The sequence below is a fragment of the Monodelphis domestica genome, chromosome 1, assembly GCF_027887165.1.
Source record: "Monodelphis domestica isolate mMonDom1 chromosome 1, mMonDom1.pri, whole genome shotgun sequence".
Classification (NCBI taxonomy): domain Eukaryota; kingdom Metazoa; phylum Chordata; class Mammalia; order Didelphimorphia; family Didelphidae; genus Monodelphis; species Monodelphis domestica.
The window spans coordinates 537,663,749-537,793,969 of record NC_077227.1 but is presented as its reverse complement, the minus strand read 5'-3'; the positions used below and the strand labels follow the sequence as shown (position 1 = coordinate 537,793,969).

Genomic DNA, 130,221 nt, shown 5'->3' with positions numbered 1-130,221 from the left:
AGACCATGACCTTGTCAACCAGTTGGGGTATGATGGCCTCCAACAATTAGAGAGCTGAAATTTTTCTTAGCAGTATTTTAATAAATGAGCTTTAGTATTAGAGCAAGTAAAAGTGGAGAATAGTAGCTCCCATTTCTAACGTGTGTTTTGATATTTTTCTCAGTCCTTTAGACAATAAATAGAAAGGATCATCTCCATTTTACAAAGAATATTTCATCAGTGTATAAAAATAATAATGGTGAGTTACATAAAAATAGATTGGAAAACTATGCCAATACAGGTTCAAAACTATTCAGATACTTTTGATAGATATAATCAAAAGTATCTTCATTGATAAAGTGAAGTGAAGCTCAAAAGTGAACTTCCCTTCAGGGCCAGGCGCAAGGACACTAAAGAGGCTCTTATTATAAAAAATAAAACATTTATTGAAATATATAAGGATAACAAGGATTTCTAATTCTAAGGGATTCTAAATCCACCCAAATAAACTCCCTGGTTCCACAAGGAACTACTTCTCCTGTGTTTCACAGGCTACACTAATCCTACCTGATCTGATTAACCTAAATTTATACTATTCTAAATAAAACTACCACTATTATCCTTATAATTCTTAACTTCACCTTACAGTTATAAAATAACAAAGGCTAGCTAGTTAAGTCTCAACAAGAATCACTAAAGACCAGATCTTTTATTTTTCTCAGTTATAAATCAATTTATGAAGACAGAAATAACGAGTCAATAGTGTTTCCCAAGTTGGAAAAAGATAACACTAAGCTCCTTCAGGTCTTTCCCTCAGACAGAGAGGGAGGCAAAAATGTTACCTCCTCCAGCCCTGAGAGTCTCTGAGTGTGTGTCTCTGCCAACTGCCAGAGACCAACTGCCAACTGCCATAGTGTAACTGACACAGAAAAATGGTTATAACTGTCAACATTTGAAATTAACATGTTCTCTCAACTCTGCTTCAAACTCCAATTCTTTCTCAAGCCGGCCACTCTACTTCTTATCTCTAAACTAATAAAATAATACTTATTTTCTAATATTATCCTTATAAGTATCAGTCAAAAGGAAAAGCCTAAAATGAGGTTGCTTTTTGTGGCCTGGTTCATTTTGTGCTTAATAATTATATTCTTTCTTAGGAAGTTTGGATCCCTTTATGCTTAGGGGAAAATTAGACTTAAAAAGAAAGAATGATTTCAATTTGTTTCATGTTTGGTGCTCTGGTAGTTTTGTCAACCAGCAATTTTATGTTTGTAATAATAATAATTATTATTATAATTATACAAAGGAATCACCTAGTGCCTTATCTCCAGTGAAGTGTATCTTTTCTTCTGGAAACTCTACATTGCTACACTCCATACAAATAACCCTAGCCTTAAGCAGGGTTACGTAGCCCCAAGCTAGAGAGTCGACCAGTATCTGTACTGCTAGCCTTGCATCTTACTAGTTTTTTGTTACCTGCACAGTTTTCCCCTCTTCTTTAAAGAAAAAACACTTTCCTTTGTTCAATCCTGAATTTACACAGAACTGAACATTAACTAAAGAAGAGAAGAGGAACTTTCTGGAACATAGAGAAAAATGTGAATATAAGTCCTATTTTAGAAGTCTTGCTAAAAGTTCTGTGAACTGCTCTCATAAAATATAGATAGCTAATAACCCACATTTCTCTCTGGTGTCTAAATAAATACAATATTGACTTTAAAATACCTTTTTGTATCCTTGAAAGTTCAATTTATTCTTATAATATCAAATATATTGTAAAATATATTTAAGGGCCTTTTAGTGTTGTGTCTTCTATGCCATTATGAAATATTTCAACACAGTGTGATTTTAGAGTCAGACTTACCTGACAATATACTAATGACTGAAGTTTACCAAAAAGTACTTTTATTTACTTATAAGTGAAAAACTTGCTAGGTATTTTAGCACTCTTGGCCTTTTGCCCTTTTGGAACAATTGAGTTAAACTAGATGACTTGCTTTCCTGGTCACTCTTTTCCAACAGATTTGCACTTTCAGTAGTACCTCTGACACACTGGTCTAAGAGAAGGAAGTTTAGTTGGAATACTTTTTGCTCCTCATTGCCACTTACAGGCTTTTCCCTTTGTCAAGTTTCATGCCTGACTCATAGTCTTTTTTCACCTCCCCAATTCTTGACCCCCTACTTCAACATATATATTGATAGTCCCTCAAACACCTCACGTTACTTATTTCCCATGCTCTTCTACCCCACTATAGCTATACACAGATCTAGTCATACTCTTCATCTTTCCATTACCCACACATGTGCCATTTCCATCATCATGAACTCTGAAATTCTTATATATGATCACAATCTTTTGTCATTCTCTCTCCCTCTGCCTTGTAACTCTTAACCCTTACTATTGTGTCCTCATCATGACCTCTAATCTTCTACTTTTCCATTCTTTTGGGGCCATCAAACTTGCAGTGGTTATATTCTCTTCTCTTATCTAGCTAACTCCTCAGTAAACCAGTTCAATTCTACTATACTTTTGAGTGCCTTGTCCCCTTATCCTATCATTGAATTTGTACTTCCAAGGAGTACCCCTCCATCCTTTGGTTTTGTTCTTGTTTATGTGCCACTGAATAAAGTTGAAGAAAATCACCAAATTTTGTTAACTGGGTCTACTACAAATTTATGTCACATAATCTCAACTGGCCCTTATTGATACTAGGCAATCCTTTTATACCCTAATTAATTCACTATCACTTCAGGAGACTTTCTAAACTTCTTTCATCCCTCTTCAAATTTCCTATGGTTTCCCATTCCCTCACTTCAGCTTAGTATTGCCTTATATTTCACTTTAAAAATTGGGTCCAATTCACCCATCTCATCATCACCTAGTATTCAGATGCCTTCAACTACTATATCTTCCATTTGTATTTCACATTGTAAAGATAATTCTAGGGTTGTGTCTTAAAATCTAAATTAATTGGTCTCCAGGGAAAATTCCCAAATAAAATACCCAAGTCAGTCTGGAAATTTATGGTAATTTTAATTAATATAGAGGGAAGGATTTAAGGAGAAAGAAGGAAAAGGATATAGGATTTCTCTCTCCTGGCCTGTGCCAGGGGGAGTTCAAGATCTCTGCCGCTGGGTCTCTGAAGGAGATTAGAGGCTTCTAAGAAGATAAAGTTTGGAAAATAAAGGAGGGAAAACTCAGCCATAAACTCACCACCAAACCAGACAATAGCTTGTAGCCATGCCAAGATGCCGAAAGGCCCAGCAGGCTGCCACCAACCAATTCTCCGTTGCCAAAAGGTACCAGAGAGAGGAAGTGAGCCAAATATATAGACTTTTTACCCTTGTGTCCCTTCCTCTAAATGCCCATTCTTTAGTTCTCATCTTCTTTGATTAGATTATATCTTTTGAGTTACTTAACACTTCTTTGTTAAGTTCACCTTTTGTTAGTTACTTGACCTTTTTGTGATTAATTTACCCTTTATAGTTACTTAACACCTTTTTGTATTAAGATCTAAAAATAGACTTAAGTTAAAGTTCTAGTTTCACTATAAAGTAAGAACCAAGTATCTTCATTATTCAATCAGGAGATTATAGTTCTATCTTCACTATCAAGTAAGATCTAAGTAGGGTGGAGTAATCTAAATTTCACAACATAAAGAGCTGATCTTTCTCTTTGCCAAAGCAAACAACTCTACCTGCACAAGGAATCCCATTCCGTCCCATATTCTCCAGCAAATTTCCTCTTCTATCACTACTATTGTTGTTTGGTCATTTACTGTCTTGTCTAGACTGTGAACAAGAGTTTGTCTAACTCGTCATGACCCCTTTTGGGGTATTTTCTTTAACTGATAAAATTTTTTAATTTAATTTTTTAATTTTTATTTACACTCTTCCATGTGAAACTAGAACTGTTGTAAGTACTGGAGTAGTTTTCCATTTACTTTTCCAGTGCTTTTTTTACAGATGAGGAAACTGAGGCAAACAGTGTTAAGTGACTAGTTCAGCATCATACAGCCAGTAAGTGTGAAACTGGATTTGAACTCAGGAAGAGGAATCTTTCTGATTGCAGGTGAGGCACTCTATCCACTGTGTCATCTAGCTGTCCAAAAAAGTTCTGACTATGTATGACTTTAAATGCTAAATGTAGTAGCTTGTATTTTATCCTATAGACAAAAAGGAGCCACTGGAGCTTCTTGAGCACAGAAATGACAATATTTAGACTGGTGCTTTGGAAATATAACCTTGGCAGCTGTATGAAAGGATTGGAAAGGGAAGAGACGAGAGACAACTAAAAGTCGGCTATAGTAGTATTGCAGGGACTAGGTGATAAAAGCCTGCAAGAGGGTGGTAGCTTTATAAGTGGTTGGAAAGGAACAAATGCAAGAGATATGGATGTTGGATCCACTCTATTCTCCCTTCCTTCCTTCCTTCCTTGCCTTTCAAAATCAGTTGCTAAATCTTACCGGTCCCTTCTTGGCAGTCTTTCATCTGTACCCTGTTCTTTATTCACAGTGTCATCATCCCTAGTTCAGGCTCTGTCTACCTCCATAATAATCTTTTTTCTTCTTTAAACCCTTACCTTCCATCATAGAATCAATATTGTGTATTGATTTCAAGGCAGAAGGGCAGTAAGAACTAGGCAATGGGAGTTAAGTGACTTGTCTAGAGTCTCCCAGGTAGGACATGCCTGAGGTCAAATTTGAACCCAGGACCTCCCATCTCTGGACTGACTCTCAATCCACTGAGCTACCTAGATGCCCCCATAATAGTCTTCAAAGTGGCCTCTGCTACTAGTCTCTCCCCTTTAAGATCCACTTCTCGTGCTTTCTGGCTTTGCTAAAGTCCCAGCTAATATCTTACTTTCTATAGAAAGCTTTTCCTCATCTTCCTTAATTCAAATGCCTTCTCTCTTTTAATTATTCCCAGTTTATCCTGTTTTAACATATTTTCACACAGTTGTTTGCATCTTGTCTCCCCCTTCTCCCCCATTAGACTGAGAACTTCTCAAGGGCAGGGACTAATCCTTGCCTTTTTTTTTGGTAACCCCATTACTTAGCACAATTCCTGCCACCAGCAGGCATTTAATAAATATTTATTGACTGACATATCTGCCAACTTCATCTTTATGATGCATAAGTCTGTCTGACTGCCGGGGAGGAAACCTGCTGTGGCTTATTGCTTCCGGGAGCAGATACATAATCCTTAGCCTGACATTTAAAGAATTCCAAAATCTGGTTCTAGCCTACTTTTCCAATCCAAACTAGTCTAACACTTACTCACCATTTTGGTCCTATTATCTCCCATGTCCAAATAAGTAATCTCCTCATCTCTATCTCTTGGAATCTTTCTATTCCTTGAGGTCCAGGCCAGCTGTCACCTTCTGCACAAAGCCTTCTCTGGTCTCCTGCAGGGAAAGTGCTCTCTCCCTTTTTATTTGTGTGTGTGGCATTTACCTGGCTCTCCTCCATCTCTTTCACATTCCTCCTCACATGAGCACTTATTTTCTATATTTATATTACATTTTGTTTGGCGTATGTGTTTTATACCTCTTGGTATAATGTTTTAAGCTCCTGAAGGGCAGGAACTACATCATATTTAGCTTTACAGCTTTCCAAGTCCCTAGCATAGTGTTTTTTACCTAGTAAGTTTCATAAATGTTCCTGGGAAGTATATTATAAAGATGGGGGAGAAGACTATGAGTAGAGACTAATATAGCACTTTAAAAGTTCACTAAGTGCTTTACAAATATCTCATTTGATTCTCATAATAACCTTGAAAGGCAAATGCTATTACTATCCTCCATTTTAAGATGTGGAAACTGAGGCAGACAGATGTTAAATAACTTGCCAAGGGTCACCCAAAGAGTGTCTTGGGTTGGATTTGAATATCGGTCTTCCTGGCTTCATGGCCAGCAGTCTATCCATTATGCCACCTACTTGCCTGTTGAAAATGCTATCAGTAATGTTTAAAGTGTTGGATAGTTTTGATAAATTGTGCTCTTTTTTTTCTTTCTTTTGATCTTTGTTACAAGGCCTGGATCATTGGGTAGGGAAAGAGGAAAGAATGTATTCGGAAATAAATGAGGTTAAAAAACAAAAAGCATTAATAAAAGAAAAGGACACAAATATTTATGGGAGGAAAGGAGAGGGAAGGGAGGTGAGTAAAGGCACATTATGTGGGCGATAAGATTCTCTGCTGTTAGTGATTTTGGGAAAGGGGAATGGGATTAGGAGCTGTAATATGGAGGAATCCCCAGAACAACTGCATTTAATAACATATTCTCTGTTTAAGAGGTGAGCATGTCCACTCTGTCCTGAAATATGAAAGCAATGTTAATTTTGCCAGGAGAGCGGTGACCATTGTCTTTTTGGCTTCACTGGTTGAGCCTTGATACGATCAAGCAACACTCACCATTATCACTTGCTAGATTTAAAGAATGATAGTCTTAAGAAAGATTAGATATTATCTAACCACGTTGTCTCAAACAAAAATCTCTTGTCTTCAGTTTATAGCACTAAACTCTGGACTTCTACTCCTGCTGTTTCTGCTGCTGCTGCTGCTGCTGCTGCTACTACTACTACTACTACCACTACTACTACTACTACTACTACTACTACTACTACTACTACTACTACTACTACTATCACCTACTACTACTACTGCTATTATTATACTTATTTCTACTACTGTGTAAATCTTCTTTTCTCTATGTAGATTCATAAATCTGAATAATATTAGAACATCCACATAAACCATTAGCATTTGTATGTATAAACAACAGCAGGAAGCTCTGGAAAGAGAAATTCCATTCAAATAACTACAAAAAGTTGATGGAGCTATAAATGGTCCAGCCATTCTGGAAAGCAATTTGGAGCTTTGCCCAGAAAATTTCCAAACTGTGAATACCCTTAATTCAACTATGTATTACCAGGCCTATCTGTACCTCAAAGAAATCAAAGAAAGAAGAAAAAGATTTATATTTGTACAAAAATATTTAAATCAGTTCTTTTCATGGTAGTTTGTGCTCCTATCAAGGCTAAACAAATTTTGGCATGTGGATTTAATGGAATATTATTGTGCTATAAGAAATGATGGAATATACTATTTCAGAGGAAACTGGGAAGACCTCTAGGCTCTGAGGGAGGATGAAGTAAGCAGAATTAGGAGACCAATTTATGCAATGTTAACATTATAGAAAAAAACAATTTTGAAAAACTTTACTCTCTGATAAATGAAATGATAAATCAAGAGTTCCAAAGAATGAGGGTAAAATATACCACTCACCTTTGGCAGAGAAATGCTAAACTTAAAATGTAGAAAAGACACATCTAATTTTAGAATGTGGCTAATGTGTGAGTTTGTTTTGCTGTACTATACAACTATGTATTGAGGACTTTGTTTTTTTTTTTAATTTGTTCAATGGAGAATGGGGGAAGGATAGATTAAGAATACTTGTTAAATGAAAAAATGAAAAGAATTATTAATTCAAAAAAAGAAGAAAAAAGACTTGTTTTTATTATCTGTCTTGATCTCATGGTGGTATGAAGAACTGTTGACTACTTCCATCTTTCTTAATGTCTTCTTTTCCATTGTCTTCTATAATGCTATGTTCTTGTAGTTTGAACCCCAACTTCCTGACTTTTCCTTTCCTATCTTTCCCAACTGATCCTCATCATTGGTCTTTATTTTTTTTTAAACCCTTACCTTCCATCTTAGAATCAATACTGTGTATTGGTTCCAGGGCAGAAGAATGGTAAGGGCTAGGCAATGGGGGTTAAGTGACTTGCCCAGGATCGCACAGCTTGGAGGTATCTGAGGCAAGATTTGAACCTAGGACCTCCCATCTCTAGACCTGGCTCTCAATCCATTGAGCTCCCCAGCTGCCCCCTCATCAATGTTCTTTAAATGGAAATGTAACCCCCACTTATCTGTTCTTGACCTTTTTTCTCTCTAACTGTTCATTTGGTGATCTGATCCATTCTAATAGCTTTTATTATCATTTTCATAATTTCTAAAATTACATCTCTATTTTCATCCCTGAGCTTCATTCTCATATTTCCAATTGTCTGCTTAGACATCTCTACGTGGATATTCCACTGGAATTTCTAACTCAGCATGTCAAATTGAACTTTTCTCACTAATTCTGTCCCTCCCCCAACTCTCCTATTTTTGTTGAAATTCTCCTGATCTCATAATCCTAGAGTAATCTGCTACTTTCCCTTCTCCCTTATTTTGACATTGCTAAATTCTGTTCATTCTGCCTTGACAATATTTTGTCTCGTTTCCTCCTTTTCATTCCCATTGCTAACATCTCAATTTATTTAGGCTATTATGATAAAATAAATTCAAGAAACATTTCTTAGATGTATAGTATTGCAAGCCTCATTTCTGAGGATTCAAGGGTGGAAATCTGCATAGCTCCTGACTTTAAGAAGTTTACAGGCTGCTTGTGGAGATGAGGAGTCATTTCATATTATGATGGATTGAAGGAGACATACTTTTAAAGGGCTGCTGAGAAATTTGAAGAGGGAGAAAGCTCTCAGCTATACTCCTCAGGAAAGACTTCATGGAAGAAGTGGTAGCTGAATTGAGCCTTGTAGGGATTAAAAGGATAACAGAAGTCATCTATCCACACCATCCCACCAACTGCCCTTCTTTTCTTGCCACTGTCCCTTCTTTTCTTCATATTTCAACATCCTTTCTACCACATGTCTAAAAACAATATTCCCAGGCCTTGGGGGCAATTAATCCACTTAGTTTTGGATCTTCTTTTGATTGAGCTGTTTTAGTAATTTAGTGCAAACTTATTATTCCACTATACTTAGCTGATCCCAATTCATACCTCATCCAGTTAGTCATCCAGTCCCAACCCATCTGTTATTCTCTCCCCCTTCCCCATTGGTTTTCATCAATTGTCCTGGACTTAGTAATCAAATCAATATTACCATTGTTTCTGAAACAGATATATCAAACACTCTACTAATGTGGTGGAGTGGTGGCCGGGAAAAGCATACCAGAACCAGAACAGTTATTGCAATAACAACAATGCAGCAAAAACAGGCAACTATGAACAACTTAACAACTTTGATCAATGTAAAGACCAGTCTTGATTCTACAGGATCAAGGAAGAAGCATACCATCTATCTGCACATTGTCAGAATGGTGATGGATTCAAGATACAGAATACATTTTTTTTAAAACCCTCACCTTCCATCTTGGAATCAATACTGTGTATTGATTCTAAGGCAGAAGAGTGGTAAGGGCTAGTCAATGGGGGTCAAGTGACTTGCCCAGGGTCACACAACTGGGAAGTGTCTGAGGCCAGATTTGAACCTAGGACCTCCCATCTCTAGGCCTGGCTCTCAATCCACTGAGCTACCCAGCTGCCCCCCAGAATAAATTTTTATATATATGGCCAATACTGGAATTTGTTTTGCTTGAAACTGTTCATATTTCTTATTGGTTCCAAGGCAGAAGAGTGTTAAGGGCTAGATAATTGGGGTTAAGTGACTTGCCCAGAGTCACACAGCTGGTTTTCTAGCTGGAGAAATTGATTTTTGTTTACTGAAAAAATAAAATGCATTCCTTATTCAGTGCCATACCTATCAAACTACCAACATTTTTTTTTAAAGAATTAGAAAAAATTATAGCAACATTCATTTGGAAGAACAAAAGATCAAGAATATCAAGGGAACTAATGAAAAAAAATGTGAAGGTTGGAGGTCTAGCAGTACCAGTTCTTAAACTGTACTCTAAAGTGGTGATCATCAAAACAATGTGGCACAATACAATATAAGGATGGATCAATGGAATTGACTTGGGGTAAATGACCTCAGCAAGATACTGTTTGATAAACCTAAAGATCCCAGCTTTGGGGACAAGAACCCACTATTTGAAAAAAACTGCTGGAAAACAGAATGGGAGAGATTAGGTTTAGATCAACATCTTACACCTTATACCAAGATAAATTCAGAATGGGTAAATGACTTAAACATAAAAAGGGAAATTATAAGTAAATTAGGTAAACATACAACAGTATACCTGTCAGATCTATGGGAAAGGAAAGAATTTAAGACTGAGCAAGAGATAGAGAACATTACAAAGTGTAAAATGAATACTTTTGAAAATATTAAATTTAAAAGGTTTTGTACAAACAAAACCAATGCAACCAAAATTAGAAGGGAAGCAACAAACTGGGAAAAAATTTTTATAACAAAAACCTCTGACAAAGGTCTAATTTCTCAAATTCATAAGTAACTAAATCAAATGTACAAGAAATCAAGCCATTCCCCAATTAATAAATAGTCAAGGGACATGAATAGGCAGTTTTCAGATGAAGAAATCAAAACTATCAATAATCACATGAAAATGTGTTCCAAATCCTTCCTGATTAGAAAAATGCAAATCAAAACAATGCTGAGGTACCACCTCATATCTAGCAGATTGGCCAATGTGATAGTAAAGGAAAATAATAAATGTTGGAGGGGATATGGCAAAATTGGGGCACTAATACACTGCTCATGGCAGTGTGGATTGGTCCAACCATTCTGGAAGGCAATTTTGATCTATGCCCAAAGGGCTTTAAAAGAATGCTTACCCCTTGATCCAGCAATACCACTACTAGGTTTGTACCCTAAAGATGTAATAATGAAAAATCTTTGTATAAAAACATTCATAGCCTTACTCTTTGTGGTGGCAAAAATTTGGAAAATGGGGGACTGTCTCTCAATTGGGGAATGAGTGAACAAATTGTGGTATAAAATACTAGTGTGCCATAAGGAATGATGAACTGGAGGATTTCTATATAAACTGGAAGAACCTCTAGGAAATGATGCAGAGAGAAATGAGCAGAACCAAGAGAACATTGTACATAGAAAGTGAAACACTGTGGAACAATCCAATGTAATGGACTTTGCTACTACAAGACAATCCCAAGGGACTCATGAGAAAGCAAGTTATCCACATCAAGAGAAAGAACTGTGGGAATAGAAACAGAAGAAAAAGAAATGACATAATTTGTTTATATGGATATATGATTGAGAGTTTTGGTTTCAAAAGATTGCTCTTTTGCAAAACTGAATAATACAGAAATAAGTATAAGAGATAACATTTGTACAACCCAGTGGAAGTGCTTATTGGATCTGGGAGAGGGGGAGGGAAAGGGGAGGGAAAGAAAATGAAATATATAAACATGGCAAAATATTTTTAAAATTAAAAAACATTTAAAAAGAAAAGAAAAATAAAACACAAATAATCTTTTGCTCTTCTCCCCTACTCCAAAAAAGGAATATAATTTCTTTTAGGGCACAGTCTGTCCCATCACTTTGCACACCATCTAGCATATAGTAAGGGCTTAATAGATGCTTTTTTATTCATTCTTTCAACAAGTGAACAGAATATATTTTTTGAAAAGTTCACTCTTATGACTCTAGTCTTAATTCTCTCAAATCCACTCTAAGTAAAATTGTACAAATAATCATCCTAATGCAGTACTATGCTTAAGTTATTCTTCTACTCAAAAACCTTCCATGGCTCCTCATTGGCTACCGAATAAAATATAATCTTCACATCTTGACATTTAAGGAGGTCTACAGTTTTGCATAAGGCCTTTTCCATTTCTCCTTCTCCACTTTCTTTGCTAGTGTCTTTCCTCTGAAGTTACTTTCACTTATATTCTATATATTTTGTATATACATATTTATCTGCACATTGTCTCCTATTAGAATATGAGTTCCTTGAGGGCAGGGATATTATTCTTGGTTTTCTTTGTATCTCTAGCCCTTAGCAGAGTGCCTGGCATATGTGGTTCATTTGTTCAGTTGGGTCCTGCTTTTTGTGATTCCATGTACCATAGCATGCCAGTGCTGTTCATAGGGTTTTCTTGGCAATGATACTGGAGTAGTTTGCCATTTCCTTTTCTAGGGGATGGAGGCAAACTGAGGTTAAATGAGTTGCTCAGACTCGCACATCTAGCAAGTGTCTGAGGCTAGATTTGGACTCAGATCTTCCTGACTCTTGGCCCAGTGCTCTATCCAGTGAGTCATCTAGTTATCTCAATAGGTGAATGCCTGCACATATAGTAAGTGTATAATAAAGGCTTGTTGAATAACTGACTGGCTAATTCATCTGTCCAGCATTATCCGACATGAATTCCTCTTCATGTATTCTAAATCCGACCACCCTAGGTTATTCATCCTCAGTTCTCAACTTGGCTTCTCCCATCTTTCTAACTTTGCCCATGGCATCCCCATTTCTGTAGTTTCTGATAGTAGTTTTCACTTATTTCACTCTACCTTGTAATTATTATATATGTAATTATATAGGTCTTTCTCACTTCTTAGATTATGAACACCTTGACATCAGGATCTATCTTTGTATCTATCTTTGTATCCCTAGCAGAAAGCCCAATACCTTGCATATGCTTAACAAATGTTTGTTTGTTTGATATTGAATACCTTGATGACTACCAACTCATGTGAGGAAATAGTTTTGTGATCCCTAAACTAGTCCAACCCCCTCAGTTTGTAGGTGTGGAAATTGAGGTTAGAGAGTTGAAGTGACTTGCCCAAGGTTATGCACAGTAACTGTGGGGATGAAATATAAAACCTTGACTTTTTTTTCAGTCTGGTATTCTTTACATCACATGGGCTGTCATGTGCCCATGTGCTATCATCTGTAAAATGGGGAAAATATTGTTATTGTGATGAAAAAAGTTTTTAAACCCTTACTGTGTATTGACTCCAAGGCAGAAGAGTGTTAAAGGCTAGGCAGTGGGGATGAAAATAATTTTTAATCCTTGAAACATTACAGAAACATGAACTATTATTGTTCATGTCAATAATAGCAACTACTTTTGCTATTGTCAAATCTTTGAATCCCTACTATGTGCTTAGCATTGCCTATTTCAGCAAATAGTTCAGTTTCTTCCTTCAATACAGATCCCTCTTCAGACCTTCTTCTTGACCTCCTCAGGAGACCAGAAGAAAAGTCCCTTGGGGCAAGATGGAGTCTTCCCAGATCCTCCAGCTCAGGCTCTCATGTGACCCTTAGTCACATGCCACTGTCACTCATACCTAGGTTTGCACCTTTCAGTTCTTGCACAGTTTTGCAAATTACAAACCTTTCCATCCTTTATCACAACAGTTATAGTAGTTGTATAAATAAATTCCATGAGAGTGGAAGTGTAGTCTTCCATGTGAGCTGTAAGTCAGGTGACTCATTGATATCCTATGACACTGAACCAGTAATTTGACAGTTCTTGACCTATTTCCCTATAGATAAATGAGAGTACTAATTTCTCCCTTTTATCTATTGAGGTACTATGAAATGCTGCATATAGTCACTATGGTGTCATTTAAAAAGTAAGATGTTGCTATTAGTGATCTTTGCTTCAAACAGCAAAATTGCCAAATGGGAAAAAATTAATAGAACAATTTGACCCCAGACTGAACACTTTGAGGTAGTCATAGGATTTAGAATTGGAATATGGCCCAACTCCCTCATTTTAAAGATGAAGAAACTCAAGGTCAGAGACAAAAATGATTTGCCCAGAATCATATACCTGGTAAACATCAAAACTATGATTTGAACTCAGGTTCTCTGATTCTAAACCCAACATTCTTCACACTACTCAGTGGTAAACTAGGATCGAGAAGATATGGATGCCATTATCTCTCTTTAGGACCTTGGCTGCATCACAACTTTTATAGCAATCATTTTCTGTAAAGCCAGTGATTTGGACTAGATGGTCTAATGATCTCTAATGTCGATTTCTTCTCTAAAGTACTCTGATTATGAGTTGTTATGTTGGCTTTTTCTTAAGGCAGTAGAAAACTTAATGGGCAGTTTCTATTTGAACTTAAACTTAATTTTATATAAGGAAGGATTACCACTAAAGGTTAAATTCAGGACATAAGTTTGTGACTTTGTCAGGTGTTTTGCAATTTTTAAAGCTGATCTGGAAGCTATGATTTAAAGTGAGGCCATAGGAAAAGAATGTAAGACATTTAGATTTCCAGATTTGCCAGAAAGTGGTTGACACCCAACTTTAAATCCCCTCCTTTGCAACCCATTATTAAGAAATGTCTGTTGAATAGAATTTTCAGATTTCTAGTTTTCTTCAATGTATCCTAATGACCTCATCTCTAAAATGGGAATAATAACAGCAACTACCTCCCAGAGTTGCAGTGAGAATAAAATGAGATAATATTTATAAATCATCTTGCAAACTTTAAAGCACTATATAAAAGCTAGCTATTATTATTACTATGGCACATATTGCAACATTGTCGTTATCTATTTGTCTCTTGAAAAAGAATCTTCAACAGTCTGGTCAAGTCTATGAACCCCTTCTAAGAATCATGTTTTTAAGTACGTAAAATAAAGTATATGGTATTGCAATTATATTGAAATGTAGTTATAACAATATTTTTTAAGGTTCATGAACCCAGGTTAAGAACTTTTGTCATATAATGAGTTCCGAAACTATTGAACAGAGAAATAAGATGCTTGTGTGAGAGAGGTGGTTAGAGTCAATGATTGGGGGAAGAGAGAGAGGGGCAAAGCACTTTTACTAGGTGTCAAACACTGTACTTAGAACTAGGGATACAAGAAAGAACAAGAAAGACAGTCTTTGCCCTCAAGGAGCTAGCCTTGTAATAGGGAAAGGCAACACATAAAAGAGGAGAACTAGGGAAGTCAGACAGTAGTGACTGGAGTGTAGAAAAAGGAACTGAATGCAGAATGTTGAATGTTAGGGACTGGAAGGGACCTTGGAATTCAGAATGTTAGAGCTGCAAAAGTCCTTAGTGATCATTTAGCTCAACTTTCATTTTAGAAGTGAAGAAACCAAGACTCAGAGTGAGGAAATAATATGCTCTTTGCCCTCAAGAAATTTACAATCTAGTTGGGAAAACAGAAGAGTAAAGCAAACAAAACAGGGTATCCAAGTACTAAATTGTACTGTTCAGATTATAAACTGGGGGGGGGGGGGGGAGGGGAGGGGGGGGAGAGAACAGAAAGATTAGTGAGGACTAAAATGGCCAGAGAAGACTTCATGGAGCAACTGGGACTTGAGCTGAGACTTCAAGGCCAGATAAGATTTTTACCTGGCCAGGAAAATTACCTATTCATTTATTTCTCTTTCACCTATATTATTAGTTGTCTTTTTTCATACAAATTTCTTTTTTTATTATGTCATCGCCACAAAACCCCAATAAGAACAAGAATCTTGTCTTTAAATTTGACTAAACTTAGAAATGTTATTTTTTCTCCCATTTTTTAATCAGTTTTGTTATCTAGAAGGCTCCCTAGACTATTACGAACACCACTTGTGGCTCAAATACATTTTGTCAACTAGCATCTCTATTTCTTGAAGGCCTCTTATTAAAATATGACTTTGAGAGATGTTTTTAAACTTATTCTTAATGTCATCTTTCGTGGGTATCTTTTTAATATCATAGTTACTTCATGATATATCTAATCCCTATAATTCAGAAAAACCGGGCCACAGAGCAACTTTACCAGAAAGTAAATACATTTTACTTATAGTCTACCTCTCTGCAGAGAGGAGGAATTTGTTTTTTTCCTCTGGATTTTGGAATCAAAATTTGTCATTGCAATTGACCTGATTTCTGCTAACTTATAACTACTATTGTTCTCTTAGCTCTGCTTATTTTACTCTGTATCAGTTCATAAATGCCTTACTATGTTTCTCTAAATTTCTCATTTTTGCCAATTTTTACAGTGTCATATTGTGTTCAGATGGTGGACATGATTTTTTTTTTTGCCATTTCCAATCAATGGATATGTACTTTATTTCCATATTTTTGCTGTTCCCAAACTGCTATTATTTTGATTGTAGGAGAACTTCCTCACTACCTTTAACTTCCATAGGTTATATTCCTTGTGGTACAATTCTAGGTCAAATTCCTAATTGTTTTACAAAATGGTTTCCAAATTGTTTTACAAAATGGTTAGCTCCACCTGTAGCATATTCAAGTGCTTTATTATGGACAATTTCTATCTTTTATCATCATTGCCAATTTGATGATTATGAGGCAATATCTGAGAGATGTTTTCATTTGCAGTTTTCTCATTTTTTGGAGCATTTTATTTTGTTAATGACATGAATTTTATCTTTCTGAAAATCATTTATAAACTCTGTCTTCTTGACTAATTTTTGGAGTCATACTTCTTTAAAAACAACAACAACAAACTCTTTCCCAACTCTAATGCCCATAAGTCCAGAAGTTAGTCTTGTTGAGACATTCCATTCCAAATTTACTATCCCAAATATTAGAAGGAAAAGCCTCTTTCAAAGAAGAAAGATTTGCCATTAATCAATGTTATATACGAAATCCTTAGGTTTTTAAGAAGCAGGGGCTAGAAATTATTTAGTTTCATCATCTGTAAGATGTTGGTTGGACCAGATAATAGATGACAGTGATGTCAAACTCAAATAGAAGAAGGAATCACTAAACTATACATGAAGATCCCTGTGGGCTACATATTGACGGAGAAAATCACATATTAGCATTATCTAATTTCTATTATATTTTTATTTATTTTGTTAATTATTTCCCAATTACATTTTAATCTAGTTAGGACTGGAACTCAAGAATGTTGTGAGCCCAAAGGGCTATGTAATTGATACCTCTGTTTTACAGACCCTCATATATTATACAAATTTAGGAGAGATATGCTATCTTCAAAACCTTATCTGAAAGTCTGTCTTCTGGAAAAGTTCTAGGTTTTTCTTCTGTTTTGTCCAGAAGAGCAGAATTTGGAGCCGTAGGCTGAAATTTTGGTCAAATGTAAGAAAAATATTAATTTAAGTTCTAATCCCCAAAGTCCTTAGCATTGTCAAATGATTCAATATTCAAGAACTGATATGATCTTTTTTTAATGGAAGTGACATTAAATATAAGGCATTACTAAATACTTTGTCACTGCACTCTGAGGACCATGGGATTTTCCTCTGAATTGCCACTGAAACTTGCCTCCATATGTGTTATCTCTCCTGTTTGAATGTGAACTCCTTAAGAGCAAGTACTATTGTATTTTTTCTGTTTCTATTCCAAGTACTTTGACCTTAGTAAGCTCTTATTAAATGCTTTATGCATGCATGCATGCATGCATTCATTCATTCTTCTAGCCTTGAGATCATGTAATAACTCCATCCATGATTCATAGAATTTAGAGCCAAAAGGGAACTTAAAGATCACCAAGTCAAATTCTTTATGTTGGGTTCATGAACTTATTTTGAAAAATATTTTGATAACTAGATTTTTATATACTTGATTTCCTTTGTAGTCCTATGCATTTAAAAACATTATTCTGAGAGGATCCCCAAGAACCACCAAAAAGGGTCTATGACAGAAAAGATTAAGGACCCCTCTTATCTAATCCAACTCCCACATTTTACAAATGGAGATACAGAGGGGTAAAGTGAGTTGCCAACTAGTGTTAGAATTACATTTGCCACCCAGTTCCTTAGATTCCATGTATGGGGCTCTTTGTACTATATCACTCCTGATTCTTCTGTGTCAGTCCTCAATCTGGGAAGGATAGTAACTGAGAGACAAAGTAAATTCCTGAGAGAGGACAACTGAAAAAGTTAAGAGAACTGTAAAGACCTATAACAGATCCTGTAAATGAACATGAGTTGGGTCCAGGGTTAAATAAGAAGAGAGCAAGCTGAATTGTACTAAAATGACCCTAAACTTCTCCCTGAAAAAAAAAAAAAGCCCTTCTTTTAAAGCCCTTCTTTTTAATGACAATACCAGTGTTGTTGCATGACTGTGCCATGGTACACTGGCTTCTGAAAAATTTTTAAATGGATATCATTCAGAGGACAATGGAGATGTAAATGAGTGGGTATAAGCAGACTATGTGACATAAGGAACATAAGAATAACTGGAATTAAAAAGATCATCAAAGCAATTGAAAAAATGGGCTGGTTATGTGACAAGAGCAGGGATAACTGATGGACAGCATGTTCTTCCTTGATTTCTTCATATCCAAAAAAAAAAAAAAGTGAAAAAGACCCACAGCATGTTGAATGAATGAATCCATTGTTGCAAATTTATGGGAAGACCTAGTTAAGTTACAAAAGCAGGCATGGATGGGTTGTGATTTGCATTTTGAAAGGAATATCCTCATAGGTAAAATCACAGATCTATTGATTGTTCTTTGGAGGTTTTAGGAGGATGGAACTGAGTCTTGAGATGAAGGGAAATGCAGAGCCAGGAGAAGCAAGGACTATCATTTAGAGGGGTAGGTGTAATATTTATTGGGAAAGATGGGGAGATTGAAAAAACAGGGGATATGGAAAGTTTGTAGCAGGGAATGGAGGAGTTTAAGGGAGAGAGGGGATATGGCGGCTGGTGAGGCAAAGTTGAGAGATGCCCTCTGCCGAGAGGCTGTTTTTGACCAAAATGGGAAGTCTGAGAAATGAGCCACTTACGATAGCCTGCGGGGATGTTTTCTCACTGGATTGCTGCCGAAGTTGCCCCAGATCAGGCTAATACATGGACCCTCCTGAGGGACCAGCCTTTTCTCAGAATTTGGTCACCCAGCAGGGGTCTGATAAGGACCCTTTGTAATTGGATGACTGAGCTAATGTTCAGCTCTCTCTATGCCCAGAAAAGATAGTCCACTTATCTGACTGCGATATTCAAATAAGATAAATTTTAATAGCCAGTTCGTATTGAAGAAGTATCAGGGAAAAGGGAAGAGGGAGGTCCCTAAATAAGGTTGGAGTCTTTCTCAGCTTTGGAGCTGAGGCCAGACCTCACAGGCTGGTGGAGGGTTTCTCCTGTTCCTGTCTATGCTATATCTGTGCTAGTTTTCTTAATTTCAGAATCTTAGCAGTAGACAGTAAGCAACAAGAACAGTTCTGACTTTTAGAGCTGGTTGGGCTGTCTCTTCGGGCTGAAGCAAGTAGAGGTACCTCAATTCTGAGACTGAAGAAAAGCTCCTCCCACTCCCCACCTTAGGAAGGAAGTGTACCAAGTCACTCCAGTTGCCCCTTCCCCCACCAACTGTCAGTCTTGACAATTTCCTCTGTATGGATATTCCCACTGTTGCTTGTTCCAACACAGTGGCAGAAAGTTCAGAACTTGTTCTTGTTTCCTTTCCACATAGGTTACTATTAGTTTCTCAATCAATCAGTGCTAAAATGTTCCAAGAATTATTCCAAGTGCTGAAGATACAAAGACAAAAACACAGTAGTCCCTGTCCTCATGGAACTTATATTCCACTGGAGATGAAGGTGAAGGAATAAGTAAAAGTTAATGGGGGTTGGGGGTGGGGAAAGGAGCTAATAACAACTAAGGAAAACAGGAAAGGTTTCCTGTAGAAGGTGCCACTTGAGTTTTAAAAGGAAGAAAAGATAGGAAATAGAGGTGAAAAGGATAGAATTCTAGACAATTACTGCAAAGACACTGAGGCCAGAGTTTGGCTGGAATGTTATGGGGAAAGAAGGGTAGAAATATAACAAGATTGAAAAGTAGGTTGGCGTCAATATGGGAAGAGTTTTCTTTCTTTTTAAAAAAAATATTTATTTTTTAGTTACATGTTGAAACAATTTTTGAAAATTGTTTTCTGACATTTTAAGATTCAGATTTCATCCCTCCCTCTTTTCCCACCCCCCATGGAGATAAGTAATCTAAGTTTATACCTGTACTTTCATGCAATACATATTTCCATATTGCTCATGTTGTGATAGAAGATATATCATACATACAATAAAAAACTCATGAAAGAAATAAAGTGGAAGATGGTATGCTTTTATCTTCCATCAGACTCCAACAGTTCCTTTTTTTAGCTATAACTAGCATTTTCATGAGTTCCTTGTGGGTTATCCTGGAAACTTGCTTTGCTGCTAATGATTTAGTCCTTCACAGTTGAACATGTATTATATCCCTATTATTGTAAACAGTATTCTCCTGGTTCTGCTCACTTCACTTTGCATCAGTTCATATAAGTCTTTCCAGGTGAACTCATCCTGTTTACCATTTCTTATGGCACAATAGTATTCCATCACAACCTTATACCACAACTTGTTCATCTATTTCCCCAAATGATGGACAATCCCTCTGTTTCCAATTTTTTTGCCACTCCAAAAAGAGTTGCTAAACATATTTTGGTATAAGTAGGTCCTTTCCCCTTAGCTCTGATATCTTAGGAATACAGACTCAGTAGTGGTATTATTCCTGGATCAAAGGGTATTATAGTTTTATGGCCCTTTGGGTGTGGTTCCATATTGCTCTTCAGAATGTATATAGATATCTAATAGATATCTGTTTACTGTTCCACCAACTGGGTATTCGTTTTCCAATTTTCCCATATCCCTCCAACATTTGTCATTTTCCTTTTTGGCCACACTAGCCAACCTGAGAGGTGTGAGGTGGTACTTCATAGTTGTTTTAGATGTGAAGGGTTTTCAAAGCCAATGGAGGAGTTTGTATTTGATCGTAAAGGTAATGGGGAATCATTGGAGTTTATTAAATAAGGGAATGATTTGGTCAGATCTATACCTGAGAAAAATCACTTTGTCAGCTATATCTAGGAAGGATTAGAGTAGAGAGTGAGGAGACCAGAAGGCCAATTAGAAGTCTATTATAAAAACTAGTTGAGAGGCAAAGGATCTGAACTAGCATGGCAACATGTGAATAAAAAGATGAGGTCACACTAGCTGTGTGACCACTGGAAAAGCACTTAACTTCTCAGTACCTCTGTGGAAGGAATTTCCATATGCAGAGTTCTCAAGATATTAAAATTACAGGTGGTTAAAAAAAAGCGCCTCAGGCAATGATTCAAGGATGTGGGAAAGCAAAGGAACCTTGAGCACAGTCTCTTTCCATTTTCCGGATCTCCGAAATGAGGGTGTAGAATAAGACGACTTACTTTTCAGTTCTAAGATAATACTGCTATAATTTTATAATAAATTTATGATCCTCTAGCTTTCTGATGAGGAGTCAGAAAACCTAGATTTCTCAATCGTAGCTCTGCCAGTGAATTGTTGTGTGGCTTTTTGGACAAGTCTCAGCCCCCTGTCTTATCCTGTTTTCCTATCTGGAAACTAAGGGTGTTGCATTAGTTCTCTGGGCCCCTTCCAGCTGACATTCTGTCATATTTGCCTTAGGGGGTTTGGACAGAGGGTGCCTGCCTCGAGAGTCTCCTAGTCCGAAAAACCTGCGTAGCCAGAGACAGTAAGAGTAAAGGGAGAAGGGAACTCTGGATGCTCACCACAGAAGAGGACCTAAGTTAGGGGGCATGGGGAGGTAGAGGAAGACCGGGGAATCTGGGTTCCCTACAATCTACAGGACTGGACAAATGGGGCACCGGCTGATGCTGCACCACTCGGTCGACAACCATCCGAACAGCTGCGGCGAGCACCCCAAGCGTGCTAAGCCCGGCTCCTGCCGGCCGCAGTCCCCCGGATTCCAAACCGAATGCCGAGCACCCCAAGATTCCACGCCCAAAGCCGCATCCTCGCCTCCTTCCACTCCTTCCCTCTTCTGCTTTCCCACAGGCAGTGTGAACGCTCCGAGTCCCAATCAAGGACCTTTGCAGGTTTCCCGGCCCCCAGAGGCCCCGCCCACGCGGTGCCAGCCAATGGAGAGCCAGGCCGGTGCCCGGGGGGGTGGGGGGGTGTTATGCGCTCGTCCTGCGGGGAAGCCAACTCTGAGAGCAAGAAAAGCGAACCTAACCCGTCTGAGCCGCTGCCCCGGACCTAGCTAAACGCGGCCGCCGCTCGCCCGCCCGCCCGCCAACAGCCAACCGCGCCGCCTCCACTTCTTCCCCCCCACCCCCCATCGGGTGCACTGTCCCAACCCGAAAGTCCAGTTCTGCGACCGGGCCGGCGGCGGTGGCAGCTAGAGAGTGAGACCCAGGGAGCGGGAGAACGAGATGACCCAGGAGTACGACAAGTGAGTGAGGGTGAGGGGCGCACGCGCCGGCGCCGGGGCCAGGGAACTAGCCTGACCGCTGGACCCCGCGGGTCGGAGGGAGGACCCTCCCCCCGGCTATGCTAGGGTAGATGCCTCCTGTGCAAAGGCCTTTCTCTGTATCCTCAGAGCTTAGCACTGCGCCTGGCACGTAGTAAGGCGCTTAATAATTATGCGTTGACCGACTGACTGACCAACTGTCTCTCGTTGGGCGAAGGGTGGCCCTGGCCTTGGGAGGTAGGTAGAAGTGAGAAAACTCATCCCGGGAAACAGCCTTACATCCTCCTCCTTTTCCTCCTCTTTCTCTTCCTCCTCCTCCTCCTCCTGTCAGCTTACTTAGCCCGGCTTGGCTCCGGCTCGCGGCCCCGGGGCAGTGCAGGTGAATCGGCGGGATGCGGGGGCTGAGCAGGACTCAGGCCGGCGGAGGGAGGAGGCTGCTCTCGCCGAGCCTCCCTCTCCTGGCAACTTCTCCTCTACCCGGGATCGGGAGTGGGAGAAGGGACAGTCGGATGTTTTGGACTTGGTCAGGGACCTTGTGTGCTAGTCCTGGTCCTGCCACCAGCCCCTCGGGTAACCCTGGGTGGGTGTCTCTGGGACCTCAGTTTTCCTCTCTGTAAAATAAGGTCGGACTAAGATGACAGGGCTCTAAAGTCCTTTCCAGCCCCAAATCCTATGATCCCTTCGATCTCGTTTCCCCCCGACTGGGAAGAGCCTTGTCTAGACATCTGCCCCTAGGGCACTGCACCCCCCTACCTCACTCTCCATCCTCCTCCCCCATTTCCCAGACTCTGGTGGCTCTGCTAACCCTTTGATCCCAGAGGTGAGGTGGGTTGGAGGTCTATCATCCTGGACGGAGGTCACGCCTGGTGGCTCTGTGGCTCACGCTAGGTGTGTGTAGGGTTGATGGTGGATGGTTTTTCACCTTTTTTACAGTCTCTGTCTCTGTCTCACAGTCTCTGTCTCTCCCTCTCTCTCCTCTTCCCCCCCCCCCCCCCCCGCCCCTTTTCCTTATTCTTTGTTTAATTGAAACTACTCTAGAGGAGATTCTTGGCTTTGGGGAAACTCGACACCTGAAAGGCGTTGGTCCTCCTCCTCCGGCTTCTCCTTCCTTATAGTCTAGTCCTCCTTCATCTCCCTTTAAATGCTGAGTGTGGAGAACAATCGGTCTGTGTGTCAGGAGGAGCCTCTGAGTCCCAAAGCTCTTTCCACTTCTACTCACCAACCTCATTTTTAAAAACTGAAAAAGGTTGAAACTCAGCCTTTCTCCTTACGGGGGGAATGGGAGGGGGGAGGACAGGCACTTGCTGCTTCTGGCTGTTCTTAAACAGAATCAGGCAGTATTGGTCTCTGTTCCTCATCGTATTCCCCCACCCCCTTCACCAGTCACCCCCTCTATCCCCAGTTCAAATAAGAGTTCAGGTTATAAGCCACAGTGAGAGAAGCTGGGAGAAAGAAGCATCATTACACAAGACACACCTATTTTATTTTATTCCGCAATGGCTGGAGTGTCGTTGTGTTATTTGAAAAAGAGATTAGTTGAACTCAGACCTTTGGTGATTTTAAATCGATAAGCAGATAGGAAGTACATAAATCCTTTCTCTTCCTGCTACTTCTTCCCTCTTGTGCTCCGTGGCAGCTAATGGATTTCTTTGAGACGCACCCTACAGCTGGAAAGGTGGATTTATCCAGGTAATCTGATGTGCTCAAAATATATATTTGGCAATTGAATCATGGCCATAAAGAACTATTCTGGAGTACAGTATCAAGAAGAAAGACTTGTGTGTGTGTGTGTGTGTGTGTGTGTGTGTGTGTGTGTGTGTATTTTGATGGCCTCATTCCCTTGTTAGTGGGAAGGGTTGAATTAATCTTTAAAAATATTGCAAATCAGTTTAGGGTTTATTTTGCTGCTTGTATCATTGGTAGTAATTACAGATTACTCAGATCTGCAATATGGAGAACATAAAACTTTGAAATCTGAATAATTAGCCAGAAAGTACTGTATTTCCAAAGATATTTTTGAATATCCATTAGTTGAAAAGGAAACTAAAAAAAAAATCAGTCTTGTTTCTCTAAAAAAAAGCTAATACATTTTTTTTTGTAAATTGCCATTTAAATTAGATTTGGCAGAGATAGTTTTGAAAGCTTCTCTTTTTCTGTACTAAACTAGGAATCATAAGTTCAATATGTCATAATGGATTCTTATAAGTTGTAGAATACATAGCAAAACTTATCACAAACACTGGTAAACAAATATTTCGGTGTATTGATGAAGTCTTTCTTAAAGAGATATAACTTGGGCACTACTAACAAATAAGTAAGTGGAATAAAAATTTTACTATTTATGTGTGTATTTATTGATTTATAATGTAGGTCATAATCACTAAGGGCAACCACTAAGGCACATGAACTGTTAAATGTAAAGTATTTTTGAGAAATATAAATGTGAAACTTACAAAAATTTTTGGTTTGTTTTCTGATGTTTGAAAAGAAATTCAGAGCAGGGAGAGAAAGTAAAGAAGGTAGAAAAACTAGCATTTCTGGTATGGAAGATCTTATGCTGTCACAACACTTCTGAAAGTTATTTTGATTATTAATAATAGCCTAGTTATATAAGAATAATCACTGTAATGTGAGTTAATTCATTAGCTGTAATCAGGGCTCTTATGGTTCAAGGAAATGTCCACGCTCTACAATTTTAAAGTTTTTAAAGTGCATTTAAGCAAAGTTAAATTAGAAATAAACAATAGACTTTGCACAAACTTTTTTCCTAAATAAATGTTATCCACTAGTGCTTTAGCTTGAGTGTAAGTAAAGCAGTGACTTTGAGATTTATAATTTGTAATAATTCAGAAGCCAGCATTTGAACCCAGTTCTTCCTGACTCCAAAGTCTACCCTTTATTTATACCATCATGTTGCTTTCACCACCTCCTACAATCCCATCCCCATCCCCCAACCCCAATCAAAGATGGTCTCATTTTCCCAAATGAATCTATAGCTCTGTTTTTTAAAGAGTTTGGGTGGCTGCCAAACCCTACACTTTGTTGATAGCTTTAAAAGATAATCTTTCTACACTCACTCCTAAAGTAGGTAGGTTACCTTTAGGCCATTCACACATTTCATTTGAATGTTGCAATGAGAAATGTTGTCTTATAAATACCTGTAATGCTTAATTTTTCTGGTTTCTAGATTAGTGATTATTCAGTAGGGTTCTTAGCATTTTCACTGTAAAATTTGTTTTTTCCTTTAAGAACTCTTCTATATACTTCTATAGGTTTAGTTTTCTACTTTTTGATATTTGCAGTTTGTTTCCATTATTAAATAATGCCAGCTGTATAATAGTTGAGACTGTTTACATTTCAGATTTTTGGAAGCAGTGGTGTTTGTTTTAATATACTAAAATAAATTTAAATCTGCTTAGAGTCAAGGCACAGGGAGTAGAGAAGACTTTAATCTAGTTTATTTTACTACAATACTAAAACTCTAGAGGTGTTATCCAGAGTGACAAATGAGAGAAAATTTAAAAAAAATTTTTCTTTCCTATTTAAAAAAAATCACTCAGTGGATCTGAATGTAGTGTTATAGGTATTATCTCTAAGATAGCTGAACTGTCTTACCAGAAAATTACACTGCTTTGCTGATTTATAGTCCCCTTTGGCCACATTCCATGTTGAATCTTCAGGGAATCAGGAGCATATTCCAACTTTCTCAAATACCCCCAAGGATGAAATGTAGGTATCTCTTTTCCTTTTTACTCCTATCTCAGTAACCGTTTTGGGTGTAGAAGATGGGAAATTATGGAAACCATGGAAACCAACAGGAAAAAGCAAGAAAATAACTTTTGGTAGTATGTTGACAAAGCTACTCAGATTCTATCTAAGAGAATATAGTTGTGACTGCATGATGCCCAAAGAAAATGAATGTTCCGTTGTTGCCGTACCATGTCCTTATATCTGTTTATGTAGAGTATTTGAATAGCAAGGCATTCTCTTACATGGTTTGGCAAATTATCCAGTTTATGTTGGATTCCAAGTGTAGGTTAGCTTCAGGTTCCCATGATGTCTAAATACTCTGTAGTCTACTGGGTGGCCTCTGGGGCTACATTTAAGTGGGTTGTTCTGTTTGATGATATCTGGCCTTAAATTGACTCACCTGAGTTTATGGAGCAAAAGAATTTCAAGATTTTGTTAGTGATCTTTAGTCACTTTTCATATCTTATAATAGAGTGGTTTTATTTTCTAATTTTTTTTTAAGCAAAAGGCCAGTGTTGGTTCTTCAGAATGAAGCACTCTATCCACAGCGTCGCCCCTATACCAGTGAAGATGAAGCTTGGAAGTCTTTTCTGGAAAACCCTCTCACTGCAGCCACCAAAGCGATGATGAGTATCAATGGAGATGAGGACAGTGCGGCTGCTCTCGGCTTGCTCTATGACTATTACAAGGTAGCTCTCTCCTCTTGTTAAAGGCTTAACAACAGCTCAAGATGCACTCTATTAAACGGCATATAAAACAGTAATTTGCTAGTAGAATGTAATGCAAGTTGCTCTGTAGTGACTATAAATAACCTAATGAGTACTTTGAGTTAATATGGTTCAAAGCTGAAAATCTGCAATCAGGGAATCAAAGGATTGTTTTAAAAACTTATAAAGTAACCAGCTGCTCTAGGACCTTTCTTTACAAGTGAAAAATGAAGCTGTTTAAAAAGCTAGATCTGATTGATATACATCCTGCAGAAGGGATTCAACTTTGGTGACAATTTTCAACCAATGAATAAGCATCTACTAAGTACTATGTCCCAGGAACTATGCTAAGCACTGGGGATATAAAGGCCAAACAACTAAGAATGATTGCTCCTGGTTACTTTTAGATTGGGTGTAGCATGTGAACTCCATCATCCTAAAAGGACTAAGATCCTTATGTGTGGTATAACTTTTTGCTTGATTTTACTTGGATCAAGGCAGTTTCTTTTTGACAATATAGTGTCCTCTGCTGTGGATAAGGAACCCTGGAGTTCAAATGCTGTCTCTGACACAAGACTGTTTTGTGACTCTAGGCAAGTCATTTATCCGTTAAGTAATTCTTTACAAATAAGAATTACAGAAAAATTACTGATGAGTATCAATGGAAGGAGTTTCTAATACCAATGAAATCACAGGGCTACTTTAAAACCACCACAAGTCAATGATCTATACAAGATATGGAGGTAGAATTCATCTGTTTTTATTCTTTTGAATTTCCCAATTCTGATCAATTATGGCATATTCTACAGTCTACATTTAGAGATATGAAGGATATGGGGTTAAGCTTAATGGTATGGCAGTTTTATTTCCTACATTGGGCTTCTTTGCCATTCTTCATTTGAAGACAATGCTATTTACTCATCTATCAGGAGAACATATACATATATGTATATATATATATATATATTTAAACTCTTACTTTCTGTCTTAGAATCAATGTTCTGTATTGATTCTGAGGCAGAAGATTGGTAAGGGTTAGGTAGTGGTAGTTAAGCAATTTGCCCAGGATCACACAGCTAAGAAGTGTCTGAGGTCAAATTTGAACCCAGGACCTCCTGTCTCTATCTCTACTCTCAATTTACTGAGCTACCTAGCTGTCCCCAGGAGCATATACTTTTAATTATTTTTCTCACAGTGGTAATTTCTCATTTTTTTTTGCTAGTTTAATATTAAGCCCCAAGGCATTGACCCAGGTCCTCTTCTCTCTAAATATGCTCTCACTTGGTGACTTCATCATCTCACATGGGTTTAATTATCATTTCTATGATGATGATGCATATATCTATGTGTCTAGCCCCAGTTTCTCCCCTGAGTTCCAACCCTGTATTACCAATTGCCTACTGGGCATTTCAAGCATATGTCCAAAACAGTCTTTCTACTCCTCCTCCTCCCAATCCACATAACTTCTGAAATCTAGCTTTCTTATTACCCCAGTGTGAAACCTATGTGTCCCCCCTGGCTTTTCTCTTTTCCTTATTTTATAAATCTAATCAATTGGCAAATGCTGTTTTTACCCTCACAGCATCTCTTTTGTCCTTTTCTCTACTCATAATATCCTCTTCTTTCTACTCATATAACCACCATCTTAACCGCCTTCATCACCTCTTGCCTGGACTACTGCAATAGCTTCCTAGTTGGTGTCTTTGTCTCCAGTCTCTTCTCTCCTTTATATAGCTACTAAAGTACTTTTCCTAAAGCATAGGGCTGACCATGTCAGTCTTCTACTCAACAAGCCTTTCACAATGTGGCCCCAATTGACCTTTTCACTCTTATGATGTTTCCCCTTTCCCACACCTCCCAGTGCCAGAGTACCAAACTGGCCTTTTGTCTTTCTCACACAGGACTACAACATCTCCTCTTTCTGGCCATCCTCTATGCTTGTAATGCTCTTCTTTTTAACTGCTACTGCCTCATAAAATCCTGACTTCATTCAAGAAGCAGCTCAAGCACCATCTTCTACATCAGAAGTATTAAACACATGGCCCACAACACTCCTGTGTGTGGCCAGAACCAGATAGATTAAAGTAGAATGGGGAAATATTTGACAAATTAAATGAAAATATAATAAAACATAATGTTAACAAATGTGCCTGAAGGATTTTGATGTACAGTTTAGGAGCCCCTTTTCCTACTTGAGTCTGGCATCACTGTTGTATCTGAAGCCTTTCTTGATCCTTCACTCCTAATATCTTTATTTTGTGTATGCTTATATCATCTCCTCTAATTCTGTTCATGCTTATTATATCAGCTCCTCTAATAAAGTGTAAATTTGTTAAGCATAGTACTGGGTGTTTGTTTTTTGTCCACGTATTCCTAGTGCTTGGCATAGAGGTGGGCACTTAAAAAATATGTTTGGATTGATTGAAAGAATGTAAGATTCTTGAAGGCAAGGACTATTTCATTTCACATCTCTCTCTGGATGCTTACTACTTGGGCAATTTTGGGCAAGTCACTTAAATTCCATCTGAAAACTAGAGGGTGGGACATGTTTTTAACCTCTGAGGACCCCTCCAGCTCTAGAGTTATGATCCAGTTTTTGTCTTTTTGCCCCAGCAGAGTGCCTGCCATGCAGCAGGGGAATTAAAAATGTTTGTCAATTGTTGGTTGTTTTTATTTATAGAGACAAAGGAATTACTAGAACCCTGATGCTCTGAGTCCAACTCTTTATCTTTTTTCCTATCCTACAATGTCTTTGTTTTATTGCTTCCATGGTTCCATATTTGTTCAGTTGTGCCTGACTCTTTGTGACTCCATAGACCATACTGTGCATAGATATTTTCTTGGCAAAGATATTAGAGTGGGTTATCATTTCTTTCTCCAGTGGATTAAGGCAAACAGAGGTTAAGTGACTTTCCCAGGGTCATGTAGCTAGTGAGTATCTGAGGCTGGATTTGAGCTCAGGTCTTCCTGACTCCAGGTCCAGCACTCTATCCACCGAACATGGTATATCTAGTATCCAGCCTGATCTAGAGAAACTAGCCTCACATCCTTCAAGTAGTTTTATTGTCTTGTCAGTGAGTGTTCAGAAGCCATGGGACCCAATGTCTAAGCATAAAAAATATGTTTCTAGCATCCCATTCTTTTCAGTGGTAAAATTCCCTTCCCCCACCTCAACTTCAGAAAGACTTTTGGGGTTACTAAGGTGGAGAAGTGAAGAGAAATAGGCATTCTTTGGTTGGAGACTTGAACATGAAGTTTATTGAAATTCTTCTTGGCACCAGGTGCTGAGTCTATCTTGTTTTCTGGTTTGGAGATAATGGTTAGGGTTTTCTGTGCATCTGGAAGAAATCTTATGAGAAATGGTTCTTGTTGAAAAACAAGATAAGGATCCTTTGATGGGGAAGGGATGCTGAACTGATTAATTCAGTTTATGGAAAAAACATAAGTTGTTAAGATATCAACTAAGTGACTGCCTATTTTAAAAAAATAAAAATTTTAAAGAAAAATCCCTTTAATGTCCATTAGGACTGTGTATCAAGGAAAGATAAAGAATGCAAAAAATCTCAAATAAATACAAACTATTTAAATGTTTATCCTTATATTTTCCCTTCCTAAAATCCTGATATTACAACTGATATGAAACCTTTAATTGCTTCTGTGTATGTCTGTGTGCATATGTTTAAAAGATCCTGTAATCATTTCAATATGACTTAAATGATAAATCTGTGAGTTTAGAGAATGGTCAAATATTTAGTACTACTTTCTAAGCAGCTAGGTAGAGAAATGAAGAGAATGCCAGACCTGTCAGGAAAACTCATCTCTCTGACTTAAAATTCAGAGGTATGACCCTAGACAAGTTACTTAACTTCCACTTGCCTCAGTTTCCTCATCTGTAAAATTGGAATGATAATAGCACTTACCTCCCACAGTTGTGAGGATCAAGTGAGATAATATTTTTAAAGCACTTGGTACATAATAAGCATTTAATAAATGCTAGTTGTTGTTAAATATTTAGAAGAAGCTCAGTGGTTAGAAATCCAGTCTAATGGCTAGGATGGTATAGGCTTGAGTCCTATCTTTGGCATATATTGAAGTTGTGGCCTTGGGTAAGTCACTGAACCTCTCATTGCTTCAAGAAACTCTCTAAGACTAGAAGTTCCAGAGAAGCTGCTGACCTACATTGGTAGGACGGCTTGATTTTCTCCATCTAGGAGTTCTCTGTACAGTGGAATCATGGGTGCAGTTCTATCCCTGTTTTTCTTAGAATGGGAGAGGCAGCATGGCACTGTGGGTAGAGGACCAACCTTGGCATTTAGGTAGACTCTGGCTCAAGCCCTGTCCCTGGCATACACACTGGCCTGTGTGACCATGTGGAAGTTGGTACCTCAGCAAGTCCTAAGGCAATCAAATACCAGTGATTTCTAATATGTGTAGAAGGAGGTTGTCTGTGGTTTTTTGCATCAGTGAAATCATCAGTCTGGAGAAAAAAAAATCTTTAGCTGAATTTTTGTGTGTCTTAATTCATAAGGTTCCCAGAGAGAGAAGATTATCAACAGCAAAACAAGATGTTGAACATCCTGACCCGGATCACAACAAAAGGTACTTGAGTAATTCACAACAAGAACATAAAGAATACAATTGAAAGATGCTCCACTTATTTCCATGAGAATCTCAACTTTTTAAAGGTAGTTGTTTTGGATTTGGTTAGATAATAGATAAGTACCTGGGGAGAGGTGAATAGGTTAGAGAATTAATGCCTAATTATTGTTACTGATCCTCACTGATGACAATGATTCTAGTTTTGGGAAAGTTACTGTTGCTGTCTTTAAAGTAAGATAATCTTCCTCCCTTTAGAAGATATCTTTAGAATTAAATAATTTTAAAAATATATACATATGTATATATGTGTGCATGTGTACATTACATACATATACATTTATCATAGAGAAGGATTGAATTAATTAAAAATAAAAAACTTAATACCAGTAACTCTTGATTTATCAAGAACATGGGGTAGCCCAGTGGATAGAGTGCTGAGCCTGGAATCAGAAAGACTCATCTTCCTAAGTTCAAATCTAGCCTCAGACACTTGTTAGCTGTAGGACCCTGAGCAAGTCACTAACCCCTGTTTTCCAGTTTCCTCATCTGTAAACAAGTTGGAAAAAGAAATGGCAAACCATTCTGTTAAGAAAACTCCAAAGAGGGTCACAGAGTTAGACATGGCTGAACAACTCTTGATTTGATTCATAGAACAATTAACTTAATGTTGACTTATGTCATAATTGACATATCTTAAGTGCTCTCCTCATCAGTTGATGTTACCTTGGGAAGACAGCATAATATCCAAAGAACATTGTTTTTTGTATGAAAGGGCCTGGGTTCAAATCTAATTCCTGCTACCGACCACTTGGGTGACCCTGGGCAAATAATTTTTTTAAGCTTTGTTTTTCTAATTTTAAATCAAGGGAGCTGGACTAAGTGATCTCTAAAATCCCAATGAAATATAAATTCCATGAAATGCAAATTCATTTTGATAGCTGCCTATGTATAATACAAAATGAAAGCATACTATATATTCTAAAGCTATATAAAAATAATTTGGGGGTGATCAAATATTTTTGGCTGTCCAATAGAGCTGTACTGCTTCATTAGCAAATAAAATGATGAGATGACTTTATAATGAACCCTTTTGAAAATGGTTATAATTATTTTCAGCTGTAGTATTGTGGAACTTTTTGAGATCCTCTACACATGCATCTGCTATTAAATTTTACCTACTGGAAGCAAAAGAGAAGTGCATTTTTAAAAACTGTCAACAAGGACAAAATCACTTAGGTACAAGGAATCAAACTTTCATTTAGTTAAAGTAAAGATGAGAGCAATAGGGGTGCTGATGAAAGTAATGGTTGTTGGAATGTGTGACATCAACTCTGGTTAGCTGCATTTGTAGCTATATGCCTCTAGAGACATGATTGTTTCTTTTTTTTTTTAAGTTGATTCAAAATAATATTTTTAAGGGGACTGTTTAGCAGAACCCTTCATTAACTTTCACATAGTACTCTTGGGGTTGGCATAAGTATTTTAAATGTTTCCATCCCTTCAGTTATGAGTTTTCATCCATTCCTAGCTTTTATTTCTCACCAAGTAAATTGTGTGTGGCTCAACATCCTGTTTAAAATACTTCTGGCCAAAAAATTTGTCAAAAACAGTATCAAAATTGAGCTTCAAAACACAGTTTTCTTCTCTTTTCTTAAAGAAACAGCATACCAAATGTGACTGAACAACCTCTCATTTCTGCTGGAGAAAACAGAGTGCAAGTTCTGAAAAATGTGCCATTTAACATTGTCCTACCCCATGGCAACCAACTGGGCATCGATAAGAGAGGTCATCTAACTGCCCCTGACACAACGGTCACTGTGTCCATAGCGACAATGCCTACTCACTCCATCAAGACGGAATCTCAGCCACACAACTTTGCCGTAGGAATCCCCCCAGCAGTTTACCACCCTGAACCCACTGATCGTGTAGTGGTGTTTGACCGCAGCCTTAATCCTGACCAGTTCAGCTCAGGTGCTCAGCCCCCAAATGCTCAGAGACGTACTCCAGACTCTACCTTCTCAGAGACCTTCAAGGAAGGCGTACAAGAGGTACAGGAAACAACAAATCTTCCTAATAGGGCTGTGTATAAGTATCAGGTTCTACCTTTTCCTTGTTATATAAGACTGAAATCTCAGTCTGAAATGGATTAGAAATAGAAGATTTTTTTTTTTTAAGAGAAAAGGCCCATGTGTATAATTGAGCAAACTAAGCCTATAAAACCAGAAATAATTATCAAAAGCACATGGCTAATCTTACCAGCAGTTGGTTTAAAGATCACATTTTCAGCTAAATAATTTGCTGAAGGGTAGAGAAAAAAACATTTGTAATCTCATTGAAAACAGTTTATCTTCATATTGTCTGTTTTATTTAGACTGTGTCCTTTGTCTTTAAAAAAGAATAAGCATACTTATTCTTAACATAATTACTTATCATGTATATACTTTGTGTCTCTTGGTGGTTACCATAATTCTAAACAATTCTAAACAAGTATTAAAACCTTTAAGAGGTATTTAGATCCTGATGTCAAATTCATGGTGTAAAGTTTACAAATAACTCCACTGCCTTCCAAGTATTTTCTCTTGGTAAATGCTAAATTTGGTACCAGGGAAGGAACAGGAAAATATGAAGATAAATACTTTGTGATTAGAAACTGAACAGCAGCAACTCTTTGAGAAATACTCCAAATTTATCTAGCCACAATGTGTATTTGATACTGTATTTTGAACCTGGCACTCTGGAATACTTTGACTTCTAAAAGAATAGGTAAATTGAGCTTCTGATTGCAAAGTTTAAAATTTAAATCAGAAGTTTGAATGCGTGGGAAAGATGGATAAAAGGAATAATGAGTGGCAAATACTTTCTGGGAGTGCCTAGAATCAGTCTTAAGTTACACGACTTGCTTATAAAAACGGATATTGGGAGGATAAAGGGTTACTCTTAAGACATAACCTTTTGGTGCTGTACCAGATCCTTAGTTTTTGCAAACCCAAACCTTAGCTTCTGTCTTTTGTAACCATGACCATTCAAGTAATTGTACCTTATTTTATTGTTTATATTTCAGGTTTTTTTTTCTTCGGATCTCAATCTAAGGATGCCTGGCATGAATTCAGAGGATTATGTATTTGATGGTGTCTCTGGGTAATCATAATTTTTTATGTAATTTTTTTCTTTGCAACTTGTAAGACTTTTAAATCCTTTACTACTTATTCTTTATAGGTTGAGTAAGACTTTTTCCTCATTTTATTATGTTAAGTCATTTAGGAAAGACAGATAATGGTCTAATGATTTCCTTGCTAGGATGTCCATAGTGACAACTGATCTTGGTACTAGTGTGATCTTTTTAGGAGAAATTCTATAACTGTTTTTTAAGTAAGAGCTTTTTAAATAATAAAGTTGACACCTTTCTCAGCTCTCTTCTCCCTATAATTTTTTTAGGGGGAAGGCTAATAGTATTATGAGATAATATACATAAAACACTCAGCAAACATTAAATTGCTTTAGGTAAATAAATGGAAAAAATGAATAGATTACAGCTAAGATTCCTTCTAGTTATAAAATTCTTTATTTATCCACCTACTTCCAGGGCATTTGTAAGGTATAAAATGAAGGCAATGGTCCTTACTATTTACCTAGCTGGAATTACCTGCATTGGGAAAACGACTGTTTGAAATATTATAGTGAATACTGAAGAACAAACAAGTTTTTAGAAGATGGAATTTCTTTGGGCCTCTGGTTATAGAGAGAATGAGAGGAATATTTGCCTTATGTGTTCTTTTGCCCAAGTGTTTTCTGGTCACTAGCATGTGCTTGATTTTATCTTTGATGAAATCTCAGAAGGCCTTTATAATGTTATATATTATAAGAATAATGGTTGACATTTAAATAGTACTTTAAAGTTTATGAAACTCTTTATATACATTGTCCCTTACAATAATCCTATGAAGTAGGTACCATCCCCATTTAACAGAGGGAGAAACTAAGTTTTAGGGAGGCTAAATGTGACCCATAGTCACACGGAGAGTAAATGGGTGAGGGGGACTTATACCAAAGTCTTCTGACTTTAAATACAGAGATCTTTTCCCTCAACATGTTACTTCTCAAGAGGACTGAGGATTTTTTTTTTTATTGTTAAGTACTTCTTTGTGAAAAATTATTTTCCTCATGGAAACTTTGTTAAAAAAAAAAAGAGTCTTTCTTAAGATGGTAGATCCCATTGTATTTCCCTTAGCAATTTAGTGTATCAGTGAATTCACTGGCACTTCTCCAAATTAAGCTGAAGTGCTCTGGTCACCTTCCAGAAGAGTACCTTAGTCTTCAATGACTTTTTGTCACATAGGAACAACTTTGAATATACTTTAGAAGCCTCAAAATCCCTTCGACAGAAGCCAGGAGACAGCACCATGACATATCTGAACAAGGGCCAGTTTTACCCTGTCACCTTGAAAGAAGTGAGCAGCAATGAAGGAATTCACCATCCCATCAGCAAGGTCCGGGTGAGTGTGTGGTCAGTTTTTTTTTTTTCCAGGAAGTAAGGGACAAAGATTCTGTGTTCTCTTTCTAAAATAGACCTTGCAGCAGGTCTCAGATGTAGCCCGAGGCCTCAAATGCAATGTCTAATGTCAAGTAACTTCTCAAAAAGTTTTCCCAACTTCTTTAACCTTTTGTCTTCTCTCAGAGTGTGATTATGGTGGTATTTGCTGAAGACAAAACTCGAGAAGATCAGCTAAGGCATTGGAAATACTGGCACTCCAGGCAACACACTGCCAAACAAAGATGCATTGATATAGGTAAGCAGCTCATAAGCCTGTTCTTACTCTCAGAATTGCAAGTACCCTTTTTTTTTTTTCTAAATCCAATTTTTTTTGGCAGTGATCAGCTTCCTGACAAAACCATTTTTATTCTTGCACCAGCCACTAGCCTTTTCCAAACATTGTCCTTGGCCTCTCAGAATTGTCTTTGTCTCCACTTTTACTTCCTCCATAATGACTTCTGTGTTCCACTTAACAGTGGGGACTCCAGCTATACAGAAGACACAAGGCTGTTTCACACCCCACAGCGTTAAGGATTTATTTATTTTTTTAGTGTTGTTTATTCCAAGGTGAATTCCTATCATTTGAAGAGGAGGGAGAAATAGAGAAAATACGATTGATTTATAGCTACCTATAAGCAAAACAGGGATGTGGCTTAAGTCCAGCCTGTCTTAGTTGAAAGCAATGAGCTACATTGCCAACCCTTGATGTCTGGGACTAGAGTTAGGGACTAATTATCTGGTTCTTAACAGCAAATGTACATGCAAATCCATGTCTTCTGAAGTAGCTTTATCTTTGTATGGTCTTTTGGAGTGGATGTCTTCTGGAGTATATAACATGGATGATGATTATAACTCTTTGCAGTGTTGTTCCTTCCAACCCCCACAATTTTCTCTAAAGCTAAAGATTAGGAGTTAGGGGGACATTGGATCCAAGTCTTATTGTACCGCTGGGCTTAAGACTTTTGGCAAATCATTTTACCTTTCCAGGTATCACTTTTGTCCTTCTTTAAATGAGAGAATTTCGGACGAGGTGATTCCTACTGTCCTGTAGAGTCTAGAATTCTTTTTTTCATCTTTAATGAATTCTCTTCGACCCAAGAATATATTAGCTTCAAATTCCTTAGTGAAATGAAAGCCTGTGTCTTATCTTGACAAAGGTCCCATACCACCCAACTTAAATTAGAATTATCTTTTTCATTGTTTCCCTTACAGCTGACTATAAGGAAAGCTTCAATACTATTAGTAACATTGAAGAGATTGCTTATAATGCCATTTCTTTCACTTGGGACATTAATGATGAAGCGAAGGTATGTAACAAAGCCCCAAAGGCCTCCTGTTCTTTCTGTTTTGTGAAGACAAAGGGGAGTAGCAGAGTGCCCTGACAGATGACATTTTCTTTTGTGTTTCATTTTTGTACTAAGCAATAGATTGAATCACATTTGATGAGAAGGGAGGGAGGTTGTTATCATGAGTTATGAAATTTAATGAAAATGAGATGGGATTGGGAAGAGAAGAAAAGAAGTATTACACCATCAGTTTTTCTCCTTCTTCCTAAAGAACCAAGATGATTCACTTGTCTATTTCATTATTTTAATTTTCCCAGAGAAAACTCATGCCAGCATTTTAACAAGCAAAGCAAAGATATTTCTCTCTCTTCTCTAGCAAAGATAATTTATTCTGATGTACCTCAGCTTGTGGAGAATAGAGAAGGAAACATTTGAATTAGAGTCAGAAGCTTGTGAATTTTAGTCCTCAACCTCTAGCTCACTATTTCACTTTGATTGTGACTCAACTTCTCTCTGACTCCCTTTTTCTACTTACAAAGTAGTTAGTAATCCCTGCCTACTCCCTCATTGACTGGAATTAATGAGATAATGACCCTAAGGCTTTTTAGGTTTCTTAGAGAAAGGTTTTACATAGGATGGATTATTAGAGTATTGTGTCTCATTGCACTATCTCAACAAGTTACACCCCTCATCCTGTTCCAAGTGATTCTTTTTTCTCCTTGGTTTTTTTTTTCTTAAGGAGGTATTTGAATGGTTATCACTAATAAGAGTAGTCACTTGGTTAATTCTCTATTGAATTCTGTTGTCCTTTAAGAAAATGTGGTTTTACTTTTTAAAGTTATTTGTCCCCCACACCTTCATAAAATTTTTTCCTTTTAATAATATACCATCCTGGAAATAACATGAATCTTGTAACCATGGACAAATATTCTAAATTAATTAATTAAATAAAATTTTAAAAAATAACATACCCTCCCCTGAATCAATGAAAGGGGCAACTAGGTGGCAAAGTGGATACAGTATTAAGTCTGGAGTAAGGAAGAATCATCTTCCTGAGTTCACATCTGGCTTCATGCATTTACTAGCCACATGACTCTGGGCAAGCCACTGAACCCTATTTGCCTCAGTTTCCTTATCTGTAAAATGAGCTGGAAAAGAAATGTCAAATCACTTCAGTATCTCTCCCAAGAAGATGCGACTGAAACAACTAAACAACACAAAAATCAAAATACTGCGTCCTACCCTTTTTGTTTATTTAGTATAGGAATTCATGAGTTCATGTAATGTTTTCAAAGCAAAAGGTATTTCTTGTTTGACAGTTTGATCTTTTACAAGGTTAAGAATGTATAATTTTAAATAACAAACTATATTCATTGTTGGGAATAGTTCACTTAAGAAACATCTGAATAAAGTCAACCAATAAGCATATATTAAGTACCTATTGTATGACATGCTTTTTGTGAAGTGATAATAGTGATATAGGGAGAAAAATTGCAGTCCCTGCTCTCAAAGAGCATACATTCTAATTGAAGGAGAGTAGAGTACATGTAGAATGACAAAGTTAAATACAAAGTAGCTTGGGGAAGAAGAAGGGTGGGTCCTGTCAGCTGGGGCATCAAGGAAGGCTTCAAGGAGAAGGTGGTATTTAAGCTGAGTCTTAAAGAAAGGAAAGGATTCTAGGAGGGAGAGGCAAGGCAAGGAAAGGAAGGAATGCATTCCAGGAATGGGAGATGGCCAGGGCAAAGGGACATGGAAGATAGAGTGCTCCATGTCAGGAGCAACAAGAAGGGCAGGTTTAGCTACATGAAAGAGTGTAGGAAGGAGAGTGATGCATGATGAGAATGGAAAGGTAGGTTGGCACCAGCTTGTGAAGATCTTTAAAAGCCAAAAGAGGAGTTTCTGTTTTATCCAAAAAGCAATAGAGAGGCATTAGTATTTACTGAGTTAGTGACATGGCCAGACTTGCACTTTAGGAAAATTATTTTGGCAGCGAGATAGACTGGAGGCAAGGAGGCCATTTTAACAGAGCAGCTGAGGGCTGATAAGAGCCCAATAAGAGTGGTGTTTGTGTGAATAGTGAGAAAAGATAAGTATCTGAGAGATGCAGTAGATGGGAAGATGGCAGGATTTTGTACCTGATTGACTGTTGGGGCACAGAGAGTGAAGAGTCAAAGATAACCCAGAGGTGGGAAGCCTGGGAAACTAGAGGTTTCTATGATACTCATGACAGAAATAGGGAAGCAAAGAAAAGGTGGATTTAGGATGAAAGATAATTAGTTCTGTTTTGGACATACTGAATTCGAGGCATCTATGATGGAACATCCTCTTTGAAATGTCCAATCTGTAATTTGTAATGCGGGACGAGTGCTCAGGAGAGGTGTTGAGATTGGATATATAGATCTGGGGGTCCTCTGCATATAGATGATAATTAAACTCATGTGAACTGACAAGATCATCGAGTCAGAGAGAGAGAAGACTCAGGACAGAGCAGTGAGATAGACTCATTATATGATGATACAGAAGAGAGTCGTGTCAGGAAAACCCATATAAGAGAGACTTTCAGGAGGCAAGAGTGGTCAGTGCCAATGCTGTGGAGAGGTCAAGAAAGAGAAGGACTTGGAAAGGCTATTAAATTTGGTAATTAAGAAATCTTTGATTACTTTGGAGAGAGCAGTTTCAACTAAATGATAAGATCAGAAGCCATCTTGCAGAGGGTTAAGGAGTGAGTGACAAGAGAGAAAGAGGAGTCAATGAGAGTAGAAAGCTTTTTCTAGGAGTTTTCCTGAGAAAAGGAGAAAGAATCTTTCTGAGGATGAAGGTAACTTGGGCACTTTGCTAGGCAGCACAGAAAAACAAGGACATAAGGGGGGGGGGACTGGCTAGAAAGAGACTGAAGATCAAAAAGTGAAGTGATCATTTTGGGAGAATCTGCTGAAGAAGACAAGAGGAAGAGAGTATATTTAGTACAATTAACTTCAGTGAGGTCACTTCATTATTTGAATTGAGAGTACAAAGGAGATACTGGGGAATGACAAGGGGTTTTGAGATGGAGAAATGAGAGTGTTCCTGGCAAATGGCCTCTGTTTTTTCATTGAAGTATTAACCAAGTTCCTCAGTTTGAAAGAGAGTGAAGGGAAGTCGAGATGTGGAAGGTTTTAGGAGAGAAGAAAAGATTTGAAACCTCCTGTTGGGGGTATAGGATAGGCAGTTGGGATGGAGTGAATGGATTGCCTTGCATGAGGGCCCAGTTAGGGTTAGATTACATACATTTGAAGTTCTCTGACTCTCTCCTACTCGCTTCCAGTGGCATGTGAATAGAAGCAGCAGAGTCTGGATAACAGAATACTTAGAATGGAAAGGCCAAAGAGAGGCACCCGGAGGTGGCCAAGCCAGAGTTTCTACTGTCTAGAGTAGATACCAGCATGCCTAACTGAGAAGTTCCTCTGTTGGAGCGACATGGTTAAAGTTATGTTAAGGGGTATCTGGGTGGCTCAGTCTATAGAGCTCCAAGCCTGGAGACAGGAATTCAAATCTGGGCTCAGATACTTCCTAGCTGTGCGACCCTGGATAAATCACTTAACCCCTCTGCCTAGCCCTTACCACTCTTCTGCCTCAGAACCGATGCCCAATTTTGATTTTAAGACAGAACTTTTATTGTTTAAAATGACATTGTGGGCCTGTGACATCTTGGCTCTTGCCACAGGCTTCTCCAAAGCACAAATATAGCTTTTGAGGCTGTAGGACCTGGAATAGCAGACAGCTGTGACACTGATGTAAGTCACGCTTCATTTTCTGGTGGTAAATTTGGGGTTTTGGTGTTAGTCTCCTCTTGCTAGGCATGGACACTTCAGTCTAGTAGGAAATCTGAATGTTCAGTTCAATTCCACAAGACTTTCTTGTGGAGCAGTTATGTCAGGGGACACAAAGACAGAACTGCAATCGTCCCTGGCATAAAGGGGGAGCAGCACCCAGACAAATATCTACAGACCTACTGTGAAAGGAAAAGAAGAGCATGAACGGCTGCTAATTAATCATCAAAGGCCTTTTGTAGATGGCGGTTGATCTTGTTTTATAGGAAGTTGGGGATTCTACAAGTTCAGAAGTGAGGAAGATGGCAGAGGCCCAGAGATAGGAGATGAAGTGTGATTCATGGGGAACAGCCAGTAGGCCAGTTTGGCTGAAATGCAGGCTGTATATGGTGGGGAGAAGAGTAATAGATCAGTCTGAAGGATGCGCTGGAGCCAGATTGCGAAGGTCTCTAAGTGCCAAAAAGAGGAGCTTTGTTTTACCCAAGACAGTGGGGAGCCACTGAATGCTTCATGTTGTTTAGAAGTAGATTATTTAGATAAAGTAGAAAGAGGAAGCAAGAAATGGTCACTTTTATCCCTCCTTATTTGCTCCTGTTTGACACTTTAAAATTTACTCTTAGCTGTTCATTCACGAGCTTTGTTGTTTCCTATGACTTTAGCGAAGGTTACAAGATAAGTGTAGTGAGGCTATTAGGAGGAAAAGGACACATTTCACTTTATATAATTATTCTTTCTCCTATCTCCTCAATTAAATTATATTGAATGGCCCTGAGTTTGGTGACCCCTTAACATTTCTGATAGTAAAAAACTGACCCATGCCTTCAGGAAGCTTCCCAAAGCAAAGTTCCCAACGTAATTCTGTAGCCATATTTTCTTTGTACTATTATGGTTAATTAAAGAACTCTTAACAGATTCTGGCTAGGAGGACATTTAGGCCTGCCTTCCATTCCCTAGCCATCATTGACTCATCTGTGACCTTGGATGAGGCCCTTTGTTCACTGGCCCACTTATTTTCTCTCATCTGCCTCTAGAAAAAAGGGTCACACTGATTACTGGTCTCAGTAAGGTGTTGTCGGGGTTAATAAGCACTTGTCAAAGTGCTTAGATATCTTGTCTAAAAGTTATTGGGTATGGACTAGGTGTTTGGGGTGTCTCTCCTTAGGGTGGAAATACCCAAAGCCAAGATGCCAGAAGGGAATGATACCTTGCGTTTCATTTAAAGATCTTTGGCATATTAGTGTTGGAGAAGAACATTGTGTGAGAGGTGGGGTGGGGAACTGAAGACAGGAGTGGTCTCCATGCCTTTACTAGCATCAGTAAATACTGTGGGTAAATTAAGGTCATTTCTTTTTCCAGACCCCCAAAGGTGATTTAGTTCTTATGCCTTCTATAAGAAGAGAGTTGTGCCATCATCTAATTAGGCTGCACTTTTTGAAACAGATATCATACATCAGCCTTAAATGTGTTGAAATTAAGCATCTAGACTTTTAGCTTTCTTCAGCCAAGTTGATTTCTTTTTACTCCTAAATTAATTAATGCCCCTGGGCAGATGGAGACCACAAATTGTACATGCATGATCCTGTAGTTATCCCCCCCCACCAAGTACCCCCTCTGTGCACCAAGTTTCTTATCTTTCCTGTTCAGCTTTCTTCAATAACCTCATCATATTCAGTTTGTGAAAACTAGATGGTTCATGATTTTAGTAGCATCAGAATAGATAACTGGAAGTTAAGAGATTTCCAGTATATCACCTAGAAGTCTAGAACATACTTGGGCTGTCTTCATTGGCCCCATCCCAGCTTGTTTATCTTAGAGAATGTAAGACACTTATTCTGCTCCTGGAGGTAAGTAGGCTAGCAATTTTCTCCAGAGATCTAAGGCTCTCATAGCTATGGCTTTGTTGTTTTTGGTTTTTTGGCACTAACAGGATGAGTAAAATTAGATTCTTGGCCAAATGCCAACTCATTAAGGCACATTTTAATTTCTGCCTCCCACTCTGGAAATGGTTGTAGTTCTGGGTCAGATGAGATCAAATCCCATTTCCCCTGCTTAATGTGAATCTTCAGGTGGAAGAATGAGGAGGGAATCATTAACGAATGCAGGCCCTGACTTAAAATCCAATCTCACATATAACACCTCTACCCACATTTTCAACTGCCTCCTCCATGGGAAACAATGTGAGTTAAAAAAAGACAAAATAGCTAGATTTTTTTAGTAAATTTGTGGGCTTCCAAAGTTAAAGGAAGAACCTGCAAACAGCAGGAAGAGCTTTGAAGAACTCATAGGCGAGACAGGTCTATTTCCCTGGTGTCACCTTCCTGCTCAAAATCATCTTCCTACACTGATGGGATCTTTTTCTCTACCTTTTTTGCATTGTCTCAAATTCTACTATCATGAGATTCATGTGGTTCTGCAAATATCCTTTTTTAAAAGCTTAAATACCTCTAGGGTTTGCATCAGTCATTAGTCTATGTCATCAGTCATTCTTTCTAGTAATATTAATAAATTTAAACTTTTAAAAGCACTTTATATTTTACAAATGGCCTTCACAACAAAGTAGATAGAACAAAATTAGGACGTTATTATCCATAGTACTGACCTCACAGTTGTAAATATCTCTATCTTTTTTAATGATGCTTTCTCTAGTGCTGCGAGGGGAGGAAGGGCAGGAAACAGCTGGGAATTGATTAATTAATGTAAGAAACTATTTGCTTAAAATGTCCCTTGATTGTATGTGTAAAGTACCTTGTAAACCTTAAAAAACCTTCAAGTCCATCTTTATCAATACCAACTATTATTGTTGAATTCTATCAGTGTTGGATTACAGATAAGGAACCTGAGCCTTAAACCTTTTAAATGATTTATCCATTGTCACTTAAGCTGGTAAGTGTTAGAACTGATCATTGAACCCAGGTCTTCTATAAAAAGGCACTTTTAGCCATACTATATTGCCTTTTCTGGACCACACTTCCACTTTCTAAAGTGAAAGAGTTATTCTGAGAATATCTACTCTGAGAGAATGGGAATTTCAATTGGTAGAGATATAATATATGTAATTATAAAACATGTAAAACTTTTGGGGAGGAGCAGGCCTAGATGGGGTGCTACTGTGGAGACTCCAAGCACTGTGAAAGGCCCAGGATTTGGGTGTGGAGGTGACACTTGTACACAGGAAGGCTTGAGGATGCCAAAAACAAATGTGATTCTTTTTTTTTTTTAGAATGTGTCCTGTATCCAGAAAAGGAGAAGGAAATTCTTCTTCCTTCTCCTTCTGTACTATCTGGCTATATTTCCAGGACCCAGAATTTAGGCTAGTACAATTAGCACTATAATTTAGTTTAGGATTATATAGGCTTTTGTGGGCTAATCTGAGAAGCTAAATACCATAAATAATCATTGTTCTATGGGGAAAAAATGAAATTGCAAAAACTGACTTAGAATCATATTTCTCAAATGCAAGCTATTTTTAATATAGATGCTATCAGATTCAGTCAGTCTACAGTATTTCTCAAACCAAGTGACTAATTCTAGAATCTTATGGGCCTATAAAATAAGGTCTCAGAGCCTTAAGATCAAAGGAACTAAAACTCAAGCTGGTTTGTCATTACTAACAGAAAGGGGTTCAACCTTCCTAAAGCCTTCATGTTTGTTATTTTATTCTTGGGATGACACCTTCAGAAGTGGAAAATAGATTATGGAAGTATACAAACTCATATGGTGCTTTACTTGTTGGATTCTTAATAGGTCCACAAATCATAAATAACTTTTGCTAGCAGGCAAATCTTGTATGTTGCTTATTAGTTGTGTGAATCCAAAAGCTGTAAAAATTGAGTTTGAAAATGTAAGCAATTGTATCGAATGATAAAGTAATTCGATGATTAAGTAATTTATTCAGCAGAATAACCCAAGGAAGTGCTTGACAACAAAGGAGTCCTATTATAGAAAAACAACTAAATGGGCACACAGGAAATCAAGATTCAAAGACAAGAGATTTTGGAAACGTAGTTGTTTGTGCTTTTATCCATCTTCAAGCAGCACAAACTCTTTTTAGGATATAATAGATCCAGAGATGGAAAAGCTTCTGCTTTTTCATAAAGTGAAATCCCTAGATTTGTTGTTGGATTTGGCTCCCCTCTAATGTTGACAATGAAAAGCTGAGCATCTGAAGGGGCACTGAATGGCTACATGAGCAGGTACTCAAAAGAGGGTACGAGAAAGGCTGAACATCTTAGCCTAAGATCTAATTTCTTCTTCCATGCTGGGAATTTTCAGACTTTAAAACAACACTGAGATTTGGTTAGTTCTGCTGCACTGTTCTGATGGGAACCTGGCAACTTGTTCCCAGGTATCCATTAAAACTTCAGGAGGAAACACTCGAGGATCATATTACTCACAGACAGATAGAACGACATCTCTTTCTAGATGGTACGATCTTATCTCTCAAGTGACATGGCCAATTTCAACAATTTTTTTTTCTTCTTTTCATGGTTCAGTTTCTTAAAATTTTTTTTTTTCCTTCTGTAAATATCTCTGTAGAATAGTGTCTGGGGAAGGGAAAAGTGGGAGTCAAGAGGATAAGATCCTAGCATCCTGTTCCCCAGGGAAAAAAACTGTCAAAGAAAAATACCTTGTGTTTTTGCTTTTAATCATAATCTACCGAGTATAAGAAGGAACTCCCAGGTACTCTAAAAAGCTGTCCTTCAAAGCCAAATGTTTTGTGTGTCACAGAAAAGCTCATGTTACAAAAGAGAGAGGATTAAAGTAGAGTTTTGGAGCCAGACTAGAGTACCAGGTAGCTTTAACGGTAGGGATCCTGGTGTTTGGATTGAGTATTGGTATCTTTCCCTTTTGTCTCCTTGTCTCAGCAAAAGTATATGGAGTTCCCAGTGAGGGATTATTGTGGCTTGCAAAGTTCATTTTCTAAAAGGGGTGGGCCCATTCGGGTAATTTGAACTTGACTTGTGTGTTTGTGTGTGTGTGTATGTGTGTGTGTGTGTGTGCTTGTGCGATGCAGGTTTATAATTTTAATAAGTTTGTTGTGTCTAAGCACAATATTTTAAATTCACTGTGAGAGCAATTTTTAATTTGTTTGGCTTGAACCTCTTGCTTGCATTTACAGGAATTCCATTCTAGTGAAGCATCAATCAAGTGTTCCATTAAAATAAGGTGTTGCCATGTTTGGTTGCATCAAGCAGGGCAGGTTTGGTTTGTTTCACAACTTTAAGTTTCCCAGTGTGAATGAGAGGGAGGGAAGAGAGGTGAGTCAAATAGCTACTTGCATTTGCAATAAAATGAAGGCTGGAGGTTAAGTTGTAGCACTGCAAATAATGCATATGCTCCCTGGCCTAAATACAGTATGTGGCTTAGGAAGAATAACAGGAGGAGGCAATTTTTAAAACCTGAGTGTTTGGCAGATGATTGAGGCAAATTTAGCAGATGGGAAACTTTTAGGCTGTAGAGAATAGGTTTTTCTAGACTCTGCAGAGTTATAACTTAGATTCAAACTTTTGGAGGAGCACAAAATATAAGTGTGGAAACTATACTTAATTGAGATGACTTTTAAAAATACCATTTAGTGAAAAATAGTGGAATGAAAAAAAAAACCCAGTGTTTTAGGAACTAGAGAAAAGATGAGAGTTCAGACTATGCATCTCAATGATAGAATCTCCTGTGGCAATTGAATCATTTTTTGGAAATTGGAGGATTAGATTTGGAAAGAATGGGGACTTAGAAATTTGTGGATAATCTCATGTTTATTCATCCACTGATATATGGTCAAGGTACTTATTTCACAGAGAAGGTTTTTTGAACAAAGTATTCTAGATGTGTTTGTGTGACAAAACTATTCTTAATTTTCAACAATCTTTGTTTTACCTTAGCCTGAAAAATTCTAAGGGTAAGTTCTGTGGGGGTCTAAGAAGCAAGCTCTTTCCTTTTATAAAGAACACTATAGAGTCCACATACCATTGCTGGCTACAGTAGCTTGCCTTTATAGCATATACCTTAGGATAAAAGTCAGATGTTTTGGGGTCTTTGATTGGATAGGCAATACATTTTGCAGATTTAAAAAAAAAAGCTTCAGTTTGGTAGTGAAACTTGAACCTTGTGAAACAGGTTAGCAATAGCCATTTTGGTTTAAGCCTGACATCTTGGCCCACTCTTGAATTGACTCCTCTTCTGTTCATTATCTCTACCCTCTTCTCTGTCAGGCAACAACCTCAGGCCCCAATGGAATATTCTTCTTTGAAAGTTTATTACCTTCTTTTCCCCAAGTCCTTCCAGGAAATTCTGTCCAATGTGGTTTTCTTAATCTATTATTTCAATCAGTTTTGCCACTTAAAAACTGAATCATGGAAAATTGAATGTGGCCTGTGATCACTAATAAATCAGATGGATGTTTCTGTGGAGTTTCTCCAGAGTTAGTGGGGAATAGCAGTTTCTGTGCAACCAAAATACTTTTAAGTCTCTCAGCACAAAGCACTGAACTCTGAACCCTATTAAATATATTTATGTAATTTCTTCTCAATATTTCTTAGTTTAAATTTTAAAAATTGAAGTGAAAGCCTTACCTCAAGGGGTCTTTCTTAGTAGACTGTTGGTATGCCTGTTAATGTCTTCTCTTTCTTAACCTACAAACTTACCTTTCCTTATTCCATATTTGGTGGTGGGGATGGAATGTGGTCTCTGTTTGCATTGGGTCACACCTGCATATGGTTTTGCAGATTTCAGAGCAAACATTCTGCTTATTTGGGACAAATAGGTGCTAAGACTCTATATTTGCTGGGGGAATCCCACTTCACTGCATCAGTTCCAATTTGTAAGGTGTGACAGAGTAACACTATGAAAGCACTCCATAGTATGGCTAGTTTTTCCATCATAGTCTGTGAGTTTATCCTTGGCTCTCTTCAATCTATATAGAAACTGAAGATGTTGTGTGGGAGGTGTGGGAAGAGAGTACTATGGCAACATCAAGGGTGATGACTACAAGATACTTGTTACTCCTTCAGGAAACGCCCCACTTAGAAATAGAGTCTTCAAGTTGGTCTTCCTTTTTTTTGCCCTCATTTCTTTATGATCATTTGAAGAACCATACTTTCATGGTCACACCACTTTGTAGTCTGAATTCATGTTCCCCAAAGTGGTCTCAGTGGTAGTCCAATAATTTAACTTGAGGTAAACTGAGGCAAAGAGTGACTCAACTGATCTATTAAGTTGAAAATTGGACTTTTATTTCATGAATTAAACTTGAGTTTTTCCATCTATATTGGCTCCTGTAGTATAATTGAAGTTTTCAAAATCATAACTATATCTTCTGTAAGCAATTAATATAATACATGGAAAGATATGAAGTGAAGATAATTTATAGATAGGATCTTCCTTATAGGGCTCTAGAAGTTGGGAATAAATTCAGATCATAGAGTTTTTAGTCTGGAAATACCTACCTGGAAAAACTGGTTAGGAATTTTTTTAGCAAAATAAATGCATGAATGAAAAAAATACATATGAAATGCCTCCTATGTGTTAGTCCTGGTGTGAATCTTAAAACTTCTCAGACTTAACCAAATGTTCTAAGGTAGAGTTGGATACAGGTACAAAAGAGATAATCCTTGGCCTCAAGGAGTTTAAAAGGGGAAGTCAATCAATATAAGGGAGTAGTGGTCAGCCAGTAGTGTGATTGCCATAGGACAATGAATTGACAAGTCTTTTCCAGAAGCAATGGTATTGTTCATTTGTTTACTGTTATTGTAGCAAGAGGTGGGAAGGAAAAGGGAGGATACGAGCATGGTGGGATGGTTGTAAGATGGCAGGTAAAGGGGCATCAGTGGTGGGACAGTATGGAAGGAAAAGGGAAGAAAAAGAATGGTGACAAGTTAAATGGAAATTGACCCTCAACCCTCTGGGTCTTGTATTTTAGTTTAAGTTGATCTGTCACATTAGCGTATATGCCTGTTTAGCTAGCTTGAATTTCACTAGAAAGGGTTAAAATGAAGACTCTTAGAAGTTACTGAGGCTGTGGACAAGAGGGCTATTACATTTCTTTTTTTTTTTTAAATATTATTTTATTTGGTCGTTTTCATACATTATTCACTGGAAACAAAGATCGTTTTCTTTTTCTCCCCTCCCCTTCCCCCCCCCCCCCCACCTCTCCCATAGCCGACGCATGATTCCACTGTTCTTGTGTTCCATGTGTTCTTGACTCGAACCCATTTCCCTGTTGTTGGAGTTTGCATTATAGTGTTCATTTAGAGTCTCTCCTCAGTCTTATCTCCTCCAACCCTGTAGTCAAGCAGTTGCTTTTCAGCGGTGTTTATTACATTTCTTATTGGATAAATATGACATGACTGAGGGAACTGAAGTATAACAATGATATAAAGTATCCAAAATTAACTTCAGTCCAGAAATGAGCAGCTATCTTATTCAGTAATTTGCAGGTCTTTAGTGTGTTAGGAGTATTGCCCAATGGTGAGAAGAACTTCTTTTGGCTCACAACTAAATGAGGTCACTTTTAAAATAACTTTTCCTACTCTCTTGAGCAATGATTTTCCATTAAGACCTTGCCCTTCTTTATGCTCTTTATGATAGCAGCATGATCTATAGGCCAGAGCAATGGATTAGGAATCAGATGACCTGAGTTCTAATCCTTGCTTTCCTACCAGCTCCCTGGATGTCTTTGATCAAGGCACCTAGTTTATCTATGCTGCTTCTCACATAAAATAGAGATAACATGTTGGTTGTAACCACATGAAAGAATTTTGTGAATTAAGAAGTAAGTATTTTCTTATAAGTTGTGATTTTTGGTTTCATTTTCCTGATTGAGGTTAGCTTTTAGAATTCTGTTATGGCCTTTGTTTTTAGCTGGATTCACAACAGTAATTGTCATTGTTTTAAAAAGTTTTTATCAAATTGAACTATTCTTGCGTGGCGCTATACAAAACAGATCGGACCCATTGGCCTTCTTTCCCTTCTAGTGGCTCACCAGATAACAAGACAGACAGTACCTATGTACTAAAAAGATACAATGATAAAGTCCAAGAACATCGACCAGATGTCTACACAGTAAAAATATTTATACACTATTCATACCAAGGCTACCCTACATTTTTAGGGTAGACAGAAAGAGTAGATTTGTTTTTCAATTTTGTCTTGGCATTTCTTTGTAAGAATGTTGATCGCTACCACTTTTCCAAAGCATCTTTCTTGATTTGCTGGAAGCTAACTTCTTGTATTCTTTCTCTTAATGTTTTGTGTCCTTGCTACCACTGATTTTACCAGGAAACTGGTGCTTACTTGAGACTGGTGTTGTGAAGAAAGAACTTGTTACCCTTAAGGCATTAAATATAAATATAGTAGTAGTCATTTTGTTGTGGATTCCATGAAAGAGGCAATGGAGCACAGTGGATAGCGAGCTGAACTTGAAGTCAGGAAAATCTGGGTTGGAACCTTTCCTCTGATGCTTATTAACTATGCAAACATGGGCAAGTCGCTTAATCTTCCTGGTTGGTTTAAATCACACCAATGAAATCTCAAGTTTTTTTTGTTATCTGGTTGCACTGAGATTTCCTTTCAAGCTGTTCACCAAATAAAATACCCTTCACATTATACAGAGTGTATCATGTGGCATAGGTAAGCATGTAGGCCGCTCGGTATGTCAGCATTTGTAAGACAGTGGAGTGTTTGCAAACTGATGAGTTAGAGATAAAGCTCCCTCCTCCCCTATGGGCTTTTCTTGAAAATGTTGTCCAACTTAACTTACTTCTAGCATCTTTCCAGGAAATTTTATGCAAGTTGATTTTTAAATCAGTTTCTACATTGTGGCAAAGTTGATTTTCCTGATGAAAATATAGCATAGTCAAATAGCTTAAATCTATGAAGCTAAACTATTTGATATGTTGATCAGAAATGAAGTCATAGAGGGCTGCTAGGTGGTTCAGTGGATTGCGAGCCAGACCTAGAGATGGTATGTTCTGGGTTCAAATCTGACCTCAGACACTTTCTAGCTGTATGACCCTTAACTCCCATTGCCTAGCCTTTACTATTACTCTTCTGCTTTGGAACCAATACACAGTATTGATTCTAAGATGGAAGCTAAGAGTTTAAAAAAAATGAAATCATAGTTTCAAGTTATTTTGACAATTCTATTCATCAATGAAATGCTTTTGTTTGGATTTTTCATTTTTGTATATTTTTTCCCCAATAAGGTGGGATAAAATTGGACAGTTACATATGGAGGTTGGTCAGAAGAAACACTTGGACATACTAAATCTCAGGTATTGTGAACTGTAGGAGAAGAAAGGGTAGCACTCAGACCAGCAAAGCTTGGAATTTTCAGAATTGGTGATTTTGTCTTCAGCACCTATGGAAAACTATGACTCTAAAAGGCAGTCAGATCATAGCATATTGTAAAAGGCATCTGAAGCTACAGGCAAGGGACTCTCTTTCCAAATTCATTGTATGGAAACGACCATTGATCCTACACCTAAATTTCAGGTAAATGAAGAATAGTTAACTCTCAGTTGCATCTTGGAAAGTAATTGATAGTAAAGATGACAAAAAGGCAAGTGACAAAATATGGAGAGGTATGGGCAAACAAGTTACTAATGCACAGTAAGGGAAATTGTACACTGGTTCAGACATTCTAGAAATCAATTTGAACTATGCTCAGAAACTCTGAATACCCTTGAACCCAGCTATAACACTTCTAGGCCTAAAAGATTCTGTATTTCCAAAATAGGCGTAGCAATTCTTTTTGTGTTAGCTAAAAATTAGAGAGTAAAGTGGTGTCCTGTTGGGGAAATGAATAAAGAAGCTGTGGTACAGGAATATAATGGGAATATTATTGTGATATGAGAAACGATGAAATGGACAATTTTAAAGGAGGTATGGGAAGACCTCTATGAACTGATGCAGAAGAAAGAAAGAAGAAATAGAACTATTCATACAATGATAACATTATAGAGAAAAAGAACTTTGAAAGATTTTAGAGACAGATCAATTTAATGATAAACCATGAGTCCAAAAGAATAAAGATGCAACATGCCACTTACCTTCTGAGAGAGGAGATGGGCTTAGAATTTAGAAAGAGACATGTATTCTGGAACATGGTTGATGTAGGGATATGTTTTGCTGGACTATGCAGCTATATTTGAGGTTTTTTTCTTTTAAATTTATTTAGTTTGGGGGCAGTCAGAGGAACAGATAAATAAAAAATACTTATTTTTTGAAAAATAAAAATTAAAGAAATGAAAGAAAATGTAAATGATATGATCATTTGTTATGTAGCACTTTAATATTTACAAAGTGTTTGATGTACATTTTAATTATGATCTTCACAGATAGATATTGCAAATATTATCCCCATTTTACAAATAAGGAAACTAAGGCCTAGAGAAGTTGGTAGAACTAAACTCTGGTCTAGTAAACTTCGGTCTATTCCAATATATGTGAAATAATAGTTGACATTTATATAGTGCGTTGGGGTTTTCAAGGTGCTTTCCTCAATGAAACTGTAAGGTGAATATGACAAGGACTATCATTCCCTTTGGAATTAGGAAACTAAAGTCACACATTGTCAGTACCCAAACTTCAACCCTAGAGGTTCTTGATTCCAAGACCAATTGATGGTTGTTATATTTTATGCTACCCCTTAAGCCATTTATAATAGAAATGCTCTAATAAATTTCAGTTGGTTTTAAACCATTATAGAAAATTCCATCCTTAATTTGGTCATAACTCAAACAGATCAGGTTGTGTTCCCTGAAATGTGATTGTTTACATGCAATAATACTTCTGCTATAACATAGTAAGCCTAAGAGACCAGTGTTAGTCCTGATTGCTAATAAAATTGTCTCAGAAGTTACCCTGCAGTTTAAAAAGGTTTCAGAATTTCTTCCAAGACAACTGAGTGTACACAATTTAATCATTCATTCTTTCATTCAACAAATATTTTGTGTCTGCTAATGTGACTACTGTTATGGCAATATGGGGATGTAGAGATGAATAATGGACCTGGAGTAAGGGGACCTAGACCTGAACCCTGCTATTAGCATTTACTTGCTTGTGTGACCATGGGCAAGTCACTTAATGGAACTTTAGGTTACTCATCTGCAAAATGGGGATAATAATATCTATACCCTCTACCTCATGGGGTTGTTCTAAGGCTCAGACGGGAAAATGAATGCAAACTGCTTTGTAAGCCTTAGGTGTCAGCTGCTATTTTCTGCCTATTTGCTAGATTCACAAAGTACACAATTCTAAGGTCCATGCTCTCAAAGAACTTTCAGTGTAATAAATGAGAAAAATATGTACATAAGTATAGTAACAAGGCAGAATATGGTAAGTGCCTTCAAAGTGATTCAGTCATTGAACCAGTGGAAATCCAATTATCTGGACATCACTTCTAGCTAGGATGATGAAGGAAAGCTTCATAGAGGTCATAGTATTTAAGGTGAGATTTAAAGGATAGACAGAAGATATAAGTGGAACATGTATTTGCAACAAATGGAGGAGTCAAGAGATAACAAATTGTATCTGGGAAATAAGGAATAGTTCATTTTAGCAAGTGAGGGATATTCAGTTCAATTCGATTCCATAAACATTTATTAAACCTCTACTACATGCCAGGCATATAGTAAGCACTGTGTGGGGCAATGAACTGGGGAGAAATGAAGAATAAAGTTGGGAAAGGTAGGTTGGAGTCAGATATTGGAGAACTTTGAAATGCTTGGTAAAGGAATTTGGATTCTGTTAGGTGGTAGGCTATTGAAGAATTTGGGGCATAGAATTTATCATCAAAGAACAGTTAGGAATTTAGGAACCGATCACTGTCTGTGGGTTATTTTCTTAAATTAATTCTTATACTTGCTTTTTGATCCATTTCTCTCTTCATCTCCACCAAAACTAAATAGAATGTCCTTGGGCAACTCTCTTTTTTGTTACTTGGTTTCAGTTTCCTCATCTATAAAATGAGGAAGATGTAATCTCTAAATTCCCACTTTTAAGATTCTGTTTTTGGGGGCACCTAGGTGGCTCAGTGAATAGAGCGCCAGCCCTAGAGACAGGAGATTCTGGTTCAAATCTGGTCTTAGACACTTTCTAACTTTCTGACCATGGATAAGTCACTTAACTCCAATGACGGAGCCCTTACTGTTCTTCTGCTTTGGAATTAATAATTTCATTCAAAGTCAGAAGGTTTGGGCTTTAAAAAAAATTCAAAGATTCTATTTGATTTGTTGTTGTTTTGCTTTGACTACTGGTTGATATGTGTTTACAAGTTTTGCTCTGGTAAAGTTTTCGTGGAAGCTGAAAGCTTCTAAAATAAAGCTTTTGTATGATCTGAATTTCATTGTGACAATATTGTTCTTTTTTACCATTGTCAGTAGTTGAAAGTTTTTTTTCCTCTGAACTATTTGATGCAGAGCTCACAGTTATAAGGATATTATTTCATTCACTCCTCATAGCAGCAACTCTCTTTCCTCCAACTATTAAGATGATAACAGAGCCATCATTGATTTAGAACTAGAAGAGAACTCAGTCATCTAGCCCAACTTGCTAATTTTATGAGAAAACTGAGGTCCAGAAGAGAGAAATGACTTAGCCAATATCACACAGGTAGTAAATAGCAGGCTTATAATTCAAGCCTAAACCCTATGATTATTAAGTTCTTTCCTTGGCTTTATGTCCTTATTAAATCAAGTCTTATAAGTTTCCATCTGTTCTCATATATATAGAATATTCTGTTGTTAGTTTTCCTTCATATGGATTTAATTTTAAAATGTCTTATGCAAACAATTATGCAAATACCTGTTACCTCAGATGTGAATACCTAAATCATAGCTGATCTATATTTTTCCAGTAGAAGACATATAAAGAACCCATAGGTATGTGTTAGATTGAGCTTTGTACAGAATGTCAATGGAGAGTTGTGTTTAGGCTGGAAGGTGTATGGAATATTTTCAGGAACTAAGGAAAATGCTGATTATAGTGTGCTTGTCAGGAAGCTTAATAATTTAGGCTTCTGACTCAACTACTAATAATACTATATGATGTTTACATGGAACCTTTCTTCTGAAGAATTCTAAGTGTTGCATGCTTTCTCTCTGTGAATTAGGTGGGTGGAAAGTATGTCTGTAATTTCCCCTGTGGGTAAATTGAGGCACAGAAAATAACTGACTTGTATAAATTCACACATTTGACCATGCTTAACTCAGTCTGTCAGCAGTAAATTCCTGAAAAAATCCCTTGTGCTATCTTTTTGGAATTAAAAATAATGCTTTAAAAAATTAAATTGGGGGCATGAGGCTTATACTTAGAAATTTTTACTTTATCTTCAGGTAAATAAGATTATAATTCTGATGTATGTTTTAGATATAATTCTTCCTTCTCCCTTTCCCTTAGTCCTCCTTTCCTTTTTTTGAGAAATAACATTGGAGAATACAACCAATTGTAAGAGCTATTGTCTGGCTTTTGTAAAGCTTCCTGGAACAATCATTATAAATTAGTTCAAGATCTTATTTCTTGTTGGTTTCTGGGTTAGCAAGCACTTGGTATCATAAATTTTGAAAAAGTTAATCCTTTCATAAAGTAAACCACATTTATATACCTTTTTAAATTTCCTCTTTTTTTAAACTGAGACTTGAGAAATAAAATTTAATCTTTTGAAAAATATTGAGCACATTAATTCATAGCCAAGAATGAGGAACTAAACTTAGAGAAATGGGCTGGACATTTGAAGAGGAATCCAGCAGAGCATCTTTAGCCTGTTAAGCAGCTATTTTTTGTGGTTAGTTTTGTTTTTTCTTCTTCTAGTAATTTTAGGGGTGGGGACTAACTGGGTTACTTACTCATCTTATGTGATTTTAAATCCTGGTATTTTATGACGCTTCAAGGCTGTCGCCAAATGTAGTAAAGACATCTTAAAACTGAAAGAAAAGAAAGATTTAAGATTCTTAAATAGTTTTTTTTTCATTTTTATATGATATTGGGCAAGAAGGCATAAAAACCCAACCCAACTGGTAAAGGGGAGAGTATTCATAGTTAAGTCCTAGACCCCTTTCTTGTAGAGTTTCTTTATTCCCTAAGTGGCCACCACAAATCTGGTGGGCTGCCAACTCTAGTTTTAGCTGTTATCAGTTCCTCCTTGGTCATTTGTAGGGTTACTTAAAATTTTTTTTTTGACAATTTCTTTCGATCTTAGAATCAATACGATGTATTGGTTCCCAGGTGGGGGGGGGGAGTTGAAAAGCATCTGAGGCCAGGGCTGTCAATACACTGAGCCACTTAGCTACCACCTGCTACAAGTGATTACAACAATGGAATTAAGGGAAGAAGAGATTCATTTTTTGTTTTTTATTTTTTCCTGGACCTAGAAAAGTGAGGAAATCTGGCAATCCTAGAGGATCAGGAAAAGATTGTTAACTCTAAGTTAAAACATTCCAAGTTAAAACAGAGGCCAGAAACACAATGGATGTAAGACTCAAATCTATTTAGAGAATGAAAAAAAAAATGATAGAGAGGAGTCTGGGAATTAGCTCATTGTACTATTTCTATATCTGTTGAACATTTCTTTATACTGAGTCAATTATTACTAACTATCTCAAACTTAAAAAGTAATAATTTTTTTCTTGGGGAAAGGTGATGAGTAGAGAGAGAGAAATTCATCTTCCTTTTAAAATCCAACCATTTCTCCATCCTAATACTTTGTAAGAAAGATTGGTGGTATTTTTGTTTATACTCATAGCTATAGAAACTATTTCTCTAAAACATGAGAAATGGCTTGAATGTCTCCACTTTATAACTTGGGAACACTGACTGACTGCCTTTGCCCAAGATTTTGTCCTGTTTGAGATGTGGTATACTATTTCAAAAAATGTTGTGGCCAACTACTGAGGTAGATTAAAAGAAGACTAATTCCTATTCATTCCGAAATGAATCTAACATTATATTTATGACCCCATTTATGCCTTCTGTTCCCCTTGGTGCTTTTACCTGAAGAATGACACCTTTCTAAATAAAAACCCCTGGCTACCAGATGGATTCATACTCAGTGCTAACCCTTGTGGTCTCTATGACTAATCGATTGCATTGAGTATGCTGTTTAGAACAGCTAAAAATTCATTTGTGAGTCCATCTGGTCCTGGGGATTTTTTCTTAGGGAGTTCTTTAATGGTTTGTTCAATTTCTTTTTCTGATATGGGATTGCTTAGGTATTCTATTTCTTCCTCTGTTAGTCTAGGCAATTTATATTTTTGTAAATATTCATCCATGTTACTTAGATTGCCATATTTATTGCTGTATAATTGGGCATAATAATTTTTAATGATTGTCTTAATTTCCTCTTCATTAGAGGTGAGGTCTCCCTTTTCATCTTGGATACTGTCAATTTGTTTTTCTTCTTCACTTTTTAAAATTAGATTGACCAGTACTTTTTCTATTTTATTTGTTTTTTTTCAAAGTACCAGCTTCTAGTTTTATTTATTAGATCAATAGTTCTTTGATTTTCAATTTTATTAATTTCTCCTTTGATTTTTAGGATCTCTAATTTAGTCTTCATTTGAGGATTTTTAACTTGTTCACCTTCTATTTTTTTAAATTTGCAAACCCAATTGATTAACCTCTGCTTTTTAAGTTTGAGATAGTAATAATTGACTCAGTATAAGAAATGTTCAACAGATGTAGAAATAGTACAATGAGCTAATTCCTAGACTCCTCTCTATCATTTTTTTTCATTCTCTAAATAGATTTGAGTCTTACATCCATTGTGTTTCTGGCCTCTGTTTTAACTTGGAATGTTTTAACTTAGAGTTAACAATCTTTTCCTGATCCTCTAGGATGGCCAGATTTCCTCATTTTTCTTGATCCAGGAAAAAATAAAGAACAAAAAGTAAAGTTGGACCAAATAACAGCTCCACTGACACTGCATTAAGTGAGGCTATTTTCTCATAGTCCCTGAGTTATAAGGGATCTTAGTGAATTTTTGTACTTAAACTATTCCTTCTCAAGCTCTGTTACCTGCTCATGCCTTTTACTAGTAATTTAGTTGTATGTCTCATGACATCCTTCATGTTTGTCCTCTGGGCATGTCTTCACAGACATCTTATGCCTCTTCACTGTCCTTTTAGTTACATGCAACTTTATCATGGGAGACTTTGATTCTGTGATTCACAGAAATACAGAATCCCTAGAGGAAAATTAATGATAAAAAGTGGACCTTTGCTTTAGGGAGAAGCCTAGTATTTTAAAAGCCCTGCATGATTTTCCAAGAGCAATCTAGCCTGGTTAGATTCTTTGGCTCCTGTTCTGAGTCCAGATGATTATATCTTTGCATCGTTGGTCCAAGATATGTATACTGATTTACCAACACCTGTGAGGTCCATTTAACTATATAGAATCATCTGGACAATATATGTTATTCATACCTTAGTTTTTCTCTTGGATATTTAGGCCAAACTCTCTCGAATGAATATGGATTGTGCTTAGGAAACTTTGAAGTGTTTTGGGAATTGATGTAATTATCAAAATGTCCTCCTCGCTAGTAGTATCTAAAGGACCTCATCATCTATAGTTAATCCTTCTTCCATTGGTAATCTGCATGCAACATCCTCAGTGATAGTGCTGAGTGAAAGTCCCTTTTTGTATGGCTAAGTAGGCCATAAAAATATAATCAGAGGATTGCCAGAATTCTATCTTTTATGTCTATTGTTTAAGCAAATACATGGGAGGCACCATGTGGAGGAGCCTTTAAGGTGACACTTTGTTTTACCTCCTCATATTCTTTTTCAGTCCACAAACAATTAGCATAAAAGGATTCTATATCTTTTGTATGTTCAAATTAGTTGTGTGACAGTTTTACAAAAGGATTTGTCCAAGGATTTCTTAAATTATAAGCTCTCATGTTGTGATTAAAATATTTTTTATAAAAATTGATTTCTTTTCTTATTGCATAAAGTGAGATACAATTAAATGCAAAGTAGCAGTATAACAGGAACCATCTATTTCCAGCAGGCCTGACAAGAGTATGGCATGTCAAATCACCTTCTTTGCAGGGGCTAGCCTTTACGGAGACTGGGGCAAATTGTCTTTGTGTCTCTTCTGTTGTCAGTACTACTTTCTATGGCTTTTCTGCCTGCTCCTGCCTTCTAAAAGGAAGCAACTAGGCAGTTGTGAGGAAGTTTAAGGAGTCCATTAATACATCTGGCACATGCCCAGAATGTACTTTCTCTATTTTCCTCATTTAGTGCCTTCTTCCTTTCCTGTCCCTCCTTCTGCAAACACTCAACTATCACATCAATGTTTTCATAGTATGAAGTATGGTAGTCAGAAGTCTATTAATAATAACAAAATGACATATTTAATGCTAAGGAATTGGGGCTGTTACCATAATCTTCACATAAAGTAATTAAAAATGTGTCAATTTGGGAAATAAATTTATGTAAATTATAGGAGTAAAATGGCACTATCCAAATAAATCACAAATAATTATGAATGATGGTTAGCATAAGGCTTTTCTGAAGACTATTCTTATCTTGAGATTTGTCCAAAGCTAGTTTCTTTGGATGGTCACTTGAAACTGAGAGGCAAGACAGGACTATACTTTGCATTAGATTACCACAAAATTCTCATAGGAATAATCCTGTGGACCAGATGCTTCCTGGAATCAAGGAGACTAAGATTAACTTTCCCAGGCAAAATCCATTATGGAGAAGTAAACTACCCAATCTAGATCAGCAGAGAGTTGTTGAATTGTTTCTTACTACAAAACTCTGTCTTGGACAGTATCCTGATACATATACTACAAATGAGTAGTCTGTCCATATCAACTTTCCTTCCTCGTCTTCTCCCCACCCCTTTTCTAATTTGGGTCTTCAGCATAACCTGCATCTTTAACTTTTGTTCACAAACGTGGGCCTGCTGATTACAAAAAAATGTCGGTGAGTGAGTGCTTCAGGGCAGATACTATAAATATAGGGACAAAACAATTTGAAATTTATATTTTATCGATAATGGGCTTAATATGATAAATAGCACATTTTTATATAGAATAAGAAACAAAGGAACTCAGCGTAAACTTGCCAAAGTAATTTTAAGATTACTAAACACCAGTGTTTATTTCTGTCTTCTCTTATTTGAGTAAATTGCTTATCTATGAATGGGAAATTAGGAAGCATCAACAGCCAGAACTTCAGATGGCAGAACTTGTTAGAGATTATCTAGTCCAATGACTTTGGCTGAGAACTTGTAATATTCAAGGGACCCTACCAGATGCAGCAGGGGACTACAGAAAGCTACCCTAGAAGATGTGGCCTGGGCCCATTAGGAGCAGGGAGGTACAAAAACCTTTGATTGGGAGTTAGAAGACCTGAGTTTTTGAATCCTGGCTCTTCTGTTTGTATCGCTTTGGATGCTGCCACGTCTGTGGCTCTGAGTTTTCTCACCTATAAAGTGCATGTGTGTGTGTCTATACATGTATGTAGTAAGCAACAGTTAGAGGATTTCTTTCTATCTCTTTTTGTTTTTTTCCCTTTAACATCAAATCCTCAGATCTGCCAATGTCATCCAAAGCTATCGTTTTACTACTGGTATTCAAAGCTCAAGAAGTTATTGACCAGTAAGTAGCCTAGGCAACTTTTTCTCACCTTCAGCCTCTCTGCACCTTGAACATGAAACCTCAGAGCACTTAGGTAGCTGTAATGCCAATAATATCCGCTATGTGGTGCTCCCCTGCTGCAGATAAGTTCTGAACTAAAACCAAAGCTAGTTGAAATTTGCTCTTTGATGAACTCTGAAGCAATACGTTTAAGTGTAGAAAAGCGAAAATGCGAAAATTAAAAAAAAAGAAATGAGTCAATGATTAATTTAATTAAATTGATTAATTTCATTTATTAAATAAACTAACCAGTTAAATTAATTAAATTAGTGAATAATAAAATATTCCCCCACAGGATTTCTTTAAAGATTAAGCTCTTCCAGGGCATTTAAAATATGGTTCAGCTTAAAATGACAGCTGGTTAGGAAGAGTCTAAAATACTTTAGTCTTTTGTTTGGCTTTCTGTGTGTATGAGCACACATGTATACACATCTATAGTAAAGATATAGTGAAGCTACAGGGATTCTTATGTTACTTTTAATAAAACAGAAGGAATTCCACTTGGGGAATAGAATCCTAATAACTTAGAATGTGATTGTTTAGATCATTTGCCATGATAACAAATTTAGCACTAACCCACTACTATTTAAATATGCTCTACATTTGTGTGTGTGTGTGTGTGGGGGGGGAGGTCCCTAAAAAAGATTACGCTTTTAGAAACTTGTCGAAACAACTTCCAACTTAGTCCCACATTCCCTTAAAAATGAAAAAAAAAAAACCTCATACCTATGACTACATTTTAAATAAAATAATCTATAGAAATAATTTTCTTAGATTATAGTAAAATAAAATTAAGGATTTATTGTCATTATATAATACACAAACATCTTAAAGTAAAACAATGTAATAAATATTGTGGGATTCTTTAACTATATTGACATTTATGTCTTTTAAAATCATCCTTAAAATATGATTATTGATAAGATAAATGGGCTAATTTTTTTGCCCAAATTTCTCAAAATAGGGAAAGTATCATTGCTATTCCTGCCCATAATAATTTCTAATCAATCAAGATGAATTTGTTGTCTTCATAAGAGCTATTGGTATTAAATACTCAAAGTTGATACTAACAGTAGAAAAAATCGTGTTTTGTCTACTAGCCAAAACATAAGATTTTCAGATCCAAATGTTTGTTTCAATATATCATGTGATTTTGAATATATAATATTTGTCCATGACAAGTAGTTTTCTTGATGTCATATTTAGAAATATCTGAGTCTTTAAGAGAAAACAAAAATTACTTCTGTAGACTAGTCATAGAATCACAGGATCTGAGACTTGGAAGGGATTTCAGAAACCATTTAGTCCAACTCACATGTGATAGGAAAAAATACCTTCTATGATAAATCCGACAAGCAGTTAACCAGCTTTTGCTTGAATACTTTACAGAGAGAGAAGCATTCCATCACATTTGAAGCTTATCTATACCATTCCACTTTTTGGACAGCTCAGTTTTTTTGGAAGTTTTTCCTGACATCAAGCTTAAATTTGACCTTGCAACTTCTGAAACTCTGCAACTTTACATTTATCCTTATTGAATTTCATCTTATTAAATTTAGCCCAATTCTCTGCCCTTTCAAGATTCTTTTGGATCCCAACTCTGATATCCTGTGTGTTAGCTATTCCTCCCAGCTTTGTGTCATCTACAACTTTGATGAACATACCATTGATGCCTTTATCTGCGGCATTATAGCACAAAACGAACCCTAGATCCCTGGGATTTTCCACTGGAGATTTCTTGCCACTCTGAAATTGAAGCATAAATTTTTTGAGTCTAGGCATCTAACCAGTTCTGAATTTATCTGATTGTATTATTGTCTAACTCATATTTCTCCATCTTGTCAAGAATATATAAGGAACTTTATCAAGAAACCTTGTTTAAGGGAACAGCTAGGTAGCTCAGTAGATTGAGAGCCAAGCTCAGAGATGGAAGGTCCTGGGTTCAAATATGACCTCAGACTCTTCCCAGCTGTGTAACCCTGGGCAAGTCACTTAACCCCCATTGCCTAGCCTTCACTGCTCTTCTGCCTTGGAACCAATACGTAGTATTGATTCTAAGACAAAAAGTAAGGGTTAAAAAAAAAACAAAGAAAGAAAGGAACCTTGTTAAAATCTAAGTAAACTATTTCCACAGCATTTTCCTCATTACTAATTTAGAAATCTGATGGGAAAGGGAAATGAAGTTAGTATTTCCTGACTATTGACTGCTTTTATTGTTTCTTTATAATCGTTGCTGCCCTTTGTAGATGTTTACTGAGTATTTAATGAACCTTTCTACAATTTGTCCCAGGAATCAAAGTTAAGCTCTTAGTCTAAGGTTTATAGATTCTCTACCCTTTTTACTTTTTGAAAATTAAGACATTTCCCCTTCTCCAATCTGTAGTACCTTTTCTGTAACTGATCATGCAATCATGGCTGACACTTCTTTCAGGATCTGAGTACATAGAATTGTACATGTACATCTGAGTACATGAATTGGGTAACTTCAATAAATCCATGGTAGGTGCTTTCTTATTATTTCCTCATATTGGGTATCAACTCCCTGTTAGTAAAGTGATTAATAAATAGGTATTTACTTTTTTCTATTTGATTTTTAGGGTGGCTAACTTTTTAAAATTGGGAAGCATTGTTTTGTAAATGTATTAATCATAGCTTTTAAAGTCTCATAAATTTGATAACCATATCTTTTTGGACAAGAGCATGATTTTGGTTTTTTTAGGGCATTATTTTATTTGTATTTTTAATTTATATTGATTTATTTAGAGGATTCAGTTTTTAAACAATCCAACAAGCATACAAGTTTAAAAGGGGGAATTTTTATTACAAAATGAATTTACTACACTTTTATTATCACTAAGATGTTTAGCATTTCTTCTTTTAGCTCCCATACACTTCAGCATACTTCAATGTCCAAATGAATTTTAATGCTCTTTGGAGACAGGAGTGGAGAGGTCTGTGGCTCTTCTAATCTGCAACCAGATTGAAGGAGAAGGGGGTGCTCTGGCAGCTTCCATGAATGACTTTCTCAGATTTCTCCATTTGTAGAGGGAAAAGTTTCATCTCTGACATGTGTTAGGGATACTCTCCTATTTTTGGAGTCCCAAGATGGTGATTGATATAGAGCAAGGTTTCATCTGGTACCTCTACTTCCAGAGCTACATTTTAGGAAGTAAGGAGATAGATAGAATTGGAGTATTTCCTAATATTCTAGAGGTCAGCTAGTAAGGGGAATATGGAGACATTTGAGCCCAGGTGGATTTTTATGTAGTGATAATTGAAGAAATTGGAGTATAACCTTCTTGACTATGTTTGGGACTGAAAGCAAAAGAGAAACATCACATTTATATAGATATACAGTATATTTGACAATTAATATGGGCGAGATTCTTCCCCCAGACTTTTTCCTTTAAGTTGTCAAATACACTCAGTAATAGTGATTGGAACTAATGATTAGAATTAACTCCCGCTAATATTTAAGGCTTAATTTACAGTTGGTATCATTTTTGTTGGCTTTGATTTTAACTTCATGGGAGGGGATGATCTATTTATATGGGAACTGTAATTTAAAATAATAATGTTGGCAATTGCTTTGCATATCCCCATGAGAGTTTGTACAATAGGATGAAAGACTGCCTCAACTCATTAAAGTTGAATTATAGATAGTATGGATTGATGTTCCTTCATATCAGTGTTTTAACTTCTTTTCTTTTTCATGACATTTGAGATAAATCAATACAAGATTCAGTATCATTCACTTTTTCAGAAGATTTTGTATCCATTTTGGTAGGACCACCATGAAAAGGGAGTATTTAGTTTAACCTCTGAAATGTTCATGGCCTCCCTTGTTGACAATATACCATATAACCAATTGTTATATTGGTCTTTATCTGAGTTTTAGTGCCAGAAAGTATAAAGTGATAAAAATCTAAATTATTTTTCAAGAAATCCTACATAGAGAAACTATAGAATTTACTTAAGGTCTTCTTATTGTTGTGCCTTTAGAGTGCCGTATGAAAACCAAGAGATATATATGTTGATTTTCAGGATTGCCATTAATTGGACTTTCTCCTTTTCCAATCATACGTGTTCTCAAAAGCATTTTTTCATGCCAATTCTTGTGAATAAGTTGTCACTGGAAACATCTTGCAGCTTACTTATACCCAACATGCATGTTTCTATTGCATTTGGTCTATTTGTATTTTAATTCTTCTGAGATTGTTGTGTGCATTATTTGTAGCCACATAGTATCAATGGGAAGGAGATTAGTTAGGTGGGATTTTTTATTTTTGCCACTGACAAAAAATCCAGCCTTTAAATATGAAAAACTGAAAGGTTCTGAGTCATGACTTAAAAAAAGGACCTGACAATCATGGAAGATTGTGCCCTCAGGACTTGGGCTGTGTGCAGCCTAACCTCTTGCTGGCATTTGCTTTTATCAAAATGGTATTGATCACAAACTTGTAAAGCATTATCCTACCCCTAAAAATTGTTTGCTAGACCTCAAAGATGTCCTGGAAGTAGAGAATATCTAAAAAGTGATTTTTTTCAAGGGGAAAGAAGGAGAGAGGATTTTTCTTGTCTGATCTGGAAAGGAAAAAGCAAAGTACAACATGATAAAAGCCCACAAATAGCATGGGTAAGGTTAATATAGATATAATTCACAAATTCTAAGCTACTATGACAAGGAGGCACCTTTAAAAATTTTAAATGACAGAAAATTTGGACAAATGAAAGAAAAGTGATACTTAACACTAGGGAGGAAAAATTATAGAAAACTCATTATCCTGCTCCTTTCCTACCCTCACCCCTTGATGTGGGGTATGCATAAAATCTAAATGAATTTTTTTTTAAGTTGGACACATTTTTATGACCAACCCATAAATATCTAGGGAGTGCATGTCTTTACAGACCCATTTAGCAACAAGTTAATGGATTATCTGGATTGTGGATTTTACCTATTATGAGAAATCCTTGGAACTTAGTGAAAACAAAAGGAATGGCAAGTTCTGTTGTAGTTGTTGAGTTGTTTCAATCACCTTGTGACCCCATTTAGGATTTTCTTAGCAGAGATCTTCTCCAGCTCATTTTATAGATGAGGAAACTAAGGCAAACAGGGTTGAGTGACTTTCCCAGGGTCACAGAGCTAGGAGGTATCTGAGGACACATTTGAACGCATGAAGAGTCTTCCTGACTCCAGGCCTGGTATTCTATCTATTGTGTCACTTAGCTGCCCTTTATTATATCTAATTCCCATTAAGACCTCATTTCTTTTTCACCATAAGGGTAACATGAAAATATCAGTCTCATGGGGCTTTTGGCTTATTGGGAAGAAGGTCAAAAGTACTATTGCTGTCATTTTAAAAAAAGATTAGGTGGAGAACCTAGTGAACTTAGGGCAGGATGCAAAGGACTTTGGACAGGATACCAAAGAAATGACTGTTTGAATTGCTATTATCCTATTTATGGATAGGAGAAGAATTTATGAATACACAAGAGATTGAAAGCATGGTCACATGTAAAATGGATAATTTTGAATACATTAAATTAAAAAGGTTTTATATAAATAAAACAAATATAGCTAAGATTAGAAAGAAAGGAGTAAATTAGGAAATAATTTATAGACAGTTTCTTGGATAGAGATCTCATCTAAAATATATAGAGAACTTTGTCAAATATATATAAATGAGCAATTCCCCAATTGATTAATGGTCAAAAGATATGAACATAGTTTTTAGATGAAGAAATAAAAGCTATATATAACCATATTAAAAAAATGCTCTAAATCATTATTGATTAGGGAAATGCAAATCAAAACTCTGAGATATCTCATACTTAAAAGATTGGCTAAAATAATGAAAGGGCAAAATGACAAATGCTAGAGGGGATGTGGAAAAATGAAAACACTAATACACTCACTGTTGGTGGAAATGAACTGATCCAACCATTATAGAGAGTAATCTGGAATTATGCTCTGTAGAGCTATTTTGACCCAGCAATACCACTGTTAGGTTTATTTCCAAAGGCAACCGGAAAAAGGAAAAGAACCTACATGTTCTAAATTTTTTATAGCAACTTACTTTGTGGTAGCAAAGAACTGGAAACTGACGGGATGGCAATCACTTAGGGAATGGCTAAACAAATTATGGCATATATTATGATGGAATACTGCTACACCATGAGAAATGACAAACAGATTAATTTTGGAAGAACATAAAAAGACCTACAGGAAATTATGAAGACTGAAATGAGCAGAACTGAGAGAACATTACATACAGCAACAGAAATATTGTTTGAAGAATGACTTGTATATATCCACCTTGTAATGGTGAAAATTTAGCTTTTTAAGATTGTTGTAATATTGAACAATGGCCGCCAAGGAATTTACTTATGAAATTCCTAAAATGAAACACTCAAGTCAGAATGGAGTTTATGGAGGTTTAATCACAATGGGAGTAGGGAAAAGGAGAGGGAGAGAAGGAGAGAGGAGAAAAGGGAAAGGGGCTACTCAACCTCTGACCAAGGCAGAGGGAGTTTTAGGCCCAAAGGGCCAAGGTGGAAATTTAATCAGTCCTTAACACACGTGACCGATCTGAAGGAAAGCTGTCTGCAGGCGTCCTCCCTCTCCAAGCTCCTAACACCAACTCGCGTCTAGCTCTCTCAACAGGAAGTGAGCGAATTCCAGAGGCTGTTCCCTACCTCACTTCCTGTGTCTCACAAGTGCCAATGGTTGGCTCTAGCTTGGCTTAGGACAGCCCAGGTGGGCAGTTAGTTATTTCTGATTTGTCATTGACTAGCACATGCCCGTGTAGTGTGGGTGTGCACAATTTTTGGGTGCTAGACCAAGATGGAGACTTTTAAAATTCACAACCTCCAGGAAAAAACAAACCCTGATGAATAGAAATAAACAAGACATAGTTTTATATGCATATATCTTTTTGTCAAATAATGCCTCCTCTAGTGGGAGGAGGGGAAGAAGGGAAGGAGTTACCTGGATATTTTAATGTAACAAATAAATAAATGTTTTTTTTTTTAATTTACAACTAGAATTCACATGTTGGGGGCAGCTAAGTACTTATTGGATTGAGAGCCAGGCCTAGAGATGGGTGGCCATAGGTTCAAATATGGTCTCAGATAGGCCTTGACCCTGGGCAAATCACTTAACCCCCATTGCCCAGCCCTTACCGCTCTTCTGCCTTGGAACTGGAATTTAGTATTGATTCCAAAACGGAAGATAAAGGTTTTTAAAAAAACACAACTCATATATACCTTCAATTGGATACTTTTAAAGACTGTCCTATTGAAGGCTCAGAAAGTGATGAAAGAAGTTTAATCCAACTGACTTAATTGGCATTAATTGGCATTAAACATATGGCCTGAAGGATAAATGTAGTGCTATGCAGAACCACCGGGAATTTGTCCTTTTCTATTCTATCACTCCTTTGACCAGTGAACTTATTAATGCTACATTTTTTTATTCCCTCCCCCACATTTGTAAAGATGCTTTGTAGAAAGCCGAGGAGGTATAGTTCTTTCATTTAAAATATATCAGTGAAATTAGTTTGGATGTGGCTTGACCTAAGCATGGTACTTCAGTAAGCTATATTCGTGGTGACTGTATCACTTTGTGTATGACTCGTTGTTCATGAAGCCTTTTTTCCTCCTTTGTAGGTTTTTATCTCTGTGAACTGCTTAAGCACAGATTTCTCCTCTCAGAAGGGTGTCAAAGGGCTGCCTCTTAACATTCAAATTGACACCTACAGCTACAATAATCGAAGCAACAAGCCTGTTCACAGGGCCTATTGCCAGATCAAAGTCTTCTGTGATAAGGTAAGAGGCCTGCGAGCGCTTAAGAGTATCTCTTGAGTTTCCTTTTGAAACCAAGTTGCTAGTCCGAAGTCTTTTTCGTTTGTATGTTTGATTTTGCAACTGCAGGAAAAGATATGTGAGAACCAATATATATTGCATGTGGCAAGTTACTGCTATTTTTACCTCAATAAATCAATATTTTTTCCTACTATGAAAACCAAGTATTTTTTACCATTAAAACAAAGGGGAGAAATTACAGTAATGTAGAACTATTTACATGCCTATTGTATGCAAATGATTATACTGTATAATTGTACTATAAGGGCATAAGCAGCCTAACATTTCATGGAGGAAGAGATGTTAGCTGGGTCTTGAAGGACCCACGTACGGCGCATCATCGCGGATGTCGTGCTTTACCCGAACTGCTGGTATACAGAGGAGCACCATTTCTCATGCAGTAAGTTGGAACATTGTTCCTGGCGTAGTGTGTATTTTAGGCTCTCAACAAGGATTTGCTATTTGATTGTATATTAGTATCAGGCTGCTTCAAAGACACTCAGAAGATATTGATCCAGAATAGTTCAAGAGGTGTGATCAGATGGCTCAACGCTCTCACATTTACTTTCAGCAAGTTTTAACATTACAAGACATTTTGGCATGTCTCTTCTGATGAAACTCACACACACACACACACAAGATTTTCAGAGGGCAAAAGTTTGATCGAGTCAACCAATAAACATTTATCGAGGGCTTTCTAAACGCCAGGCACTGTGCTTAACTCTAGGGACGCACAAAGACATAAGTGACGAAGTCCCTGCCCATGAAGAGCTTACATTCTAATGGATCTCTCCAAGCTGACATTGTGTCAGATTCCAGTCTGGGTACCACCATGATCTTTGTTGACACAGTGCCCACTGGATACACGGTACCAAGGAAAGGAATCTCGGATCTCATAGATGGAAGAGCATCTTTAGTTATTCAGCTGTTCAAGAGAAGGATAGAATATTGGAGATATGGTTGTTCTTATCATGAAGACAAGAAAGACATTACAAGTTGATTGACCAAATTGTTTTACATTCTTCCATCCATTGTTCCAATTCCCAAAAAAAGCCCCTTTTTCCATTTAATTGAAATTCCTTATTTATCAGCCAAAACTATTTCCTCCTTGTCTTGCCTGGAAAAAAGTCTAACAATAAATATACAAGAGCCTTGCTCTTATGCGATCCTCAGGATCTAGACTAGGGGACCATTTTACAACTAAAATAATTCTGTAAAAGGGCATTTGCAAAGTGGGCCTCCATGCATTAAATGGTTGCTTTAGGCTACAAAACTATTAATCTAGGGGGCAGCTGGGTGGCACAGTGGATTGAGAGCCTGGCCTAGAGATGGGAGGTCCTGGATTCAAATCTTGCCTTAGACACTTTCCAGCTATGTGACCCTGGGCAAGTCACTTAATCCCCATTGCCTAGCCCTTACCACTCCAGAGAGTAAAGAGACAGAGATGACACCTGGGTCATAAATCTGAGGGACTAGGTGGGATGGTGATGCATTTGACAATAACAGGGAAAATTGGAAGTGGGAAGAATCTGTGGAAAGAATGAATTCAGTTTGGGGCATGTTGAGTTTAAGATACCTACAGCATATCCATGCTAAGACGTCTAATAAGCAGTTAGAGATGTGAGGCTGGAGGCCAGCAGAGACGTCAGGGTTAGATAAATAAATGTGAAAATCATCCACATAGACATGATCATTAAATTCATGTGAGATTATGAGATAACCAAGTAAATTAGAGTAGAGAAAGAAGAAAAGAAGACCCAGTAAAAGAAGATACAGTAAAAGAAACTGAGAAGAGGGGCAGCTGGGTGGCTCAGTGGATAGACAGCCAGGCCTAGAGATGGGAGGTCCTGGGTTAAAAAATCTGGCCTTAGATGCTTCCCAGCTGTGTGACCCTGAGGAAGTCACTTAATTCCAATTGCCTCCCCTATACTGATAATATATATATATATATATATATATATATATATATATATATATATATATATATTCTGCCTTGGAACCAATACTTAGTGTTGATTCTAAGATGAAAGGGGTTTAAAAAAAGAGAAAGAAACTGAGTGGTCAGATAGGTAAGAGGAGGACTAGGAAAGGGTGGTGTCCCCAAAGCTGGAGAGAGTAGTTTCTGTTGATCAAAGGATAGAGAGCGTCCCTAAAGACAAAGTGTACAGTCTGACGGAAATTTTTTTTACACAAATAAAACCAATGAAATCAAAACTAGAAAGGAAGTCCTTACATTTGCCTTAAGTTTCTCTGAGTAAGGTCTGCTAAAAAGATATAAAGACAATTGATTCAAATAGGTAAGATTGATAGTCATTTCCAATAGATAAATGTTCAAAAACATGAATGATTCTCAAAAACAATTCTGCTGGTGCCCTCCTTCCCAAAAGCTCCTTTAGTTCATTTTGTCCCTACTCTGTTGTCTTACAGGTGTCCATGTTATTTTCCCCATTTGACCATAGACTCTATGATATAAAGAACAGTTTTCCTTTTGTTCAGGACTTGGCACTGTGTTCTGTACTTGGTTGGTGCTAAATATTGCTTGAATGAGAGCTTGAAATGAACAGACCAAGAATCTGACATACAGAATAAGCTTCATTATTTGTATAAGATGATTCTTAAATGAGTGGCAGTTATAAGATTTAGAAACCATTTTTATTTATTGTGTAGGTCATTCTAGGGGGAGAGGGAGAATGATTTTGGAATGCAAAAAAGGTATCCTAACCACCCATGGTAGTATGGGTTTGAGACATCATTTTGACATGATCTTATTATAGCCTTATTGTTTTCTGACCCATTTATTAATTTTAACACACGTAATGAGAACTTAATAACATCCCAAACCATGAAAAGCATTGCAGATATTTAGCTAAGACTAAATTATTGTAGCTATGGAAGAAACCTGCAGAAACATTTATATATATATGAAAATGTGTGGCTTGCTTCTAGTGGTACTTTACAATCAGTGCCTCTGGAGTTTCTTATCACAAATGTCAATTGAAAAGATTTAAATCTGATTTAATTTTTTGTGTGTTCCATCTTCCCCAAAGAGTACAAAGTACTTAAAAAAAAACCCTTTTTCCCCTCCTTTCTCACATGTCTCATGAAAACTTAGCCCCATTTCTAGTATTATATAGGACTTTATGGACTTGTGGGGTATGACACTTATAGTGACAGCCCCCCCCCTTTCATTAACTTACATTATACAAAGATCCTTGAAATTATAGGGCACTCAGGGAACATAAAAGATGAAACAATATTCTCAGAAGCTTTCATGCCCAGGTTTTTAATCTTAGGGCACTAAGGTGAAATCCTTTAGGAAAAGAAAATATCTTATTTTCCATGCTATAGAAACCCTTTTCCCAATGTTACCACATATAGAATTTGAAAATATTCTCTGTGGTCTTAGACATCTTTCTGATTTCTTTGTGCTCTGGTTTTGGTTTCTATTTAATTCAAATCCTATAGATGCCCACAAATATCATTATATTTTTTGGATACAATTAATATTAATCACTGATTAAAGTCCTTCATTTTATTTTGTTTATCTTATTATAATTCCTTTCTTCTTTGAAACACTCCAAGTGCCACCTTGATTCTGTCTCTTTTTGAGAATTAATTCATTTCTTATTGGTAATTATCGTCCTTCTTTTCCATGTTCATGCTGATTCAATATACATTTTGTGTCTCCTGCCTCTGTGCTCAGTGACAAAGAAGAATTAGGGTCTCATTCATCCTATAGAGGTGTTTTGTCTTTTTCCTAGGATAAAAATGTCTGTGTGCTTTTTAATATGGACTGTTTTGTTAAAGACTGGTGAGTCAAAATGTGGGTTTTATCTTAACAGAGAAACTACTTCTTTGAAAAAATTCCTTTTAGCTATATAGTAGTCTCCTTAGATGGATGGATTGTCATGATTATAAACCAGTTCTTACACCAGAATAAATAAGTATTTTAGAGAAAAGAGAAGAAAATTTGGATCTCCAGCAAGTAGATATTTGGCAGGAGTTCTCCCTGATGAATTTCTGTTTTCCTAGTCCTCCATAATGGAGAAAATCTTTAATGAAATCCACTTACCTCAGAGAACTTCTTCCCTGGAGTCAAAATCTAATTGAATTAATATACAATTCAGTTACATCCATATAATAAGATCTTCAAAATAATTTCTTGAGCCATGCCATTTTAGATAAAGAATCAGTGTAATTACCTAAAAGTGTTTTTTTTTCTGAACTTTCAGTGTTTAAGTAGGTTGTACTCTTTTTTCCAATTTTTTCTACCCACCAATTTGGCTGTTCATGAATTTGATTTCTACCCAAAAAATAACATCCCTTTTTGCTCTAGAAGACCTTGTACCACTTCCATCTCCATTCTAATTAAGCAACCTAAAACTGGGTTCAGACATTGTCTCTCTGGCCAGCATGGTAATTAAATGCAAATATGAAAATTTTCTACTATGAGGAGCTGCCTTTTGTGGAAGCTATGATTGATTAAGTCCTGGCTTGATCTCCTATTGCCTGTGTGACCTGGGACAAATCACTTGAGTTCCTTAATTTTTAGTTTCCTAAACTGTGAAATGAAGGGTTTGAACAAGCTAATATCTAAGGAGTTTTCCAATTTCACATCTCGGGTTCTATCCTAAAATCTCTGCCAGAAGCAATTCAAAGGTCATCTAGCACAACCCATATCTAAGGAATAATCCTGTCTTAAAGCATCCTTGAAAACAACTCCAGTGGTGGGGATCTCATTACCTCTTATCATAGCCATTCCATTAAGTAGGTTTTTGGACACTCATCCACTAACCTTCCACTCCAGGTGGGAGAAGACTTTGGTTTTACTTGACCGGACTCAACCTGAAAAATTACTATGCATTTCAATAAGATTATAATAATTTTCTGAAAGACTTGCTTTTGAGAAAGATTTTCTAGTAGGTTCTTCTTTTATCATACTTATAAAAAGCCCTTATTTTTCCCATTTCCTCAGGTGTTTGTCCCAGAACTACAAATATCAAATACAGATTTACCTATATTTGAATTTCCCCTACCTTAATCTACTCTTTAACATTTAATGAATTTACTAATGTGGCATCTAGTGGCCAAGCAGGGAACCACAGGCTATTCAAAAACAAAAAGTTGAGAGCAACTGTTAGGTCAGTTTGATAGTTTTTAATGAAGCTAATTACTTTAGGAAAACTTATCTAGACAAAAAGAGGGTATCAATTAAAAATCTACAGGTGCTTTTTAAAAAAGGAAACTTGGGTCCCTTTAAATTACATGTATTTGTAAACCTTTTCAACATATTGTAAAAATGGAAATTCTAGATGTAAAAAGAAAAGGTTTCCTCCACTGACTAAGCTGGTCTATCCGTGGAATACAGAGAGAGTTTCTGAGACAGGGTCAGTGTGAGAGGAAGAGAGTCAAAGCTTGAGAGGATTGAGCTTCTGTCTTCCTCTCTCTTCCCTGAGGGAGGCGGCTATTGGATGTGACACCAAGTTCCTTGAGGTAATGGCTGGAGGGGAATTGAAGACAAACTTCCCCTATCTACCAAGCCTATGGATGTCCTCAGTGCCTGTCCCTCAAAGAGGGTCAAGAGGCAGACCCCAGCAGACCCTTGCCTAGAGGGGGTGGCCTCAGGAGCCTCTTTGTGGTATTTGACTCTTGTTCTATATTGTACACCCTTTCAAACGATATTCAGAGGCTTGACGAGAATCTGACTGCTTTATGAAGATTTTAATACAGGATCTCAGGTAAACTGGTTAAAGGAAGGAGGGGATAGGATTGTCCTGTTGTTTCCTAATGGTCCATGGTCTAAATGACGTGAAACTTTGCTCATTCAGATTTTACCATCCCTTCCCAGCTAAAATAATCCCTCTATTAGCTTATATATCTATTTGGCCCAAGAGATTGTAAAAGGAATAGGTGCAGGAAGGCAGGAAAGGACAAGGGAGCTGGGCTCTCCGTTCTGGGCATCCACAGCCCCCCTCAGGGGTCTGAGATATCTTCCCCTCAGATTAGAGGTGGTTGGAGATGTTTGATTGAAGAAAGATCAATATTAGGCTTGAAAGTAGGAACAGGATCCTCTCAGGTGGCTTTCGGTGAATCCTCAGGTCTAAGACCCAGAGCCAAAGCCCCAGAAGCTCCTCGAAACTCTCCCAGATCAGTTTCCTTCCCAGAATCTTTTTCTCTCTCCAACTGACACCGATTCTGCTTTAGCCCTCATGTCAGGGTTCCAAAAAAACCTTCCACAAACTCTTCCTTTATAATATTAATTACTTAGATGTTTTTGCCTCTGCTCTTTCATTTAAAAATGGTGTCTGTTATATGTGACGGCTCTCTGAGATGGGGCTAGGGGAGACAGGTGGAAAGGAAGAGATACTAAGAGGAATTCCTGTGGTGGAAAAAGAAATCAATATATAAAGTGATTTTAAAATAAATTCAAACATGGTAAGCACAGTTTTTCTTAAGTATTGTGAATAGCATATTTATGATTTGTTAATTTTTTTTAAAAACCCTTATCTCCCATCTTATAATCAATATAGTTTACTGGTTCTAAGGCAGAAGAGCAGTAAGGGTCAGGCAATCAGGCTTAAGTGACTTGCCCAGGATCACACAGCTAGAAATTGTCTAAGGCCAGATTTGAACCCAGGACCTCCCATCTGTAGGCCTGGCTCTCAATCCACAGAGCCACCTATCTGCCCCCAGAACATATTAACTTAGATCAAGTTTATGATTTAGTAAATTTTTTTGTAGGGGAAGAGTGTGTGTATGTGTTTCTAATAGCTAGGTGGCATCATTGACTGTGCTGGGCCTAGTCAGAAAGACTCTTCTTGAGATCAAATCTGATGTCAGACACTTACTAGCCATGTGGCCCTGGGTAAGTCACTTAACCCTTTTTTGCCTTGGTTTCCTCATCTGTAAAATGAGCTAGAGAAGGAAATGGAAAATCAGTATCTTTGCCAAGAAAACCCAAATGGGATCATGAAAAGTCAGACACAACTGAACAACATGTATATGAAGGCCTCTTGTAAAATCAGTTTGTGTAGTATGTAGTAGTCCATTAAGCTAGTGGCTCTGATAACTTGCTATGCTTACCTTGGGCAAGTTACTCTGTCCCCTACTTGCTTTTCTTCCTCTGTAAAAAAGAAAATGTTGAACTAGATAATTTCCTATGGTCCTCTCTAAATGTAATCATCAGATTCTATAAACTTATAACCACTTTGTAGAGCTTGGAATTTAATTTTACTCTTCTAAATAATTATAGACTTTTGTGTGTTTTTAAGACATTATTTCTTTTATGCCAAATTCTTGGTCAGGAATATATTCCCCAATTATAAGATAATTCCTACAAGAAAATAGCAATAAAATTACAGTGTGGGTTTAGGAATAGCTTGTGATGAAAGTCAGGACTTGCCTATAGTCTTCCTTTATTTTCTCAAAGACAAGGCTACAGAAGGAGAAAAAGGAGATGTTATCTATTGAAAGGGTCAGTGTTGAATAAATAATAGTAATTTATGTATGTGTAATCATACCAGAATCACAGAATTTTAGAATCGGAAAGAGACATTAAGAATAATTTTTCTTACCCACTACACCTTTTCTTCCTTATCGGTGATTTGTTGTTTCTCAGTAACATTCCATCCCTTCTCCAGCGGACTTTTACAGAATCTTAGAAAATATGGTGCTATGTCTTTTGTGTGATCTACTTAAAAATCCTTTCTCCCCAAAGTCTAGCATTTGACTCTTTTTGTTCATTTCTCCCCTTAGAGACCCAAAATGACAATTCTCATCATTGTTTTCTCCACCTGTCTTTTGTTTTTAGTGGAGAAAAGGCTCCAGCAGTTTTCCATTTATATCCATTTATATATATATATATATTTATATATATATATACCTTTGTGAGGTTTATTATCTCCTTCTGGAACTCACTGATCATTTCCTCCTCCAGCCTGATGAACTATAAAATCATAATATCACTTCTGTTTTCCCTGTTCTTGTTACACAAATGCTTTCTTGCTATACTTTTCTCTTGTGGCCATACTTACAGGAATATAACTTTTAAAAAATAGTAACTAATTAGAAATAACATTAAACATGAATTAAAATCCACCATTTACATTTAAATTCATTTCAACACATAACATATTGTAATACCTTTTCAGTTCTTCCCTCAAAGACCTCATCAAAATTCCTTAGACATTCATTTCATTCTTTTTTCCTTAGGTAATTATAGGGTATGTTCTATTCTTCTGGTTCTATTTTTTTTTAAACTTTGCATTACTTGATCTTTTAGTTCCTTCTGTTTTTTTCTCAGGTGATTATAGTGCATGTTCCATTCTTCTGATTCTACTGTTTTCTATTTGTATTATTTGATCTTTTCAACTTTCTTGGATTTGTCATACTTCTCAATCTTAATTTCATTACTATATTCTAGTACACTACTGTGCCACAGTTTACTTAACTATTCACTTGTTGATGAACATATTTGGGATAGTCCTAGCGCTAAGAAAGTAAACAGAATTTTGCCTGAAAGTCTTTGAAGATATACCTCTTTTTTGTTTCTCAACAATGCTATAAGGTACTAATAATACCATTTTAATAATACCATTAAGATACATTAACAACAATGACATTGTTTTGTAAAGGGCATTGGTATTATTGTAATATACTATATGCTTTCAGATTGCCACATGTCTCCATGATGTTACCCTGCCATCCACTTTTGTCTAATCTGTTCCTTTTGAATAAAATATATCTTACCCTGCCATACTGTAGCCAAGTCATATCACACCAAACCTCAGTGATATTTACCCCACTGCATTAAGATCTCTTGAGGATCACCCACCTTAAATGTTTAGAAGGTAGACAAGTAGACAGAGACAAAAAGGTTAGTCAAGAATAAGGGAAATAATCATCTCACTGTTTTTTGTAATGGTCAGACTATATCTAGAATATCATGTCCAGTTCTAGGTATCTTTGTTTAAGGAGTTATCCTAAAAATCTAAAAAGGTATTAAGGAAGATGCCCAGGATAATGAGGCTTCTAAAAATGTTATACACTTGAGAAAATTGGGATTACTTAGATTGGAGAAAAAGATTAAGACTGGAAATGAGGGGACATTAAAAGAGGACTATTTTCCTGCCTTCAAATATTTGATGGGTCCTTATATAGAAGAGATTATAGTTAGTCTTTGTATAGAGCCATAGGATTTGGAAATAGAAAAGTATCTTATAGATTATCTAGTCTGATCCCTTCATTTTATAGATTAAAAAAACAATTCATGCTCAGAGGGTTGAATAAAAGTCCATGGCTTACTAGATGGCTGATTTCAGCTTAATATAAATGGTTTCAAAATCTCCAATTTTGGCTTATGTGATTAGAATTGGAAAATCTACTATTGAACAGAAGCATTTTTTTCTTTCTAAAGAAATTTGAAAATTCATTTCTTTAGTGGACTGTTTTCAAGTGAAATGAACCATTTTAAGGGTATGCTCTCCAAAGGAGATTGCTATTTTAGGTTCCATGAATAGGTCATATGGTGGCATATCTCCAAAGACATTTGTATTTTGCTTGGTTAAAAAAAAAAAAGTTAGACATTTCTTTGAGAGGACTGGACAGACGGTAATACCTTTTATCTTCTCTGATAGGGAGCTGAACGGAAGATCAGGGATGAAGAACGAAAACAAAGCAAAAGAAAAGGCAAGTGTACTGACCCCAGCTCTCAATTGAATGCCTGTAAGTAGAAACGTTTCCACCAACAGTTTAAGACTTCATTTTCCATGCAGAACTGTGGTTACAGTTATCAGCCTCCACCCCAAGCAAATGACAACATAATTGTGGGTGGTTTTACCAGTTGAGAAACAAGAGTGATGTTGTGCAATGCTTTCTTTTCTAGATAAGGAAACTAAGGCACACAATTTGCTTGGGAACCACAGAAAAGATACATACATACATATGTGTATGTGTATATGTGTAGTTTTCAGAAAACTGACATATTTTTGTTTTTAAGCTAACAAATTTTGAAAATTTCTTAACTCAATGGGAATTTTAATATGCTGACATGTGAAGGTTCTACACTTTTTCTGCTTGGGCATTTCCCAAGTAATAATGATAATAACAATAATAGCTCACATTTATGTAGCATTTTAATATTTCACAATGCACTTTTCTCATAATAATGCTTTTAGTAGATATCATAATGCACTTTTATCGCATTTCCAAACTAAAGCTTGAAGCCCAAGGAGCTTAGGTGAATTGTCCTGGGTAGTGGTAAGGCTCAAACTTAGGTATCCAATCTTCTAAGTTTGATGTTTTTTTCTACTAGTCTATCAATCAGATAATAAACATTTATTAAGTGCCTATTATATACCAGGCAGCTAAGATCTGAATTCAAATCCAGTCTCAGATACTTATTAGCTGTGCAATCTTGGGCAAGTCACTTAACCTCTGTATGCCTAGGAACCAGCTAGATGGCTCAATGGATACAGTGCTGAGCTTGGAGTCAGGAAGAGCCAAGTTCAAATATGGCTTTAGACACTTCCTTGATCTGTGACCCTATGCAAGTCACTTAACCTCTGATTTCTTGACAAAAGTTTCCACTAAATCTATTGGAAAAGAAAAACTCCATAGGGTCCATGGGGGCACAAAGAATCAGACACAAATGAATGACTGAACAATGACAACATGTATTAGGCACTGTGTTAAAAATATATTAGGGATACCAAAAAAGAAAAAAAAAGGCAAAAGACAGTTCCTTCCCTTGAGGAGCTCATAGTCTGATGGGGAGACAATATGCAAACGGGTATGTGTGGACAAGTTATATACAGGATAAATAAGAAATAATCAACACAGGGAAGGCACTAGAATTAAGAAGGATTGGGAAAGGTTTCCTAGAGAAAGTGGAATTTAACTGGGGCTTGAAGGATTCCAGGCAAGCTAGTAGACCGAGAAGAGGAGAAAGAGCATCTTGTTTGGGGAACACCACTGGATCACATGGTATGTGGTGGAGAGAGGAGCTGGTATTGAGTATAAGGAGACTAGAAAGGTAGTAGGTTATGAAAGGCTTTGAATGCCAAAGTAAAGGGTTTTCTGGTTTATCCTGGAAGCGATAGGGAGCCACAGGAGGGATGTGTGGATGTGTGAGATGTGATTGGACCTGCACTTTAGAAAAATGACTTTGGCCACTGAATGGAGGGCAGACTTGAGGCAAGCAGGCCAAACAGTAGGCTGTTAGAGTAGCCCAGGATTGAGGAGATGAGAATCCATGCTAGGATGTGGCAGTATCAGAGGAGGAAAGGGAGCATGATGATTGAGAGATGTCGCAAAGGTGAGATTGATGGCTATGGCCTTAGATAGGATGTGAGACATCAGAAAGAATGAAGAGCAGAAGAAGATGCCTAACTGGGTGCCTTGAGGATGGTGATGTCTTTGAAAGTAATAGGGATTTGGAAGAGGGGAAAGTTTTGGGGGAAAGATCATGAATTCCATTTGGGACATGTTGGCAGGACATCCAGATCAGGACATCTGAGAGGCAATTAGAGATGTGAGGCTAGACTTGGGTGGATAGTTTGAGAATTATAAACATAGAGATCATAACTGAATCCATTGGACCTGATGAGTTCCCCAAGTAATCCCCATCTAGAAGGAGAAGAGAAGAGAGTCCAGCACAGAGCTCTGTGGGACACCCATGGTTACCTGGTGTGAATCAAATGAGGATCCAGCAAAGGGGATGATGGAGGATGGGTCAGAGAGTCAAGGAGATGGATGTTATAAAAACTCCAGGGAGAAGAGAGTATCAAAGAGAAGAGAGATTCATAGTGTCAGAGGCTGCAGAGGTCAAGAAGGACGAATTCTCAGAAAACTGCATTGGATTTGGCAACTAGAGATCTTGGGTAATTTTGAAGAGTGCAGTTTTAGCTCCATGATGGAGTCAGAAGCCCATCTATAGAAAGTTAAGGAACAAGGAAGAAGAGAAGAAGTAGATGGCCTTCTCCAGTTGTTTAACCACAAAAGGCAGAAGAGATGTTGGCATCAGTTAGCAGGAAGGAAGAAGTTTTTTGAGAATGGAGGAAATGTGATATCTGTAGGCAGTAGGGAAGGAGCCTGAAGACAAGGAGAAACAGAAGAGAGTGGGGATGGTAGAGGGGACAATCTGTTGGAGGAGACAGGATGGAATCAGATCCTTTGTTCAAGTAGTAGAGCCACATTTGTGTGGGGGACAAGTGTGAAGAAGGACATAATGATAGAATGTGAATGATCTGAGATGAAAAAGAGAGAAAAAGAGGAAGCTCTAGGTGAATGGTCTCAATTTTTTTCAGGAAAATATGAGGCAAGGTTCTCAGCTGAGAAGATGGGTGAAGGAAAGCCCTGAAAGGTTTGAAGAGTGATGAAAATAGTTGGAAGGGCCTTTGTGGAGGGTAGGAATAGTGTGTCATGCTTTCTCTTCTATTTGTTTTGTTCACTAGCTTTCATTTTCACACAATTTTTTTTATCTGTCTATGGAAGGAGAGAACCATTTCTACTTCATAGTCACTGTTGTCCATGTTGACATATGTAATTTTAAGCATTTTTTATTTTGAGATGACTTGAATCTACGAGTACTTGCCAACAAACAGATTAATTGAGATTTTCTTATTGCCACCCCTCAGAGAAGGTTCCTGATATTGCTTTGGAGGACAACTATGTGTGTAGCTAGAAAAATAGGGATGGTTAATCTATATTTGACATTTTTGAAGCAGGAAGAAAAACTTGTTCACTCTCTTTTGCATTTGATGTATTTTTAATGAAGATCCAAAAGCTGCTGACTGTAGTAGGACAGCTGGGGTTAAAGGCTTTTTCTGGCTTATTTTCAGATACTAAGTATGCTTGGTCTGTATTCTCTTTTGTTGTTTCTATCATTTTTTCTCCTAACTTTGATAAAAGTTACACTTTCGGTTAAGATTTGGTTAAGATAAGGATAAGCACCTTCCCTTATATACAAACCTATTTGTCTTGCTCCTCAAAATTGAAACATGCCACAAGTTAAATATGAAAAGTGCAAAAATGTATACCTCATGTTTCTTATAAGTGATATAGAATATTGTACAACATACATTTTAGTACCAGTTTTTCTGTTAAAATTTGTTTTATCCACCTATTCTCTTTCAGTTTCTGATGTTAAAGTATCTGTGCTTCCATCCCACAAAAGAATGGACATCACAGTTTTCAAGCCTTTTATTGATCTCGACACTCAACCTGTTCTCTTTATCCCTGATGTGCATTTTGCCAACCTTCAACGTGGGGCTCATGTAGGTGACAAATCTTCTAGGGGTCTTAGGATATTGTTTTATTTGTTATTTATAACTTCAGTCTTACTAGAGGTAGGCACTTTTCTAGTCTAGGATATTAATATTAAAAGTAGATGCTCAAAGTTAAAGGAGTCTGATCACTTTTTTTTTAAAAGAGTTAGCACTTCAGAATATTAAGTGGAAATAATGTCACATACTCAACAATGCTAATACAAAATTACCCCTTCCACATTGTGGGAATTAAGGGAGTGGTACCCTGCAATCTGGAAAATCTACATAAAATTGTTTGACCCTCCCTTTGTATCAGAGAAGAAGTCTGAATTATTTCTTTTTCTTTAGAGGGTGTTTACAGTATGTTATATTATAAATGTATGCGTTTCTCAGTTTGTAAACTTTTTCTGGCCTTTGTGTGCTTTTTGCTGCTTCTGCAGAACTCCTCAAAAGTCCCATTTAATTTCTGATGCTGACCCGTGAGACATGGAAACTGCAATGGGGACAGTTGTGATGTGGAAGGGATATTTTACAAATACAGAATGCATTTCACTTAATTTTGTTTCTTTGGTGTGTAGATTTTGGATTCTTGTTCTGTGTCTAGCTTATTTTAAAAGATTATATATCATCATATTGGATTTCTAATTAATGGGTGGAAAAGAACACAAATAGATAAAGGCCAACAAATCATGGTTTGGGGACAGATGACTAAATGAAATTTGGCTCATTTTGGTCAGAAATCCAAAGCCATTAACATTTTGCTTTAATAGAAGATTATTTTAAAAGCATATTTTGAGTGTATTTTAAGACAACCTATTTTCTTTTTCTAAAGGTTCTTCCTATTACCTCAGAAGAGCTGGAAGGTGAAGGGTAAGCTTAGTTTTTCATTATTATTAAGATTACATACTTTAGAGCTAGAAGATATCATTAAAATTATTTAGCCCAAACTCCTCATTTTATAGATGAGGAAATTGAATCCCAGAAAGGAGAAGTGCTTTACTCAAGGATAAATAGGTGGAGAACGAGAATGGGAGACCAAATCTTTTGAGTCCACATTCAATGCTATTTCCACTTTCTATGCTGGGTTTATCCTACCTTTTTGAGTTCATACCTCCTTTAGAATTCAGAACAATGTAGATATCCAGGATAATAGCCTTTCTCTTTTAGTAGGGCACAAGTTTCAATCACAGGCCAATACGCTTCATATCTCAGGCTGCATTTCTATTTTTCCTAGATATGACAGAAAAGTAGTTACTTTTGACCAAAATTTTAAACTACAACTATCCCAAGTATTTTCCAGTCCTTAAATGGCCAAATCTACAAAAGAAATTGAGCAAGCAGAGACTTCTGATACCACCACTTCCTGCAGGGCTGACTATTTTTCTAGTTCTTTGGTACCAGTAATTTCAAACAGTTAGGAATTGTTCCCTTTCTTCTACTTTTCCCCTCTCCTTCCCTACACAAACTTCTACATCTAAATTTGGGCTTCAAATTTCCCAGTGCATCTGCTCCTGCCACTCTACTCAGTGAGACCAGTTAGAATGGCCTTCCTCTTTATTTTTAAACACTTACCTTCCATCTTGGAATCAATATTGTGTATTGGTTCTAAGGCAGAAGAGCAGGAAGGGCTAGGCAATGGGGGTTAAGTGACTTGCCCAGGTTCACACAGCTGGGAAGTGGCTGAGGCCAGGTGTCCCAGTCTCCAGGCCTGCCTTTGTATCCCCGGGGCTACCTAGCTTTCCCCCTACCATGCCCTTGTGAACAGTACTGTTTACTAAAACAAACATGTGCTACACACAGTTTCCAGATTACCGCTCACCTTAACCCCTGCCCTGAACTGTCCCTTTTAAGAAAAAACAAAACACTAAAGCACAACCAACTGGCAAACAGCTGCCCCAGGAGTGTATGTAGCCCTTTGCTCTGTGCCTCACTGGTGAGAAGGGAACTGTGTTGCATGCAGACCAGGCTCTCTTGTACAAAGTCACGTAGCTAGTAAGTGGCAGAGCCATTATCTGTGCCCAGACTTAGAACTTCAGTCATCTTTGACTCGTTCCTTCTCACTCCCTATTCCTGATCATCCATCATATGCTAACGATCCCTCCAGCCTAGTTTAGGCCTTTACCATCTCCCCAATAGCATCCCAAGTGGTCTCCTTGCCTCGTCCTCTGACGCCTACCTCTCCATGAAGAGGATATTGGTTATCATTTCATGTATGTAAATCTCATTTTCCTGACTAGATTTTAAGGTTTTTGAATTCAAGAACCAAATTTCTCGCTCCTTTTTATGTATTTTGCACATACTAGGTATATAGCAAGTTATTGTTATGGATATTTGTTTTATTTATAAAGTCACTAATAATATACTTTGGGTTTATTTCAGGTCTAACATGAAAAGAGGGCCATATGGAACTGAAGATGACTTTACTGCCACACCTCCTGCTAAAATGACCAGGATAGAGGAACCAAAGAGAGGTTTGTTTGCACTGACACACTTGGCAGAGATTATATGTCAGAAGAGACATTTAGCCCATTCAGATTTCGAGGTTAACATCGTTGGGCATCTTTGTCATTCTCTGATGAGGATGACCATTTGAATTTATATGGTACCTTACGCTCTGAAGAGGATTTTACATTTGGCATGTGATTTGAAGATCCATTGGTACTGTAATTATAACAACAGCAAAGAAAGTTATACGACACAAGCATGACAAGAACACTTGCCCCATGTCCCATTTCCTTGAACTTGGAGCTGTCCTCCATAAATTTTTCTTAGCATATCAAATTGAAATGTGGTTCTTTAGCAAAAATGTGTTAGAGTTCAGCGGTGATGTATTACTTAGAAGAAGAAAGCTCTCACTGGAGGCAGACATTAAGACGTGACCTTTCTTTTTCTATAAGTATGAGCATTTTGGATAATTATAGGGTATAGGCTTCACAAGCCAGATGCCTGCACAAAATAGAATTGAGCCTATGAGAGCTCCAAAAGTAGTTAATCTTTGAATATGCTGACACAATCATAGGAATGGGTATTATTATTGAATATTAAATAATTAAAGCCCTGCAAAAAAGAGCATTACATAATGTCATTCAGCACTAAGACATTTAATCGAAAGGTTGATATTGAGATTTGCCAGTAAACTAGAGTAATTAAATTCTTGCTTCAGATTCGCCCGACTGCAAAAGCAATGGAACAAGTTTAGCTGTTTCATAGCTGTAATCCTGGCAGGGGGTAATCACAGGGGTTGGGACACTTAATTTGATGCCTTGTCATTTTTTAGATTAATTAAGGAAAAAGGGAATGCTAAGATTAGAAGTTTTCCTGCATTTATTAGCTTTCTCTCCCCCCCACTCTCTCCATCCCACAGAATTTTTAATATGTTTTTAGAGTATACCTTTATAATGAACTAATCTATGAGTATGAGCATACTTTGAACTCAATCTTTAACTAGTGAGACAACTCTCATTTTAAATGATTTCTGTGGAAATTTCTAGGGCAAAACATCCTCATAACTAGAACATACAGACGTCTAATTTACAGGCTAAAACTAAAATAAGCATATTCAGTACCATAGCCAACACACATTAAAGAAGAAGAAACTGAAAGATTTGAGAATATTGTAGTTGTGAAGGATAAAAATGGAGATTCATAGAGCTTAAGGGACTTTAAGAGAACTTGTCCAAGAGTCTCAGATTCAAACCATGTTTGATTTATTCATCCAACACATTAATTAGGTGCTTATTTTACATAAGACACCATGCATGCCATTAGAGATAAAAACAAACATGAAAAACGTGTGGTCTTTTTGAGGAAATTTGTTTAGAAAAACAAAATAGGTTGTCTTATAATACACTCAAAATATGCTTTTTAAATGGTCTTCTATTAAGCCAAAATGTAAATATCTGTGTGTGTGTGTGTGTGTGTCCACAGGTAGCTTTGGACTTAGACCTCCTATTTTATAGTATTCATAAATGTGTGAATACTTTAATAATAAGATAGTAACAAAATTGCTCTTTTTGCTTGTTTCCCTTTTTGTATTTTTTCTCTTTTGCATTAAAAAATGTTTGATTGATGCTCTCTTCTTGCCTAACCCTACTCACTAAGCTACCATCCATCTTCAAATAGAAGCACTCCTTTGTAACAAATATAGTCTCAAGTATAGAATATTTACAAAAACAAACCTCCTATTATATTTTTTTACTTAGCAGTGCCCATGTAATATATATGTACATAGATAACACATGTAATATACATATATATCTATAAACAAGTAAGTATAACATAAGTTAGGTAAGTGATGAGAGCAAATAAGAAATCAAGACAAAGCGATTTAGGAACATTTGAGGAATGGGGAATAATTGAAGGGGATGAGGAAAGGCCAACTAGAGGAATGGCACCTGGGTTGAGTCTTGGATTTGTGCTCCTCCTTTCTAAATATTTGTTCCTCCCACCTCCTCTCTATAACAAATGACAAAAGGCTAATTAATCTAAATTAATATTCAGCCAAGCACAAAGAAAAAGGGGTTGTAATCAGCCCCTAGAATACTATCCCATAGAGGCTATAAGTAGCCCAAAGTCACCTATGGTTTGAGGTTTTTTAGTTTATTGCCAGGCTTTTTTTCTTCCCTTTTTCTTGAAGGATTCACAGTAATACATTCCCAATGAGATTTAAATTTATTAAATCCCATTCCTGTTCCTTTGCAAAGCCATCCCCCACAACCAGAATTCCTTCTTTCCTGACCTCCTTTTTAGAACCCCTATCTCCTTCAAAACTCAAGCAGTGTGAAGCCTGAATCTCCCCCTTTCCACTACTGCTAGTGTCTCTCTCCCAAAACTACATTTTATTTATTCTACATATACTTATGTGTACAAGTTTCTCTCTCCATAGAATATATGTTCCTTAATGACATGGATCAATTCATGTTTGCCTTTGTAAACTGGCACAGCACATGGTATACACAATAAATGTTTGTTTAATGATTGATTGATATGCTAAATTGAAGATCAAGGAAGAAGGGGATTCCATATCTGTTCCAGAGTTGGAAATTTTTTTCTTCTCTTATTGAGACAGTTAAAATAGAATAAAAAGAAGTTGAAAATTGAATAAATTAAAGCTTATTTTGTATTGGTTAATGTGTGTTGGCTACAGTAGTAAATATGTTTTGTTTTAGTTTCAGCCCATAAATATTTCTCATTTTCATCCATATGTATTTTGGGGGGGATGTCAATGGAATTCATATTTTCTCTCCATGCCTTCTCCATGTTGACTTTTAGTACTACTCTATGTTCGGAAGGAGTCAGAGGAAGTTTTTGATGCACTGATGCTCAAGACTCCATCATTGAAAGGCCTAATGGAAGCTGTAAGTATTCCTGTATATAATATTCTTTTAAAATTTTTCTTTTTTATTGTGGACTTAACAATAATTAACAAACACAAGTATTTCAATATGGAAATAATAAGAAAGAGAACTGCATAAGAAAATTTGAATTTTGGTTACAAACAACATGTGTGTGTGTCTATAGGTGGCTTTGGATATACACCCCCTAAGTTACAGTATTCAGAAGTGTATAAATACTTTAACAAGATAGTAACAAATTTTCTTTTTGTTTGTGTCTCTTTTTGAATTTTTTTCTTTTTTTCATTAAAAAATATTTTACTGATGCTCTCTTCTTGCTTTCACTACAATATCATCCATCTCCACATGGAAGCTTTCCCTTGTAACAAATATATATCATCCAGGGGATAGGGAGCAGCTCAGTGAATGGAAAGATGCGAGGTTTTAAGTTCAAATCTGGCCTCAGACACTTCTAGCTGTGTGACCCTGGGCAAAACATTAACCTCTGTTTCCCTCAGTTTTCTCAACTGTAAAATGGAGATGACAATAGCATCTACCTCCCAGGGCTGTTTTGAGGATCAAGGGAGGTAACATTTGTATAGTGTTTTGCACAATGACTGGCACATAATAAGCACGACATAAATTCTAGCTATGCATTGGTCTCCTTGCCCCTGGCTTGATACCCCTCCGATCCAACTCCTGCCCAGCTGTCTAAGGGGATATTCCTAAAGCACAGACTGGACATGGCTCTCCCTTGCTCCCTTGAACTGCATTTTCCTCTTACCTCTGTTTGTCAATTAAAGTTCTTGCATTCTTGCCCCAACCTAACTTTCCAGCCTTATTGGCTCTTACTTCCTTTGATGCCCTCCCTAATCCAGTCAAACCGGTCTCTGCTGTGCCCTATAAACGGTTCCCAGCAGTCCTCGTATCCTTTCCCAGTCTCTTCCTCATGCCTGGAATATACTCGCTTTCTCTACATCAGCCTTAGAATCCCGAGCATCCTTCAAATCTCAGGTCATCTTCTGTGGCCTTGTTCTTGGTGGCCAATAGTAAACATTTATTAAGCATCTACTTTGTGCCAGGCACTGTGCTAAGCCCTGGGGATACAAAAGAGGCAAAAGACATTCCCTGCCCTCAAGGAGTTCATAATCTAACAAGCAAAAAAATATGTACAAAGAAGCTATATGCCAGGTAAAAAGGAAATAATTAAAAGAGATAAGAGATAATGAGGTGACTCAGTAGATAGAAAGCCAGGCCTGCAGACGGGAGGTCCTGGGTCCAAAGCTGGCTATTCCTAGCTGTGTGACCCTGGGCAAGTCACTTAACCCCATTGCCTAGCCCTTACTGCTCTTCTGCCTTAGAACCAATTCTAAGCATTCATTCTAAGACAGAAGGTAAAGGGGTTTTGTTTTGTTCTTTTTTGTTTAAAAGAGGAATTTGGTAGCCTTCCTGTAGAAGATAATGTTTTAGTAATGATTTGAAGGAAGCCAGTAGGTGGAAATATAGGAGAAGAGCATTCCAGGCATAGATCTGCCAGAGAAGATGCCCAGAGCTGAGAGGGCCAGTGCCAATGGACCCAAGAGTGCGTGTCGGGGAATGAGGCGCAAGAAGACCGGAAAGGCAGAAGGGACTGGGTTATGAAGGGCTCCGAATGCCAAGCAGAGCATTTTGCATTTGATCCTGGCAGTGACCTGGCATTTACCAGGGAGAAGGGTGACATAATTTCTTGATTAGATATGTCCCCTCTCTTCCACCCTTTAGATTTCCTTCTGTCTTTTATATCCAATACCTCACACATTGATAAGTTGTTGCTGACTGGTTTTCCTTAAAACACGTAGGAAGCTGTCTAGTAAAGATAATAGTATCTGTCCAATACTTATCCAAACAAAGGACACTTTCTTAGTTCCCACTTAAAATAAATCAGTATGACTTTCTGACTCCTTTAGCTTAGGAAGAAAGCGTAGATCTGGGATTTCGTGGCTTTATCTTCTTTCCCCAGTTAGACTGCTTCTTCTAAGGGCAGGGATCGTGTCTCCCACTTCACACCGTCTGTGACACCGTCACAGGGCTTGGCACTCAGGATTTTTTCTTTACCATCAGAAGAGCAATGTATATGGACGCATACTTTGGAAATGTCGTTCCCATGTTCCTAAACTCTGAAATTCCCTTCTATGATGAAAACGTTATTTCCCTCCCCCTTTCCCTTAGTCTTACAACTCCAAACCCAGTCTTTGTCTTCACCATGATCTCCAGCCCCTCCACTCCTCGTCTCGTGGGAGAGAGTTCCCTCCTAGGCCATCCCCGGTACGTAGACCCTCCTCCCTTCACATCTTGACCCACTGGTGAACGAGCTCATTTCCACATTGTCTCCTTGAGCCCTTGCTGCCATCTTGTCACTGCTCTGCCGAGTCCCAGCTTTGGACTAGGATTCCTCCCTTCAGTCTTGCTCATGTCCGTCTGAACTGAGCTGATGGAAATCATGAAACTGAGGACCAGCCCCCCGACATGTTTGTTGCACGGACCCAGCAAGACAATCTCTTATGCCTATTCAACTGACTGAAGAATCCACTCACCACAGTGCCTCGTCCAAACCTTTTCCTCCTACCTCGCATGGTTCTCCTCCTTCCCTCCTTTCAGCTAAGAATCTTGCCTCATATTTCACTGAATGAAAAACTGAGGTCATTCCATGAGAGATCCTTCCTCTCCCTTCTTTCTTGCCTCACGTTATGATATACTATAGGTATAGACTGCAGAATATATGCCTTCATGAGTATAGGCATATTTGCTTAAGTGTGTACAGGTAGATATATTCATAATATGTGTAAATATGTATGTTAAATTTATAATCATCTGGAACGAATATAGTGGATAAAGTGCTGAAGTTGGAGTAAGGAAGATTCAGGTTTGGATCCTGCCCCAGACCTCTACTAACATTGTATTTGTGGGTAAACCACTTACACACTCTAATTTTCTGTTTTGTTATCTGTAAAATGGAGAAAATTGTTAACATTTACCTCGCAAGATTCTTACAAAGATTAAATCAGATAGCCTATATGAAGTATTATGTATGATAAATACTATGTTACAAAATAATGATATAAAATTTTATGAAACAATAATGTTTTGTAATTGATAGTGTTTTGTTCTGCCTTAGATATCAGATAAATATGATGTCCCTTATGATAAAATTGGAAAAATCTTCAAGAAATGTAAAAAAGGGTGAGTACTAACTAGTCTCTTTATTAACAATAGTTTTTTATGGACTTTTCTCAGACATGCAAAAGGAAATATTAATTTGTTTTTTGTTTTGTTTTTGTTTAAATGTAGAAGATAATATTTTAGTTAGAATTTGAACTATTTTTATAAAGAATTATAAACTATTCCCATGTGGTTACTAAGGAAACCTTTAATAATCAGTTTTTAAAATATGGATTATAAAATAGCAACTAGAAAAAAAATTAGACACAGCATTAATTTTTATTCAAATAAGATAATGCAGGTAAAGCTATTTCTAAACTTTATAGTAATAAGCCTGTTATGTAAATGCCTACTAGAATGATAATTGATGGCAATGTTAAAAGTCATAAAAAACAGAATCATAGAAAGAGGGGTTCCTTTGATATGATCAAAGGGTAGATAAATCAAGAACTATTGTTTTTTGCAATGTAAAAATACTGGAAGCTTTCCTAATAAATACAGGAGTAATGTAATATACTCTTCTCAGTATTTAATAAAATTCTAGAAATGCTGGAGATAGAATGGGAGAGAAATTAAGGCATAAACTCAACAAAGGATATATAACTAGACCTGCTTGTAGGAAACAGTGTGATTCATTTAGAAAACTAGAATAAAAAATGGAAATAAATAAAAATGAATGATTAATAGAGCAGAATAGCAGGATACAAAATACATACATGGAATCATCAAATTTCTATACAGGGCTAAGCAAAAAACACAATGAAAAAATTGAAATTCCATTCACAATACTTACAAAATGCATACAGTAATTGAATAGTAACTCATTAAGAACATACTCAGAATTTATACAAATTCAACTACAAAGTCCTCTTTATAAAAATTAAGGAAGACTTAAATAAGTGAAGAAATATTCAGTGGGCTACACCAATATAATAAAAATGATGTTTTTATCTAAACTAATTTGTAGATCTAGTATCAGGATACGTCTAGAAGTAGACAAAATATCAAAATTCATTTGTAAGAACAAAAAGGAAATAATGAAAATTAGTAGAAAATAAGTAGTAAACAAAATTATTTGATTTTGATTAAAAAGTAGAAAAGTAGAGTGATGGAAAAGACCAGATAAATATGACTTTGAGACTGTCAAAAGCTGGAGCTCAATGTTTGGAAAATCCAAGATCACTAAATACTTAGTGTGAGATTCCCTAATTAACAATAACTACTGACATAACTGGAAAGCAGTTTGGCAGAAAATAAGTTTAGATATGCACCTTACATTTTATACCACAAAATCTAAATGGATATGTGATCTAAATGTAAAAAATCATGTTATTTTTAAAAATTAGAGAACATAAGGGGATACACTCAGACCTGTGGAGAGGGAGAATTTTTAACCAAATAATGTGATGATAAAAGATAAAATAAACTATTTTCAGTTTATAAAATTTAAAAGCTTTTACATGGGGCAGTTAGATGACTCAGTAGTTTAAAAGCCACACCCAGAGATGGGAGGTCCTGGGTTCAAATATGACCTTAGACACTACCCAGCTGTGTGACCCTGGGCAAGTTACTTAATCTGAATTGCCTAGTCCTTACTACTGTACCTAGTATCAATTCTTAGACAGAAGGTAAGGGTTTGGGTTTTTTTTTTTAATGCTTTTACATGAATCGGTATCATTAAACATAAGAGGAGATACTGTCTGATGTGGAAAAAAAAACTTAGATAAAATATCTTTTATAAAAGTTTTAGGTCCAAGATATAGGGAATTGAATTTATCTAAAAACAAAAGCTCTACCCAAATAAATAAGTGGACCCAAGGATAAAAAGGGTTTTCAAGAGAAATATTGCAAACCATAAAGAATCATATAAAAGATGTTTCAAATCACTAGTAAAAGGAATACAAATTAAAACAACTCTAGGACTTTACCTAACATTCATTAGATTGACAAAGATGATAGTGTTGGGGGAACTGTGGGAAGACAGACCTAATATATACTGTTGGTAGAACCATGAATTGACCCATCCATTCTGAAAAACAACTTGGATTTATTCTAGGAAATTCACTAAAGAGAGTTTTGTTTCTTTTGATCAAACAATCTATTTGGATTTATTTTACCCCCCTAAGGTAGTTAAAGACAAGATAGGAGATTTCCCTATATTCAGAGCAGCATTCTTTGGGGTATCAAAACAAAAGGGAGGGGAAAATATGAGTGCTTATCTACTGAGGAATAGTTGAACAACTTGTGGTAAATAGAATTCTGTCATACTATAGGAAAAAACTTAATATGAGGAATTCTGAGAGACAATGAAAAGAATTGTATGAACAGACACAGAGCAAAGGAAATAGAATCAGTAGTACCAAAAACACAATGACTGCAGTAATGTAAATGAAGACAACACTTCTAAGCTGCTGAATTCAAATCAATTGAAGTGATCAGTGAAAAACACTCCCTGCTCTTAGGTAGTTGGCTATCTAGTGGTTGATTATCAATAGATAGATAGAGCAAAATATTATACATGCTATCAGACATGTTCATTTTGTCAGTTGGTTTTGCAGAACTATTTTTATTTGTTAAAAAGGGAAAGAAGGACAGCTAGGTTACTCAATATTTTGAGAGCCAGGCCAGAGATGGGAGGTCCTGGGTTTATATTGTTTCTAAGACAGATGGTAAAGTTTTAAAAAATGGGGAAAGCAGAGAGAAGGGGGTATATTGGGAGATGATTTCCGTGAAGAAGCAAAAAAAATCAATGATTTTTTTGAAGTATGGATAATGTTTTAAAGTGTCAGGAATCTAAATATTAGTTTTAGTTTTTATAAATGTGAATTTATTTCTTCTTAATTAGGACTTATTACCTATTCTTAATAGGACTTGTTACTCTTTAGTTACATCACATTTATGGATTTTATGCATCTGTGTTTTTGCCATGTATATGCTAAGTCAGAGCAGCTAAATGGCACAGTGGATAGAGCACTGGACTGGAGTCAGAAACACTGTTTTAGTTCAAATCTGGTCTTAGACACTTATTAGCTGAATGACCCCAGGCAAGTCAGCTCTTTGCCTCAGTTTCTCCATCTATAAAATAAAATGAGGAAGGAAATGGCTAATCACTTTGGTATCTTTGCCAAGAAAACCCAAATGAGGTCACAAAAAAATCAGACACGACTGAAAACAACTGAACAACAAAACAATGTCACCACTAAAACATAATATGGTGCAATTCAATTTTAAATCAAAAATAATAAATTACATCTTCCCAAATGTTCTAATGAAAGGGTTTAAATTTGTTACGCTCTGAAAAATGCATTAGATTTAAAATCTGGAGATCTAGGTTAAGATCCCAGTTCTTTGACTATAAATCAGTCATATCTCCTTTGTAGGCTTCATCTTTGAAATAAAGAAATTGGACTAGATGATCTTTAGGATTCCAGCTCTAAAAACCCTGATATTTTAACTTGATACAATTCTAGGGATGGATTGATAAGAATGTCCATCTGCTACAGATATGGAGAGCAAAGAGCTCTTCTTGGTAATATATTTTCTAACGTCATATTGGTAGGGCCTTTTTTTAGTAATAAAATGTTGATATCATTTGTGTTTGTATTACTTATATTTCCCAACATATCCCTTTCTTTTGCCCCTTCCAAAGAGCTATGCCTTTTAACAAAGATTTAAAGAGAGAAGAAAGTCAGTTCAGTAAAAGTACCCAACATGTGGAAAATGTCCATCATTTGGTACAGAGTTCCACATCCCCAGACCTTGACATCCTCTGAGAAGGTGGGAAGGCGCCTTTATCTCTCTTGTTCAGCACCATGCTTTGTCATGATAATTTCCCATCATTCACTTTCATTTGTTTTGTTGTTCTGGTTCTTTTTAATGACCTCCTTGTAGTCATTTTGTATGTTGTTTTCCTGACTTGGTTTAGTTCTCTTTATTTGGTTTCCTTTGTCTTCTCATACTTACATTCACATACTCCAACTTATATAGCCAGTCCCGGTCTGTGGGTGTAAAGATTAAAATTTAGGGGAGACAGGGAGATTGAGGCATCTGAGGCAAGTAGAAATTAGTTTCTCTCTGCAAGAAGTATTATATTTTTTAGAGGTTTATTAAAGGTTAAAGATTAAAGAATATACAAGTAAGAAACATGTGCCTAGGCCAGAGGCCTAGACAAAATAACCTGCTCCAAAAAGGGGCCTGCTCCAAAACGGAAGTCCAAAAAGAGCCAAGCGAGAGAGACCCTCTCAAAAGCCTTTGAATCAGCTTAAATACCTTCTTGATCTCGGCCCAGGTGAGATTACAAGGCATTCTGGGGAAGTGGAGCAAAGGCTCATGGGGATTGTAGTCCTGTATTCAAGTCTATTTTTTACATGGGTATCTACTTTGTTTCCAGGTTCTTTGCTACCACTTACAGTGCTGTTACAAATATTTTAGTTCATATGGGGCTTTTCTTTTATCGTCTGAGCCTATGTCTAGCTATATAATATATGGTATAATATAATAAGGGTAGAGGCATTGCTGTCATTTTCTTCACAATTCCAAATTCTTCATGTTTTTTAGTTTCATGTAGTCTACATTATAATGCCTTCTTGTGTTAGTTCTTGAAACGTGTCCAGTGCCGCAGGAACTCATGCTGACCTTTCCTCCATACCTAGAATCCTGGTGAACATGGACGACAATATAGTGAAGCACTACTCTAACGAAGACACCTTCCAGTTGCAGATCGAGGAGGTGGGGGGATCCTACAAGCTAACTCTTACTGAGATCTAAAGGCAAGCAAACCCAGAAGAACTCCACCTGGGTTAAATGAAGGTGTTAAATGGACCTCTGGGTCGAACTGCAGGTTACCATGATGAACCACTTTCCAAAGAGGGATCCCAGTGGAAGTGATTCATTTGAGCTCTTGGAAGGGACAGAGGAGCATTTTGATTGAAAATAACTAAAATAATTTGCATTGGTCTTCAGAGGACTTAGAATCAATATGTGAAATTTATAAGAGTTTATATTTATAGAGAGTATTATGCCTATCAAGTGCTTTATACACATGGCTTCATCGGGGCCTCCTGATAACTCTGTGAGGCAGATAACAAGTACTCTTATCCCAATTTTATAGATGAGAAAACTAAAATTCAGGGAGGGTAAGTCATTTACCCAAACCACACAGTAAGTGGCAAAACCAGCATCTGACCCTGTACCATGAGTCTCCCACCACAGCTCAGTTTAAAACCTGCATCCCATGGCTTGATGAATCAATTGACTGCCATTTACCAATCCCTCTCTTCTGCCTCTTCAGCTCATTCCTTATGGAAGTGTAAAAAAAGAGCAATAGATTTGAATCTAAGGTTTTCTTGCCCTCGGCTGTCTTGAGGGTCCAATGATTGTCTCATGCTTGTGAGAATTCCACTGGAAGCCCATTATTTTGTAACCTCTTATTCTCACTAAGTGTTTACTGACTACTCACGATGCTGAAATCCTTCTTCATAACTTTCTTGGACATACAATAATGGCCTTATGAAGAACTTAAATGGGTTAGAGTAGAAATCATTTTAGATAAAGCTGTATTGTATATAAGTGCAATATATTTTTGAAGGTTCTGTAAATGTGTGTATATATGTGTCACATAAATATATAATATATAAATATGGTATCCATGTATATATAACGATGAAATGCAATGAAAGCTATCTCAAGGAAATTCCAAAAACCAAGGTAAAAGTATTTTTGATAGCACACACCAAGATGATCAAATAGAGCATTGAAATGTTCCTTTAATAATGTTTTCCCAAGCATGTGTATTTATTCCATTCTCTATGAGGTGGCTCTGCCCAGGTTTCTTCAGTATATCAATAAGTAAAATTTAAAAACAAAACGCTCATACTGAAAGATGTGAACATGTGCCGGTCAGACGTGCCTCTATGAAGTGAACAAAAATGAATGAATGAAAAGGCTATAGTTAATATACACTAAATGATAAAAACTGAACTCAAACCGGAATTCCTCTTAATCCCCTGGGTTGAAGACAAGCCAAGTTTTACTTTAAACTGTTTAGGAGCCTCAGGCTTTGGTTCTTTTCTATTACAATTTTGGAAAACATTAGCATACTCTATTGTGGAAGGGGAAATTTTGTATACATATAAATATATCCAACTACTGAAAACTGTAAATTTATAACACAAATACAATCACGGGTATCTCTTAGGTTTCAGGGATATAGCATAGGCCCTTTGTTCAAGTAGAATTGATAGAATATTCCTGTGTTCCAAATATTGTAATGAAGTATGTGAACTAAATGGATGATTTGTTTTCTAATATAAGATACTATGGGATACGGGTCATATAACAATGTTTTATATTTTGTTTTATGAAACTGATTTTTGCCTTGTGCTGTTTTTAATTGTATCATTGAAGATATATTTTAAGTCAAAGGGATTAAATTTTATATGTCTATTTCTTAATACGACTTTCTCTAATGTGGTCTCCCAATTTGATTTTATCTTGGCATGAGCGACAAAAGGATGTTGTCTTCCTAATTCCTCCTTTCTTGCCACAGTGACATGGATACAATGGATAGAATGCTGGGCCTGGAGGCAGGAAAAGCTGAGTTTGAATCTAGCCTCAGATACTTACTGCCTGTGTGACCTTGGGCAAGCCATTTAACCTCCACCTGCCTCAGTTTCCCCATCTGTAATAATGGGGCTCATAATAGCAACTGCCTGATAGGGTAATTATATGGATAAATGAGATTATCTATAAAATATTTAGCACAATGCCCGGCACATAGGTAGAGACCTAATAAGCACTTGCTCCCTCCCTCTGCCCCCACATAGCTCTATATAGCTACCTAAATGCCACAAAAAGGAGACAGAAGTTAATTCTTGGCTGAAGTGCTACCAAAATATGGCCATCAAATGCCCTCAGATCTAAATGTGTAATGTTTTTCTAATCTTTCTTTTCTTTTCTTTGAAAAGGAATTTTGGGTCAGAATTCTGTTTAAACTTAGTTTTGTTCAAAACAAAGCCGCTCTGAAATAACTCAAGTACAGTTCGTTATTCCTTCCACACTGCGACTTCCCCCACCACAGTTTCACTATATTACAGGTCAGCATAAGAAATTAAATGGTAATTTGGGGGGAATTTTGTAGAAGCCACAGACTACATAGGCTGGCCAGGTTTTGTTCTCTTTTGATGATATCGGAAGGAAATTGTAAGGAAAGGGGACAAAACTGAGGAGGAAACCTGTCCATCCATCTTTCATTCTTGTCTGACTCTGTGACCCCATTTTGGATTTTCTCAGCAAAGCCATTGGAGCAGTTTCCCATTTCCTCCTTACAAGAGTAGCAACTATAATTTCAGGCAAAGCTACAGTAAAATACCAAATAATACATGACCAAATAAAATACATGACCAAAAGAGAGAAGCAGAGAAATTGCATTAAGCTTAAAGGTATCATCAATAATGAATCAACATTGATATCTATATCTATATGCATGTATGCATAAATGTGCCAAACAGAGCTGGAAACACAAGGGAATTTACATATTTGTCAACTGTGCATGACATTGACAAAAATTGCCCATGCATTCAGGAATAAAAACTTCATAAATAAATATTAAAAAAGGAGAAACACCATATTCATTTGCAATAATGCAATAAAAATTATATTTGATTCTGGGTCTGTGGATAAATAATTAAATTTCACTGGAGATTATATAAATTAACATTAAAGTATTAATGGTTTAAAAACCATAGAAAAAAATAGAAAATTTCATCAAAGAACATGACTATAATGAGACAATATGCCCAAACTTGGTAGATAAAATCAAAGTACTCTTTAGAGGAAAATGTATAGCTCTAAATGATTTCATTAACTGGACATGCAGCTAAAAAACCAATTACAATAGCATCAAATTTTTTAATTTTTTTCAAAAACAGTTGTGAAATTAATGAAATTAAAAGCAAGAACACCATTGAATTGACAAGACCATAGGAGCATTTTAAAAATTAATAAACTGCTAATCTGATTATACAAATGAAAATAATTCACAACAAAAGAAATAAGGCAACTAATAGACTATTTTGATAAATTACAAATCAAAAGGAAAAACTAATAACATGAAATGAAGATTTATAAAAATACGAAATACAGATTAACAGAGGAAACATTTTATTTAACTAACCCAATATTGGGACAAATTATTGAACAAATCTCAAGGGAACTCTCAAAGGAAAATAAACTCTAGAAACAGATTTATAAGCAAATTCTATCCCACACTAAAATAATAATTCCAATTTTACACGAACTGTTTGCAAAAATAGGAAAAAGAAACCCTTTCAAACTTCATGACACAAATATGAATAAATCTTAAGATCAATAACCCTAGTGAATACTGATAAAATATTAAATAAAATAATTGCCAATAGACTACAATAATGTCTTGAAAATTATATGTGATGACTATGTTGGATTTAACTAGGAATGCAGGATTGGTTCAATATAAGGAAAACTAAAAAGATAGACCATATTAATATCAAAAAGGATAAAAACTGTCTGATTGAATTGATAGAAAATTAAAATGCTTTTAAAAGAAAACCTTTTTCTGTTTAAAACACAAGAAATACATGAACTTAAAAAAAATAAATAAAATATCTAAGGGCAAGAGTAAATATCATATATACTGGAAAGGGGTTTGAGGCCTTCCTAGAAGCAAGTGAACACAGTAATGTTCAATAAACCCCCAAAACCCAGCTACTAGGCTAAAGACTCAGTATTTGATAAAAACTACTAGAAAAAAATGGAAAGCATTGTGGCAGAAATTATGTTTAGAGCAACAAGTTTACCTACCCATCTACCTATAGAACAATATCACATCCCAAGATAAAGTCCTAATTAATATATTACTTGAAAATAAAGGTGAAATAACAAATTATATAGGAGCAAAAAAAAAATTCTTTTTCAGATTGATGAATATGGGAAGAATTCATGACCACAAAAGAAGAGAGAGGTTATACATAATTTTAAAATTAAAAAGACAATTTTGATTATACAAAATTTATAGGTTTCATGCATTTAAAAAAAACAATGCAGTTCAAATTAGAAATAAAAAAGTTGACTGGAGTGAGGTAGAACTTTGTCACAAATTCTCTGATAAAAGTTTCATTTCTAGAATAATAAGGAACTGTTTTAAACTTATAAAACTAAGAGCCATTCCCCAATAGATAAATGATAACAGAATATGAATAGGAAGTTTTCAAAGGAAAAAAAACTCAAGTTATCAAATAAATGAAAAAGTGTCCCATACCTTTAATAATTAGAGAAATACACATTTTAAAAATTCTGAGTTCTACCTTACTTATCAGATTGGTCAAGTTGGTATCCTTATAAATTGGAATAAATAAAAGCAGGAGCTGTTTTTTTAATCATAAAATAAACCATTAGCGAACTTGATGGGGGGAAAAGGAAGGCAAGATTACCAAAAAAGGTGAATTCACCATGAATGAAAAAGAAAGGAAATTATTTAAAAATTAGTTTGTCCAACTATATGCCAATAAGACTGACAATATAAATTCAATGGATGAATATTCACAAAAAATAAAATGCATAGATCAATAGAACAAGATATATAGGACAATCCAATTTCATAAAAAGAAATTGAACAAGCCATATATGAACTCATGATGAAAAAGCCTAGGACCAGATATATTTAAAAGTTAATTCTATCAAACCCAAAACAAGTAATTCTAATTTTTATATAAGCTATTTGGGGGAACAAAAAGAGAAGAAGACATACCTAATTCTGGTATTGATATCTAAACAAGAAAAAGTCAAAATGGAAGAAGAAAACTATAGGCAAAGTAAATGAACCAATTTAAAATAAAATATTACTAAGGAAACTATAGTAATACATCACAAAATTATAATTACTAACAGATTAGATATATATATATAGGTTATATATATAGATTAGTTCATTATTAAGAAAATTATAACAAAACTGACCACATTAATAATAAAAAAAACAAAAAAAATAATTCTATTATATGTAAAAAAAGCTTTTTAACAAGATGTGATATCCATTTCTGTTAAAAAAAAACAAAGACAAATACACACACACATGAAAATAGTAATAAATAAGCCTTTCTTTACTCAACTGAATACTATATTTAAAAATTATGAGTCAAAATTATATAAAATGGAGAAAAACTAGAGTTCTTTCTAAGATCAGGAATAAAGCAAAGATATTCACTATCACTGTCATTATTTGATATAGTATTAGAAATGTTTAGCTAGAACAATAAGACAGAAAATGATAAGAAATTGAAGCAATAAGCATACACAAAGAAAAAATGAAATTATTGCCTTTTTGTAGATGATAAGATAATTTACTTAGAGAATCCTGGATATCAACTAAAAATTAATTAAAATAATAACTTAAGCAAAGTTGTAGCATATAAAATCCACAGAAGTCATCATTTTTGTATACTACCAACAAAATTCACAGGGAAGAGATAGAGAAATTCTATTTAAAATATAGCTTGTATTTAAAAAATTAGCAACTTGACATCATAAACATAGGAACTAAATGATCAAAACTACAAAACTCTACACAAATAAAGATAAAACTAAATAATTGGAGTTCTGATTTCAAATTCAATTTGTGATCAGGTTTTGTTTGGTCCCCTTCCTTTCTATTTTAAAAAAAATATGTATATATATTTTCATATATATTCTCTTGAGATTCTTAACCTTTTGCCCCTCCAGATGAACTTAGTTATATTTTTCCTAGTTCTATAACATGTACTTTGGTTATTTGATCAGAATAAGCAAATTAATTTGGACAGAATTGTAATTTTTATTATATTGGGTCAACCTTCTCATGAGCAATTAATATTTTCCCAGTTATTTAGAGTAACAAAGTAGACCTCCCACCAAAAAAAGAAAAATGACAGCTACTGAAGGGGCTTTGGGAAAACAGGAAATTAATGAACTGTTAGTAGAACTGTTAATTGTTTCCAGTCATTCTGGAGAGAAATTTGGAACTATATCTTAAAAGTTTCTAAAACTGTGCCTATCCTTTTACTCAGTTATACTATTTGTATGCCTATACCCCAAAGAGATCCAAGAAAGAGGAAAATGAAGACAAAAAAATCATAGTAATTCTTTTTGTGATTACAAACAATTGGAAATTAAAGGGAATGCCCATGAATTATGGAATGGCTTAAAAGATCATGGAATACAAATGTAATGGAATATTATTATGTTATAAAAATGATGACAATTATTTTGAAGAAACCCAGGGTAACTTATATGAATTAAAGCACTTAAAAGTGAATACAATTAGGAGAACAATATATGTATAATAATGACAGCATTAAAGAAAAGGACAATTTTGAAAGACTTGGGGATTCTCATCAAATTAATATTCTACAATGATTCCAGGAGATTGCTGATAAATGTTATCAAAAAACTGAGAAGTGTCGTTTTTTTAATGTGGCCAATACAGGGATTTTTTTTTTGTTTGGTTGGTTTGGCTGAATATTTGTCACAAGGGTTTTGTTTTTATTTTATTCCTCAGTGAAGAAAAACATTGAGGAGGGACAGAGTAAAACAAATTTCCATATTGGTCATGGAAAAATGTAGGTTTCCTTCTGCATCTTGAATCCATCTCCTCTCTGTCAGGAGATGGGCAGCATAGTTGAACACCATCAGTCCTCTGGAATCACTGCTGGTCATTTCATTGATGAGAATTCTTCAGCCTCCAAAGGTGTTTATTTTTATAATGCCTCTGTTATAACAGAACTTGTTCTCCTAGTTCTAGGCCAGTCACCAAATTCAACAAGCTCACAGCCCTACAGAGTGAGAACGGCATGGCTCATGCACTCACTTTGCACCCTGGCACCGTGTGTGCCCTTCTCCCCAGGGCTTGGGGGTCATTTCTAAAATGGATTTACACCAGAGATGTAAAGATGGTTCAACATTAGGAAAACAATCAATATAGTTAATTATATTAAAAACAAAAGCAGTCAAAATCATGTGTTTATCTCAGTAGATGCAGAAATAACATTTGACAAAGAACAACATTTATTTATGCTAAAAATAAACCCACAAAATATAGGCATAGATGAACCTTTCTTTTAACATCATAAAAAGTATCTAAAATAAAGAGCAAATATTAAGAATACACTAGCTCCATATTGGTGAACCTATGATACACATGCTGGAGGGGGCTGCTCCCTTTCCCTCTCCATGAGGCTGAGGACATTTCTCACATCACCTGCCCCTCTGCTCAGCAACCCAATAGGAGTGCTTCCTCCTCTTTCTGGAGTAAGGCTGAGGGGCTCACATGTAAGGATTGCTGTTTGGGCACTCAGTCTCTAAAAGTTTTGCCATCACTGGTTTAGATGCTTTCCCAATAAATACAAAAGCAAAACAATGGTGCCCACTATTTTAGACATGCTAACAAGAGCAATGAATCAAGAGAAAGGAATTAAAGATAGGTAACAAATAAAAATTATCCTTATTTATTGATGATGTGATAATACACTTAGAAAATCCTAGGGAATCAGTAAAAATTTTTAATATTTAGTTTTTATTTAAATAATTATTTTTTGCTTCAGCAAAATTTCAGGCAACAAATTAAATGTTAAAAAATCAACTACATTTCTATATGATAAATAACAAAATATAAGAGAAAATAATAAAATGAGAATCTCTAAGTAACAACAAAATGCGTACAATATTTGGGATCAATCTACCAAAGTACACAAAAGACTTGGATAGATTTAATTACAAAGTGCTCCTTAAAAAAGTAGGGGTCAGCTAGGTGGCAAAGTGAAAGAACAAGCCAGGAATCAGAAAAAGTCATTTTCCAGAGTTCAAATCTGGCATTAGACAATTAGTAGGTGTGTGGCCCAGGGCAAGTCACTTTACCCCATTTACCTCAGTTTCCTCATCTATAAAATGAGCTGTAGAAGGAAATGGCAAACCATTCCAGTATCTCTGCCAAAAAAACCCCAAAAGGAGTCAGGAAGAGTTGGACATGACAAGAATGACTTAAGAATTAAAGGACAACTTAAAATAGCTGGAAGACTATCCAGTGTTCGTGGCTAGGTCATGTCAATATAACATTTATCCTCAAGGGAATCCTATAAAAGAGAGATGTGCAAGGTATCTTAAGTGGAAAAGTAGAAAAGAAAAATTTGATAGATGCTATTTTTTATATTGGTATAAACTAAAAAAAAAAAGACTTCTCAAAATTTAATGATTAGAGTGTGAAATTCCCTACCCCCTTTTCATGATTATAATAGGATTAGCCTTTGTGATTATAACACAAATAATATTGTTTGCTTTATATGAATTATAAGCATTAGCTAAGAAAAATACAGTTTAGGGTGGTATTAAATCCTGCTGACAGGACTTTGACCTTAAGCCTGTAACCCCAAAGTTTCTACCAAGCATACCACACCTTGCTGCATGTACAACAGTTAGTCAGGAGGTGGAGAGCTGCCTGGTGAGGTGCAGTGATTATGTCAGTTATCCTTAGCTGCCATCCTTAGAGGCAGCTGGGTCCTAACATTAATAGACATTGTCAGCAAAAACAATTAGACCCTGAACCCTTATTGTAGAGGCCTTGGAAAGGTCAGCCATAATCATAGACATCAGTGATTATTTCCATACTATCCAGCTTATTCAGCATTTGTATCATTAATTAAGACCTGCTCATTTGAAAGATTTATGTTCATCCTACTTTAATTTTTAATAAATTTTCTGTCTTTAATCTGACACTATATTATCATATTGATCTGCATAAAAAAAATTTATCTCCTAAGGCTCAGGGTCTCTGGTCTCGATCTTGACCAGAGTCTGGCTTTATTGTGAAACCAGCCCTCTCCCAATAAACCTATTCTTTATTGGTTTGGAGACCTTGTTTCTCTTACTGACGGTTCTGCTAATAAATTTTCATCACAATGATAAAGGGCAGTTAGGTGGCTCATTGGACTGAGAACCAAAAGGTCTTGGTTTCAAATATGGCCTTAGTCACTTCTTAGATGTGTGATCCTGGGCAAGTCATTTAACTCCTACTGCCTAGCCCTTACCACTCTTCTGCTCTACACAGTATTGATTCTAAGACAGAAAGTTAAGAATTTTTAAAAAATTATAAGACCCAACTTTATTCTGGAAAGGAATTACAAGGCACATTCTTTAAATCCAAGTAAAATCAGATTCAGCTGTAAACAAGCCAAAGGTATTATTAAACATGGGAGCAGGGGAACCAGAGAAATAACCCATTAAGGAGAGAGCAGCCCATCAAGAAGCCTAAGTATTTGAAGATTGACTTATTCCTAACAATTTATAAGCAAACAAGACAACTGTCTGTCATAGCCCTGCAGCTTCCAAAGGCAAAGCCAGAACTCTTTAAAAAGATGTTGCCATTATTTTACCCTTATCTGACACAGATGTGATTTCAGGCAAGATAGATTATGATGGACAAGCCAAGAAACTGCTTAATGTCAAATGAACAAAGTCATTTTCTCTACACACACACTGAAATAAAGGCTCCTGAAAAGCGAGCTCTTTTTTGGTGTAAAAAACAAACAAGCAAACAGAAAAAGCTGTATCAGCCCAAATTTCTGAGGCATTCTAAGGGATTGAGAAGATTATTTCGAGAGTGAATAGACTGCAGTGTGCCTTCCAAGCTCCTGCCATATTGTATTCTGAAGCATCCTTCCCCTTTACCATGCCTTACCTAATACCTAAACACGGTTCCTGTTAAACATATATTTGCTTTAAAGAAGAACTTGCTAAGGAGACTCAGGGGGAGCTCCAAAAGCTGGGGGCCCCTTCTTTCTCCAGGCACCATCTTGGCTGTTTGGACCATGAGGGAGAAGCACAAAAAGTCTGCCATGATGACTTTCTCCAGGCTATTCTACATTTCCATTCCTTCTTTCCCCACTTTCTTTACCCCAACTTCTGTGATTATGTAATAAAGTAAGCAAAAGAAAAGGAAACCTACCCTGTTTCCATCTGCATTTGTAGCCTCAAGGAAGCTAGTTGAATCCTGCCTTCTCCTGGGGTCTCTGCCTACCCAGCACCCATGAACTTCTTCTAAGAGCTCTCTGTTTGGAAAGATGCTCCCTGGGTAGGCACATGTGCAGAGATGCTTAATGTGGGTTTATCTGTTCTGGTTTGATAGATAGAGCAATTTCCTTGCCATTTCCTTGGAGTAACTTTGATCTAGTTAATAATTAAAGGCTTTAAAAATCAGATGGTGGGGGCAGCTAGGGAGCCTAGTGGATACAGCCTGGAGGCCTGGAATTTGGAGGACCTGGGTTCAAATCTGGTCTCAGACACTTTCTAACTGTGACACTGGGCAAGTCACTCAACCCCAATTGCCTAGCCCCTGCAGCTCTTCCATTTTAGACTTGACTAAGACAGAAAGTAAGGGTTTAAAATAAAAATAAATATTATAAATAAAATCAGATGGCATCTCTTGAAAGCTTATGCTGAGAAGAAAGGAGCAGTCCCCTGAATTAGAGAGAGGACTTAGAACTAAAGGTCCAAGAAGTTTTTTACTTCCTACTTTCCTTTCAGAAAGTAAAACAAGAAATAGAATAAAAAGAGTAACAGTTCATGTTTATGTGGAACTTTATGTAAATGGTTCCATATTGCTTTAAAGGAGACAGCTAGGTGATTCAGTGGATTGAGAGTCAGGCCTAGAGAAAGGAGGTTTGGGGTTCAAATCTGGTCTCAGATACTTTCTAGCTATGTAACCCTGGGCAGGTCACTTAACCCCCATTGCCCTGCCTTACCACTCTTCTGCTTTGGAACCAATACACAGTATTGATTCTAAGACAGAAGATAAGGTTTTTTTAAATATACTGATTTTAAAATATTGTCTTATTCGAGTCCCACATCCCTGTGTTCATAGCAAAACTATAATTTGCTCCACAAAGGAGAAATCCAATTTTCAGAAAAGGATTTGAAATTGGCAAAATCCTTAGAGATGATCACAGTCAACTCCCTTTTAAAATTTTATTGACTATTTTATAAAGTTCTTTTTTAAATGTTACTATCTTCTCTCAATATGATTCCTACTCCAATAAAAACCCCCTTTTATGAAGAAAACCAGTTAAACCCAACCAGCTAACACTTTGAACATGTCTGCCAGGATCTACCTCATTCCACCACCACCACCTCTCTATTATATTAGGAAGATTTATAAAAAGCAAAATTGGTTATTGCTTCAATCAGAGTTCTGATATCATTTAGTATTTTTTTAATTTTCCATTGTTATGATAAATAATTGGGATATAAGAGGTGTTCAGGGAGATCTATCACTTCTGATCTGAGGGCTTACCAAACTCTTTCCAGGGCTGCTCACCCACCCTTGGGGTCCATCTCTCACCTATGACTCCAAGAAGCTGTAGCATATGCAGAAGCCACACCCCAAGGAAAAGGTCTAAATGGCTAAACGAGCTAAACCGGGTTGAGGGTAACCAATAGGCTTCAAACCAGTTGGTGATTTTCCAGGGGGCAGGGGGAGAGGGGTATATAAGCATGTGAAAACTTCCCCCATTGCTGAATGGGCAGATGAGAAGGGCCATAAAGACAATGGAAGTGGGCACTGTGGAGCACCTAGAGTTTGACCAGACATGAATGACACCAGGATCATCCACTGCATCCCAGGCCATTGCCAATTGTGGTGACTTTTGTCTTACCACTGAATTTTGATGATTTTTGGAGAGAAAGTGAGGCTGATGTCACTTCATGGAATTATTGGCCCTCTTCAAAAGACAAACAAACTTTCCAATATGGTACCCATTGTGTATATTTCTTTCTCTCTCTCTCTCTCTCTCTCTCTCTCTCTCTCTCTCTCTCTCTCTCTCTCTCTCTCACACACACACACACACACACACACATTCTCTCTATCTTTCTGCTCAGTGTCGCTTCATATAAGTTTTACCAAATATCTCTGCATGCCTCATACTTGTCATTTCTCATGACAATAACTTTCCATTTCATTCATTCAGCTATTCACCAGTTTATGGATGCCCTCTTTTTTTTCACTTCTTCAAAGTCATATTAAAAAATATTTGGTATATATGGGACTTTTTATCTTTAACCTTTCCTGGAAGTACATTCCAGTAGAGGGATCACGGAGTCAAAAGATATATGAAGTGCTTAGTTACATTTCTCACAGAATTCCAAAGAGTTTTCCAAAGCACCTGAACTAATTTGCAGTTCTTACAATTGTATTTGTGTATCTACCTTTCCACAGCCCCACCAACATTAACTATTTCCACCATTTATCACCTTTGCCAATTTGTGGCAATTCCCTCAGAAGACCTCAGAGATCAAGGCCAAGAGGGGGTCAATGACTTGTTCAAGTAAATTAAAGACCTAGGATTTGAACTTGGACCTTCTAACTTTCAACCATTCCAATATGTTTTCCACTACATTATGCTGTATTATAGGATCTGTGGAATCTATGGTGATCTACACAGCTATCCCAGAAGTTCCTTTACTGCCTGGAGACAGAAAAGATAAACTCAATTATTAGAGTCCATCCCCTGTGTCTATAAGCCTAATAACAATACTAGCTCACAATAATAAGGTGGTTTAAGATTTACAAAGCATTAAACTTTACTCACAACACTATGTGGTATTATTAGTTGAAGTATTGTTTGTTTTTTCTATATGAAGAAGAATCATTGAGAGGTTCTAATTTGCCCAGAATCACACAGCTAGCACTAAATGTTGGAGATCTGACTCCAAGACTAGTGATCTTATTCTAACTGTGCCTCTCACATCGAGCTTGTTTCTAGAGTAACTGAATTAATAGCTTTTTCAAAGACTTAAAAGACTTGACAGTCAGAATTGCCTGAAAATGGAAGTGACCACCTTTTCTCTTCAGAAGTGGTCAAGCAGAGGCTGAGGGACCATTTCTTGAGAGGGTTGGAAAAGAGATTTATCTACTGGACAGGGTTTGGGGTAACAGATCTTCTAACTGGTATTTCTTATTTTCTGGATCTGAGAGAGAGATGATGCTTGGACACCAGTAAAAACCAAGATCCTTTTCAGACTCTGTAACTAAACCCAAGAATGTCCCTGCATTTACAAACCCTGAAAAAGGGAAGTTTAGAGGCACCTTCCAAATGCTGACACTGTTATTTATCTTGAAATGGAAGAGGCAGTAAGGTGCAGGGTAAAACATATTAGAAGAAGGAAGGACACTTGGATTTGGGTCTTTACTCATTCATTCTACAAACATTTATCAGGCACTAGGCAAGGTGCTGACATTACAGACAAAAACAGAACGGTTCCTGCCATCAAGGAGTTTACATTTCTATTGGGGGGATACAACATAAACAAAATAATGTGAAATAACAAATGCAGTGTCCCAAGAGTGTTTAGGCTGTTAATCCCTTAAATGACATTAAGTCCCTTAGAGCAACCTGAATATGAAGCAATACTTACTCTTCCAACACACATGCACACAAGCAGATCAGGTCTCTGGAACTTTGGCTGTTTATAAGTGCCTCTCAGTTTCTTCTGATTCTATTATAGACTCGAGCCCCTATTCTTGTGTGTGGAAGTTCAGGGTTAGCTCAACAGCCAATTAAAAGGTATTCTTCACAATGGACAGGAAAAGTCACAGAATAACTGTACATCATCTGACCTGGAGCAGGTTCCCTCCATTCCACATCATTATTCACTAGTGGAAGCAGCCTCACCAAAGCTCCATATGGGTTGGCAAACGAGAGAGTAGATTACTTATGCCTACAGGGTTTGACAAATTTATCACTAAAATTTCTAGCATGACATTAAATAGGAACAATAGTGGGCATTCTTGATTTATCTCTCATCTTATTGGAAAAGATTCTAACTTTGAAGCTTATTCTTGGATTTAGATAGAAATTATTTGCTATGTTAAAAAAATCCATCCTTATTTCTAGAGGGTTTTTTTTTTAATAGAAATGAGTATTGGATTTTGTCAAAATTCTTCTCAATATCTATTGCTATAATCATATGGTTTTGCAATTTACATCATTGATATGATTTATTATATTTATAGCCTTCCATATATTGATGCAACCATGATTTCTTGGTATTAATTTAAGTGATACACTATGGACTATCATCTTTCTAGTAGTAGTAGTATCTCGGTAACCGAGAATGACGATTGTCTTTGTGCGCTTTCATCTGTGATGTAGATGAGTGTGCACAAAGACACTTGTGCGTGAAGATTTAAGTGGAAAAGTCGATGCACAGAGACAGTCCCATTCTCTCGGCGTTGGAAGCCTGGGTCCACTGGCACGAAAAGTCGTTACACCTGGAGACTTCCTCAGCTGCATTGGATGGCCGTGTTGTCCTTTGTGCTCCAACACGCCCTGAGCACTCCACAGTGCTTTGCTGCATCGCCATCTCAGCCGTTGAACCTTCTTGTTGGTTTCTTCTGCCTGTTCCGCTGAAGCAGTCTTCACATGCTGGGTGAGCAAAGCCCTAGTTCACCAGAGGTCGACGACCCGATGGCTACCCTCACAAGGTTTAGCCGGCCTGTCGAAGCCGTTGCCCGGGGTGTGGCCGCTGCCACATGCTAGCAGCTACTGGGAGCCACAAGTGAGAGCTGGGTGTCAGAGGCTGGAGAGCTGCCCTAGGAGGGCACGACAAGCCCTCCATACCAGAGATACTACCCCTCCCTGAGCACCCCATACACCCCATCATCTTTCTAATATGTAACCTACTTGATATTTCATTTAAAATTTTTGGTGCCAATTTTCAGGGATGTAGTTTCCTTTCTCTGCTATGCTTCTTGGTTTAGGTATGTATATTTTTTTCTGGTAGTAAGGTAGGAAGGGTGCTTTCTTTTTTCCTATTGCTTATATTTTATGTGATATTACAATTAATTGTTCTTTAAATGTTTGCTAGAATTTACTTGTGAATCTATCTGAATCTGGAGTTTTTTATTTGGGAGTCCTATGGCTTGTTCAATTTTGGATTTTTTTACTATTGGATTATTTAAATATGTGTAATGTATTATGTTTGTGTTCATTAATTTAATTTATTTCTGTTACTTAAATATATGCAATACATTTAAAAGATGTATATCTTTTATTAATCTAAGTGTTTTATATTTTTGCAAATATTCATGCATTTTCACTAAATTAGCAGCTTTGTTAGCATATAACTGTGCAAAATAGTTATTATTTCCTCTTCATTTAAGTTCTTTAAATTTTGGATATGACCATTTTGGTTTTCCCTCTTTTTTTGAAAAATCAGGTTAGCTGGTTTGTTTTGTTGTTGTTGTTAGTCTTTTTAAAAGCCAGCTCCTGGCTGTTCCCATTTCTGCAGCCAGGAGCCAGAGGGACAGCCCCCATCTCCTCCCCCTCCTCCTTTTTTCTCAGCCTCCTTTAATCCTAGGCTGCCACCCCACGCAGATCAGTCCAGTGAGCTGAGCAGAGCAGAGCTGAGCTGATGGCCTCCTAAGAAACCCCCAAGCCACTTCTGCCGAAGGCCAGAAACGCCCTAGAGGGATCTTCCTTCAAGACTTCTTTTGGGCCACAGCTGGGGGACTCGGGGAAAGAGGTAGAGAGTCTCAGATCAGACAGACAGACAGACAGAGCGCAGCCCATTCGTACCCAACACTGTCTCCTTAGACCGAGAACTCTTGGATCTTCATCTAGCCGGAGAACCGCAGCCCTTGATCTGGGCTCCGCTCTAAGGCTGGCCCTTTCTCACTCACTCCCACCTTGGAAAGATGGAACCCCAGGAGCACCCCATCCAGTACAGCTGATGGAACAACAGCCAGGATGAAGTGAGCATGTGTGTCGACCCTGGAGAGCTCCGGCTGTGAGCCGGTCTACAATAAACTTGCATTGGGAAGCTGGGCATCGCTATGAAGGTGGTAGGCGGAATCGTTCTGTTCTGGGCCATCTTCATCATCGGCTGTCACCAGGTACTACATCCACAAGGGCAAGTAGCACTTGTCTGAGCCTGCTGGACACCTTTTCCAAGGAGCCCTCCAGCCACCCAGAGACCTGTTACTACCTGGCCAAGACCATCAGGCCAAGGCTGGCCCTTGGGGGCACATACACCTATAGAGATAGACACACACACACATAAACACAAAGGAACAAATATAGACACATAGACTCTTTTCAGAGAAAGAGAGGATACACTGAAACAAATACAGAGGCAGACACTGGACAGGAGAGAGAGACAGAGAGAGAGAGAGAGAGAGAGAGACAGAGACAGAGACAGAGACAGAGACAGAGACAGAGACAGAGTCAGAGTCAGAGAGACAGAAACACTGAGACAAAAAAGTAGCCTGAGAGATTAGAAAGATGAGACAGATACACTGATAACAGATACACAGAGATGCTAAGAGACAGACATACAATTAGGTACACTCAGAAATAAAGACATTTTTAGATGGAGGACAGATTGGCAGGACAACACAGAGACATACAGGCTAATTGACTGAAAGACTGACAGAGAAAAACAGACACACTAACAAATCTCTTCTCTCCTGCCCCAGGATAGAATTCCAGACCAAGCCATCCATAACCAGCCCTCCCCTGCCACATTCCAGCCCGAGCACACTCAGTTATTGAAGCTCAGGATGGCAACTCTCATTTCCTCCTTCCTTAGTCACTCCTGTTTCTCCTCACCAACCAGATAACCTCTCCTTTGGACCTGTGGCTGCCCTCCGATAGCCAGAAGTCCAAGAAGGATGAAAGAAGCCAGGAGACAGTTTTATACTTCAGAAACCTCCCCAGGGATGGCTTGTGTTCAGGGCTAGAGTCAAACCCAGAGTCCCTATGCAGTCTCTACCTACCCTTACCCCATCCTTGGTGAAAGCTGGACCTAGAAGGGAGAGAACAATTTGGTTGGTGAATGCCACAGTGGGAACTCATTACCAAACTGGAACTCAGAATGGAAATTAAGGTCACTTATAGGGTTCAATTTCTGCCCATCCCTGCTCCTATCACAATGGGGAAGTTAAATCTGTCTCGTGTTTGCTGTCAGAGTATTCCTCCTCCTCCCCTCCCTCATCCCTCCATTAGTTCTACTACTTGAGAAATGTGACACATTTTGAGCCCAATTTCTATAGAAATTTGTTGAGGAAGAAGGTAATGCCCACTCATCTCCAGCAAGATATTTTAAAAGGTAGGCAGCACTGTATGTAGCAAAGAGGGACTCTCCCATTTACATGTGTGCTTGGGAAGATTGGGAAGTCATTCGCCAGCTATAAAATGGGGTAAACTAGATGACTTTGAAGGTCCTTTTCATCTATGAGAGTGATTCAACATGGAATTCTAACCAAGTCAAAAATTTCCCATGGTTCCCAAAAGTCAACAGGGAAATTCCTAGCCTTACCTCTTAACATCTTGTTCAAGCTCCACTGTCCGCAGCTGTGCCACTGGTTGGGGTGTGTGTGTGTGTGTGTGTGTGTGTAAGAGTGGGGTGTCCTGGGCATTGAGCCCCAGCCTCTACATTCCCCAACCGCCTTCTTCATGCCTGCTATTCTTTTCAGAGAAGCAGAATAATAGAATGGGAAAGAAGAAATAAACACTGGATGGGAAAGATTTTAATAAACAGACACTAACTTGCCAAAAATAAATCAATAAAAAATAAAGGCCAGCTCCTATTTTAATTATCAATTCAAATTTTTTCTTACTTATCAATCTTTTCTCTAATTTTCATAATTTCTTCTTTATTTAGTTATTGATTTTTTAAAATAACAATGATATAACATATTAAAACTTTTGAGATGATGATAGCAGTTCTTAAGGAAAAATTATAGTGATAAAAACCTTAATAGACAATAGAAAGAAAAACAGATCAATTAATTGGTTATGCAACTAAAAATAAACTTAGAAAAGGAAACATCAAAAAGCCAAGCAAAATACCAAAACAAAAACCTTGAAAATCAAAGGGCTTAAACAAAGACAAAATGCTTACTGAAGTGATAAAGAATACCAGGAGCTCTTTAAAAAAACTAATAAATTACAGAAACCATTAACTAATTGATTTTAAAAACAGAGAGGAGAGGAAAACTAAATGACCAGATCATTAAAATTCACAACAAATGAAGTTGAAATAAAAGAAATTATGAGAAAATATTATACCCAGTATTCTTGCCAGAAAAATGGATAAACTAGGTGAATACCTTTTTAAAATACCCAGATTAGTAGAAAAAGAAATGAAGAATTTAAATAATAATTCAATTTCAGTAAAAAGAATTGGCCAAATCATAAATGAATTCTGAAAGAAAATTCCCTGCGACTAGATGTTTCCACAAATCAATTCTAGCAAACATTTACAGAACAATTAATTGCAGCATTACATAAACTATTTGCAAATACAGAAAAAGAGGGGATCCTAATAAACTCTTTCTATTAGACAAAAATAGTCCTGGTACCTCAACTAAGGAGAGTCAAATAAAATAAAGCAAATTCTAGACCAATATCACTAAGACTATTTAAGCAACTATACTAAATAAAATATTAGCACAGAAAGTACAGTATCATTTAAAAGATTATACAGAGACCTTGACAAATCTAACCAAAAGATAAACAGAGGCTTTGTCGAACATGATTTTATTACAGTTAAGGATGTAATTGCTATTTCTTTTTTTTTTCTTCATTTGTTTGTGAGTCTTTTATATACCAATATATGACCAATTTGTGTAAAGTTACCATGTATAACTTAGAGAAATTTATACATTCCTTTCTAGTCCCATTCAATAACAATGTGATATCTAACCCTAAAGGTAGTGAGAAAGTATTCAATACTAGGAAACAATGTTTCCATCCCACTCTTCCTCTTCTCTTCTCTTCTCCTTACCTAGACCCCAATCACATGATTCCACTTTTTTTCTTTATTTTTACTCCCACTTTACAATCCATCATCCAAAGCTGAAATTAGTTTTGCTTCTGACAAATTCTTCAATCTTCCTTTTCTCTTAAAACTCCCTTCCAAACTCCTAGTTATTTCCTATTTCCCTGTTGGTTTTAATGCTTTTCCAAAACTCTGCATGTGTGAATGTGTATTTCATCTGTCTAGTTCAGATGAAAATGAGGCTCTTGTGGCACCTGCTTTCTCTTCTCCTTCCTCTCTGTATGTAGAGCCTTTTTCTCATGTGATGACCAGAATTATAAAAAACCACTGGACTTAGATCAGGCTTCAAGATATGGCACTAATACCTCTTAGCTGTGTGACTTTAATGAGTTTCAGTTTCCTTGCCTGCTAAAAGGATATAAGATTTGTTATAAGTACTTTGTAAACCTTGAATAACAATACAATAGTGACCCCATGATGATGATTGTTTCGTGGGGTACATGTAGAACCCTTGAAAGCCCAGAGATTTATTATATTGTGGCTCATGGATTAGTTGAAATGTTTGTCTTGTTCCCTTTCAATGTAATGGTTTTAGCTAAAGCTTTTCCCCTCAATTTTGGAGTCTGCCAACATTTTCACTTTTCTGTTTCTCCTGAAATATTTCTTCTCAGTGACATACAACCCTGTGGAATGTGGAAAAGGAGCCATGTACCAGCAGCCAGAAGGAAAACTTGGGCTATAGAAGAAGCAGAGAATGACAGAATGTCAGAACTGAAAGAGATCTTATTCTTCCTCTGGTCTGACTTGCCCATTTTACAGATGAGGAAACTGAGGCCCAGAGAGAGTAAGTGATTTAACTGTAAAATTGAGATTTGAACTCTGGACTTCAATCCCCACAAGTCCTTGCTCCACTTCCCCAAAATGCTTTGTAATCTCACAGAATTCTGAGGTGAGCGAGATCGAGAAGGTACTTAAGCTGATTGCAAAGGCTTTTGAGCTCTCTCTCTCTTTTTTTTGGACTTCTATTGTGGAGCAGACGTGGCTCTTTCCATAATGTAGGTGAGGTCTTGTCTAGGCACTCTGGCCTAGGCACGTGTTTCTTATCCTGTCTTTTCTTTAATCCTTAATCTTCAATAAACCTCCAAAAAATATAATACTCCTTGCAGAAACTAATTTCTACCTGCCTCAGTCTCCCCTAAATTATAATCTTTACATAACCAAAGTCAAATAGTACATAAAAGAGCTGGATTCCAGTCTCTCCCTTTCCCATTCCTTTTGAGTAAGAGATCCTCACTCTCAAAACTTTCCTAGTGCCTGGGAAGGCTAAGTCTGATGGAAGGTAGCATCAGAAGTATCATCTGGAGTCCTTCTACCTGAAGAAAAATGACATATTAGCAATTCCTCTTCCTTCCTCTCAGGAAGCTTCTCATGCTGAAAGCAACGGCGCCTGGGCTAAGAATTCCCTCACAGGGTTATTCTTGCTCCTTATTTTCCTCCCATAGTCCTGAGATCTACACCATTATTGCCAAGAGGGGAGATGAAGAGGTGAGAGAAATTACATCACCTTCTGGATAGAACTAGCAAAGAATTTCTATATGTATACACACACATACACATAAAGGTATGTGTACACATACACATATATACAGATATACAAGTCTGTATAGATTTATAATGCTCACATATTTACTAATATAATAGATTATAGATAAGTATATAATCTATACACAGTATAGCTATACATACATGTTTGTATGTGAATATATACATAGAGAGAGGCGTGTATGTGTATATATTTACAGATAAGTTGAGGAGACCTGGAAGGAGTTTATACACTAGGTATTCCTTGAGGAAATTAGAGATCTGGATTAAAGCCCCCCCAAACCCAATGACTCACATTTCCATTGCTTATGAAACAACTTTCCACCATCTATCCTTATATGATTGATGATGAGGGTGATCAATTTTTGTAAGCTTACTATGACCCGCTGAGGTAAGGGAGAACAATGATTTTTACAGTTTGGGAAACTGAGGCTCATCAAGGTCAAGTGCCCTGCTGACCATCACACAGCTAAATTGTAATAATAATAATAGCTCGAACTCACCTAGTCCTCTAAAATTTGCAGAGCACTTCACAAAATTGATAGCATTTTACCGTCATGACAACTCTAAGAGGTTATTGCACCTGGCTTTACAGATAAGGAAACTAAAGCACAGAGAAATTAAATAACTTTTCCAGGATCATTAGTCAGCTCTATCCACTGGGCCACCTAGTAGTAAGCACAACTGGAATCTAAATCCTGGTCTTCTGATGCAAAGTCCAATCCTTTGACCACTAAACCCTCAGTGTCTTTATATTGTAGATTCAATGAATCAGACACCTACTATGTGCAAGGCTCTATGCTATACAAAACAGTTTCTACCTTTAAGGGGTTTCCATTCTTTTAGGGAAGGTATGCTTAACTTGGGATCTGTGAACTTGATGATAAAAATATTCTAATGAGCCATGTTTCAATTTAATTGGTTTCCTTTGTGATCATGAGTATTTTGTTATAAATTTAAAAAATATATATTCCAAGAAGGATTCCAGAGGTTTCACCAGACTGCCAAAAGGATCCAGGGCTGAGAATCTCTAATGTAGGGGAATATACCATATGCATGAATAAGCACAGTACAATAATCTGATGAGGGACAGAACACGACTAACTGGGCATTTGTTGAGGATGGGGACAGCAAGGTAATGGAAAGTTTTATGCAGAAATTGGAACTTGAGCTAAACCATGAGGGAAAATAAGGATTCTGAAAGTTAGATGGGGAGAAGTCTATGTAGGAGGGATGACTTGTGGAAACGCAATTTGATGAAAGATGACATGATCAAGTCAGGTAGAGCTAGCCATTCAATTTGGCCAGAGAAGAGAATTTGAAATGTTTGAAAAGGGAGACTGTAGCCCAACTGTGGAAGGTTCTGAATGCTTAGTCTGAGGATTTTAAATGCCACAGAAGGCTGCTGATCAGGGGAGTAAGATACTCAGATCTCTTTAGAAGATTCTTTTCAATATATTAATTAACTAATTCATCTGTTAAATAAAAATTCCCAAGTAACTCCCTCTCTCCCCTCCCCACACTAGAGAAGGCATCCTTAGACAAAAAGTTGTATGTATGTATATATATAAACTATGTCTTGCTTATTTCTATTTATCACTTCTTTCTCTGAAGGGGGACATACATAAGTCGTTTCTCAAAAAAGATTTCTGTTACTGTACACGATGCTCCTTTGGTTCTCATTTCATTCTTCATGATTTCATGTAGGTCTTTCCATGTTCTTTTTAAAAGATTGGCCCGTTGATCATTTGTATGGGACGGTAGTAGTCTATCACAATCATATGCCACAACTTGTTTAGCTATTCCCCATGTTGGGCATCCTCTCAGTTTCTAGTTCTTCCATACCATAAAGAGAGCTCCTCTAAATGTTTTAGAACATGCAGGTTCTCTTCCATTTTCCTTGATCAGCTTAGGGAAAGAAACCTAATTGTGGTATTCTGGATCAAGAGGTCTACATAGTTTTATAATTCTTTGGGCATAATTCCAGATTGCTCCCCAAAATGGTTGGACCAGTGAGAAGATCCTTTCAGTAGTGGGGTAGAGGATGACCTGGAGGAATAGGGAGGACCATTAGGAGTCCGTTACAATAATGGAAGCAGAAACTGATGAGAGCCCACACAGGGAAGGCGGCAGGGACAATGGCAAGAAGGAGAGGGATAAAAAAGCTGTTTTAGAGGAACATTTGCCAGATTTGGCAATTGATTGAATAGGGTGGGGTGGATAGAAGAGACAGGGTTTCAATCTAGGGGGTCAGAGTCCTTCCTCCAGCTCCACACACTTTCCTTCAAAAGGCAACTAAGTTATAGAGAGAAATGCTTTGTTATCCTTTTTATAAATGCTAGCTATTATATCAGCTTTGATGGACTCTTCCACATTCAAATGATGATGGACTGAGCTGCCTGGAGAATGAATGCGCATATGACTCAAAAAAAGAAAAAAGAAAAGGTTTTTAGCAGAGCACCAGCCTCCCCCTCATGTCCAGCTGCCTTTCCTCTGGTCGCCAGGAAACCTGGAGCAAAGCAGCCTCCTCACCAGCTGCTTGGGTCCATATGGGAAAGAGGCCAGGCTCTGGAAGGACAGGGAACTAATGACCAGACTGGGTTTCCCAAACACCATCATCGTTTTCCCTGGTGTCTAGAAGGGGAGAACAAACCCTCTGTTCAAGGTTATTATACTGTAATTCCTATGATGTCAGAGGCCATGTATTAAATAAACTAAACATATCCCTCTAGTACTGAGCATGGCGCTTTGGATACTATTTCTCCAAGAATTTGTGATTTTTAAAAACCCTTACCTTCTGTCTCAGAATCACTGCTTTGTATTGGTTCCAAGGCAGAAGAGCAGTGAGGACTAGGCCATGGGGGTCAAGTGACTTGCCCAGGGTCACACAGCTAGGAAGTGTCTGAAGCCAGATTTGAATCCAAGATATCCCATCTCTAGGCCTGGCTCTGAATCCACTGAATCACTCAGCTGGCCCCAAGAATTTATTAATCAGTATGGATACTCCCTCTATTTTTTCTTCCTTTCTTTTATTTTAATGACAAACTTCCACATAAATTTCCCAAAGTTTCATGATTCATGTTGTTTCCCCTTTTTCCCTTCCCCCTCCTGGAGTTGACAAGCAATTCAGTCTAGATTATACATGTATTATCAAGCAAAACACATTTCCATATTACTCATTTTGAGGATACTCCCTCTACTGATGCCAATTCAAACCTGTATAACTTAGGGACCAGAATTTAAGAATCCCTCAAAGAACGAAGCTGCTTTGCATTTTCACTGCTAGAGATAGTAGAAAGAACATTTTTATTTTAAAGTAACAGTATAATATCTGCTTATAAATATTTGCAGGTAAAGAATTTTAGAGGAGAAATTATGGTAACATTATTACACACTATTTTGAAAATTATTTTTAAAATGATTGCGACAATTGTTGGCATGTCTAGTGTACAGTTTGGGGAGTTACCGTGGTTGGCTGAAAAAAACTCACCTCACCTTCCCTTTCTCCCCCTCTTACCCCATCCCCAACAAATAGATAACCCACTGGTGATAAGCTTTTCCAGACTTAACTTCCAGCAAGAGACACGGTCTATCCCTTGGCTGGTACTCAAAGCCCTTCCCGGTTGGCGGAGCATTTATCAAAGCCTGTGCTGTCCTGGCAGGGCCTTTGATGAACGAGAATCACTTTCACATCAAAGAGAGGCCTAGGGCAGGAGGGCATTAGTGGGGGCACTGAGGCCCACTGAACTGAATTGAGTGGAATAGTTTGGAAGCTGGGATCCCGCCACCCTCACTCCTCATGTCCTTGCTGGAGGTGTCTGTCCCTAAATCCGTGAAGGATGCTCTCTGGGACCCGTGAGCTTCCAGAGTAGTGGGACGCAGGGATACATCTCCCAAGACTGTTGCATGTTGGCGACACTGGCTCAGCTCTTTCCCTCCCAGGGGTTGCCAGGATCAATTGGCTACTACCACCCCTTCGGGGAGCCTCGTCAGCACTCGCTCACACACACATGAAATGAAAACCTTGTGTTCAGAACGGGTCTTGGAAGGGGAAAAAACAGTTGAAAAGAAGGCTGTCAACAGTTTGGGTTTCCCCAGCCAGCTCAGCACCTCTGGCAGCAAAACATCCACCAGATGCCCCCTCCCTCCGCCCCACTGATTCTCTGGGTCAGAAAGTCTCTGGCCCAAGGTTCTAAGGAACGTAGACTCTGGACAAGCACGTTTCAGAGCAGCTGGTGTCTCCTTACGCCCCCAGGACGTGGCTTTCTCTGAGTAGGGAAGGGGAAAGCTGGGTAGTGCCCACCTCAAGCCACGCTTCTCGCCTGGTTCCTGTTCAGCCCTGGGAGCTGCTGTTATGTGGCTGTTTCCATTGACCTTTTCCCTAGTTTCCAACTCCAGGCCAGCCTGATTTATTGCCACTGAAGTTTACAAGAATCACATGTCTCTGGTGGGTTGGCTTTTCATCCCTTTTCTTTGAGATTTCCATCCTGGGTATCCCACATTTGTTATGCTTCATTTTTGATGAGCTCTGAGATAGATAGAAGGCAGAGCTGCCCTGACAGAGTTGAGCCGCCCTAGACCTTCAGAGACCAAGTCTTTGGGGCAGGGGTTCTGCCTCTGGTAGAAAATAACATGGATATCTGCCTGCCATTGAGGGGACTGGAAAGCCAACCCTCTCCTCACTTTTCAGACTCCAAACATTTCCCCCTGCTATAGTGTCTGAAATTCCCTCCATCAGAAGTTTTTCTATGAAGTAAAGAAGGGCTGGGACAGATCCTGGGCCTCAGTTTGCCATAGAATCTGCACATTTTATCACTGTTTTTGGTATAATCTTACAGGAAAATATACTTCCTTCCCTGGTGAGGGAAAGTCAGCCGGACTAAGCATCTCTGTCTTCAGAACATGTCCTGAATGTTCCCATCTCAGCCCCTTTACCCTAACCTCTCTTTTCCTTTTCCTAGAATGTCCTCCCTCCCCATCTTTGCCCTTTAAATTCTTAACCATCCTGTAAAATCCAAGTCACTTGAGGCTCTTTTTTGGTGCCCACATGTCCCCCTCACCCCTGCTAAAGGAGGCCACCATACCTAAAAAATCCAAAATCCCCTCACACCACTTTCCACTTCTTTAAAGTGCATATGAATGTAATGTTGTACATTATTGTTATCTATGTTGCTGTTTCACATCACTGTGACTTCAGTGATGTAGAGAGCCTTTTGGGGAGGAAGCTCCCTCTCTCAACATAGATCAGCAACTGTTCTGAAATTCAGGCATCTTGGCCACTAAATGATTTAAATGACTTGCCCAAGATGAGCTGGCATAGCCAGTAGGTGTCAGAGATGGGGCTCACACATTTTTGTCTTAAATCTCTCACAAGACTTATAGACTCCATGAAAGTAGAGACTACCTTATTTAACTTAGTTTTTATCTTAATACCTTACACACAGAAGGTATTTCCTTTTTTAATTAAGCTTGCTTAATATAAATTAGTCAGCAATTTCTGACCTCTTCTGGCCTCAGGTCTCTAGAATATAATGGAAAAAGAGAGGTGTAATGATTAGAGCACAGGACCAGTTATCAGGATAGATAGATAGATAGATAGATAGATAGATAGATAGATAGATAGATAGATAGATATGTAGATAGATGCATAAATAAAGAGACAAAAGGATGGATGGATGATAGATGGATGGCAGATAAATAGGTAGGTAGACATATTGCTCACCCAGCATGTGAAGACTGTTTCGGCGGGAACAGACGGAAGAAACCAATAAGAAGGTTCAACGGCTGAGAGGGCGATGCAGCAAAGCACTGTGGAGTGCTCAGGGTGTGTTGGAGCACAAAAGACAACACAGCCATCCAATGCAGCTGAGGAAGTCTCCAGGTGTAACGACTTTTCATGCCACTGGACTGAGGCTTCCAAAGCCGAGAGAGTGGGACTGTCTCTGTGCATCGACTCTTCCACTTAAATCTTCATGCACAGGTGTCTTTGTGCACACTCATTTATCATAAATAATCTAACATAGATGAAAATGCACAAAGACAATCGTCATCCTCGGTTACCAAGTGACTACTACTAGACATATGGATAGAAAGATAGATATACAGAGCATTTATAAAGCACTTACTATGAGCTCAAGATAAAATTATGATAATCTAAAATAAACCCTACCCTAGAGTGAGAGATAGATATGGTAAAGGAGAAGGGGGTGGGGCTGTGGAGGACCTGGAGTGTTTCAAGAATGGCCAGAGCATCTCATGAAATGGTGGCCCAGGCCAAGAACTCACCAATCAGAAGAGCAGGCTGCATGGCAGAAGCATCCTCAGGAAGAAGGCTTTTTGCAAGAGGAAAAATCTGGAGAATGTGGACTAGAGCTATTAGAGCAATTCACCAGAACCCAATGTTGGCAGCAAATTCTGTCCAGGGAGATTACTTGTTAGGCAGTTCTGTTAGCCAGACAAGGATCTAGCCATGCCATAGGACTTGGATATAAATCCTGATTTCACTGCTCTTTCTCTGTACCTTGGGTAATTTCTCTCTCTCTCTCTCTCTCTCTCTCTCTCTCTCTGGGCCTCAGTTTCCTCATTTATAAAATGAAATGGTTGAATTAAATGGTCTTTAAGGTCTTTTCCAACTCTAATGCTCTACTCCCTCTCTTTTAAGGTTGTTTGCAGTTCTAACATTCTATGTTTAATGTTCAAAGTCTCTCCCATTACACACAATCCTTTAAAAATGCTGTTCAAAGCCATATTTGGTTCTAATACTTAATGGTATTGTAAAACTGCTCATCACTCTTCAAAGTGTTTTCTAAATAGCTAATTAGAGAATTTACAACTTACCTGATTTCCCTTGAAGACTTGGACTTCTTGGTCATCTGGGAAAAAAGGGTTGATGATTATGGAAATCATCATATCCCTATGGAAAGATATCCGTAAGTCATTCAATCCATCCCCCAAATTAAAAGAGAGAGACTGTAACTTCCTTCCGGAACCACACAATACAGAACTGTTATTGAAGGAAATGACTACCAAATATACCTTTTCCGTGCTATCGGTTGAGCAATTTTTTGTTAAAATGCTTACCTCCCTGTACTCAGTCTTATTTCTTTTAGATTATTCCTAATTTCTTTCTAACTGTGTGTTTGGATTCAAGTTAATTTGCAAAGCTGCTATACAAATGTATGTAAATAGTGAAAAATGTTTTTTAAACTTTAAAGAGCTACGTTTATCTGTTATTATTTTATCAGTCCTCAGTTATCAAATGAATGATTATCTGTACTGTAGATACTACTCTTCATAGTTATTGCAAGGTAAAATAGCTTAAATAGAAAGAGAACCCCCATAGAGATGGTTCTAGGAAAAAATACTACAGTTTTATGAGTTATTATCTTATTGGTCCTCATTTGTTCATCAAATGATTGTCTGCACTGCAGATGCTGTTTTTCATAGTTATTGAAGGGTAGAATAGTTTAAATATACATAAACCCTTCATAGCATTGTTAGAGAGTTCTAGAAAAATACCACATTGGGGAAACAATATTACATGGAATATGCAGTGCTTAGAAATAATATTATAAATGGTTCATCAGCCAAGTGAGGACTTTGTGGCCTTAAGACAGAGTTTATTATTACATTATTAATGAAACAACACTGATAGGGCAACATTTGTTTGTAGTTCAGCTCTGTTTACTTTGTTAGAGTCAAAGCTTGTGAATGCATAACTTCATTTAGACTGTGAGACTTGTAAAAGACTTGCTTAATATAAATATATGTTTAGTGAAGAATACATAGAATTTGTACTGCAGGTGACATCTGGAACTAATCCTGAATTTGGCATCTTTCAGTTGCCGGTTAACTAAAAGAAACATCTCCCAGTTCTTCTAGCTGCTCACATATGACAGATATGTTGACTTTTTCACTCTAAGAGTCTTACACAAGGATTCCAGTTGGAAGAAGCAGACTTGGTAGGATAAGGGTTCCCAACCTTTTTCATGCCCCTGATCCTTTGACTTTCAGTAAACCTTCCCATACCCTTGTTCAGTAGGAAAGGAAATAAGTTCTGAGTTCACCATTCATACACAGATAGACTAAATTCTATAAAGAAAACTTCATTTGATCCATAGCATTTTTAGTATCATAAAGTTTGTTAATTGCTTGTTAGTTACAGGCAAACAAATTAATGAACTACTTGATTTAGTTTCTTGTCAACCAATAGTTTTATTCTCAAGATAGATTTTGGGAGAGAAACCTTCTTGCCATGCTCAGCCTCCATATTGTTTCTTGCTTTGATCATGATTGAGAAAGAGAACTAGGAGCCCTAATTCCCAGATTAAGTTGTTATAAAAAAAATTAAAGCACTGGGAAAACATTTAGAAAGAATGAGATAGGCTTCTTTAAGGGTACATCAAATGTTTGGTAATTTCATTGATCAGAAATCAGTTTAGAATTTCTGGTTATTGCAATGATCAATGAATTCATCGTTCACTGGGTCACAGTTTCTGATTTTGTTTTTTTTAGTTTAACATGAAAAAGGTTTCAATATTCAAAGTTCATGATTTGGTTTTGTTCATTAGGAAATACCCTTTCAAGTGGCTCTTACAAATTATTCAAATGTACTATAACACTCCTTCCTTTTCCATTTCACTCATCTCCTCATTGTTCTCTCTACAATTAACAAATTTTTCCCAGTAGTACTATTACTTTGGATGTATTTCAATAGAATAATATAATAGTTCACTAGACATTTCTGAACCCCTTTGACAATCTTTATGTATCTCCTGAGCATACATGTATGCCAATTTGGAAATTCCTGTAGGAGAAAGAGCATTTGGCTTGGAGCCCAGTTCTATATCACTTCCTGGTTGTGTGACATTGGATGTAATTTTTTTTTTATCTTTTATTGTCTGCCTTAGAATTATGAATTGGTTCCAAGGCAGGAGAGTGGTAAGGGCTAGGCAATGGGGGTTAAGTGACTTGCCCAGGTTCACACAGCTGGGAAGTATCTGAGGTCAGATTTGAACCTAAGACTTCCTGTCTCTAAGCTTGATTCTCAATCTACTGTGCTACCCAGCTGCTCCCTGGATCTCATTTAACTTCTCTGAACCTCAGTTTTCTCAGTTAAAAGATTTAAAAAAATAAAGGTTTGTGTCATCTAAATATCAGGAATATTGTGAGGCTCAACAAAACAAAATGCTTAGAGAAATGTATGAAAAAAATGTTCTGACTGTTACTATTTTACATGAGAACAAGAGAAGGGCTGCCTGATACTTAGCTCCCAGGATAATCTCAAAATATTTAGGATATCTCAGAATAAAAGTGGTGACTCCCTTCAGCCATTTGACTTTTTTTTTTCTTTTGGTTGAAGTAGCCATTACTCTGCAGGCAAGAACAAGATGTCATCTACATTAACATTATTTTCTATTGATTTTTGTATGCTATAAATCCTTTGTCATTCAAATACTTAAATACCTCACTGCCTGGAAGGCTAAATTAAAGTCAATCCATTCTATCATGGAGAACATGTGGTCTTTTTTTGCATAGAGAAGGTTACAGGAAGGAAGGGAAAAGCATTTATTTGGTATCTACTCTGTGCCAGGCACTGTGTTAAAAGCTTTACTAATAATATCTCATCTGGAACCTGGCAGCCAAAATGGCGAATTAGAGGCAGCTACCCAGCCAAACTCTCCCAGAATTCCCCTCCAAAAAACTTTAAAATAATGCCTCAAAGTGGTTTTGGAGCAAGAGAGTCAACAAAAAGTCAGGGCAAGATATTTTTCCTTCTTAAAACAATTTAGGAAATCAGCAGGAGAGATCTGAGAGTTGGGGTCAGTCTGAAGCACATATGGCAGCAGCACCAGTGGTAGACCTTAGAAGTGGTTGTGACAACAGCATCAACAGGAGAATCTTTGGGAGCTCTTATCCCAGAGACAGGAAGAGGATCAGAGAACTAAGTCAGAAAGAGATTACAGAAATTACAGATTACTCTGCTGGCACTGGGTGCAGCTGGTACTGACTGCCAATTCCATTGCCCACACAAGGTCCTGAGTCACAGTTCCAGGGTGAAGAAGAGTGCTAGCACTTAGCTGCAAGGGAACAGGCCCTTCTTGGGTAAAGATCAGAGCATAGACCATGAAAGCAGTGATCACAATTCTCTTTGGATTATATCACCTTGGAAGCCCTGAAAACCTGCAGATCCCCAGAATTAGCTCTGAAATCAGTACCATGAAAAAGCCTGATGCTTAGGATAATGCCTCCCCACATCTAAATGAGCAGAGCCCAAGTTCAAAGTCAATAAATAAGCTAGAAGAGTGAGCAAACAACAACAAAAAAGAACTTGACCATAAAAAGTTATGGTGGGAGGGAAGACCAAGACACATATAGAAAAACAATAATGTGAAAACAATATTAACCAAAACCTCAAAGAAAAAAAATGCTATTTGGACATAAGTCTAACAAATTCCTGAAAAAATTAAAGGGATAAGATTAGTAGGGCGAAATTTGGGAAAATAAATGAGAGTGATGCAAGAAAATTATGAAAAGAGAATTAACAGCTTGGTAAATGGGGCATTAAAAAATACTGAAGGAAAACGCAAAAAAAAGCAGACCACATGGAACAAAGACATACAAAAGTTCACTTAAGACAATAATTCCTTAAAGACTAGAATTGGGCAACTGTAACCTAATGATTCCATGAGATATCAGGAAACAATAAAATAATCAAAAGAAAGAAAAAATAGAAGAAAATATGAAGAATCTCATCAAAAAAAAACAACTCACCTGGAAAATAGATTAAGAAGAGCTAATTTAAGAATTATTGAAAAATTATCTAAAAGCCATCATCAAAAAATGTTCTAGACATCATATTTCAAGAAATTATAAAGGAAAAATTTCCTGATATCTTAAATCTAGAGGGTAAAGTAGAAATTGAAACTGTTGTAAGGGATTAGTTTTGCACACCCTATAACAAAAGAGATCCCAAAATAAAACTCCCAGGAATGTTATAGCAAAAAGTAAGAGAGAAAGGTAAGAGAGAAAATATTGAAAGCAGATGGAAAGAAACAATTTAAATACTATGGAGCCATAGTCAGGATCATGCAAAATTTAGCAACTTCCATGTAAATGGAGTGGAGGGCTCAAAATCTGATATTGTAGAAAGCAAAAGAACTAGGATTACAACCAAGAACAATCTATGCAGTAAAACTGAGTCTAATCCTTCAGAGGGAAATATGGAAATGTAATAAAATAGAGAATTTCAAGTATTCTGATAAAAATATCAGAGCTGATAAAAAAAATAGACATTGAAACACAGGACTCAAGAGAAGCATAAAAAGTTAAGCATGAAAGAAAAACCATAAAGAATTCAATAATATTAAATAACTTACATTCTTATATTGGAAGATGATACATGTAATTCCAAAAAACTTATCATTATTAGTTAAAAGTAGTTTATAAAGATAAAAGCCAAAAGTGTGAGTCTATTATGTTAGGATAATTTCAAAAAAATAAAGGAGTGAGAAAGAGGTATACACTGGAAGAAGAGGAAAGAGGGAGGCAGAATGGGGGGAATTATTTCATATAAAAGAGACTTAAAAGGAAGAGCTTTTACAGTGGAGGGGAAGATGGGAGGATATAGTTAATGCTTGAACCATACTTTTACTGGAATTGGCTCAAGGGGGTAATAACATATACACTCAACTGGGAAAAGAAATTTATCTTACCATAAAGGGAAGTTGGAGGACAGAGGGAATAAAAGAAGGGGAGGGATTAATAGAAGGGAAGATGGATTGGGGAAGACACTGGTCAGAGGCAAAGCACTTTTGAGGAATGAAAGGAGAGAGAGAGAAAGATACATAGTAGAAAAATAGGATGGAGGGAAATACACATTAATTAACCATAACTATGAATGTGAATGGTATGAACTCATAAAACAAAGTAGATAAAAGAATGAATGAAAAACCAAAATCTGATACTTTGTTTTTTACAAGAAACACACTTGAAGCAGAGAAAGATACACAGAGTAAGGATAAAGGGCTGGAGTGGAACCTATTATGCTTCAGCTGAAGTAGAAAAATAAGAGGTAGCAATCATAATCTCAGACAAAGCACAAGCAAAAATAGATCTAATAAGCAGGGAAATTATATTTTGCTAAAAGATAGCTTAGACAATGAAGCAATATCAATATCAAACATATATGTGCCAAATGGTATAGTATCCAAATTCTCAAAGTAAAAGTTATATGTTAGGAGGAAATAGCAGTAAAACCATACTAGTAGGGGACTTCAATTTCCCTTTTTCTGAACTAGATAAATTTAACCAAAAAGTAAACAAGAAAAAAGTTGAATATAATTTTAGAAAAGTTAGATACAATTAGACCTCTAGAGAAATTGAATGGGAATAGAAAGGAATATACCTTTTTCTCAGTGTAACATGGCAACTACACAAAAACTTACCATGTATTAGGACATAAAAGCCTCACAAGCAAATGCAGAAAAGCAGGAATATTAAATGAATCCTTTTCAGATCACAATGCAATAAAAATTACATTCAATAAAGGGCCATGGAAACATAGATTAAAAATGAATTAGAAACTGAGTAATTCTAAAGAATGAATGAGTCAAAGAACAAATCATAGAAATAATAAATAATTTTATTAAAGACAATGAAAACAATGATAAAAACATACCAAAACTTATGGGATACAAACAAAGCATATGTAGGGGAAAATTTGTATCACTAAATACTTACATCAATAAAATAAAGGAGCAGATCAATTAATTGGGCAACTAAAAAAACTAGAAAAAGAACAAATTAAAAATCCCCAATTAAATATCAAGTTGGAAATCCTGAAAATCAGAGGTGATATGAATAAAATTTAAAGTAAGAAAACTATTGAATTAATTAATAAGGAGCTGGTTTTATGGAGAAAAAATAAAATAGCCAAACTACTGGATAAACTCAGTTTAAAAAAAATTAAAGAAAACCAAATGACGAGAATCAAAATTTAAAAGGGGTGAATTCAGTATCAATGAAAAAGAATTAAATTATTAGAATGTCTTTTGCCCAACTATATGCCAAAAAATCTGAAAATCTAAGTGAAATGGATGAATATTTTCAAAAATATAAATTGCAGAGACTAAAAGAAGAGGAAATAGGATACTTAAATAACCCTATCTTAGGAAAAGAAGTTAAACAAGCCATCAATGAACTCCCTAAGAACCCCCCACCACCCCCATGGTCAGAAGGATTCACAAGTGAATTCTACCACACATTTAAATAACAATTCCAATACTACCTAAACAATTTGGGAAAATGGGCAAAGAAGAAATCCTGGGGGCAGCTGGGTAGCTCAGTGGATTGAGAGCCAGGCCTAGAGATGGGAAGTCCTAGGTTCAAATCTGGCCTCAGACACTGCCCAGCTGTGTGACCCTGGGCAAGTCACTTGACCCCCATTTCCTAGCCCTTACCACTCTTCTGCCTTGGAGCCAATACACAGTATTGACTCCAAGATGGAAGGTAAGGGTTAAAAAAAAAAAAAAGAAATCCTACCAAATTCCTTTTGCAACACAAATATGGTGCTGATACCTAAACTAGGAAGAGCAAAAACAGAGAAAGAAAACTATAGACCAATTTCCCTAATGAATATGAATGCAAAAATTTTAAATAAAATACAAGGAAAGAAGTTACAATTATATAGTAATACACAAAAATATCATACACTATGCCCCAGTAGGATTTATAACAGGAATGCAGAGCTTGTTCAATATTAAGAAAACTATCAACATAAATGACCTTATCAATAACAGCTCACAAATAAATTATTATCTCAATAGATGCATAAAAAGTTTTTGACAAAATATAATGCTCATTCCTACTCAAAACACTAGAAAGCATAGGAGTAAATGGAGCTTAAAATAATAAATAGAGATTTCTTTAAACCATCAGCAAGCATTATCTGTAATGGACTTAAGCCTTCCTAATAAAAATCAGGGGTGAATCAAAGATACCCATTATCAACACTATTCTTCAATATTATACTAGAAATACTAGTGATAGCAATGATAAGAAAAAGAAATTGAAAGAATTAGAATAGCTGATCAGGAAATAAAACTTTCTTTGCAGATAATATGATGGTTTACATAAAGAATCCTATGGAAATTTTTTTAAAACTAGTTGAAATAATTAGCAACTTCTGCAAAATTACAGGATATTAAAAAAATCAGCATTCTTACATATCACTAACAAAGTCCAGCAGAGAGAGAGAAAAAAAACAAATCCACTTTACATAATTGTAGACAATATAAAATACTTGTGAGTCTACCTACCAAGAGAAAGCCAGGCACTACATGAACAGAATTATTAAACACTTTCCACACAAATAAAATCAGAGCCAAACAACTGGAAAAATATTAATTGCTAGGGAATAGGTCAAGTCAATATAATAAAAATGACAATTCTATCTAAATTAATTTACTTAAACAGTGCCATACTAATAAAGCTACCAAAAAATTCTTTCCTAGAGCTAAAAAAAAATAAGAAAATTCACCTGGAAGAACAAAAGATCAAGAATATCAGGGGAATCAATGAAAAAAAATGAAGGAAGGTACCTTAGTAGCACAAGATCTCAAACTCTTTCAAAATAGTAATCATCAAAAAATCTAGTACTGGCTAAACAATAGAATGGTGCCAAAGTGGAATAGATTAGGCACATAATACATAGTAGTAAATGACTATAGTAATTCAGTGTTTCAGTAATTCAGTATAGAATTCAGTAATTCAATTGGAAAGATCCAAATTTTTAGGACAAGAACCCACAATTAGTTTAAAAAAAAGCTGGAAAAACTGGATAACATCTCATACTAAAGAGTGA

At 36.9% G+C, this 130,221-nt stretch overlaps 1 protein-coding gene across 5 annotated transcripts; it reads left to right on the top strand.

The window, feature by feature from the left end:
• Positions 1–21,678: 21,678 nt before the first annotated feature.
• GRHL1 (grainyhead like transcription factor 1) lies at positions 21,679–96,375 on the top strand. 5 transcript variants are annotated; one of them, XM_056813313.1, is made up of 17 exons: positions 21,687–21,917; positions 23,572–23,624; positions 26,188–26,374; positions 30,921–30,991; positions 32,649–33,039; positions 34,053–34,129; positions 35,328–35,484; positions 35,667–35,778; positions 36,735–36,829; positions 67,928–68,086; positions 77,758–77,809; positions 81,257–81,396; positions 82,220–82,257; positions 83,767–83,858; positions 86,659–86,744; positions 89,875–89,939; positions 94,571–96,375. In XM_056813313.1, exons 2-17 carry the CDS (start codon positions 23,575–23,577, stop codon positions 94,683–94,685), a joined length of 1,887 nt encoding a protein of 628 aa, XP_056669291.1. In that variant the 5' UTR covers positions 21,687–21,917; positions 23,572–23,574; the 3' UTR covers positions 94,686–96,375. The 5 variants fall into 5 exon arrangements, with proteins under 5 accessions (XP_001371983.1, XP_056669291.1, XP_056669290.1 ...); XM_056813312.1 differs by having other exon boundaries at positions 21,688–21,917; positions 77,758–77,845; XM_001371946.4 differs by lacking the exon at positions 23,572–23,624 and having other exon boundaries at positions 21,679–21,917.
• The last annotated feature ends 33,846 nt before the right edge of the window (positions 96,376–130,221 follow it).

Excerpts from the sequence above, each read along its gene's own strand:
- GRHL1 (XM_056813312.1), top strand. The coding sequence starts at position 23,575 with ATGGATTTCTTTGAGACGCACCCTACAGCTGGAAAGGTGGATTTATCC. Across the intron at positions 33,040-34,052 it reads TCAAGGAAGGCGTACAAGAG|GTTTTTTTTTCTTCGGATCT; the intron begins GTACAGGAAACA and ends TTTATATTTCAG. Across the intron at positions 77,846-81,256 it reads CAGCTCTCAATTGAATGCCT|TTTCTGATGTTAAAGTATCT; the intron begins GTAAGTAGAAAC and ends ATTCTCTTTCAG.